The sequence below is a fragment of the Cryptomeria japonica genome, chromosome 9 (genome assembly GCF_030272615.1).
Source record: "Cryptomeria japonica chromosome 9, Sugi_1.0, whole genome shotgun sequence".
Lineage (NCBI taxonomy): Eukaryota > Viridiplantae > Streptophyta > Pinopsida > Cupressales > Cupressaceae > Cryptomeria > Cryptomeria japonica.
Genome location: NC_081413.1, coordinates 277,981,024 through 278,125,202, shown reverse-complemented (window position 1 = coordinate 278,125,202; position 144,179 = coordinate 277,981,024). Strand labels below are relative to the sequence as shown.

Genomic DNA, 144,179 nt, shown 5'->3' with positions numbered 1-144,179 from the left:
CTTGACTTCACTTCTACTCCATGCTTGATGAATGCTTGATTGCTTGCTCGCTTGAATTTACTTGAGTGTAATTGAGATCATAAATTTCGTTAGGTTTCAAATGAGAGGGGTAGACCTCCTTTTATACTTGAGTACCTAAAAACAAATTAAATTTCCAAAGAAGTCTGAAGCAGGATATAATTTATCGCTCATTTGAGATGATCATTGTGAGGGCCAAAAATGGGCCCTAATTGAGAGGATTGGGGCGTTGGGTGCCTTGATTTTGTCATCTAGGACTCGGTCTTGGAGGGAAGGTAGAGAAGGTGGTGAAAAAGCAAGATTACCGGTAGTGTGAGCAAAATCGGTATTGATATCAAGCCTTGAAACCAAAGTGCAAAGGTAAGGTCTAGTTGAGGATGAAATTGTAAGCAAGTACAATTTACGATGCTACATTTAGCCCCCACATTAGCAAGAGAATGAGACTAAACATACTCATGGTAAAGTACAAAGTTGCATTGAAAGACTTTTACCAAGATTACAAAGAGACGAGATGCACCAAGCCCCCAAGGACTTTAGGATCTTACTACTCTAATATCAAGATAAAAAGGGCGACATATGAAAGGAAAAGAGATAGCATGACTGTGTTAGCCTAGTAAGATTCTCTTACTATGAGTCGTGAAAAAGAAAAATACCAAATTAAAAAGCAAAAAGGCTCAATTTGCAAATTAACTTGAGTATCGAAACATGTCATGGTGTATGTATAATATTGAGCAAAGTGTATGCCGCCACGTTAAAGCGATTGCATATGCCTTATTGAGAGCAATTTCTTTAAGGTAGCATGCATCCAAAAGTCAAGAATGTTACCACAATGAGATGCCCCCAAGAAAGGAAAAATCAAAGGATAATGGTCACAAAATATATATGAAAAAGAACATAAGGGATCCACTAATTGTAGGGTCGGTATGTTCTTATGATAAATAATGTATATCAATAATATTTGAATTGAATTGATCTCATCCCCCAAAGGTAGTGGAACTACAGACACAATGGAAGAAGAGCACAAGAGAAAACAAACAAATGTCTTTTTGAGTCAACATGGAAGAAACCAAAAAGAGATCGCAAGGCTATGCATCGTCCCCAAGTAGACAACACAAGGCACATTTACAAACAATAGCACATATATGACATAACATAGAGATGACATATATAATAATTGAGATACAAATAGACGAATGTCACAATGGATTTGGCCTATGTATTACCTTGCACCAACGAAGTAACAAGGGTCATCCAAAGAGAACCTAACATAACATAAAAAAACATGTCAAGCAACCCATCACGAGGAAGCACATTACAAACAAGCAAACACACAAAAGAGAATCTACAAAATGAATGAGGCTAATCAATCATATCATCTCCTTCCCAATCTCATTGAACATCATTTAGGGATGGTGGATAGATGCAAGAGGAGCCACTTCGAGCACAGCAGATGGAGCTACTGCAAGTTCCAAACAAGGACCATGATCTAATGATAAGTCACTTTGTTTGTCACTATGAGCTTGGGTTATTGCCTTTTTAAAATGTAAGGATAAACTTTGATTAATCTCAACAAGCTCATACATATCATTGAAATCATTAGAATCAACATTGTTGGCATGAACAACATCATCATCCATATCATCATCTAGATTAATAAAAATAGGATCTCTAACATGAAAAGAATTTGAACCATAAATTTTCTTAAGCATTTTTAATTTTTGTGATTTAAGTTGAACTTCCTCCCTAGGGTTATGAGAAGGCTATAAAAATGAGATCAAGTCGACATTTGGTGTCTTCAAGGAGGAAATCGTTTGGGAAGCAAGTTCATGAGATTGAGCATGATGTCTTCATTGGCATTCTCTTGCGCAACAATTCCTTTTAGCTTTAGCTAAGACTTGTGAAGGTTGAAAATCAATGGACATGGGCTTCTTTTCTTCCCTTAAAGTGGGGGGGGAATGGAAGAAAATCTACTAGGTTGATATATAGAAGATGCCAAGTGCTTTCCTTTGTAAGACGTAGGAGGCGGGACTGAGGCATAGATAGGAGGAATAAAAGGTGTGGGAAGGATAGATAGTCCATTATGAGGAAGAGGAATAGCCATAGTTATAGGGTATCTAGGCTTACTCAAGGACATGATCATCTCATTTTTCCACTTTGTAATGTCCCCTGCTAGGTTTAGACCATAATTAATCTACTCAACATACTTATGAATTAAACTAAATTAATTAGGAGACAAAACTATCTTAACATGAATCCAATCAATGATATTCCACAGTTCAATCGGTAAATTGTTAATCTGTCATACATCCATAATTCTTAATGTAAATGTCAACCTTTATTATTACTATAGTTTTAAGGAACAAGAGGATGTTTATGTTGTTACCAAAGTGCTTAGAGACCAAAATACAATAGGTTCCCTCAAAGTTTATAGATCCAAGCCCTTTTCCTATCTTGGGTCCATGCTCTCAAGATTTTCAAAATGCTACTCTCTACCCTATCTTGGGAATCGTCCTATTGATTGGATGTAGTTTTCCCCTCTTTGGAAACATCTCAATTCACATCTCCTTAAGTACTTACAGCAGTAATATATTCTTCTTATTGTTTATTACCTTATGAATGCCTCTTGATTTACAATCTAATATTGTCATTTATATATTTATTAACTACTAGTTATATAACTTATCATATATTGTTGCAGAGCAGTTTACAGCAGATAGTATAATAAATATAACTATTATATTAATATCTATATTTATAACTATTATATTAATATTTTTATATATATTATTATTAAATCTTACAGAAGATCACCATCAACTTCATATATTATGCATACATATTGAGTACATTCTCAAAATACCACCAAGAACAATAGTATTCTTTCATGTTACCTAATGATCTCCTTGATCATTATATTCTCTCCTTCCATGATCCTTCGTATACTCCTCTTTATATTATGAATTTTGTTATTTGCTCTTGTCCCTAGTGAAGAGAATCGGACTTGTTCAATGGTTTGCTAAATTGAAGATAATCTCTCTCTTTTTTGTATTTTCTTTTTCCCTATCCCCCTCCATGAGAAGTAATAGGTTCATTTTTAAAGGTAGACCCATAGCCTTTTGGGAGAGACGTGACTTATTGAGAGTCACATCCTCTTCTTAGTAGTATTTATTTTGCACTCACGTGACTCTTAGGAGACACAACTACTCTTTATAATGTAATACTTGATCAATATTTACTTATTAATCATCATTAGGTTAAAATTCAGCTATTAGTAACATAGGAATCTTATAAAAATACTTTATTAATTTACTTAATATTATATTTCTTTACTAATTCATTCATACTATATTGCTGATAGAAATAAATGGATAATTAATCAGGTACTAAATAAATGTATTTTAATTATATTTTTATTTTTATTTTTTTTATTTTAATTTTATTATTAAATTGTATTCCAAAGTGGGGACATTACACACTATTGATAAGATAAGAAAAGGATGTCACTTTGAGGCTTAAGAGGCTCAGATTGTTTAGGTCAAAACACCCCGCCAGGAAACCCCAAAGGGATTAAACTAAAACACTAGAAAAAAAAAGTGTAAATAATTTTTTGTTTTTAAACTTTAATAAACTAAATGATGCATTAAGATAAACATTAGACTTAATTTGCACAAACGGAAGACTTAACTTAAACTCCTAAAGGGTTTCCCAACATGGTTTACATAATTAAACTAAACATTGCTTAAGGTTAATTAATCCACTTAAGATCAATTTAATCATAAAGACTCAATTACACTATACAATGATTGTTTCATACAATTGCATGTGATATTGTTAATATCTCTATGTTTTATTCATGATGATACTTTCCATTACATTATATCAGTGATTCTTAAAAAAGATATACATTTAGCCATCTAATTATCATCAATACATTTCTTTTACATTACAAGATCGAAATAATATGACATTGCACTTAACCACTAAGTCACATAAGAACACATAATATTTATATTAAAATTACATCTTGCCATGAAGGCATACATAACAAATAATACAACTGACCATATAAGGTCCAAGATTTACAAAGATGATCCAAGAAGACAAATAGGATCAACTGGAAATATGAGATGCTCGAATCCAAAAGAGCAACTGGAACACCTGTGAAGCCAACTCCCGCAAGAAGGAAAGAAAGTGGCACTACCACCCGGCCACATGGCTCAAAAAGAACCACCCCACCGTGCTAGGAGATAGAAATAAGACCCACTAACAAACTACAAGGTATTCACACATGGTCTAAACATGACATCGAGAATTTCACATAAAGCATATACTCACAAACATGACTCCACAACAAAACTTCAGGTGATATCAACAAGGCTACAACTAGTGACCATAAGGGAAGAGTGTCATCACATAGCTTGGAATGGTTATCCTGGGAGGCCTCCATAGGCCTCGACCCCCATCTTGTGATATCATGATATCCTCTCCCGAACCCCCAGCCCCATCCAAGTCTCATGCAGACCCAAATAATCCTTTCGTGAGGACAAGGTTGTTGGTTTTCCATTCCAAGCCTTCCCCCTGCATCCTGAGTCTGTACTAGCACTCAACCATGAGCTGAATACAATTATCTTAATTAATGTTTTAGCTACCCAAACCCCTAATATATTGTTAGGTTATCACTTACTTATCCAACTTTTGAGGGGTTATCCTGCTAACCTCTTTGGGAGCAACCCCCACTCGAAAGCCACTCTTCCTTATGACACTACACAAAAATTCCCAAAAAAACTCCAAGGAAAAAGTACCAAAACCAATTTACAAAAAGGAGTTCAAAACAACTGAGAAACACTTGGTCATACAAGCCCTTGCATAAAAGTTTAACCAACTGGCAAAACATAGTTTGCTCAAGAGACATGACCAAAGGAAAAGACAATAAAAAAAAGTCTAAATCCATTTATAACTAAAAGACTTGCAATATAACTTAAATACAAAACAATCAGAAATGAAACAACAACATCGTTTATTACATAATAGATATTTATTTTCTCTCCTTCAAATACACAATTGACCAAGTTTTCTAAATTTCTAAATTTCTAAATAAATCATTTATTAATAATAATCTCACAAATTTAGTTAAAATATTCAAATCAATATTTGCTATATCCATTTAGAATTTCAAAACCATCTCAATCACATTTGAACCATATACACAAGAGTGTGTGTGTGTGTGTGTGTGTGTGTGTGTGTGTGTGTGTCTATATATATATATATATATATATATATATATATATATATATATATATATATCTGATTTTTTTCATAAACCAAGAATCTCTATTTTCCTTATTTTTCCAAAATAATATATATATATATATATATATATATATATATATTAATTAATAAAAAAAAACATAAATAAAAAAAAATTAAAACCAAAGCCAATGGGGAAGGGGGGTGTGGGGACCACGTGTGGTCCACCCCATAGTTCGTGATAGTGCCATTATGAGGGAATTTCAAACATTTATGAATTGTAGAAGGGATATCTAGCGTCGAAGAGATCCACATGTGTACCAACTTCACACGAAATTGATCTGATGTGAGAATAATAGCTAGTCACATCTAAACACTTAGTACCAACCTCAACAGGGAGAGTAATAAAACCAATAGTGGGGCAAGAGAAACCATCATACACCTTAACCATAACATCATACAAATATCATATGTTACTTGATTCAATTGTAAAATATAAAGATATTCTTCAGTGATCACATTCACCATACACATTGGATCAATCAGCACCCCTCGTGAGAGTTTGTCTTTCATCTTCGCAATGATATACAATGGGCCATCAAATGCAACAATAGTTTCACTAGGATCAAAACTAATACATAATTATTTAGGAGGTGTAGGTTTGTCAACAAGATTCACAACATTGTTAGATTCTACACCAAGGTCATTGGAAGAAAAGTCAAGAGACTCGGACTCAACAACATTGGTAGAGTGAGAAGGTAAAGGATTAGTGAAGGTTTGGAGATTTTTATTAGGAGGAGCTATGATTTTTTTTCTTTGTCATTCACACCAACTACGAATCTAGCATTATTATCAATGAAGTCTTGAATCCTACTCCTCAATGTTTAACACTTCACAGTATCATGGTCTGGTTGTCAGTGATATTGACAAAAGGCTTTGGGATCATGATAAGGTGGCAATGGTTTAGAAGAGTCAATTTCTTTGATGGGAGGAAGTTGCAACACATTAGCATTTATCAACCTCGACATGATAGGATGCAAAGACTCATAAAGAGGAGTTAATTCTTTTCTAAAGTATTTGGATAAAGGGACTACACCAAATGTCATGGTTGCCACTTAAGTGTTGATGATGTAATTTATCTCAATGTAACCTTTGTTGGGTTTAAACTTCACAAATGATTGTTGAACACTCTCATTCTTATTAATTGGAGCCATTGAAGAGGATAATTCAAATTGACTCACTTGAAACTGATAGTATGAAGCATTACACACAAGTGCATAAAAGAAGAAAACTCAAAAAATAGAAGCATATCTTTGTAATGGTGCAAAAGTGACCCTACAAAATGAAGAACCATATTCCCTTGAGAGCCAATTTCACAACATACATTCAGATATCAACAACAAGTGAAACTGGTGAAGATATATAATGAGAGAAATGGAAAGAGCAGACACTGGGAATATTTTGTCTAAGTCTGAGCGTCTCGGTCAAGGATGCCAGTGTGGTGCGCAAACGTCTGCACAACGAGATCTAGTCTCATACAAACCATGAACAAAAGAGACTTAGAAACATGAAAAATCAACTCTGTGTTTTGAATAACCTACAAAATCTAGGGGTTAGAAATGTAGCAGCAAATTCTATATGATAAATACAAATAGAAATGAATATTACTGAAATAGATAAAGAAAAAGAAAATTCTTGAGCGTTCAAACGTTTCTACTAAACCTGCACACATGAAGAAGAGTAAAAATGTTGGGGGTTGTGTTTAAAGGTGGTGCAATCATCGGTTAGGAGAGACCACAAAGAGATCAATCTAGGTCGATCAGCAAGAGTAAACACAACGGAAACACAAGGACATGATGAAGGCAATGCAGAAATTAATGAATTGTATCATGAAAACCATTTATAACGAATAAGTAGCAACCGAGTTACAAAAACCGGCTCACTGGCCTGCTAAAACATGTTTTTTCACTGAACATGTCACAACCGAGACCTCAAATCTTTAGATTTATCTTCTATGTTCTATATCTTAACTTGTCTACATTCTAATGCTCAATTAAAGTGATTTATACAATCCAAGGGGATTTGGTCAGCCCAAAAGAGATCAAAATACTGAAGAACAAGACCTAACTTATAAGAAACAACAAGGTCTGCCTCCGCCAAAGAAATTCCTCCGAAAAATCCAAAGGATAAAGTGTAGATCAAAGGGAAGGTTGGCCACACGCTGAGGAACATCGAAATCAACGCTTAGGGCTCCGTAAGCTATGGAAGGGATCCGGTAGATCAGGCAACCGGTACCAGAAAACTGTCTCAGAAATCGGTAGCGATAACTTGCCAAAAAATGGTCCAAATGCTCCATGATGTGGGAATGAGGTAGATGATTAAGTCCTCAAGAAAAATCCAACTACTAGAGATCCAGTGAGCCAATGCCAGAAAATGTAAAATGAAATGCAAAATAGAAAGGAAATATTTTTGGTTGATGCAAGATTGCCATGAACTGGGGATGCTCTTGCATCAGACATCTAAGGTTGCTGAAAAGATGAGTCTCTCACTTTGTTGGGGTCAAAGGAAAACCAAGGTTGTCTACCTTTGCCTAAGAAATCCAAGATGAATCTTCAACTTGTATGTCCTTCCACTTCACAAGATACTCCTTATACAGACTACTCTGGGTACTACGCCCAATCCTACTATCCAAAATGTCTTCAATCTGATCTCGTTCCTTCCGTGGAAACTGTTTCTCCAAGTCTACAGTATTGTCCTCACTGAATTCTGGTTCATGATATTGATGAAGATCTACAATGTTAAATACAGGTGAAATATTTAGACTATCCAGTAACTCCACTTCATATGCATTTCCAAAACTAAACTTTCTCAGAATCTTGCAAGGTCCAAACTTCCTCATCTGCAACTTGTTATAATTTCCAACTGGGAACCTTTCTTTTCTTAGATACACCATCACTTCATCGCCAACTTCAAATTCCTTATGTCTCCTCTTCTCATATGCTTTCTTCTTATACTTGTTGTTCATGTCCTCCAAATGTTGCTTAACTTGAATATGTAAGTCCTTCATGTGATCTGCAAATTCTTTTGCTTATGCACTTCTCTGGTCTTCATTGCTAATATCTGTTAATTCTAATATACCTCTAGGGTGTGCTCTAGTAACAATATCAAAATGTGTCCTTTCCATACTCTTGTTTACTGAATTATTGTAGGAAAACTCTACTTGTGCAAGAATCTAATCTCAGCTTCCGTTTTTGTCTCCAACTAAGCATCTTAACAAATTTCCCAAGCTTCGGTTAACTACTTTTATCTGTCCATCAGTTTGTGGATGAAAAGTAGAAATGAACTTCAAATCTGTCTTCATCTTCTTCCAAAGTGTTCTCCAAAAATAACCAACAAACTTAGTGTCTCTATCTGAAACTATGATCGTAGGTAATCCATGCAATCTCACCACTTCCTTGGAAAATAGGTCTTCTATATGTACTGCATCTGATTGTTTTCTTACAAGGTATGAAATGAGCCATCTTCGAGAATCTATCCACTATCACAAATATAGAATCATTCCCTCTATGTGTTTTAGGCAATCTTAGTATAAAATCCATGCTTATATCTTCCCAAGGTCTTTCTGGTGCTGACAAAGGTTTATAAAATCCCACATTCTCACTACTACCCTTTGCAACTTGACAAACTCTACAACTTTGCACATATTTCCTAACATCCTTATGAATCTGGGGCCAAAAGTAATGCTCACTCACCAATGCTATTGTTTTGTCAACACCAAAGTGTTTGGTTAATCCTCTACTACATTTCTCCTTTATCAGATTCTCCCTCATAGAACTCTTAAATTAAGTAATCCAACCACTTGCTTTTGTTTACCGCAACTGGTTCTCTACATGCTCTCCAAGGTTCTACAAAATCCAAGTCATCATCATACAAGATCTTCAACTCCTCAAATCCTAATATTGTCACTCTCATCTCTGTCAGCAAATTCCTCCTACTTAATGCATCAACAACTTTGTTAGATTTCTCAATTTTGTAGTTCAACATAAAGTTGTAACTCTGCAAAAATTCTACCCATCCAATGTGTCTCTGATTAAACTTACTCTAACTATTCAAATACTACAAATCATGATGATTTGAATACAACACAAACTCCTTAGGCAACAGGTAAAGTCTCCACTTCTTCAAGGCTTGAACCATGGCATAAAATTCTTGATCATACATTGAATATCTTCTTCGGGCATCATTCAATTTCTCACTAAAATAAGCTATTGCTCTCCCTTCTTGACTCAAGACTGCTGCTATTGATGTTCCACTTGCATCACAATCCACTTGAAATACTTTAATAAAATTTGGTAAAGTTAACACAGGTTGCTCAGTCACTTTCTGTTTCAATAGTTCAAAACTTTTATTTTCTCTGGTGGTTCACTTGAACTGCTTTCTATCTCCCCTAATTGTCTCAATCATAGGGTTACAAACTGAACTAAAATTTCTGATGAACTTCCGGTAGAAACGAGCCAATCAATGAAATGATCTTACCTCTCCAATGCTTTCCGGTGTTGGCCATTCAACAATTGATTTTACTATCTCGAGGTCCATCTTCAAACCATCCTTAGATATCACAAATCCCAAATAGACTGACTCATCCTTCATGAAAGTACACTTCTTAAGATTTATCAGCAACTTTTCTTCTCTCAACCTCTACAAAACTTGTCTCAAATGCAACAAATGCTCCTCTTTTATCTTACTGAAAATCAGAATGTCATCCAAATCTACAATAACAAACTTACCCAATAATTTCTTCAATACCTCATTCATCAGCCTCATGAAACTACTTGGTACATTAGTTAACCCAAAAGGCATCACCAACCATTCATATAGTCCTTAATTTGTCTTGAATGTTGTCTTCCACTCATCTCCTTCTCTGATCCTGATCTGATGATATCCACTCTTCAAGTCTATATTTGTAAAGTATTTGGCTCCACTCAAACAGTCCATTATGTCATCCATCCTAGGCAAAAGAAACAGGTATTTAACTATGATCTTGTTTATTGCTCTGGAATCGGTACAAATTGTCCATTCTCCATTCTTCTTAGGTACTAATATTGTTCGTACTGCACAAGGACTCAGACTTTCTCTGATCAAACCTTTCTTCAACAACTCTTGCACTTCTCTATTCAACTCTTCATTCTCTGTCAGTGTCATCTGGTGTGCAACTTTGTTAGGTAAACTAGTTTCGGGAATCAGGTTCATGCAATGACTGATACTTCTCACAGGTGGTAATCCATCCGGCACATTATCTGAAATGATGTCTTCATACTCTGTCAGCTAATATTTTATCTCTTGTGGTTGTTCTTCTTCATGCTTCAGGTTCTCAATCTTCTTGGGAACTAAAGCAAAACACACATTCTCATGTCTCATTCCATCCAAGAATTTCCTTCTATCCACCAAACAGATTCTAGAATTTGTACATACTTCACTCTTCAAAGGCTCCTCCAAGGGTGACAAGGTTTGCTTCATCCCGTTGGCCACAATAGTGTATGTATTCTTCCTCCCATCATGTATTGCCTATCTATCAAACTGCTAAGGTCTACCCAACAAAAGGTGACAAATATCCATAGACATAATATCACACAAGACTTCATCATGATAATTCCCAATTTTCAATTTCACCAAACATTGCTAACTTACTAACAACTTATGATCATCCTGAATCAATGCTATCTGATAAGGCTTAGGGTGGTTCAATCTTTCCAAATTCAACTTATTCACCATCTCTTCTATAACAAGATTATCTGAACTACCACTATCAATAACAACTTTACAACACTTATTGGATACCTAATATCTGGTCTTGAACAAATTCTTCCTCTGCAAGGTCTCTTCATCTCTCTCGGTATGACACAAAGCTCTCCTCATGATCAAGAGTTCTCCACCTTCCGGTTTATTAGTTGATCTGGTGGGGTTTTCTTCCACCATTATTGTTCTTCTATTATTCTCTATTATTCTTTGTCTTCTTACACTTGAACATGCGATTTCCTTCTCCTCCACACTTATATCAAGTTTCTCTAAACACTCACTTGTCTTGTCTTTTGTCATCTTTTCCAAAATTCTCATTGTGGTAGCCATCCTGTTCTCTCCTCTGGTAGAAGTTTATATCATCTTTTCGATATGAATTACCTTCTTTTCTCACTTCCTTGTCCTTGTTCTGATCCGTACAGGTTCCTCTACCTCTGGTATATCCTCTTCCTCCTTGAAATCTTCCTCCGAAAAAACCTTCCACCTATGTCTCCCTGCCTCTACTCATGACTTTTGTTCAGCTTCTCTTTTTCTTTCAAGGCATACTGGTAACCTTCTTTGACACTCTGCAATTTGATCAAACTGAGTTCATCTTGTATAGACACCTGCAATCCATTCAAATATATTGCAACTTGTTCAACTTCATCATCAACATGTCCAGATATGATATTCAACTTGCAAAATGCTTCGGTGTACTCCTGCACACTAGATTCCTTTTGTCTCAAATTCTGCAACTTCCGAAACAGATCCAATTGATAGTCAACTAGCATAAATTTTCATTTCAACTTAGCAACCATCTGATCCCATGTTTTGATCTTCTCTTTACCTCTTCTCTATCTATCAACCTGCAAATGTTCCCACCAAAGAGATGCATGACCCTTCAACTGGGTACAGGCATATTTCACCTTTCTTTCTTCCACATTGTTTTCAAAATCAAAATATTTCTCCATCTCTAAGATCCAATCCATCAATTCATCTGAATCCAACTTTCCATCATATTTTGGTGGGGTAAAATGAGGTTTGGTATTTTCCCTACTCAAAACCCTCAAAAACCTTTCTTCATTAGGATCAATCGTTGGTGGGTTTACTTGTTCCATCAGGGCTTCTTATCCTTTGTCTTCACTCACATCTTCAACATGTCATCCTCTTCTCTAGGTTGTCTCAATGGCTTCCAACTAGGCTGCAACTCCTCGCAACATTTCCACCACAACAGCATTCCCACGAACTCCACCTTTCCTATTTCCTCTTCGTGCCAATCCTCTGCAGCTGCAGGTCGGATCCACAGTCCGCCAGCCTACAATAAAATTTCTAAGGACAGTGCAATCTCCATAATGAAATCTCGCTCTAATACCACTTGGTGCAGTCACCAGTTAGGAGAGACCTCAAAGAGATTAATCTGGGTCAGTCAGCAAGAGTAAACACAACGGAAACACAAGGACATGATGGAGGCAATACAGAAATGAATGAATTATATCATGAAAACTATTTACAATCAACCAATAGCAATCGGGTTACAGAAACCAACTCACTGGCCTGCTAAAACATGCTTTTTCACATAACAGGACACAACCAGGACCTCAAATCTTCAGATCTATTGTCTATGTTATATATCTTAACTTGTCTATATTCTAATGCTCAGTTACAATGATCTATACGATCCAAGGGGATCCGATCGGCCCAAAAGGGATCAAAATGCCGAAGAACAAGACCTAACGTGTAAGAAACAACAAGGTCGACCTCCACCAAATAAATTCTTCCGAAAAAATACAAACGATGAAGTTTAGATCAAAGGGAAGGTCGTCCACACACCAAGGAACATTGGAATCAATGATCGGGGCTCTACAAGCTACGAAAGGGATCCAGTAGATCAGGCAACCAGTACCAGAAAACTGTCTCAGAAACCGTAGCGATAACTTGCCGTAAAATGATCCAAATGCTCCATGGATTGGGAATAAGGTAGATGATCAAGTCTTCAAGAAAAATCCAACTCCTCGAGATCTGGTGAGCCAATGCCATAAAATGCAGAATGAAATGCAAAACAGAAAGGAAATATTTTTGGTTCATGCAAGATTGCCATGAACCGAGGATACTCCTGTATCAAAAGGGTTGCCTTAGTCAGACCACCATTTTGGTGTTTCCACCTCCAAGAACAACCCAGATAGATAGATAGATAGATAGATAGATAGATAGATATATAGATCAAATGATAACTAGATAGAATGATCAAATGATCAAATAGATAGGGGATGTGATCAATCCCAAAATGCTAAAGGACGAGATAGATATAATAATAAAAATATATTACCAAAGAGGCTTGAGAAAGCCAAGAGAGTTGAAAAAGATTATTGTGAGAGATTGAGAGTGTTGTAGAAAATTAGAGACTGTTGTAGCAAGCGAGAGAGAGAGAAAGAGAAAGTAGTGAGAGCCAAGAGAACTAGAGATTGTATGGAAGAACTAGAGAGATTGTATCCAGAATCTAGAAAGATTGAATGAAGATAAAAGATGGATTTAAAATGAAAGAATAGAAGGTAAAGAAGAGGTCGACGAGATGTTGAGAATATTTTGAGTCGTTTCCACTGACCAACATAGGTGACAATTGTCAAAAAGTGCAAAACCAACATTTCAACATTAAGATGTCATGGGATGAATGTGCAGTGCACAGACTTCCATGCAACACGCTAGTGTCCAGACAAATTACGCTCAAAAATGACAAGTGGCAAGAGAAATACAAGAGACCACATAGATGAATTCTAAAAAGGAGAGAAGAATTAAAGGATCAATTGCCTCAAGGAAGAATGCACCGAAAAGTCAAAGAAACAATCGATGTCAAAGAGATAGTACATGACCCAGACACTAGCTTGCTCTGTAGCTAGCGATCATGTAGATGGTAATGATTAAAAAGATAGATCACAATCCAGTAAGTTGTGTTATGTCAGGTGATCGAAGATTAGTAGCACCAACCTCGCTATGAAGGAAATCAACTACAAAAAGATAAGTATAACCAACCTTGCTATGAAGGAAAGACACTACTGATAGAGATAAATAGATGCTATGTAGGACAAACCTCTCTATGGAGGGAGGCCACTATAGATAAGATCAATTTTGATAAGAGCCACAAAGGGAAAAGATAGATACTAACCACATTGGGTGACAAAAAGATAGTCACAACAGTGGGTGAGAGATAGATATGCAACACTGCGGGTGAGATAAGAATAGAATGTGTAAAAGAACAAGATAGAGGTAAACCTCGATATCACTTGTTGTGCAAAGAAAAAGAAGAAGAAGGTGCATCAATAGATGAAGAATTTATGACACCCGATTGATGAAGTTGTTGTATCTTGTTTCTCAAGGCCTTACATTCACTTGTGGAATCGGCAAGCACTTGATGCTATGCACAAAAAGAATATTTTACTTTATCATCCTTATGAAACTTCTTATGTGTAGGAGGAGGAAGAGTAATCAAGCAGGCTTTAAGAAGCCCTAAAAAAATAATCTCTTGATTAGATGTAGAATGAGGAGAAGGAAGCAACCCTTTCTCTTGGGGAGAGGAGTTTGACTGCTCACAACAAGAAGAAGACATAGGAACCTTAGAGAATGAAGGGGATGAAGACAAAGGAGAAGCTTTGTAACCTAAACCCATTGTAAAAGAGTGTAAATTTGATTCCAAAGGGAGATTAACTCCTTGACCCCTGCACCCAAGACCATTTCCTTTGTATGCATACTTGGAAGCAATATTGAATCTTGGACCATATCGTGATTGCAACTCCTCCAAAGGGGGAGGATCACCTTTAATGGTATAGCCAATGGTGTTCACATTATCCTACGATACAGAATAATATTTATCTTTGATAGCGGGTGTGAATGATACTTTTTGAAAGTTAAGATGGATAGGGTTGACTTTATATTCTCAAATGAAGGAGCTTGTAAAGTCTAAGAAACCCCAATCATCACCAAGAAATGCATTTGATTGAGAAGAAGGAAGTAGACATAGGACTTTCTATTTTAGAAGGATCTTCTTTAGGGACAACCCTCTCATGGGTTTTCTCTTTAGGAGGGTCCATGGGAATAGTTGTTGGAATATTAAAAGATAAAGATGCAATATAGTTTTGAAAGGTAGTTGTAGTCGGGCATGACCAGTTGCTGCAATTTGACATAAGGGCATAGCTTCATGATCAGCCTTGATTGTAACTACCTGATTCTTAGCAACAAACCTAATAGAACCATGAAGGGTAGAACTAACCTCTCCTAAAGCATGAATCCAAGGTCTACCCAAGAGAATATTATACAATAAAGGTCCTAGCATAATATGCACCGGGATTGGAATAGTAACTAGTCCAATCTTTATAGGCAAAGTAACAGTGCCCAAAGCAGTTTTGCCAGCATTATCAAAACCATGAATGAACATAGAAGATGTTTCCAGAGAATTTGAATCCACTTTGATTTTGGGCAATAGGTCTAGACTACAAACACTGAGTGTTGAGCCATTATCAATGAGAGTCTATCTAATGTGGACACAATTAACATAAACAATTATCATTAACGGATCTGATTGATTTCTAACTTTGAGAGGCAGGTGTTCATGTGGATAGAATGTAATATTCGGTGAATCTGTACAAATATGATCCATCAACGCATTTACATTTGAAGGCCTAGTAGAAGGCGGCAATAAGATCTTCTAAATAGCTTCCTGAAGCATACCTTGATAAACTGGAGCAATCTGAAGCAAATCCCAAAGTGAGATCTTAGCAGGAGTAACACAAAGTTTCTCAATAATATCGTAATTATTAGGTTGATTAACTGAAGACTTAGGTGCTTGATGCAGGAACACCGGTCTAGACCTTATCGGTTGAGAAGTTTTTAGTGGAATTTCTTTAGATCATGGCATTTCTTCTTGTTTGAGTGTTTAGCATTGTGGTTTTGGTTTTATTCCCTTGTGTTCATCATCTTTGACGTGTTCAAGTTTCATGGCATTTGGATTTAATCCCGGTGAGTTATAGATTTTGGTATTGGCCCGGTTGATATGCTCTTACCGGTTAGTCTGGCAGTATGTTGAGAGAAGTTGGATCGGGTTGCGGTTAATCTTCGTCACTTGTGGATCGTGGATTTATGTTTCTTGTGCTGTGTCTGATGTTCTCAAAGGACCGCACTTTGTTTAATGCATTTTGGAAGTTGTTCTTGGTGATTTGAGCCAACATGCTATCGTTGCACATTTTATGAACCGGTTGGTCTTTTGGGCTGACTTGAATAAGTTGTTATTATTTGCAAATGGTATAAATGGAGGTTTTTGAATCATTTGAGAGCATAGAAGTTAGAATATCGAAGACTGAGTTTAGAGATCGAACGAAGATGTAGATCCGATGAGATTCTGATCCGGTGGGCTGACGCCAGAAGGCTGAGGTACGGAGTAAGGTAGAATTGGCAGACTGTTTCCGAAGGCCGATCTGATATGTGGATGATCTGTGAATATTGTAATTGTGTTGTAAGCATTTTTTGTATCCTGGACTGTGATCCAGCATGTGGCATGTGAAATTCTTCATACTGTTTACCCGTTATGTATTCTATTATGTTACATGTTGTTCTTCCTATTGTTTCTGGCATCTTGTTACTGGTTACCACTATATTTTGCATGGTTTATGTGTTAAGATGCAAGGATGGGTTCTCCTTCATTGGATCTCCCTACCTTGACTACATCAATTCGATGACTGCATCAAGTGGTATCAGAGCTGGTTTGTGAACCTATTGTTGGACAGAGTGTTGTTTGTGCACCGATTGGTGGAAGAGAAAGTTGAGGCAACTTTTGGACTTGTTCAGATCACCAAACGTGAGGCGGAGCAAGGTTTGCAGGTAGATCATTGATCCTAGAGCTTGAGCTTGAGGCGGTTAGTGGGTGGAGACTTGAACAGATTGCCGATTGAGACAGGCGCCAATTTGGACTAGAAGATTGTCGTGGACAGGCAACCAGAAGTTGTAGTCAGACCGCCAAATTTGTTGAGGCAGTTGTAAGTACCTTCTAACAGATCGTCGAACCAGATCAAGTGATGGGACTCACTTTTCAATTAACCCCAAAAGTCTAAAGCAGGAGCACCGGTCTAGTTCTTAGTGATGAAGCAATTTTCATGGAATTGCTTTATATCATGACATTTCTTCTTGTTTGAGTGTTTAGCGTTGTGGTTTTGGCTTTATTCCCTTGTGTTCGTCGTCTTTTTTCATTTTCAAGTTTCATTTCATTTGGATTTAATCCCAATGAGTTATCGATTCCGATATTGGTCTGGTTGATATGCTCTTACCGGTTAGTCTGGCAGTGTGTTGAGCGAAGTTGGATCAGGTTGCGGTTGATCTCTGTGACTTGTGGATCATGAATTTATGTTTCTTGTGTCGTGTCCGGTGTTCCCAGAGGACCGCACTTTGTTTAATGCATTTTGGAATTTGTTCTTGGTGATTTGCGTTGACACGCTACCAATGCACGTTTCATGAACTGGTTGGTCTTTTGGGCTGACTTGATTAAGTTGTTATTATTTGCAGATGGTATAAATGGAGGTTTTTGAATCATTCGAGAGGAAAGAAATTAGAACATTGACGATAGAGTTTAGAGGTCGAGCAAAGATGTAGATCTGGCGAGATTCTAATCTGGTGAGCTGAGGTTAGAAGGTTGAGGTCTGGATTAGGGTAGAATCGACAAACTATTTCCGGAGGCCGATCTAATATGTGGATGATCTGCAGATCTTGTAATTGTGTTGTAAGCATTGTTTGTATCTTGGACTATGATCTCGCATGTGGAATGTGTAATTCTTCATACTGTAATAAGATTTCCTCATATTGTTTACCGGTTATGTATTCTGTTATGTTACCGGTTGTTCTTCCTGCTATTTTTGGCATCTTGTTACTGGTTACCAGTATATTTTTCATGGTTGATGTGTTAAGTTGCAAGGATTGGTTTTCCTTCATTGGATCTCCCTACCTTGACTACATCAGTGCTTGAGGAAGATCTAGTTGAGAAGGTGGTAAAGAAGTATTCGAGTGATCAACATTTTTCTTATTTCTACGAGTGTTATAATATGGGCTACCATTCTATGAGAAGGAGCCTTAGACTGTTTGTATCTCGTAAAAAGATCCAATGAGTCACTTTTAAAAGGAACACCACAAATAGAAATTACTTTCTTCGGAGGACTAGTTGTTGTCACACAAATGATTGGTCTCTTAGGTCTTCTAGGGGCAGCAGAGTCAACAATAACATTTAAAAATTCAGTATAACTTGTAGAAGAATTCATTGAAGGAAATTGCTTGACATCAACATGTGGCAGATCAGATGTAACACGAGATTCATCATCCACTAATGCATCATCTCTTGAAGAGAATGCATTTGAATGAAGAGAAGGTAGGGTAACATTAAGAAAGGTATCAATGATTTCATCTTCTTCCAACAAAATATATTCAGAGAGACGAATTTTTACAAGAGGGATCGAAGACATAGAGTGACATAGGCAAAGACAACTCACCATCACATGCATGAAAAGGAACATCATTAGTACTTTGAATAAAATTAGAAATAGAACTAATAAAATAAGATAAAAAAATGCATTTTAAAAATAGTCGACTAAATTAAAGAAGCAATGCATAAATGCGTCGGTCAAAGACCAACGTCTCATTTAAAAATTGACTTAAGGAATGATAAAGAATGCTTTAAAAATATTTCAGAAGAAGTGTTCATGTCGGGTTCACCAAAATGTAATGGTACAAAAGTGACCTTGCGAAGGGAAGAACTATATTCCCTTAAGAGACAATTTTACAACATACATTCAGATATCTCCAACTAGTGACACTGGTGAAGTATATAATTAGAGAAATTGAAAGAGTCGACACAGGGAATATTTTGTCTAAGTCTGGGCGTTTTGGTCAAGAATGTCTGCACAGCGCGCTATAGTCTCGTATAAACCGCTAACATAAGAGACTTAGAAACATGAAAACTCGACTCTGTGTTTTGATTAACCTACAAAATCTAGGGGTTAGAAACATAGCAGCAAATACTAGATGACAAATACAAATAGAAATGAATATGACTAAAATAGACAAAGAAAAAGAAAACTCTCATGCGTTCGAATGTTTCTACTAAACCTGCACACATGAAGAAGAGGAAAAATGTTGTGGGTTGTCTTTAGAGGCCTGCCTTAGTCAGACCCCTATTTTGGTGTTTCCACCTCCACGGACAACACAGATAGATAGATAGATCAAAAGATAACTAGCTAGAATGATAAAATGATCAAATGGATAGGGGATGTGATAAATCCCAAGATTCTCAAAGAAGAGATAGATATAATGATAGAAAGATTTTACCAAAGAGGCTTGATAAAGCCAAGAGAATTGCAAAAGATTATTGTGGAAGCTTGAGAGTGTTATAGCAAACTAGAAACTGTTGTAGCAAGTGAAAGAGAGCAAGAGAAATTCATGAGAGCCAAGAGAACTAGAGAGATTGTATCCATAATCTAGAGAACTTGAATGAAGAGAAAAGATGGGTTTAAAATAAGAGAATATTTATGGACGGAAAGAAGAAGTCGACAAGTTGTTTAGAAGATTTTGAGCCATTCCCATCAACCAAGATAGGTTACAAGTGTCAAAATTAGCAATAAAAATTCTTTGAACATCATTATTAGACATGAGATAAGCAATTTGCGAATGCAAATGTTATCTACTAGTAAAATCAGTGATTTTTCCTTTAACTCCTTCCTTACAATGAATCAAATTAGTCAAATTAATGTTAGAACCAATATTATTTTGAAATTGTTGAATGAATCATTAGCCAATTGTTGAAAAGAAATAGATTAAGGAGACAAAGAATAATACTATTGCAAATCTTTGTCCCTAAAAGTTCTAGTAAACAATTTAGCCATAAGTCTTTGGTCATGATCAAAATCACTACACAAAGTTTGAAATGTCTTCACATGATTCAAGGGGTCACCTTTTCCATTGTATAACTCCAATTGAGGGACTTCCATATGCTTAGGAGGAATCGCATGGACAATGTCATCGGACAATGGGCTCGCTACATTAAATGTAGGAATATTGAACTTGGATTGAGTGATGGAAGCCAATTGATGTTGGAAGGATGTAACGGTTTGGTCAAGTTATTGATGGTTGCTTCATTGCATGGATTGAAATTAGACATATTAGATTATCATGGAGGAGTAACATTGTTGTATGTAGGTGGAGGTTGAGAATAAGAAGGGAGAACATTATGATATGTTGGGATGGGAGATGATTAGGATGCAATGGAAGACTCACAAAAGGAGGTATGTAAGAATATTGATTAATAGGATTGCCTCCATGACTAACATGTGTAGGATTAACATTTTGTGTAGAAGTAGTCATGATGGAAGATGTAAATGTAGGCACACTAGGAAATGATGTAGGTATAGGAATGGAATGATTAACTTGACTAGTGGGTTGAGAGTAACCAAGGACTTCAGCACAACTTTTAAATGGCATTATATTAGTGTCGACAATATGAGAAAGGTCACGCAACAAATCTACACCAATCTTATAGCTTTGCACCATTCTTTTGAATCCTTTAATCAAGGGGATTGCCTCACTTTTTGGGTATTATTGACTCCTCCATTGTTGAAGATTTTCAAATTCATTATCAATCTTCTTCAATTGGTCAATAGTAACCCTAATTAGTGATTCATCTACATCATGAGAAGTATGAGGAGAATGGGGATAAATGATGTCATTTTTTGGGTTGGATGAAGCACCAACATTCTCATGGAATAAATTATCCAATAGAGGCTCCAAAGCCTTAGCGTTTAAACCTTGGAAAGTCTTAAGTCTATAACTTCATTTCACTGGAATATTCTATGTAGGACTAAGGGTAACAAAACTCATGCACAAAGGAGGTAAATTTGAATGCAAAAGTTGAAAATTATGATTAAACAACACATGTTTTTGTAAAAATGATTAATTAACCAAGAAATTAAACAATGTGTATTATGAATTTAAAAAATAGATGCCTTTAAGTCATAACATAACATGTCATAATAATCAGATCTAAAAATACAATTGAAAAACTATGCAACCCACAAGTTAATTTTCGAATAATAAATTAGGATTTTTGTGAATTTAACCTCTAAATTTATGTGATTCAATTGAAAATGAAATCTATGAACTAAAATTTGAATTTTAAAATGCGTACAAAATCAGATATGAGACAATAAATCAAAATTAAGCATGAAAGATGTCAAGCTCACCAAAATGTAATGGTGTAATTAGGAATTGGGGTCAATTAACATAATAAAACCACTAGCAATCCCAACCTAACGAAAACAATGGTGAAGGGTGAACCTAATAGATCTAGCCTCAATCCACCTAAGGGAAGGGCTAAAAGTCTAATTAGATTCATGTGGGATTAGGGTTTTCTCCTTCACAAGTTGAATTAAATTGATAATTGTACATTAGGGAAAAACAATGAATTATTGAACTAAATCATCACAAACAGACTGCTACAAGTATCCCACGAAAGAAAAAACTTAGGTCTAAGAAAAAGAAGATGTCTAGAAATCGTTCCCAAAAGTTCGGCCTGGTTTTTTGAGACCATGCAATCTAGATTTGTCTTGGTCCTTCGAAATTTCCACCATTGAAAAATAAACATGTTTGTCACTATCGACTCTGCCAAAATTCTCGAGTATAGCTCCTACACTTGTTCCCTGCACACAAAAACATAGGAAATAGGTTGGGAATATGGGTTGCCTTAGGTCAAACTCTGGATTTGGAATTAACCATGAAATTAAATTAATAAATGTAATGAAAGACTATATTAAAATACATTCATTTTAAAGGAAACACTAGATCTGAAATTTAGTGCTTGAAACAACAATGTATACCTTGATGAATTTTTTTTACCTTCACACAAATCTTTTAGGGTTTCATATAAATTGTCTTCATAAAACATTGATCATGGATGCCATCTTCAATACTTGAACTTGACTTCACTTTTGCTCCAATGCTTGATGAATGCTTGATTGCATGCTCACTTGAATTTTCTTGAGTGTAATTAAGATCACAAATTTCGTTAGATTTTAAATAAGATGCGTAGACCTGCTTTTATACTTGACATCCTGAAAACAAATTATATTTTCGGAGAAGGCCAACACAAGATCTAATTTCTCACTCATTTGAGATGACATTTATGGGGGCCAAAAATGGGCCCTAATTGAGAGGACAAAGACATTGGGTGCTCTAATATGGAGCTAGGACCAGGGCGCCTAGTGCCTTTGTCCTATCAATCAAGACTTGGTATTGGAGGGAAGGAAAAGAAGGTGATCAAAGGCAAGATTACAAGTGGTGTGAGCAAAATCAACATTTCTATCAAGCCTCAAAACTCGAAGCACCAAGGTGAGGTCTAGATGAGGATGAAATTGTAAGCAAGTACAATTTGCAATGCTACAGGAGATCGCGTTTCTATATGTGCCATATTAAAATCATCATTTGTAGCCTGAATTGGGTTTGTTTGGGTATCAAGATGAGTGATTTATAGGAATAGATGATCTGAGATTTCATCCTCTACTATCCTTGAAGTGACCTTACAATTCTTAGATTTTGGAGAGTGTGTAGATTGATGTAGTTATTTCACAGCATCTCCATGTAGCTTCTTAATAGACTCAATTTTCCTTTTCTTGGACAAATATGTCTCTAATCAACATGGGGAGGACAATGTCTACATAGGACTCTTCATATAATCAAGAGTAAATAACAAAGCTCTTTTTACTAGTGGGGTCTTCCATACATTTTGCAAATGGAGAGGAAACAATGTGTATGACCCACTACCTTAGGGCTATCACTAGCATTGCATTCTATTGCTCCATTTGTTTTCTCTTGATCACCAATTACTTCTTTTCATTTCCCTTTATTTCCTTCCTAATCCTTATCCTCGTCTCTTCTTTATTTTTCTTTGTTGCTCCTGTATTTGGCAATGAACCCTCACCATAAGTTTTCTTTGAAGACATTATTTTCAGGTGGCTCCTCATCACCTCCATTTTTTCCTGGTGTGGTTGTTGATTTTGTTTGAGTGATAAGAATAAAGGAAGAGGCACTTACGACACCTAGCTTTCACTATTCTCCATCCTTCTTTGATTACTTAGGAGTAACCTTTGAATTTTCTATTTTCTTCTTTGCAAGCCAAATTTGTGTCCTTTTCAAGACTACAGTAGTTCTTGTTTTTAAATCTCTTTATTTTGGTAGAACCGAGTCAATAGGAATTAATGGTTGGTTTTGGATGTTAGTTTTATAGATGGGATCAACTAAATTAGACTCATCATATTCAACATCTTCCACATTCCAACCCAATTGGTACTCAATTATTTGCTCTAGGCTCATTCTCATCCAATTTCTCTTCCGGCTGCATAATCGTCTACACAATTTGCCCAATAGTCTTCCAAATATGGTTTATGATTAAATACAAGGCCTATATGTAAACTCTTTTTTGACAAAGTTTTTTCTATCAAAGTGTATCCTGAAGTGATAATAGGTTGAAGGGATGTAATTGACAAGATCCCTCTCAATTTTAGTGCATTTGATTGTGTTTTGCAAACATAATATCCAAAAACAATAGGAAATTGGATACCAATATTCCTTCTTTCAACATATCTTTTGTTAACTTAAAAAACCTGCCTACATGCCTCAATTAGGACAAATTTATCCTTTGTGTATTTGTCTAGCTTTAGGGGGAAACCATGATAACCACTTACTCTAATGTAGCTAGGCATTTGAAACTATATAAAGTACCTCTCATACTAAGTGCCTAGTTTAATTACTTCTAGCAAGAGTGTCTTTCCTGAGTCACCATGTAATTCACTTACCAGTCTCATTGTGAATGCATTGTTCACTCTTCTAAAGTTATGAAAGGTTTTGATGCCATGTGGGAGGTGAGGGAACAATTTCATGGATTGTCCTCCTAGATTGTGAGAAAAAAGGTGCATTGCATTATTTTTATTATGTTCCACCTCTAAGAAATCTATGTATAATCCTCTAATGTTTTTTCATGGCTCACTCCTTCTCTTATCAAAGGCATTGCAAAGTTATATGGGAAGGATACCATTGGTAGAGACTTATCAAATGCATAAGAACATATGAAATCCAACATATAGCTCCTTTGATTCCTCCCTTCTGGATGTTTAATATATGTTGTTCTAAGTCTTAAATTTATTGAGCCAAAGCATTCATGTGTAAAGGTGGGTATGTTGATGCAATGTTAGGTTTGTGTTAGAACAAAATTTATTTGGGGGTTGTTTTGTGGGCTGTATCTGTTGTTTTATGGGGTGTAAGTGTTTGTGGGAATGGTTTATGAAGAAAAAGGGTTAGATGATATGAGTTGTTGAGGTATTATGACATTTTGGTTTTGTGGTATGATATTATGATTTTGAGGAAAGATGTTATTGTTAGTCACACATATATACTAAGAGGGGGTGGACGTAACACCCCACCAAGGAACCCTAGAGGATAAGAGAAAATTACACAAGGAATGCATGGAAATATTTTTTTTTAATTAATAATGTCTCGCCAAGCTTATGATGCAAGTATAACGCCCACCTCAAGTTAACATTAATCTTATCGATAACCAACAATACACAAGCATAAAGATAAACACTAAAAAAATTCAAAAGAGAAAGGGGAGGTCTCCCAAATATTAGAAAAAGGTCTAAGAGGTTTTTAGTACCACACAAGACCATCCCCGAAGTTACCAAGCTTGGTTAGTCAAATAGGAGAAACCGCTAGGTCCTAGGTGTTGCAGATGGACTTCGAGAAAACCCTAACTGCAAATGGATGCCCCCGACACCATCTAAATCACTCAAAACTCACTTGAAAACCCTGAGAGCACTCCCTAACATCACTACCTCTGCAACACATCTAAAACTAGCTCAAACAAACATCTCTAGCCCGCGGAGTCACCTCCAGACTGAACGACAAGTATGGGCTCCCCAAGCGAAACCAGGTAGAATAAATAGACACTAGCATGAAACTCTAGTGTCCTCTACCTACAGTGGTGTCCCTGGGCCATGTTGGATACCTAGACCTTTTATAGTGTCCTCCCAACTACTGAACTTGCATTGACGTCCTTGAGACGTGTGTTTGTCCAAAACTAGTGAGCTTCCTAAATGGATTGTTTGAATCCCTAAACACACTAAACCCCTTTGTGAATTTGGAATTACCATTTGATCCATAATTTGAAATAATTGGACACAAAGGTGATTAAATGGGTCGTCTTCAGACAACAAGTCACTAGATGATTCCTACAAGACAAGGCAGAGTCTGAGAGGACTCACTTCATCCTCACTCAACTCAATTCGCCCACAACCAACACAAAGGGACACCTAGATGTCCAACACAACTAAAACCCACAATTGGACTCCAAGTAACACACTCTAAATGGTTCCAATTGACCCCAAATTGGCTCTTGAGAGCTCAATCCAACAAGGGCTTGGTCAACATCTCATGACCACACTAGGAAACAACTATTTCAAACTCTAATACAATAATAATCAAATCTAAATTTATTTTAAGCATGAAACTAAGTATTCCTATGATAACATCATAATATCTCATCAAATGAAAAGCATAAAAGATCATGCTTGGTTGTTTGTACCACCATCAGTCCACTAAAGATACATCAATTCATTACCATGAATTACAATTACATATATCTCATCTTGTATTTTTCCATATACAGATCATCAATGAATATAATTCTTACATCCAATTGTATATATTACGACTTGCATGAAATAAAAAAGAAGAACAAGTGTTGAGGAAGGAGAAGGAACCCTTCAACAGCTCATGATTTAAGTCCTCCAGTCCCACACGGCCCAAATAGTCACACACTCAAGAAAGGGACGCAAATAGACTCACTCAAGAGCAAACATGGAGTAACACTCAACATGAACATCACAACCATCCAACAACATAGTGCCACATCCATAAATAAATAGAAAGAGAGGCATAACCTCAATGCAATCCAAAAGTATACCAAATATGAAAGCACTCACAAGCAGCAATCAACACCAACACATGAAGTATAATCCAGTCTCAAAAACTAAATAGATAACAAGGCCAAATGGCCATCAAATATAGTTATATCTAGAATCCATCAATAAGCACAATCATGTGGAAGGAAAATCCTCTTCCAAGTGCTACTCGTCACTATAGGGCTACATAAATAGGGAACAAGAGAGGGGAGTGGCATCACGTAGCTCAAAGAGATGGCTCATGATAAATCAAGTAGTTATCTCATACACACGAGATTCAAACTTTCCAGATCAATGCACCACGAATGGTCGGGCCCCAAACTCATCCTTAGACTATACGAACACTGAAGGCCATGAGAAGGACATCCACCTTATCTTCATTCATTTTATTAATGTATCATTAGTTTTCATTTGATTACAAAATGTTCGATGGGTTATCCCAGTAGTCTTTTTCTACCTTGGCCCCTATTAGACACCACTCCCATCATTGGTACCTAATCTAGGCTCAAAAAAATCAAAAGATGAAACTCATAGCAAGATGCCAATAAGGGAATCTAAATGCAACAACAATTGAGCCCAACATTTCCAAAATTCATCAAATAAACACCATATGCATTGATGTTTCCACATGCATCCAAAAGATACTCAATTGGCCCTAATGCCAAGAAAACGAATCCAAATTGATCCAAATATTAGTTACATATATAAAACTATAACTCCACATAATAATACCATATTAAAAACACCAAAATTCACAGTTTTATCAAAAAGTCAAATTGATCAAAAACCAATCATGGAGTGTTGAGAAAAATTGTGTCTCAACCTTGCATTTGCATGATGTTACTCTTTATAGTAAGTTTTCATTTGAGCATGAAATGGTGTGAAATTCTCCCCAAAGATTTTACCTAGCTAAATAAGCATTTTGGTAAAGTTTCATCGCAAGATCACAGCTAGTTTTTAATATTTAAAAGTTTTTATATTCTGGAGGGGTGTGATGAAAGGTTTCAATTTAATTTTGAGGGATTTAGAGGCTCCTAAACGTCATAAAAAGTGGTCATAAACATCATAGCAGTTTACAAGGTGATAGAGAACTTCGCGAGCTTCCTGGCGCTTCAAACACTTCGTCTATCGGACACACAATTCACAAGTTATGGCCTCTAGAAGTTTGTACTCCTAAAATAGGCAATATAAAATGCATCTGACACATAAATGAGTTGTAAAAGGAAGGGACACGTGTTGATGTGTGTTTGACATGTCATAGGGCATCTAGATAGGAGATAAGGTCAACTCCACTTTATTAGGTGGTTTTAGCCCGTGGTTTTCTAATACCATTTGACGGTTTCTTGTATTGTATCTCCTATATATGAGGTACATGAGATAGAGGTTGTGTGTAAGAGTCTTATGGTTATTGAGTTACATCTAAATCTCTAATTAGTGGTGCTCCTATGAAGAGATTTATTTCCAAGTATATTGTAATTTGTTGTTGATTGCTAAATAATATATCAGACCACTTTTGGAGTGTGGTGTTTTTCTCTTGAAAGGGTTTTCCCCACGTAAATCACTATGTTGTGGCATACATGTTGTTGTGTCCATTTCTATTAATTTTTTGTAACTGTTGTAATGATCTGTTAAAAATTTTGCATTACCCTCCTCTCAAGGTTAGTGTAGGAAGTTGTTATGCTACTTAGCTTCCTTGCATGGAGGTCATCCACCATTGATGGACCTCCAAAAAGCTCAAATTTTCAACATGCCCCAACAAAATTGTGGGAAACCCCATTGATCCATAGGTGAACAACAACCCAAAAATCCAATAAAATTCAAAATCTAGCAATCAATAAATATTGGATAAAGTTTCCTCTTGTAAAACTATGTTTTCAAACTTGAAAACCAATGAATTCATTACTCAACTAAATGAAGAAATCAAATTCCAAGAATGCTTAGAATCATAAAACAAACCATTTTCAACTTACCAAAATTGATTCCAACAAGAATTAAGGGAGAAAACAAGAATCATACCTAAAACTTGGGGAAAACTTCAAAATGGAAATGCAAGTCAAACACACCACGAGAGATCGAATCTTTCAAACAACCCAAATCATTCATCCGCATAATTCCAATGAGCCTCTACCCACAAAATTTCTCAAAAAAAATCCTTCTCAATCAAAATTCCAAAAAAAAATCCCATTGTAGAGTTTGACAGCTCCAAATTTGAAAAATAAAATTAGTGTCCAAAATAAGCTTCAAAAATACAATATAAACTCACTTTTGGAGTTCAAATGTAAAAATATTAAAAAATCAATTGGATAAATAAATACAATCACTCCCAAAATAGCCCCAAATAGCAAAACCACATTTCATAATTAAATATTAAATTGCCACTGTATTATTTAAATATCATTAATATATACACTATAACAATGAAAATTCACATATGACCAACAATACAAAAACAATCTTTATTGGTCATTCACAATTATGCAGTGGGGTAACTAGATATTACCAAATTGGTAACCAGATGTATAAATAAATAAAGAAATATCTTCCAAATTAGGAACAATGGCTATGGCAAGGTAACATTAATGGCCAATGCACCATCTCCTATAACCATCGTCGAGGATATGAGAACGCTTGGAGCTGTTGAGCCAAGTGGACTCAATGTTTGCACCTACGCCAACCAAAACATACAAACACCTATGCATACATATACATATACATATAACTGAAAGCATTATTAAAATTTCCCAATTGGGGTCACATAATAACATTGTTAGTAACATGATATCTCATTAGGTCAATATAGAATCAGCAAACTAAATATATAGCTAAGCATTTAATCTCTTAAAATAAATGCAATAACGTAAAATATGGTTTATTGCTTTTAAATCACCTAACCAAATTTCCATTACTAGTTTCATTCCAAATAGATATGCACTAAGTAATAGCACAATGGTCCTCACAACCAAAAACAAAAAAAAAGAATCATCGTGAAGCAATCCATAACATCATTGGTCCAACAAGAACATAGAACATATATCCAATCAAGGCATAAGCTAGGAACTCAAGACCTTACACTGAAATCAAATGCAGCATCCAGAATAACATCAAAGCACCACAAAAAGGTTTACACCCAAAAGAAAATGGCAAAACCACGGGCTCATAGCTATATCCACACCAAGAAGAAAGAATACAAAAGAACATCCAGAGGGGCGTTATAGCGAATCAATATATACCAAATATCAACTTTAAATCCAAAATATCATTAGGATCATTGTTGGATCTTACTTCAACATTATAGCAACTAAGAAAGTGATGAACACAATCACACATCAACACATGAGAACAACCTATATATGTGAAAACCTAGAAGAGAAAAACCACAGTGAGAATAGTTGCTTGGATCTACTGCCCAAACCTAGCCTCACAAAGATAACAAAGAACTAAAAATATTTTGTTGGCACCAATCCATAGGAAATACAACCTCAAATGGAGACACCAATCACCAATTACATTTGCAAGAACCAACTTACAAAATATAGCAATCCCCTAAACCAAAGAATTGAAAACCAACTCATATTATGAGGAAAAAACCTCAAATACTGAAAAGAGATACAAATGATATATTATTTGAACCTTCAAAACTCAACCTTCAACATCTATCTGATCTTATCTGCATCACAACACTCTCTTAGTGCGTATAGAATCTACAACTTGATTTCCACTTTAATTAATCTCTGCTACCTACTAAATATACAACTTGCTCAACCTTTGCCACTTTTGCCAACTCTCCCTTTTAGAATGAACCTGCATCAATTATTCATATGCATTACGATATTAATTACACTATCAAGTCAACCAAGAACATATTTGCAACATCTACAAGTCGGCCACAAGAATAAACCTTAAGTAAAACATGTAATAGGCTTAGTCCAAAATCCAACATGTTACACCTAGGAGTGGGAACATGTTATGTGCTACACAACATAGACTCCAATCGTCCCAAAAAACCTTCGCATGCATTCCTCAATTGGCACACATTACAGTATTGTAGTGCATTTATCAAGAACATCAACATAGTCGACCAACTAGCTTATGGAACATACCAATATATTAAGAGGGGGATTGAATCTATATATAATCAAATCTCCACTTTTATTGGTTTACACCAATCACTATTTAATTTTAGGATCATTAGCTTAATCATCGAGTGAAAGAAAATGATGCAACCATACAAAACAACACAACACCGTATATTACATGAAAACCTTAGAAGGGAAAAAAAACAGTGAGCAAGTCGCTTGGATATACTACCCAAATGCAACCTCACAAAGAATTATGAACACTACAATCAATTATGAAGGCAACAACCTTTAGGAGATTCTAAACCCCTCAATAATACATCACTTATGGTCACTAACCGAAAGGACATGGCGATAACCTAATCTGAACAACTCAATATTAGAAACGCACCAACCTCACAATTGGACACATTAGATAACAAACATATCACTATCAGAGATGAAATCAAAAAGATATTCGAATGGACCTTTGTAATTATTCTTTGTCATTTATTCATCTTTTGGTCCACACTCTATTCTACACTACATGCTCCACCTCTACATCAAATGACTAAACATGATCTACACTCCCTGAGCCATAGAGACATCTATTGTCATTGGTAACCTCTGTTACAAATATTCTTACCATACTCTCACAATAGATTGATCTTTAATATATGTGTGTGTTTGTGTGTGTGCAATATTATACAATCATTTTGTCATCTTTGATCCACTTAAACTGACATAACCATTCTTCTATGTCAGCTTCTAACATGTTAGATCCACCACTTCACAGTTGGCTCCAAGAAATTTGAATTCAAATCAAGAAGTAGCCATTGGCCAAGTTTAAACAACAATCATCAGTCACTCCTTTTTTGACTAAATGAATGAACAAGATATGATATGTTTAATAATCCAAATATTCTACTATATTCAATAATTCGAACATTCTACTTGTCCAATCCCACCAGGGACACGTGGCAAGTTCGCATAATTTTGTAGCAACAAAACATAGACCCACAAGACTTCATTTGAATATGCACTACTCGTTAATCATTTGTTCTTGATCTGATGTGCCAACCTTCCACAATTCTTAGGCCAAAGTGATAGGGTCCCACAAAGACACTATGGGCATGCAAGCATCGTTTGATCTATTAACCCCATGCTACAATGTCTTTGTTCTATGATTATGCAGAATGAGCTAAAGAGGAAGGATCCCACACAAGTCTTATGAATCCATAGAAGTCATTTGATCCTGAAGATTACATTGTGACCATTCATCTTTATCAACCCTCTGACTTATTAGATATTTCTCCTTCCAATCAAGTCGATAACCTCTAGGAAGAAAGGGCTGATAACTGCATGAAGACAAAGGCTTAAGCCATAACTTAAGTGATCGGCACCAAGCACTACACCCATTCAATGAAAGATTATAAGAAAAGTAAATTCACCCAAAACTAAGACTTACAATTTTAAAGATAAAGCAATATGAAAACCATAGTTTGGCCAGAGTGATTAAGAAAATAAATCTAAGGCCAAAACTATGCAATCTAATTGATCCAATCAAACAATAGAGTCTATGACATCTTGCTCAACATCTTCATGTCATGTTCTATAAATATGATGCAAGAACAACCCTTTGTGATGATAAGAATAGATCTTGATAACATTGCAGCATTGCATGATGATTTTTAACAACATTTGTAGTTGCACTACAAGCAAACTCCCTTTATGAAGAACACTTCATAACAATGACTACCAACAATCTTCCTTCTACTCTACAAACACAACAACTACAAACTTGACATCAATGACAATATCAATTACAAACAATATCTCCCTTTATCATATATGGCAACACAAATTTGAAGAAACATATTTTGAACAAAAAAAAAATTATTTTTGGCTTGATTTATTTCCTTGCATTGTTCTCCCCATTTGTCCAATAACTATATCTCTCCCCTTTTTAGGGTACTTTTCTCTCTCTTTTTTGCATTCTCTCCCCCTTTTTTGTATCTCTCTCCCTTGACATCAATGATAAAGGGCGAACATGAACTCTACTTTTTAGGATGAAGAATAAGACTTTGACAAGCTCCCCCTAGACCAATGCTCCCAAATGATTTAGATATAGGAAGGAGCTACCACTCTCAACTTATGCCCGAGAAACTCAAATGTCTCCTTGTAAAAGGGGTTTAGTGAAGATCTCAACGATTTGATACTTTGTAGCCACATACTCCAATCTAACATCTGGATAAGTAACTTTCTCTGACAAAAAGTGATAGTTGACTGATATGTGCTTGGTTTTTTTTACATCACAAGCCTTTGAAATATTGATTACACTTGTTTCATTCAAGAGAATAGGAATAGGATCATCATACTCTACCCTATATTCTTCAAAGTTTGTCTCATCCATAGCACTTGAGTGCAACAAGATACATTTGCAATGTATATTTCCTCTAGAATAGATTGAACACCTAAGTCTTGTTCCTTTCTTAGCCATGAGACCAATCTATCTCCAAGAAAGAATGTTCCACCATTGTTTCTCTTTTTGTCATTAGCACTTCCTCCATCATCAGCATCTCTATATGCAGTAAGACTAAAATAATCACTCTTAAGATACCATAAGCCATAGTCAAATGTACTCTTCATGTATGAATATTTTCTTTATTGCCTTCACATGTGTCTCTTTTGTAGCAACTTAAAAATATAGCTACCATGTGCAATGCTTGCATGATATCATGCCTAGAAGTGCAGACAAATACAATAAACTTCCTATCACATATCTGTATAGAGATTGATCAACAAGAGAATATTCATCATCCTTACTCAACCTACACCCATTTATCATAAGTATACTAAACAGCTCACATCTTTCAATCAAAAAAAATTTCAACATCTCTTTCACATACTTGGTTTGAGAAATCAAAATGTCTTTATCAGTTTGAGCAATTTCTAAACCAAAGAAAAATGATAACTCACCTAGAATAGACATTACAAAATCTTTCTACATTTCTTCTCCAAATTCTTTGCACATCGTGACACTGCTTCTACCAAAGATGATGCCATCAACATAAACAACAATCAATTGATGATCACCTTCCATTTTGATGTACAAATTGTTATTAGTAATGCCTATTTTGAATTCTTATTGTTGCAAGTATTTGTCAAACCTAGCATACCAAGCCCTTGGGGCTTGTTTAATTCCATACAATGTCTTCTTCAGTTTGCACACAAAGTCCTAATTTTCTATAAATTGAAGTTCTTTAGGTTGCTCAATATACACTTTTTCAAGATTCCTATTAATGTTGACTTCACATCCATCAGATACACTTTAAATTCTTGTACACTGAGAATGCTAAGAAAATTTTGATTGCCTCTATTCTTGCAACAAGAGCAAAGGTTTCTCCAAAATCAATACCTTATACTTGAACATATCCTTTGTAGACTAATCCTGCCTTTTGTCTGATCATTTATGCATCTTCATTCTAAAGAACACAAATGGACACTGAGAGGGGGGGTGAATCGGTGTATTTCAAAAACTTTAAGTTCAGTGTGCATATTTTAAGAATGTAATACAAACATAAACACACACACAAGAGGACATCACATAACACCAGTTGTATGAGGAAAAACCAATGTGGGAAAAACCTCGCTGAGAATAGTTGTTGGAGTCTAGTACTCCAATCCAGCCTCATAGTAAATAATAGTTTACAATATGTTTGAGGGAACCAACCCAAGGAGCACCAACCCCTAATATTCTGAGCACCAACCCCTAGTTTTATGAGCACCTACTCAAAGGAGCACCTACCCCTACTTTGAGCACCCACTCAGAGATTTACGATAATTGTTAAATTTTACAATGCACTGATAAAGCCTTGTTACAAATGAGTTTTGTAACACTTACAAATTTCTCATATCATAAGAAAGACTTTCTCTGCCTGCTATAGTTTTTCCCTCTGTTTCTCCTCCTTCCTTTGTTTGGTTAACATCTTCTCTTTGCTACAACATTGCTCTCCAGCATGCTTTGTTCTTACTCTGTTTTCCCTCGGTAGCTACACAGTCTATCTCTCAATCTACACTTCACACAACAGTAACACCTTTTCAGCACACATCATAAAACAATCAACAAGTGGAGATATCTTTATTTTCACCTCTATCTCGATCACTCCTACCAAATTTGAATAACAATTACAGCTATTGCTAGATTAGATCGATTCTGTACACATCAGATTTTTCTTCTACTTTGTGTTGGAGGTCTGCAAATCAAGAGATTTTATTCTCTATCTTGAATAAGATCTCAAATTAGCTACCAAAATTAAATGCATCTTGTTTGTCTTCAAATCATTCTCTGTACTTAGATTACTAAGTTTAGTAATCTTCCTCTGCCCAAAACAATCTGCAATCCTTCCTCGAACCACATAGCCTTCCTACAACACGGTTTCCATTAATGTGTATTTCATTCTCTCTGAAAAGTTAGACAACTACCACACTGAAATCCACCGTCATCATCTTTTGTGTATTAGATACCTTCTTCGATCAACCAAGTTGCCATATGTTTCCATTTCTTTGTCCAAATCATTCGATCAAAGTCGGTTTGCCACCATATAGATCAATTTGCCTATCAACATGCAAACATTTTCTTATTCAACAACCAAGTCGCTTGGTCAATCATAATCAATCGTCCAATTGGACCTCTGAGTCTATCAGTTTGCAGACATGCTCGCAAAGTCGATCACAATCTTCAATTTTGTCGGTAAAACACCCTTTCATCATTTCGACAAGTGTCCTCTGATTCGCTCTATACATGCCACCTCATTGGGTCAAAATTGGTCAACACCCACATGGACTATCAGCTGCAGATCCTTTGAACTTCATATTGTGTCTCGCATGTATGTTCTACTCATGTGTGATAAGATTCTATCATTCTCAATAAACCTTCCTCTTTCTTTGTTAGCCCGCACCATGTTAGCATAGTCTCTTAACCCACAAGGGGTAAGGTTTTCCTCTTTTGTCTTTGTTTTTCCTTATCCCACGAGTTACTCTTTACATCCATCTGTAGGTGCAGGATAGCGCGATCCTTCTCTCACTTCATTGTCTTGTCCCACGCGACCATCGCCTTGTCCTACTTAGCGTCACGGGATAGCAGGATATGGTTTTCTTCATGGAATGCTTTCACTTGTTAGCCCGCGTAACATTTTGTGTGCTTCTTAACCTATGCGGGATAAGTGAATCCGCAAACTTCCCTTTAGTTTCTTGTCCCGCACGATATTTGTTGGTCACCTTTGACACCGCCGGATAAGAGGGAACATCTCTCTGCTTTGACCTCCTTTGACATTCTTATCTCGGACAATCATTGTTGATCACTTTTGACAATGTGGGATAAGAGGGACCACTTTGCTTAACAAACTTAAGTTATCCCGCGCGACATTTGAGGGTCACATTTGATACCGCGAGATAAAAGGGATTGTCGTGTTCATTGAACATATGTTATCACACAAGACAAGCACGTGACCTTTTCCACAATGCTCAACCAACATGTTGTGGGATAAGAAGAAACATCATGTGCACCTCACAAGTGTTATCTCGTGAGGTCTCTTCCCTGCTCATGAACACAACATGGAACCCACAAATACACGTGAGCCAAATAACTACTGCCACGTGGAAATCGACTCAGTGACGGTTGCCGACATGACCATCATGTGAAGGCGATCAATCTAGTCCAAACCACGATGATGAATCATTTGTTCGAAACCCCTACAGGATGACACAACTTGTTATGCGCAATTGTTGTATGCATCACTGCAACCATTTGACATCCTTATGCGCGACTGTTTCCTGCATCACTGCAACCATTTGACATCCTTATGTGTGGTTGCTTCTTGCATCATTCCAACCTCACTTGACATCCTTTTGACATCAATGACAATAATGCCAACACATTCAGTTTTTTACCAAACACCCACTTTGTCCCAATGATATTCTTATCTTTAAGCCTATGAATGAGTTCCCATGTCTCATTCTTTTCTATCTATTTTAGTTCTTCTTGCATAGCTTAAACCCAACTTTCATGTTTACTTTCTTCTAAGAAACTCTTGGGCTGAATCATCGATAACCAAAAACAAATTGTATATAAACTATATTCATAACACTCTGGGATGGCTATCACTGCCAATGGCTCTCTCGCCCAAGTGTGTTTGAACTCTCACACCACCCCTGTCATGACTTATCCCCCCTGGATGCTCTCGTCGGGGTTGCCACTTTTGACGTTGTTGTTGGAGATGGATTAGAGGCCCCAACGTTATCACTGACGCCCACACCTATGTAGATCCTACTGGTGATCTTGTTGTGTGTGCTCCCAAAACATTTTTCATTCCTCGACACAGCATTGCTCATGTCGCTCATTCTGCATTGCACCCCTCCAAGGGGATCCAACCTCTACCCAGTGCCAAATCATCCTCGGTGGTGGTTTGTGGACAGAATGTTGTGGATAACATTGTCTTCTACCAATGTTGTGCCCTGGTGTGCAGATTTGTTGGTTTTTGGCCTTCTCTTTTGAACCTTCATCATTGGGTAAGTGACTCTTGGAAGCCTTTGGTTGCGCATAGCATTCAGCTTTTTCCATGTGCCAAGGGGTTTTGTATTGCTTGATTTACCTCATCTCATGATCGGAACCTGATTTTTGGCATGCTATGGACCTCGAGGGACCACTCTCTCTCCATTACACCCTGGAAAACTTTGCTTAACCCTCTTACTGATCCTCTTAAAGTGCATCTAGTTAAGGTTCGCCTACCTAATCTCTCCTTTCATTTCTAGAGAAGTCTTGCCATGAAGCCATTGGCAACTCTATTGGGCATTTCTTGAAGGTTGATGATGCTACCTCCTCTATTGGCCACTCCACTTTTGCTCACATATTAGTCGATATTGACATTTTTGCACCTCTCCCTACGGATGTGGTTTTAATCATTGGGGACAGCCACTAGACTTTGAGGGCTTGCCCTTTTGATGTAAGAGATGCTTCACTACGGGTCATCTTGCTTCAGATTGTCTATTGCATTTCTGATTTCCATAGTTGAACCTAAGACAATGAGGGAAGCTCTCAAGGATAATGATTGGATAAAGGCTATGAATGAAGAGCTTGATCAAATAGAGAAGAACAACACTTGGTCACTTGTCCGCAGACTAGCTGATAAAAATGTGATTGGTACTAAGTGGGTGTTCAAGAACAAATTAAATGAAGATTGTGAAGTGATTAGGAACAATCCTAGACTAGTTTGCAAAGCATATGCACAAGAGGAAGGTGAGGATTATGGAGAAACCTTTGCACCGGTTGCTAGACTTGAAGGAGTAAGAATGCTATTTACATTTGCTGCATTCAAAGGATTCAAGGTATACCAAATGGATGTTAAGTCTGCATTTTTTAATGGAATTATAGAAGAAGAGGTTTATATTGAACAACCAGATGGGTTTGCATTGACTTAAGACAAGGACATGGTGTGCAAACTTCATAAAGATTAATATGGATTAAAGAAAGCTCCAAGAGCATGGTATGAAAGACTCCATTCACAGCTGATAAAGATTGGATTTCAAAGAACTAGTGAGGACAACATCATTTACTTAAAGACAAAAGGAGACAAATTATTGATTGAAGAAGTGTTTGTAGATGATATCATATTTGGAGGAGATGATGACATCAGTTTAACTTTTGCAAGAGAAATGAAAAAGGAATTTGAAATGTCTTTGATAGCAGAAATCAACTTTTTCATTGGTTTGCAGGTCCAACAGATGAAAGGAAGAATCTTTATCAGTTAGTCCAAATATGTGAAGGAGGTATTGAAAACCTTTCGAATGGAAGACTGTAAACCAGTTGGAACCCCTATGGTTACTGGTTGCAGATTATCCAAGGAAGATGATTAAAATCCAGTGAATAAAACTAAGTATAGATCAATGATTGGAAAACTACACTATGTTGTTCATAGCAAACTGGATATTGCCCATGTAGTTGGTATAGTGGCTAAATTTCATAAAAGTCCTAAAGAAACTCATATGGTTGCAGTGAAGAGAATTTTTAGGTATCTTAGAGGAACTATTAATTATGGATTATGGTATCCATAAAAAGGAAACTTCTCTTTGAATGTGTTCACAAATGTTGGTTGGTAGGTAATATAGATGATCAGAAGAGCACAACCGGTGGTGCATTCTTTCTAGGAGAAAGACTGGTATCCTGGACTAGTAAAAAAAAAGTTGCATTTCTCAGTCTATAGAGAAGCAGAGTATGTGGCTGCATCTATGAACTGTACTCAAGCAATATGGATGACACATGTATTAGAAGGATTCAAGGAGAATATGACATAACTGGTGGTCATATATTGTGATAATACAAGTGCAATAAGTATTTCAAAGAACCATGTATTGCATGCTAGAACAAAGCATATTGAATTGAAGTATCATTTTCTAAGAGAAAGAGTGTAGGAAAAGAAATTCAGGATGGAACATGTGTCAAGTAAGGAGCAGTTGGTTGATATTTTCACTAAGCCATTGCCTAAGGCAAACTTTGAGTATCTCATAGGCAAGCTAGAGGTTATACCCCTACCGAAGGTCAACTAAGATGTTGAAAAATCAATCCAGTAGACTAATTGAAGATCTTTCACTGTGGATTGATGAGAAAATGGCTACTCCTCAAGGGGAGCAGCAGAGATGAAGAAAACACTAGCAGCAGAAGATGAATTTGACACTTTGCACCTTTGGTATCGTTGTCAAAGGGGGAGAAGAAAAGTGATAGGGGAAGAAGTAAAGCAAAGGGGGAGAAGAACAGTGAAGAGCAGGACGATCAATGTACAGTATTCATAACAGTTAGTGTTTCAATTTTGCATGAACAGATTTTGGTGAGCTTTTGGTATTGCTATTTTGGTGTTGCCATCAATGCCAAAGGGGGAGATTGTTGGCATAACTGATGAAAATAATGATGGGGAAATTGTTGGCATATGGAGATGTTGATGAGATGAAGATGACCGGTAAAGTTGATGGAGATTGTTGGCTAGATGATGATGATATAGTTGTAAGTTGTTTGATGACTTTATTTGTGTTGTCATTGATGGCAACCATGTTTACTTAGTCATCTAAGTCATCTAGACCTACCAGCATAGTCTAACTGGTAAAGGAATGTGTAATGTCCCAATAAGAGAGTGAATGCCCCCTTAAATACATGTTGGTGGATTTAAATTTCGTCACGGGCCGACATCAGGGAGGTTTCCCGCTCGAGGTACAACCCACAAGGCATGCTCTAGGAAGGTTCATGCCCTAAAATAGGGCAGGGATAGGGGCGTCACGCCCCTGTCCTGGGAGGACAAGGGAGCCATGCCCCTATCCAAAGGGGGAATAGTGGTGCCCCGCCCCTGTCCTACCCCTTTCTCCAGGGTAGAATGCAGACGAGGTGATGCAAATGCCAAGGAAGAAGCTATTTTCACATGTCGAGCACTCTTCGGTCTTTGATCAGGCTAGAGGATTCGAGTTTGCACGCGTGAGGATCCTAATGCAGTTATCAAGAGACTGGTATAGGCAATCGGTGAAGAGTTAGATGTTGCGGTTTACAGGAGTGTTGAAGACAGGAACATGCACCTATGTTCCAAACCGCATCAGCAGATTCGGTGTAGTGAGTGAGTAATGATTGACTATAATGAACTATGTGAAGAGGAATGAATACCGATAACAAATCTTTAACCAGTAATGATTTATGGTTTGTTGGTGGATCTTATCATGTTCATAACTTAGTGTTGACGTGTCAAAATCCGTGTGTAATGATAAGTTGATGTTTGAGTGCATACAAGCATCCAAATTCTTAGGAAACAGCAAAGTACTTAGTAGAATGTGACAAGGGTTTGATTCCTTACCAAATCGATGTGCGATGAGGAGCGGTGATCATTCAACAGTAGAAATTGTCTAGAAATTTGTTGTAATGATCTATAATGTAAATTCATTGTATTTTGAATGTAGTTAAGGTTATGTAGCCGACCTAACTAAAAATGTATTTAGGGCTAGTTGGCAAAGAGATTGTGTGTCTGTGATTTGAGAAGAAGGTGTTGTCGAACCAAATTGAAGTGTCTGCATGTGTGTAGCAGAGTTGTGCTCAAAAGGATTTGTACTAGCAAGCAAGGAAGTGTTGTAATCAGATCATTTGCCCTAGTGTTCCCTACCAGTTACAGCAGTTTGAAATCCCTTAACCGAGTAGATCCTAACAGGTCTTATATTGTAAATCCCTTCACCAGGTATCTCATTAACTTAGGTTCAAAATCCTCTAACAAGGTTACTCCTAATAGGGTAGAGCTCCTAACAGGGCTGAGGCAAATCCCTTAATCGGGTGACTCCTAACAGGGTATGCTCTTAATCAGGCATATTGTAATCTCTTAACTGGGCTAGGCCTTTAACTAGGCTCATTCCGAAAGAGTGCAAATATTTTGTGGGTGCTAATTCCCACCGTGGTTTTTCCCAGTTGGGTTTCCACATGAAATATCTTTGTGTTCATATGGTGGTTGCATTGTGCATTTGATATCTTTACATTCATTGCAAAATGATGAACACTCGAGTGAATGGTTTGGTAAATCAGTTTAGCAAATTGTTTGAGGAGCTACCAGTACAGTTTTTTTAAGTATTGCATAATTGTTTAACTATTGATTCACCCCCCCCCCCTCTCACTAGTTACCAGATCCTCATAATAATAGCTACCTGCTAGAAAGATGCTACTGTTGAACACTTGATGATCAATGCTTTGGACTCTACCTTTGTGGGCTCCTCTCAGAAGGATAAGATCCCCTCCCGGGATGATTTTGTTGTCAAAGCCTCGAACCCTCTTGCTTCTCCAATTGTTGCATCCTTCATCCCTACGACTCTTTCTCTGGATTTGCAGCATTGTTCTCCTCTAATACCTTCTGCTCATGAAACCTCTCTTCTGCAGCATCCTGAAGTTGTATCATTACCTATTGTCGTCGTTGATCTACTTTCTATGGGTCCATCCCTATTGGACTCTCCTTTTGTTGATCCTAATGATAACATTGCCTGGATTGTGGTTTGTTGCAGTCAAAAAGGGAAATCCTCTCCCACCCCCCAAAACCCTCTTGGTCTTGACTTGGGTGTTTCCCCCCTTTCTTGAGCTGGGTTTTGGGTTGTTTCTGGTGAACCAAGGGAAACTTTTGCACAAGGTTAGCAGGTTAGTTAAATCCAAATAAGCATAAAAACTGAATGAAAACAACAAACTAACTAGATTATACCTTGCAATAGAAGATCTCTCTTGTTCCTCTGATTAAGCTTGATTAAGTACAGGCGCCCTTGTGATCCATTTGTGTGGGTGTGCTCTTCTTGATGGATGTGGAATGCTCTCCAAATGGATAACAAAATTGGTGGATTAGGATTGGATTTGGATTATGATGGATGAGGAATGGATAGATTTGGACGAAAAAAGGATTTGTTTTGGATGAGGGATTATTTGGATATTATAAGGACATTATGTGGATATGATAAAAGGAGATAGAGGAAGAAAAGGGCACCATAAGATTAGAAGAAGATTCCATGTAGTGTTTTGTGAGGAAATGAGACTCCAATTTATAGCTTGGAGGAGGCCAATTGAGGGCCAAGATTGATTTGGGTATGAAGGATTGAGATTGATTTGGGATGGAAAACATGGATCAAGGTGTATGGGGAGAATAAAAAGGAATATAATTTCCTTGGGGAAAGGAGAGAGGAATTAAAAATTACAAAATAAAGGATGTGTGGGATGACTAAATGGATAAAGGAATTAAAAATTCCTTAGGAAGAGGATGCATGGGGGGATTCAAGGAATTTGAATTTCCTTGAAAGGATCAAAGGTGATGTGACATGGGTGGAGGAATATAAAATTGGAGAATAATGATAAGTATGGTTAAGAAAAAATAAATTAGGCTAAGTGGCGATTAGGAAAAGTGATTTGTAGGAATCACATGATTTAAGTTAATTAATTAGAATTAATTAACTAAGAGGAATTTAGAAGACTTAATGATTTGGTTGACTTTAGAAGAATAGGAAAATAATTAATTTATTTGATAAATTAATTATTGGACTATAGTGACAAGATTGATTAAATTTGATTTAATTAACCTTAAGAAGAAGGGAATTAACACAATTAAATTGGTTAATTATGATGACAGGCTTAAATTAATTAAACATTAATTTTAGGTTTCTACATTTTGCCCCTCTTTGATATAGCGTCATGAGGTGATGTTATATCAAAGAAGAGTAAAACATAGTGGATGGTGAGGATAAGGACTAGCAACTTGATGCCCCAGTCATGAGATGAGGAATAATGGAGAGGAGGAAGGATGGCGAGGAAGTACTGGTATGCCCCCTCGAGAGGACAGGTTGGTTCAAAGAACACAGGTGTTCTCTCGAAATGGATTAGAAGACTAAATAATGAAAGAATGAAGATGATGAAAGAGGGAATAAATGAATTGGAATCTCTGAGATGAACGAACGAAATGAAGTGGATAGGATTTCTTGCTGTGCAAATATGGAGACAAAACCTAGTTTTGATATTGCCAAGGGTGATCTACACCACTGATTATAGGAAGCAGGATGTCATGACAACCCAAGGTGTGGACTGACTCTCAGACAAACAGGTATGCCTTGCACACAATCATGCAAGTGTTGATAAACACAAATGCAGGGTTGTCAGTACGTACAAGGGAAACCTTCAAACACACCATACCATAAAAACTATGCTCCATTATACACCATCCAATACATACCAAGATATAGGTTGATCAAGGCAGTCCTGAACAAGTATAGTCCTGAACAAAGAAAAAATTGCAATCATGCAAACAACAACCACGTGGCCAACTAATATCTCTTGCCAAGAGTAGGACATGGATTTGGATAGACTACCAGACATGGGAAGGATACATCTCGATGGGCAGGTAATGGACTTGGATAAACTGCCAGACATGGGAAGGATGCATCCTGATGGGCAGGGTGTGGATAGATTGATGGATGACAAAAGACAAGTTGGTTGTGCAGAGTTTGTAGATGGAAGGATTGCCACTTGGATTTGATTCGCATAGTATGGATGGGTGTTTGGATTACGTGCAAGTCAATATAAGCTCAGATAGATGGGAAAAGCTCATTTTTGATGGGGAAAATGGATTGGAGAATATGCGAGGTAGATTAATGATTGAATAGGATGGGATGGGATGGTGAATATGATTGAATGGAGGGATATATTGTTTGGATAGGAGACAAATGAATTGAGCGGATGGATATGGATAGGATATGGAGGAATAAAGGATGGAGGGTAGGATGATGGAGATCCAAGGAGTATGTTGCAAAGGAGTACAATGCCCCATAATAGAGGTAGTGTAATTAAGGATGGAAGGATGGTGGATAAAGATGTATGAGATGAGAGGATAATGTGTAATGGATATGGATGGTAGGGGAATTAAGGCTTGTGTTTTCCAAAGCATGCATACAAATTATTTTTGCCTTTATCTTGATCAAGATCAAAGGTAGGAATGGAGGATGCATTTGGATAGGATGCACGATATGAGATGAAGGATATGGACAGGATAGTCAAGATCAAATATAGGAAAGGAGGATGGACTTAGATAGGATGTGGATAGACGATGAGGGGTATGGATGATGTGAATGGTAGGATGGTTTGGATGAAGCTTTCCCCCAAGTGTAGAGTGCATGAGTAGGGATTACACATGACGCTTGTTTATCACGTTTTCATCATGGTACTTACCCAAGGCACCACAAGACGCGGTTTTCACCACTGGATGGATTTTTATTTTTTTTATTTTTTTTTTTTTTATTTTTTTTTTTGGAATAGTTTGGATGGATGAGGATAAGTGGATATGGAAGATAGTGGATGCGTGAAGGAGGAAGGGAGGACTCAAGCATCTTGTTCCATGGAAAGTACCTCTTAATGCTTCTTTGAATTTGGGGTATGCTCATAGATGTTGTTAGAAATAATTAGGGAGATGAAGTGGACGAAGGACGGACGGCGATGAGGATTTATGTGAAGGATGGTATTATGGAAAATGGATGTGGATAATGGATGGGGTTTTGGAAAACTTGTGGAAGATCAACATCGGCACACACCTTGAAGGGTGGTGAAGTGTTGGAGGAGGGGGTTTTAAATTAGATGGAGGATAAAATCTGGATTTTGGGAAATGTGGACCCAAAATAGATGAAGGAGGTGATTGAGTTAAGGTAGTGTAAGGGCCCAAAATAGTGTAAGGGGATAGAGGTTCGTCTTGATTTGGAGGTGATGGAGGTGGATGGAGAACTTGACGAGTTTTGGCAACTTTGTTTCGAGGTGGGGATTTTCTCTCCTTTGCTAGCATGCCTTGGATAAGATTATGGATTAAGGACTTGGAGGATGGGGATGATATGGATTGTTAGACACAATGCATCACTAAGAGGAGGGTGAATCATTGGTTCTCAAACTTTTCCCTTTAACTATCTTATGTGAGTATACCGGTTCTTAGATCTAATTCAATACAGACTTACCGGTTAGTGGGGAGACCAACACAAATGCAATCACACACAAGGGACATCTCATAACACCAGCATATACGAGGAAAACCCAAGATGGGAAAAACCTCGGTGAGAAATATTGTTGGAGACTACTGCTCCAATCCAACCTCACAATCAATCTCTGATTACAATTTTTAGGGCACCAACCCCTGATTTTAGGGGACCAACCCAAGGAGCACCAACCCCTAATTTTAGGGCACCGGCCCAAGGATCTACAACTCCTGCACCGAGCTATAACTCAATGAATACAAAAACATACTTTGATGCTCAAGTTATCTTCTTGTTACAAATGAATTTCGTAAATCTTCTTCAAATCTCTCTGTTGGATCTTCTATCCAGTTCACTGTCGGTTCTCTCTCTCTATCAGTTCTCTTTTCTGGTTTCCTCTTCTCTCCGCTACTTTGCTTCTCTCCACCGGTACTACACTCTACCGGTTCTATGCTTTCCTTTTCTATAGTCTTTTTCACTTCTTGTATGTCAGTATGATCACCGTCGGTTTTGCACCTCTGTTGTCATTTGAGCACTTCAACCTGGTTCTCCCTCACACTCAGTCTCTTCTCTTTCTCCTTGATGAGCACATGACTAATTAATTTTTACATGTAGCAACACCCTTTCATCCAGTGGCAATACTATCACCTTCAACAACCCTTAACAATATATTTGTCTTGCACATTTATAGTCTGGTCTTCTTGCCAAGAGCTAATTCAAATTGCAGATGGTTAGGGTTTCCTCATCAACCTCGAGGCAAACCAAATCCAATCCGATCTTATCCGATCTAATCTCTCAGACACCTATCTCCACATTACTGCCATTAACGTGCCTTCAAAAACATGTTTTCTATATTTAGAAAACACGGACAGTTAGTCGGCGAGACACAAGATCAATCACCATTAATGGTTCACAGATTTCATCATCAACCTCATCCTGCACCTGGACACTCTACATCGATCACCTCAGTTTGACCTTCCTCGAGCTGCACACCTCTGCAATGCCTTTTCAACACTTACCATGATTTTTGGGGTCTACAATTAATGTCGACCGACACTCTAACAGCTTTCATCGGTGTACACTCCATCTACCGTTGCATGCATGTCCGCCATCTTGACTCCACGTGGCACCTTTGTCGATATCCACCTCAACACACTGCTTATTTCAATTCAGACTTAGTCACCGACCACACACATAACCGGTATACACATACTGGTTTACTAACCCTACCAGCACAAATCACCTTGTCAGTTATCCTTCCTGCCAATGTCATCGGGTCTTGTCGGTATACCATGTCTGCCTGATCATCAAACATGTCGGACCTCGGCAGCTATCAGGAGTAACTCATCATGTGTACCTTCATCAATGAAGGTCTTTCACTTCTCATTTTGTTCACTCTGCAGCATACCGGTGATGACCTAGATGACTCCATGTCCTCATCCTCCAACGCTCTGCACCTGTGGCAACACAACACATCAGCTGCATAATGGTAACTTCATGATTGCAACTACAAACCTCATCTTCTCATGACTGGGTCTCTTCTCTGTCGCTTTGCCAAGTTGACAAACTCACCAATTCAACTCTCCTTCTCTGTCTCGGTAGCACAATTTGTCCTCACACATTGATCTGGTGTTCATCTTTGATTTCATGTACCTGAGGCATATTTGTGGTTACCGGTAGATTCGGTTTGATCCATCAATCCCCTGCCATCTACAATGTCAACCTATCACTTAGCCTTGTGATAGCTTCTTCATATGGTAGGAGTCATGTTGGTTAACGTCATACTAGCAATCCGGTGGCCTGCTCATAATTCACCTCTAGTGTTGATGTGATTCAAATAGCATTCCACCTCTTCATCACAATCAAAAGCCCATCATGCAGTCTCTTCATTTCAGTTGTATGCAACACCATGGCAGCAACCTTTTACAAACTGGTCACTTAACTGCACCACTAGCATACCGGTACATACCAATTCGTCCTTCTGCATTCTGATAATCACCTGGTTGTCCTACTATACCGGTTGACATCAATATCTAATGCCAACAGCCTCTTGCTCACTAGTTGACATCAATGAAAGTTATACCAGTTGACATCAATAACAACACAATGCCGACAATTTTGGGGGATTAGGATTATGTGGAGGTTTGGTATTAGATGAAGGATTGGGATTATGGATTGAGGGAGAAAATGGAGGTATAGATGTTGGATCGAAGAGGTATGTGGACGAGGGATAATATGAAGACATGAATGAGGAATAAGATGGATTTCCCTTCTCAATGGTAGAGGAAGGATAAGGAATATAAGATGGATTATTGGGATTGAATATAATTTGGTGAGATGGAATGGATGAAGATAGGGTCGATGGATTGGGAGTTATGGTATTGACTTGGTAAGTGGGTTGGGGTGGGAGACATGAGTAGGTGGAAGTTGGATATAATTGAGGCATGCATGAGTTGGATGGGCATGGTTGATAGGGTGATCCTTGAACTTCCATAACCCTTTTCTCATACCAAGCCATGATGAGATAATGCTAGATGAATATGAGGATTACGACTTAGCAAATTCGGGTTGGATTGACGATTAATTGGATTCGATTTAATTTTTGTGGATTGGATTGGAATTGAGTTGATTGGATTGGATTGGATTGGATTGGATTGGATTGGATTTAATTGGATTGGGTTTAATTTAATCGGATTGGTCCTTGGATTAGGACAAGATTGATTTGGATTAGGATGACACCTTAGCCCTTAGATTAGGACTTAGATGGGCATTTATGATGCAGACCATAAGCAAGGTGGCAACCAAGCTAGCTAAAATTTAGACCTTTGTAATTGATCAAACCTTCTTCTACTTAGGGTAGCCTTACGTTCCTAGGCAAAAGAGGGTAAAAGGATTAGGGTTTTGATCAACCCAAAGTGATTAAGCAAAGGTACTTGGGGGAGATTCTCTCCCAGGCACAAAAGCTAATTGATTGATTGATTAAAGATATAGGTCTAAATTAAGCTTTCACAAAGTGTTAACCTTAAGATGAGGTTGATTGATTGATTGATTGGACAATTTGATTGATTGATTGGGATTTTTGGAGATTTGATTACGTTAATGTGCTAAGTCCTTGAGGATGGAATGAAAATGATTGTGGAAGAATGGATTGATGGTATGAAGAGGAAGGGGAAGGTTACCCTATATAGGATTAATGATAGAAGAGAGATATTGGTTGGGGATGATGATTGTTTAGATGGATGAAAATGGATTAGGGATTTGATATGGATGAAGATGAGGAAAATAGGGGTTTGATAATGACAAAGTGGAATTTGAAGGGGTTGTGGTTTATACTAATTCTACTATTGGCAAGAAGAGATAGAAAACGCATTAGCCATTGACACAAATAGAGACTTCAAGCACAACATTCTATCCTAGGAAGTCAACTAAGTAGGAAAGTCTCTATTGGCAAGAAGACATAGAAAAAACATTAGCCTTTGCTTGCTGACTCGGGTACACACCCAATAGCTAATCAGAATACGGTTGATGGATCCTCAACGCCATATTAGTCGACTCCAAACGCTAATCGAGGCACGATATGGAAAGTCTCTTGGGGGAGTTACTATCTCCCTTGCACAAAGATTGTCCACCTTTCGGAGGTGAACTGGAGAGCTTCTATTCCTAGAGTTCTTAGTAAGGGTTTTTGTTTCAAGACTATCCTTTATAGTCGCGCAAGCATGATTGAGGCCTATAGCCCAACATAGTACCAAGCACAATAGTAGGCACGCAAGCGTGATTTAGACCTCAAGGGCCCTACGAAGTGCTCAATATGAGAGTAAACTCAGATAGCACTATCCTCTGAGATTTTCATCTCAAAAAGCGATTTGATTATAGTGAGTTGCAATGCTTGGGGTCAGCCATACTCACTTGAGTCGTTCCCCTCTCATCAATGCTTGTGCTAGTGTGCCAGGCAAATCGGGAGGGCAGGCCCGCTAAAGGTAAAATGCATACAAACAAGAAGAAAATAAAACATGGAAGACAAGTGGTTGATTCCCTTAAGCAAAACCAAATGTTATCTAACTAGAAAAAAATGCAAACAAGAACTAATCTAGTGGGAATATTGTCTTCTATACAACGTCCTATAAAGAAAACATATTAGTAGTCTTAAATTAAGCCTTGGACCGCTCAGATAAAATCTGCAAAAATCAAAAATCTGATCAATAACACAAAATTTTGCAGATACAGCGCTCGCGCTATAAACACGAGCACTAGCGCCAAAACACGAGCACTAGCGCGAAACCGCGAGTGCTAGCGCTAAAGCAGAGATCTAGGAAAATCAACTGATGGCAAACAAAATTAAAAAAAAATTAAACCCGGAAACAAAAGGTAAGGAATAATACCAGCAGACGCGTTATTCTGTAGTCAGTCGCGTCGAAACACGAGAGCTCGCGCCAGAGACAGAAAACGTTCGCGTTAACAACAGATTTAAAAATTCAAATTTTAAAAAGAGGTGGGAGATTTTCTAAGGCGCTCATTCTATTCGTAGAGCGCACGCGCTAAAGTGGCATTAGCAACATAAAAGACTGAATAAAACAATTTAACTAAAAATATATATTTTTAGATAAATTTATCCTTTTTATGTGTTTTATAATAACTAATTAAAAAAATAGAAAGCAAAGAAGTGAATGCAGAAAGGTTGCAGGCGGACGCACTATTCTCACAGCGCTCGCACCAAACTACATTGTTCTGAAGGCAGCAAGAAAAATTCAAATTCTTGGCGGTCGTGTCGAAACATGAGCACTCGCGCCGATCTTTGTATGGCTCGCGTCAAAGTCGTATCGCTCGCCCTGGAATGCAGTCGCTCATGCTAATCTGTAACCTTTGACAAAAAATCATAAAAAATTCCAAAAATATGTTAAATTAGGGACGTGGGTCCCACTGGCATCTCAAAATGAACCAAGGAAAACTTTCGTGCAAGGTTAGATGGTTAGTTAAATCACAATAAGCAAAAAATCTAAATGAAAACAACAAGCTAACTAGATTATACCTTGCAAGAGAAGATCTCTCTTGTTCCTCTGGTTGAGCTTAATGAAATAGAGGCACCCTTGTGCTCCACTTGTTTGGATGTGCTCTTCTTGATGGATGTGGAATGCTCTCCAAATGCATAACAAGACTAGTGGATTAGGATTGGATTTGGATTATGATGGATGAGGAATGGATAGATTTGGAAGAAAATGGGATTTGTTTTGGATGAGGGATTATTTGGATATTATGAGGACATTAAATGTGGATATGATAGAAGGAGATAGAGGAAGAAAGGGGCACCATAATATTAGAAGAACATTCCATGTAAAAAAATTTGAGGAAATGAGACTAATTTATAGCTTGGAGGAGGCCAATGGAGGGCCAAGATTGATTTGGGTATGAAGGATTGAGATTGATTTGGGATAGAAGACATGGATCAAAGTGCATGGGGAGAATAAAAAGGAATATAAAATTCCTTGGGGAAAGGAGAGAGGAATTAAAAATTCCAAAATAAAGGATGTGTGGGAAGCCTAAATGGATAAAGGAATTAAAAATTCCTTGGGAGGAGGATGCATAGGGAGATTCAAGGAATTCGAATTTCCTTGAAAGGATCAAAGGTGATGTGACATGGGTAGAGGAATATAAAATTGGATAATAATGATAAATATGGTTAACGAAGAATTAATTAGGCTGAGTGGGGATTAGGAAAAGTGATTTGTAAGAATCACATTATTTAAGTTAATTAATTAACTAAGAGGAATTTAGAAGACTTAATGATTTGGTTGGCTTTAGAAGAATAGGGAAATAATTAATTTATTTGATAAATTAATTATTGGACTATAGTGACAAGATTGATTAAATTTGAATTAATTAACCTTAAGAAGAATGGAATTAACACAATTAAATTGCTTAATTATGATGGCAGGCTTAAACTAATTAAACATTAATTTTAGGTGTCTACATCTGGTTGGATAGGGTCTTGTTTTCATATCAGGCCTTGTTGTTTTTTGGGCTTGTACCTTTGCAATTTTCTTTACCGGATTTGAATTGTTGTGTTAAGGGTCAACACCCTTGTCTTTGTTGTTTCTTTAATCAAAAACAAAGAAAATTTTACTATGTGATTTATTTGCTAGCTTTCTACAATAGCATCATTATCGCCAAGAATTTGATCTTCAGAGTGGTCTCTCTAAACATACCTTGTAGTTATCTTTTTATCCTTGCTTCCAAGCTCTTCTTCACTGGTGAATTCTATTCATCTGGATTCACTTCTAATTTCATCTCATGAACTGATTGTGTGCTAGAAATGTGGGATCATCCTGCAAATGGAAGAAAACACCTCAAACACACACACAAAACATTGCATTAGAGTTACTAATCACAAAAACATGTTAGTGAACCAAAAGCTTTGAAAATTGTTACATGCTCCTCTATCCCTAAATATCCTTAAATTTCAAGGTGGCCCTCACTTGGAAAAGCACTTGATCTCTTGGATGTCACCCTAGAGAATGAGATTTAAATGATGATTCTAAGATCAAAATGAATGCAACTAAGATGATGATAGGAATGAAAGCAAACAATGCAAGATGAAAAGCTAGTTAGGATCATGATGGTGGAGATAATATGAGGCTAAGTTAATTCCAAATTGATTATTACAATGAGCTAATTAAGCTAGATGAAGATGAAAAAGTATGTAATTGATATGCAATTTAGGCTAAATGATCTAAAACATAATACAATTAAGCTAAATGCTATGATGTTAATCCTAGAAAACTTAGATGCTTGAAGATGACAAATGAGGTCCTTGATAACCTACAAAATGACTATAATTTGGATGAACAAGATTGGGATCTTTGAATTGAAGAAATGAGTTGTATTTATAGGCAAAATAGAGAAATGGATGGTTGAGATTGAGTAATCTCCACAAAGGATAGGATTGGAAGTTATCAATCTATGGGAGAGATTCAATCCAATCCCAAGTTCAAAAATGTCACCTTGAGAGGGCTTGAGAGGATGTTAAACAAGCATTAGATGCTAAGAAAGCAATTAGGGATAACCTCAAGGAGTGACATCATTGGATAATGTCATTAACCAGGGAGGCATGCTATTACCCAAGAGGTAAACTCTTGTGCAACATGGGAAAATGGTTAAAGAGACAACCATCATGGCTAAGGAGTGTGGGCTTGTAAGAGGCATTTAATGCCTTTTGAAGACTTTGGAGGCTAACTTGCCGAAAGAGGAAAACCACTAGTGGTTTATGTAAAAGCCTTACATGTTTGGAAGACTCAACAAGTTAACTTGTTGAAATAGATAAAAGCTTAAATGCATTTTGAAGACTTTCTTCCAAATTTGGAGAAGTGACTCCCCCAAATTTAGGGAAAGGACATGATTAGGAGATTAGACATGATTAAGAAGGGATTAGAAGGTTTCTAGAAGGATGATTAGGGGAATAATGAAAAATGTAGGATTTTGCAAGTCGGTGAGGAAAATAGATATTTTAGCAAATTAAAATAGTTTAATTTAGCCAAAAGGGATGCAACTTGCATTTGTAGGATTTTGCAAGTGGGGGGACTATTTGTAAATAAATATTGATTTATTTATTTGCAAAGGGGATTTTTAATTAAATGTGAATTTAATCAAAAGGGGGAAAATGGATTTTAATCAAATAAATATGATTTCTTTATTCAAATGGCTAAGGATACTTAATCAAACCTTAGTTTAATTAATAGGTTAGGCTAGAAGATGGAGATTTAATCAAATCTTTAATTTGATTAAAAGGTCAATTAGAAGAATAGGAATATTAATTAAATAATAATTTAGTTAATTAAATTAATTAGGGATAATTAAATGAATAAAATTCGCTTAATTCATTGTGCAACTTTTAGGTGTCTACACTGATCTCTCATCTACTTTAACATTTGCACTCTCAAAATATTTTGTAATTCATGTTATAGCATTTATATGCTTGCTTCTGCCTAAATAGCCAACAAAGAGACCTCCATATGACCTTAAGTCAAAATTGCCTAAGTTATCTTCATCTCTTCTTATGTAACATCTGCTACCAAAGACTCTAAAATGGTTAACAAATGCAATTATGCATGTCCAAAGCTCATACGAAGTCTTTGTGTTACTCACTCTTATATGTTCTATGTTAAGAATGTAGACGACAGTATAAATTGCCTCTCTCCAAAATTGGGCATCATTCAACATTGTCCTTGCAATCTCTTGTACTTTTTTTGTTCTTCCTTTCAGCTACTCCATTTTGTTGAGTAGTTCTTGCAGCAACATATTGTATTTGTATGACATGTTTTTCATAGAACTCTTCAAACTCATTTGAGGTAAACTCGCCAACTCTATCAAACCTTAGGCATTTGATCTTTGAGCCAAATTTATTTTCAACAATAGATTTGAAAATCTTAGATCTATCAAAAGCTTCATATTTTTCTTTCAAGAAAGTAACCCAAGTCATTCTCGTAAAAATCATCAAAATGTAAGAAGTGCCTTTTACCTAGCCATCTTCTTCTCCTTGTCAATCACATAGATCAATATGAATTAGCTCCATAGGTTTTGATGTTGAATACTCCTTTGTCTTCATATTTACTCGTCTACTTTCCTAGTTGAATTTTTTTGCAAAAGTTGTTTCAAGGTTTTGTAATTCAAGGCATAACCCCTACAACTTGTTTGAAACTAATCTTTACCAGATTATTAAAATGAATATAACCCTTTATTTTATGTCATAGCCAACTCTAATTTGTTTGACTTGTATAGCACTTATGTCCTTTTATCTCATTGAGGATGTATAGCTTGTTTCCAGTCCTATATGCATCTGCAAACAGTTTTATTGCCTTCCTGATTTCAGATCCTTTGTTGTGAAATACATCATATCCTTGATCACACATATAATAGACACTTAGTAGATTATGATTAAGACCTTAAGCATGCAGGACATTTTATTTTATTTTGTCTTTACATTGTCAAAACTAATAGTGTCTTTTCTAACTGTGCTTGTAGTATCATTGGTTTCAAATCTCATTGTTCCTTCATCAATTTCCTTCAGAGAGATAAATTTGATCTTATCTCTTGTCATGTGGTTTGAAAAGCCACTATCAATGTACCATATGTTTTTCTCATTTTGTGCATGAAATGTTGCTTGCATAAGCAAGGATCACTACCTTTTGATCTCCTTTCTTCACTTTCTATTATTTCTTAGGTTCTCACTTAATTTGCAATAGTGTCAACTTTCTTATTTTCCTTTGGAAGAGCATCTTTTCTACTTGCTTCTCTAGAAGGCTTCACAAAGCTACTTCTACGAAAAATTTTATAATCAATTGTGGTTGCAAAAGAATTTTCGTCTACGAAATCAATCCTCCTCATATTGATCTTACAATCAATACCCTTATGAACAAATTGATACCAACAAAAACAATAACCAAAGAATGAATAATTGAATCTATTTTAGTGATTGTTCAGCTTGATAAAGTTGTCATCATTTTTGTCTACAGTCTTCTCGGATACATCAAAACTTGAATCTCCTTTCTTAGTATTCTTCTTCTCAAAAGGTGCAACAGTTCAAGTTCTAACCCTCTTCAAATCCAAGCACCATCTTGATGAAGAGAGACCTCTAGCTACTTAAGATCTCATCTAAAATTCCAATTCTCTTTCTAACTTTATGCTCTCGTCCAAATTTCCATTTACTTTTTCCAAAGTCTTCCTTAAGGATACAAACTCATATTAAAGATGCTCACTATCCTTCTCTTTTGCCTACAATTTTGCTATCACAACCTCTTCAATTTTCTTTGCTTCCTCTATTTGGACTTTTAGACTGATGATCAAGTTTTATGATACTTCAAGCTTTTCTTTATCCTTCAAGTTTTCTTTCCTTATTGATTTCAAATCATTCATAGTAAAAATGTGTTCACTTTCTACATCTACTTCGCACTCTTCTTCATCAAGATCAAGCATTTCATTATTGTTCTTTGTAGGATTTTTTACTTTCTCAACAATAGCCATATATAGAATTTCTTCCTTTTCACTTTCAGAGGTGCACTGAATCTTTTCTTCAAAAGACTCATTGTCTTCTTTGGAATAAAGATTTTTCTAGAACTTTCCCCTCTTATATTTGAACTTCTTATGAATCTTAAATAGATTACTATCTTTGTGATCAAAAGGACACTTGGATGCATAGTGGCCTACTTTACCACAATTGAAGCATTTAAAGGTAACTTACCTTTGTACTTGCCAGAGTCTTACTTCAACTTTCTCACAAAATTAGCTTTGTCATTGCTTCTTTGATGTCCCATTGTTCATATTCCTCATTTCATAAGCAATAAGAGCCAAACTATTCATCCATTGTCAACTTATCTAAAACTCTAGCTTCTTCAATAGTAAAAACTTTTTGATATCTTCAGGCCAGAAATATGAGAACCTTCTTTACAATCACAACTTCCTTCATTTCTTCACATATATTTTTAATAGCATTCACAACTTCATCCACCCAAAGAAGGTAGTCACCAATGTTTTCCTCTTCTTTCATCTTCGGGCCTTTCAAACTTGCCTCTATAAGTCTACAACATTGCTTGTTTTACTTTGTCATATCCTTCATGGGTGCCATGATATTTTTCCCAGATATTTTTAGCAGATTTGCAATGCATCACTTTCACAAATTCAAATTTTGACAATCCACGTAGGATAGCATTATTTGCTTTGTCATTGTTCTCATATGCCTTCTTACCAACTTGATTTGTTGGACGTGTACGAGGTGCAATATATTTAACCACACAATAGTCCCAAACATCAAACACTAATGAGGGGTAAGGTTCCATTCTTATACTCCATAATGCATAATTCCTTCGATCCAATAGTAGTACCTTTTTCAAAGAGGGACCTTCTTGACTTACCATGTGTTCCAATCCAAGATTTACCTTCAACGATAAGGTTGCACCAAAGAACAAGGGCACTAATACTAATTGTTGGAACACACCAATATACTGAGAGAGGTATAAATTAGCATATCATCAAATCTCAGCTTTATTTACTTCACATATAATCATTACTTAATTGCAGGAGCATTAGCTTAATCATCAACAAGTTCAAGCAAAGAGTGCAACCATATGAAATAACACAACACCAAATATTATGTGGAAACCCTAGAAGGGAAAAACCATGATGAGAAAGTTGCTTGGATCTGCCACCTAGTTCTAGTCTCACAAAGAAATATGAATATTGCAATGATTTATGAAGGCACCAACCTTCAGGAAATCCCAATCCCCACAAAAATACATCAATTATGGGCATCAGCCCAAAGGAGACAACAATCCTTTAATCGAAACAACTCAATATAAAAGAGGCATTCATGGAGAGGTCAAGTATTCAGTTTTCAAGCATTCAAGATGGCATCTATGATCAAGTTATTATGAAGACATCCATGAATTTCTACATGACAACATCAACATTTTTATGAAGACTCCAAAGCAAAGGAGATTCATAAAGAAGGTATAACATTTCAATTTTGCATTATATTTCTATTTTTTATTTTTTTTTCATTCATCATAAAGGTTAATTCCAAACCTGAGTTTCACCTAGGCAAACCCCTATACACCCAACGACATTTTTCCTCTCTTATGTGTGCAGGTGACAGGTCTTGAAGAGAACAAATACAAATCCAAAAAGTACAGATTGAGACAAATTGAACTACATTTTGAAGAACTAAAAAACCTTGAACATTGGCAATCACTAAACGGTGTTCAACACTTTCAACAAAATTTAATGAGGAGATCTTGAGCAACTTTTTTATCTTGAAGCAATTTCTAATAACTAAGTCTGACACCTTCAGGACTAGGTCGCCTTACCCCATAGTCCGACATTTTCAAGCTCAAATTTCATATACAAGTTCCTCTTTGCTTCTCATTTCCGGATTTGTACTCAGTGCCTACATATTTGTTTAAAATTGTTTGTTCCTATTGATTTCTCTAAATTTTGCATCATTAACACTAGTTCTTACAGTTAATCATTTCATATCCAATTATAGCATTTCAACTAAACAAGCAATTGAATTCAATTTGTGTTCAACCCTTTCCCAACAAGTTTGAGCTTGAGCGTATTAGATTTATTCTCCTTATGTGTATGTGTGATAAATGGGTTTGATTCATAGTCTAGATAAGAAATAAATATGAAAGAATTTTATCAAAGATTCATTGTGTGTTTCCTAAGTCAAACTTGTTGACCCATATTTCATGAGTTCTAGTTCATGAGAACCCATCTCTAATGAGCATGAATGGTTCACTTAACATTCATTGCATCTAGGCAATGTTCACAAGGGTAAAGCATAATGAATTCCTTAAAGGTCACACATCCTAACAATAGCTTGACTTTCAAAGATGAAACTCACTTAGCTTGTTATCCCATTGATTTCACACATATTAGTATCACCTAAATGCAATTATTACTAAGTGGACCATTCATGCTCATGAAAGATGAATTCTTGTGAACTACTAGTCATCAAATATCAGTCAATGAATTTGATATTTAATGACTAGTAGTTCACAAGAATTGATTCATGCTCATGAAAGATGAATTTTGATAGGTGAAAAGCATTGCCTATTTGATAATATTGGGAATTGTTGTAATAGGAAAACACATCTATAAGAAGGCCAAAATCAGTAAAGCAAGATAAAAAAACAAGATGTGTTTTTTTCTACTCTACAATTTTGGTGGAGCAATCGCATAGTAGTCAAATGAACCATCATTAAATAGGAAAACACTATACACAATAGAAGCTAAAACTAGGGAAAATAATGGAGATCCAACAAGAAAATGAAAGAATGACAAATTGACCACCAAAGTGTAACCTAATCAAGCTATGCTACTGAAACCCTACGAAATGTCTTGACTTTGCACTTACAATCAAATCAGTATAAGCTCTAACCCAAACATAATTTACCCCTGACAAGAGTGCCAAGCCCTCAAATAACTAAGACATCTCATAATGTAGTGCCAACATCACTACGTTGACATTAAAGAATGGAATAGATAATTGCCACTATTGTTTGCTCAAGAGGAAATGCACTCAATAAGGTCTTGTCTACAAAATAGCATAATCGTTTATCCTCAATAAATTTGAACCTGACATTTTTTTCACCTCACAAAGCTAACAAGCTAGAAAAAAATATATTTATTGTCATCTAAAAAAAGAATTCTAATGAAATGACTAACTCCCTAACATCTAACTTTGACTAACCTATCAAATGCTCGTGCTTGAAATACATTGTGCAAGGAAACATCCAAAAGGCCAGAATTTTTTTCAAGTAATAGTGTGTAAAAGAAAGGAATTTGTGCCAACTAGCATAAAGCATATGGGCTACCCCAACTACCCAACACAAAAACAACACAAGCATGTAAGTTAGACCTTCATGACATCAACTATCACAACACAATTGATGCACAATAGTTAATCTTATAATCATGAAACTATAAACACTTTTTTGAGAGATACAATGTTTCAAACAACCCAAGGATGTTCTTGCAGTAGACACCTTTGGGAAAAAGATCAAATTAGGTGTACATAATTTGGACTGCATGGACATCTAATTTAGCCATCCAAGTCAACTTACTTCATCTTTAAACGTCTAAGAGTTTCTCAAGCCCTTTTTATTTCCAACAAATAAGATATTACTTATATTTTCTCTATTAAGTATTCTTGCCTTTTACTGGAGTTTGTGAGTCAACCCCCCACAACTTATCAAGATCACTTGCAATCAAACACCTACCACTAAACAAGAGAGATAGCAAGACTATAGAGGCCAAAAGACAATTTATCCAAAACCATGAATCATATTAATTATGCAAAACTGAATGAATTACAATTGTACAATGATATTTTTATAAAGAAAACACAAAGATACCATAACCCAAAATTAGGTTAACTAAAGTGAATGCATGAGGAGCTAAAAAAGATCAACTCCAGCTAAACTAGAAGCACAACTAAATGAACTTAAGAGAAAAAGCATAACTAGTTGTTAAAATGCTCTAAGCCCCCTTAAGTGAAACTTACGGTGAAATAAAAAACATCTAAATGGATGAATGCAAGATGGGTCGTAAAAAATAAAGGCTTGCTAAGGTACTCCAAGTACAAAAAAAAGACTCCTTAAGCGGAGAAAAGGAGAAAACCATGTAAGAAAAAACCCATATCCAAAAGCGAGAGATGCAATGCATGAAAAAACATAAACTACAAATGGAATGAGGGACTAAGAAGCCTCCAGGAAAATGTCCCAAAAGTATAAGAAACACAAAGAACATCCTCTGAAGCCAAGATGATGATTGTTCAACCCAACAATAAGAATAATAACTTTAGTTGGAGTCTCAACCCGAAGTTTGGACATTCACTTGGTAAAGTCACTATTTTCATAACTAGTGTTCATTTGATTGTCAACCCAGGGACGTAATACTTGAAATGGATCTGCACTATATATGCACTAAGTTCCTGCAACAGCTACTCTGCATTACTGCAGCAACTAACATTATGCGGAAAAGATGAGCAAGAATTGAAACTATTGAAAGGCTACAGGAAAAACTCTGCATTAACATAAATTCATTCAAGCAATACTGGCTAAGTTCAATGTTGATAAACAGAAATTACTATGTTTTGGTTTGGCTATAGGAAAAGTCAATGGATCTATTTCCAATGGCTGCAGGAACAGTCAATGCAAAAACATCTACTGCAGCTAAACAAGAAAACTAATCTTAACAAAGGCACAGGAACACTCACCAAGTGGGCCCCCTTGGATGAGTGGTTCCAGGCTTCCCAAAAACAACTCTAAGTGCCCAAAATAACATGTTTTCATTCATTGTTCTTCGACAATCATTACATGATTCAACATAAAAAGAAACTCAAAAACACTTGTAACTTTATTTCCAAAATCCTCTGCTCTGCTTTCTCTCTTTTCTATCTAACCTCAGAAAAGAGATAAAGACCTTTATTTAAAAGAAAACAATTACTTCCTATTACATAGATCACGCCAAATAGAAGAGGCGGATGACTAATCAAGAAAGGAAACAAACGGAGTTAAGTCACTGATAATGTGGATCTAAACCGAACCACAGTCATAACATATCGTGGCAGTGTTTTCAACACTAATGTCTACTTTGAGTAAGACATCAGTAAAATTTGCGCAATTACTTTCCCTCTATCGTTCCTTATGCTCGTTAGCATTTCTGTTGATTTGATCTTTTAGTCCCTCCTTGAATGTCTCCTACTGCAACTGGCGCGACAAGAGAGCTTCCATCGCAACATCATTTATTCCCTGCACTTCAAAAGAAATAACATACAAGAACATACATGCATATTTTAATTAATTAGGACATCTATTAATTTCACACATGATATTGCCTTAAACAATCTGCATGGCAACAGGAATGAATAGCATGGCTACAAGAATAAACTGGCAAAGACAAAACATGTTTTAATAGGTTCAGGCTAACATCTGAAATACATATAGTAAACTTCTGATACATCATTACTATTATGTAAATCAAAATATGACAAAAGCTTAAGAGTTCTAAGGATAAAAATATGCCAATGTCTCAACTCATCAATGATCAAGATCAAGAAGACAAGAATATGTATGAGTGCCCCCAACGATACTACTCAAACAATTAGATGGCAAAAAAAGGCAAAACATCTAACAATCGAAGATACATATGATGAATCTACATGACTGCCCCCAACAACACTAGTCAATCATACAAGAGTAAATTGCTAGTCGAAAATATAGGTGCCAATAGTATGAAGAATTGATCAACTAAGGATAGAAGGTCACCTCCACAAACTTAGAATACAAGAGTGTCTATATGGTAAATGCTCCATCCCACCAAAACATAGCCACTATATACGACAAGTAAATGGGAACAAATATTGAATATGTAGCTCACTCCAAAGCAAAACCAAGGAAGCATTAGCACCAACAGTAACCCCACCCCCCCTCTAATGCTGACAAGATAGAGATGACAAGTCCACTGAAACTATGTGTCACCAAATAGTGTATGAAGGAGAATATGAATGTGCAAGAGAAAGTACCTAGAACTAAAAAAGGGCATGCAACCAATGCACACACGCATGGGACAAGAATCACTAGGATTCAATATTGTCGTGGAGGGATACTCACCAGACAAAGGTGTGATGAAAAAACAAAAGGTAGTACACAAACCCCCCATAGCACTTTATAATGCAGTGCATGTACAAAATAAGGCATAACAAATGTGCAAAATCCCCAAAACAAACATACACAATGTAGTGGCACTTTATCTCAATGCATCAACAAATAGAGAAGTGCATAAAAAAAATGCCCAAAAATCCCCTCTCAAACAAAATGAAAGAACCAAAGAACAACTAGGACACACATAACCAAAATAGTCAAAGTTGACTATAAATGTCCATGGGGCAGGAAAATAGCCAAGACACTCAATTGACGAAAAAAATTCCCCCGACTTCAGGAAGCTTTTGCAAAAACAAGTGACCATGCATGGAAACGGCACGCTAAGGGATGACCAGCAAAAAGAAAAGCCTCACGGTCTTGAAGAATTGACTAATGTGCATGTAAAAAATGCATGTAAAGTCCCTAAATTGCTAGTGAAAAAACTCGATCATCTCTTTTACAAAAGTCACAACTACAAGAGAATTCGCCAACAATAAAAAATGACGCTACTTGTGATAAAAATGCAACACCCAGTAAACAAAACACCCAATCACATGCAAAAAAACAACTCAACTCCCATGCAAAAAAGTCACAGGGGCTTCACTAAATAGGCAATATCATATCACGTGCGTTCATATTGAGGGGTTTAATATCCCAAAAATGAGGGTACAATATATTGCTCATCGGTGAAATTAGGGGGGTTTTTAATTCGGGCTATGAAAAAATACAATATTTTGTGCAAATAGGGGAGATTTTAATTCAAGCTATGTATTGGGAGGGGGTGGAAAAAAAGGAGTTTAGGGCAATATGTTTTAAAAATAGGGAGACTCTTTAGTATGCCATGAACGCAGGTGATATCACCCAGGTTCACTAAGTGAAGCCCCCGTGAAAAAAGTATGCAAATAATAGTATCCTGAGGAAATTGAAGTCATCAAATCATGAAAGGATGGGTTGTTATGGCTATAGTGTAAACTGCCATGCACATGGATCCAAAAAAAAAACATGGGAAAATTGTTGTGATGAGCCCTCAATGAAGTCAAACCACCAAACATGTTTTCTTGCACGAAGAGGTCATCACCGTGAAAGTCTCGACTCTAAGTCCATAATGCATGTCAAAGAGCTCAAACTACTAAAAGAAGTGGATGTGGTCTAAGGATTGTTGTGAAGAAAGCTAGAATGCATGGAGGGGACTGCTAATAAAAAAGAACCGAGTCACAAGAACACTCAACCAAGGCACATGCAACAACAAAAAAAAAGGTTGTCAAACACCAGTAAAACTGCACATGAACCAAACCTCTTGAGGCAACAAACAAAATTCCTACCACAATAAACTCTAGCAAAATAAAGAAAAGAACCCTCGTTGCCAATGGAAAATCCATGACAAACACCGATAGCAAAGACAAGGTCGTTGATGGGTGCAAGAAAAATAGTTGCACGTTAAAAGAGATTAATCAAAAGACTCAACTAGGAGAGCCCAAAAAGCTGCAAACACCACAATAGAAGTTGATCGCCCATAAAAATCAATCCCAAATGAAAAGTGGACAAACAAGAGAAGTTGTTTGGAGATTAAAGGATTTGGAAAATTGCAAGGAAGTTGCTTGCCAAGAAAACACATTGCCTTCAATGAACCTGACGCCAAGGAGCCGATGCAGAGGAGCCAACAGAATTGAAATCCAAACAACTGTCAATTAAAAACAAAACATGTAACAATGAAACGGTCACCATGCAAGTCGGCCAAAGAAGACCAAGGATGTTGCAAGGAAAAAGATAGATTGCAGCAGGCAAATGAAGTCAGTCAACTATACCCGACCAAAAAGGTCGCACTAGTCATGACGAGCCACCAAATAAGGATCTAGGTCGTGGCTTGAAAAATCAATGCAATGCTTGTAGGTGATGCCCAAACTTGTCGTCAAAAGTTGGGAAAATGAACGTCGTGGATGGAAAAACAATCCTCGTGCATATAAAAAAAAAAAAGATCTTGCAAAGCATGCATCTACCTAAAAATAGCACTAGGCCATCACACATGCAAAACAACTCGCCACCTTAACTCACTGCAATAAAACAAATCCCACACACAAAAAAGCACAAAGAAGTTGTAGACAACTATCAAATAATACCATGTAGAAATAAAGATTTCACTATGATACCATGTTGAATTAAAGATTGAGCTCTGATTCCATGTTGAATTTTGCAATACAAGCTTGAGAGATCAAACGACAAACTAGAACACCTTTCACAAACAAGAGTGGTAAGAAAGATATGTCATATTCCTCAAAAGAAAAGATTGCAAGATTAAATTACAATTGTACAATGAGGTGCTTATAAAGAAAGCACAAAGATGTCTTAAGCCAAAAATAGGAGAACTAAATGGCAAGCATGAGGAGCTAAAAAAGGTTTAACTCTAGCTAAACTAGATGCACAACTAAGAGAGCATAAGTAACTAGAAGGACAACTAAGTGAACTTAAGCAAAAAAAAGAATAACTAGTTGTTAAAATGCTTTAACAACACCTATGTGCATGTTTAAGATCTACAAAATTCCTTCTCATTATATTTCTAGTCTCTTTTCTTTGATTAGGCACTTTTGCCCACAACCTTCAAGCAACTTCTTGAATATCGATAATATATTCGAAATTTTGGATAGCTTGATCTCATACATTCTCAACATATGCGCACACAATGTGGAATGGACTAATCTTCTTAGGCTTTAGCTTGATGTAAATTCCTCTAGGGAGTTACTATTTCATCACATGGCATCATGCCTAACTCACACTTCAAGAAAAGTCTTCTCCCTTCCACACTAATTTCCATGCAACTTATATCTTGAAGTGTTGTCCTCCAACTACATCTTGGCACATTAATCTTCTTCGTGTGTTATATGAAGCCCTCATCTTTTACACTTATGGATGCCTATCTTCTTCTTCTCCCAATAGATATATGATACCTCGCAAGGATGTTGTATGAAACATTTGAAATAGTGTCCTCCCTAACAAACTATTCACTGAGTTATATACAAACCCCACTTACATCAACACAGTCCCACTTCCTACAAATCTCTCCTACTAGAGTTCTAAGAATATTAACTAGGCTTTGATTAACCACCCTTATATGTTAGTCAATCTACCAATGACATGGAGATCTATAATTGAGTTGTGCCAAAAATAGCCTAGGAATGTCATATCACGTTATGATGTAATGCCCTGAAGCAACCCATGCAACTGAACTCTCTTTGGAGAAAAAATCCACCATCCTAAATGCCTTATTCAACTTCTAACAATGAATAAAGTACATTTAGAAAATTTATACACCGATATAAATAGTCATCACCTTTTTGGATGCATGGTAATTAATACAATTCCTCCCTTCAAATCTATATAGCATGCACAATGGCTTGTACAACCTAGTGTTTTGCACTATTCCTTTCTTGCACCATTCCATGAATCAACATAAATCATTGGGCAAACTCAACCAGTTATAGTTGTTTGCTCCAAAGTGTCCTCTAATTCCACCTCCATCTAAGTCTCTAATTAGATTCTCCATCATTTATCTCCACAAGATACATAAGCGTTGCATTCTAAACAAGCATCCTTGTTGCACAAAGTATTTCTTACATGGACTTCTATCTGCAACCCAAGGCTCCATACATGCACACCATGCATTTGCAAATTCTAGATTTGTGGCATACAAATCCTTCATCACTTCCACAGCCACAATTTTAATCATCATTTTGGACAATAAGCCTTACCTCGTGCTTAAGGCATCTACAATCTTGTTAATTTTGCTTGTAGAGTGCTTCAACACAAAAGAGCAACACTACAAATAATCTACACACCTCACATGCCTCCATTTGAGCTTTGCCTAACTATTGATAAACTTCAAACCCTAGTGATCTATATACAACACAAACTCCTTTCGACAACAAGAGATCCCTCCACTTTTGCAAAGCCCACACTGCAACATAGAATTCTTTGTGGTACATTGAATATCATTGTCTAGCCTCATTCAATATCAATTGAACATGTGATTGGCCTAACCTCTTGACTCAATGCAACATTGATTTTCATTTTGAGCATTGTAATTAACTTAGAACACCTTTCCAAAGTTTTGGACACAAGCACAAGCTCCTCTATCACTTTATTCTTTCGAAGCCAAAAACTCATTGTAACAATAACTATCTATTTAAACGTGTCCTTCCATGCATATTATGTAAAGGGTGCACAAATGCCACTATAGTTCTGGATTAACTTCCAACAAAAGCTTAACAGTGATGGAAACTTCTAGCCTCTATCATGTTTCTTGGTTTTGACCACTTGAAATGATTATGTGAACCTTCTTAGGATCCATATGCAATCCAACTTTACATATAACAAATCCCAATTATGATTGTTTCTCCCTTATGCAACTAGATTTCTTCAAGTTGATGTGCAAGTCTTCTCTCCTTAGTTATGCCAACACCTACTATAGGTGCATGAGATGCTCTTTGTTGAAGATTGGCAACGTCAGTTATCACTTCCAATCTGAGGAAGACAAATGTGAAAGTGGCCTAATCGGCCTAATCGGCTAAGATGGAGTGTTGATCAAATTCCTACAGGCCGACATAGATAACATAAAGGTTGTGATAATTATTGTGATATAATAATTATATTGATAGGCATTGACAATATAATTATTAGATTTTATTGGGATTATATTTGTGATTATATAATTATTATGATATAATAATTGTATTATTATTATTATTACTATTATTGAGATTATATTATATTATTATAATACAATTATTGGGACAAGAGTGGTGACCCTTAGTGAAGCGACACCACCAATATATATAATTGAAGTGATGAACACATACAATCAATTAATGGACGATATGTAGATGGGCACCCATATGCAGCAATAAAAGAAAGAATTGATACCTATGGTAAAATCAACACTCTTCCCTTAGTTTTCTTAACAGCAAAATGTCATTGAGATATATGACCAAAAACCTATCAAGAAACAACTTCAAAACCTCGATCATATACTCATGAACATGCTCGGGTCATTCGTCAACTCACATGGCATTACCATCTATTCGTACAAGCCAACCTTCATCCTAAAAGTGGTCTTCCATTCATCTTTGTTGATCCCAATCTAACAATACTCAATGTTGAGGTATAAAATAGAGTAGTGTGCCCCATTCAAGTAATATATTATCTCATTTCTGCACAACAATGAAACTTATATGTGATGATGATCTTATAGATTGCTCGAGTATATACACATCCTCCATTATCCATCCCTCTTCAACACAAGTAATATAGGCATTGCACAAGGAATTAAGACTTTTTCTGATCAAACCTCACTCCAACACTTCAACCTACTTGTTCAACTCTACAATTATATCATAACTCAATCTATGTGGTGTCTCATTTGGTAAAATGGAACCTGCAATTAGATTAATGTAGTGAGAGATGAAATGCATTGGAAACAATATTCCTAGCATTCCTTCGCCAATCACATATATGTACTCTTTAATTAGAGTAGTGACTATTGGCTCCTTAGACCTACTCAACTCCTTCCACTCCCTCTATGTGGCCTTAACTACTAGTGCATAACAACCTTGCAAGTCTCTCATCTCCTTTAGAAACTCTTTTGTTACCACCACCTTACCCTTCTATGCAAACTCTCCCTTGTTCCTCATGAGAAGCAACTTGAAATTCTTCCCATCCTACTCAATAATGAAGGTTTTCTTGAACTCATCATGTGTTGTGTGTCTATCATATTGACACAAGCTTCCCAACAACACATGGTGAGTATTCATCAAAGATCATTTCAAACAAAAACCTCACTTGTTTATCACTACTATGCCACCATAAGTTGTCCCTTCTACAACCGAGACTTTCTTTATGGTGTGGGTTGTGCAACTATATTAAACACCAGCGTTTGAATTGCCTTCATGAATACTAGGTTGTCATGTTGCCTCCATTGATTATCAACTTACAACACTTTCCTTTTGACAAACACAGTTTGAAAGAGGCTCTTCCTTAACCACGAATCCTTATCCTTTCGCATATTTGTGTAGAATTGTGTGCATCATTAGATTCTACCAACGTCTAGGTTTGTCCTTTCTTCTCTAATATTTAACAAGCTTCTTTAGACTATACAACATGCACAAACTCTTATGTGTGACCTTGCTCTCCAATGGCATTTCAACGCATAAAAATCTCAATTTCCTACTAATCCACCCCATAAACATGTCCTGCTAATGCCTTTCATATAGTCTTTTCTTCTTCTATCTCCACCTCGGTCAAATATTTTCTCACATTTTGTATGTGACAGCAGCACTTGTTTCTATATTTTTCTTGCTCATAGAGGTATTCCTTCTTATGCTTTGCTTACTCTTCTTCTCCTTGCCCTTATCACTATTGCTACATGTGCCCTATTGTCTACATGACAATTTCTTAGCTCTTAACACTAGCTAGTAATCCCCCTTAACAAAAAAAATAATGAGCAACCATATCTCATATTGGATTGAGATGTGCAATTCATTCAAATACCGAGTAAATTTCTCAAAATCATCTTCCACATGACCAGAGAAAATGCATGGTCTATAAAACTCTTTGTACTCCTACATCGGCATCTCCATCTAGCATAGATTTAGAGCTTCTTGTACATATCCACTGTATAGTTACTCAACATAATCTTCCCTTTGAGCTTAGAAACCAAAGTGATCCCACTATGAGATTATGTGCTTATCCTATGCATGATGAAACTAGATTTAGGCCCACCACAAGCCAACATGCCCTTTCAAATTTGTGGTAGCATAATTGACTCTTTATGGGTCCTCAATTTCTTTGAACTTAGTATAGCTCCAATTTAGTGATTCAATCAACTAATTTTTTTGGATTTAGGCTTGCCAGCCAAGTAGCTTGGGAGATCAAATATTGACTTGCTCATAAGCTTACCAAAGCAACTATAAATCTTTCCTCTATTGTGATGTTATCCTCAACATCCTCTTGAACCAGGACACCACACTACATGTCACGATCTTCTCTCATTATGAATGATGTCCTCCATCACCATCAAACTTCTTCCCTATGAAATCAATGACCTCACACCAAGCTTGAATGACTCTCAACATATCACTAGATCTTCTCTTCCAACTCCATAAATATCTTCTCTAGTTTACCTACAATGCAACGATACTTACACAAATGCTTATGTTAATGAAATATTCATGAGCTCACTCTAATACAAACTAGTGTAACAATCGCATTGGGCTTGGATGAACAACCATCAAATAGGCACAGAAAGCACATAGTAGAAGCCAAAACTAAGAAGAAGAATGTAGATCAATTCAAAAATTAATAGTTAAATGCAAAGAAAATAAAACTTACAAATAGGCCATCAATATGTGAACCCTGATCACACTATGCTACTCAACCCATGAGAAATATGTACACAGACTATCTACAATTATAATTGAATCAGCCTAAGCTCTACCCAAAACCCAATCTATGAAGGAGGATTTCAACCCCTCAAATGACCAAGCCATCAAACATCTCACATCTCACAATAAAATGTTAATATCGCCACACTAATGTGGAAGAGTGGATGTCATTGCCATGAATGTGCACTCAAGAGAAAATTTGATCAGCAAAGTGTCATCCATAAATAAAATAATTCGCCATTCCTCAAATTTGAACCTAATGTTTTCTTGACCTCCCAAAACTAAAAAGCTAACTAAAAAATCCTTCCAAGGTAAGTGATTGAAACAAGTTGCATGGTGCAACATCCAAAAGGAAAGGGGTTTACACAAATAGAGGTGTGCAAAAGCAAGGAAGTTGTGCCAACTAGCATGAAGTATGCAAGACGCCATAGCCATGAACCTACACATCAACAACTATCAAAACAAAAGCAATGCATGCATGGGAAACTAAAAACACATACATTTTTGTAATGCAAATTTGTGCCAACCCCAAGGTGCTTTTGCATCAGATGCACTAATGTAATCACAAATGTGACACTTAGCATTTTGCCCATTTTGCCCATGCCATCACTAGCACCATAACATCTTACGCAAGCTATGACTATTCAAATTTTTATACCATCAACAATTTTTAAGACAATATACTCTCAAATTTTGGTCTTCATTCATTTGTTTCTTTTCTAAATGGTGAACCAAACACAGCAAAATCACTCAGGGGGTTGGCCCAACATAGATGAAACATATATTACTGAGATTATCATAACAAATCCATTAGTGCCTTCATGATGGCTCCAACCTCTAACGGCTCTCCCGCTCATTTGTGTTTGAATGTCTCTTTAGACAAGGTTGTCACTAGGTCTCCAAGTGCCCTTGCTTCTGTGCGGAGTGGTTCAGGCCCCCCTCTCCTTTATGTGGTTGTCGCTATAGGTGGTATTGTCGTTGCTACTATTATTGTGGATGTGTTGGTTCCCCCGTGGGTGCCCTACATGTTGGTGTTGTGGATGCCCAGGCTAGTGATGTTGCTCTTGCCTCCACTGTTGATGGTGACCCTGCTATGGGTGCTAAGGTCCCTCCCAAACCTTCTTCTTTTGTTGGTAGGCACAAGCTTCGCTCGTGTGGCCAGATCTGTTGCTCATCCCCCCAAGGGGATTCGTCCTCTTCCTTGTGCCAAGACCTCCCCTGTGGTCGTTTGTGGACAGGATGTTGTGGACAATGTTGATTTCTACCAACGTTGTGCATTGGTGTGCAGATTTGTTAGGTTTTGGCCTTCTCTCTTGGACCTCCATGGTTGGGTGAGTGATTCCTGGAAGCCTTTGGTTGCTCATAGCATTAAGCTTTTTCCTTGTGCTAAAAGCTTTTTCATTGCCTCCTTTGCTTCCTCTTATGATTGTGACTTGGTGTTGGGCAAGTTTTGGGCTTGGGGAGTTCACTCTCTCTCTGTCAAGCCCTGGACAACTTCTTTTAACCCTCAAACTGAACCACTTAATGTGTGTTCGATATGGGTTCACCTTTCTAATCTCCCTCTTCATTTCTGTGAGCATTCTTGCTACGAGGCCATTGGTAACTCTATAGGTCAATTCTTGAAGGTTGATGATGCCACGTCTCCATGGGTCATTCTACCTTTGCCCGCTTTTTAATCGATATTGACATCCCTTTGCCTCTACCAAGGGATGTGGTTCTAATGGTTGGGGATAGGCCATGGACTCAATCGTTAGATTATGAGGGCCTCCCCTTTCCCTGTCAAAGATGCTTTTCAATGAGTCACTTAGCTTCTCTCACATCACAAAGGTGCTACTACTTGGTGGAAGGATGCTACTGCTGATCACTTGACAATCGATGCTTCTGGTTTTGATTATGTTGACTCCTCTCATGAGGACAATGTCTCCTCCCAGGATGAGATCGTGCCTCTTATTGTTGTTGATGCCTCTGCTAACCCTCTCGTTGCTATTGTTGTGGCCTCCTCTATCCCTAAGGCTCCCACACCTGTTTCTCCTACTCTACAACTCTGATCTACTCCTGGTGAATCTGCTCCTGATGTTGTTCTACAACAACAATCTGCTACTATTCTGCAACAACCACCTGCTGCTATTGCTGACAGAAACTCACTGGGGTCCTCCCCGTTGGATTCTTCTTTTAATGGTCCTAATGAGAGTATTGCATGGACTGTTGTTTATTGCAAATGGAAGGGGAAGTCTTCCCCCCTCCCCCAAACCCCTCATTGTAATGTTTTGGGTGTTCCTCCCCATTCTTGAGTTGGGTTTTGAGTTGTTGTTGGTTTGTTGCTGGTTTGACAAGTTTTTTACAGTGGTCTTATACCTTGCTATCAAAAGCCTATCCGACCTTGTTTTGTTTTGGGGTTGCAACCCTGTTTTGTTATCTCTCTTTTGTCGCCTACGAGCTGTTGTATAATGGGTCAGCACCCTTGTTTTGTTGCTTTCTTAATCAAAAACATAGATGGTGTTGAGCATCAAATTTGAATTAAGTAAAATATCTTGATTCGTAAGATTGAATTACAAGAGCCCTCCATTTTTAGAAAAAACCATTATTTTTATTGATATCACAATATTCCATAAGTTGTCGAGCAAGAGTAATAGCATTCTATCGAAATATCCAAAATTCAAAAAGTATCGATGAGACCCAACGATGTCTCATCGATATACAAGGGATATCAAAGAAAAGGGAGTGTTCGTGAACTCTAGAAAAGACTCATCGAAAGCGATGATTTCACCGACAAAAGGTATCAAAGAAAGCAGAGGTGGTCCCCACCGATGAGAAAAGGCTTTAGAAGAAACAATAACATTGATACAAGATGAAAAGGGTTCACTGAAAGAAACGCTTTCATCGAAAGAATGATATCAATCAGACAAAAGGAAGTTACGTCGATAAAAGATATCGATGAAGATATGAGTTTCGAGGAAGCTAAAGGGCGTGTTACCAATATGCATGATTTTGCCGATACAACTTTATCGATAAAAATTACTAATGAGCTCATCGATGAAAAGATGATAGCGGAAGCACGTCATCAATGTAAAGAATACTTTGATGAAACGACAGACCCATTGATCGATGGGGTGTAGTGATGTCGATAGAAAGGGTGTTTCGATGGAAGGATAAAGGAAGTCACCGAAGCCCTAGGTCTCTTCGACATGAAACCTAACTGACATCAGAAATATATCGATGGGGAGTCGGCTATAATGACCGAATGCAGCATTTCGATAAAGGGAGAAAATACATATTCGAAGTAATTTTCAAAACAAAAGTATCATCGATAGAGACAAAGAGATCGATGAAATAAAAAATAAGGGATCGAAAGATATATTTTCATCAAAATGATTGCCGCGAAAATCAGAAACAAATCCTAGGGAAGGTCACATCGCCATTAGATTTGAACGTGTTCCCAAGTAATCATTGTTAAAACTGCCATTATTAACCGATCAAAGACGACACGAGGATGCTAAACAGAGATGTTGGAATGAATAAAGATGACAAATACATCGAGCACATGGGGTACTGTTGTGACGTTTTCACACATCGCCCCATTGCAAATGGGGACCCATGTTTTTTTTGCTTTTTAGGGTTTGTTTTCTGGGTCTTTTAGGGTTTTGTTAGCTAGCCTTTGCATTTTGAGTGTCGCCCAGGAGATCAATAGGGTAGCAAGTCCGGCTTGAGTGAGGTCCTGATCCTGAAATTTGGCTAAGTCTGGAATGTCCTGATCCTGAAATTTGACTAAGTCTGGAAACTGAAAAACCTCAAAAAACTAGATTTTGCAATATAACTCCTGGAGGTCTGAAACCACTCTCAAACATCCTAAAAGTATATATGGAATATAACTTAAAGTATAAGAATTCCTTCTATGTTTCTTCTTTCTTATACTTAAATGTTATATTCCATAAAAATTATCCTGATAGAGAGTTCGAAAAGTCAAATTTCGCTCCTGTCCTTCACTGAGGATCCAGAGCGAATTTCGCTCCTGTCCCTCCCAGGAGGACCAAGGCGAAGCGCTCCTGTCCCTCACCAAGGGACCAGAGCGAAAATACTTATTTGAGCCATTCCTGACCGTGTTTGGACGAATTGAGACATCAAAGGCATGGTGAAGGACGAAATGAGCATGATAGAGCATCCAGACTTGATCAAAAACAATGAAATGATGAAGTTTTTACCTAGAGGGTCAAATTCGCTCCTGTCCCTCACTGAAGGACCAGAGCGAAATTCTTCATAAGGTACGATCTGGGCAAAGATCAAGCAAGTTTTATGTTTGAAGGTAAGAAAGGAGATGAATTGAACCCATTGAAGACAAATTGAAGATTATTAAACGTCAACAAGGGACCCAAATGCCCAAGTTCGCTCCTGTCCCTCAGGCAGGGACCAGAGCGATTTTTGTCTTAGACAAATTTCTTGCCAAGTTACAATGAATTCCAAGGCATGGATGAATGAAAGGGGACATTACGAGACCGTTGAAGATAAATTTGGAAGCTGGCGAAGTGTGATGGAGACTACAAATACAAATTCGCTCCTGTCCCTCTCCAAGGGACCAGGGCGATATCTTAGTTATGTTGCCTTTTCCTCCAAATTCAAGACACTTCAAGGCGAAGTACAAGGTGGCAAAGATGTTTTAAGGTGTCTCAATCAAGCACAAAGTTACGAAGATCACCAAAGTGAAAGATTTGCATCAAGACACCTAATTCGCTCCTATCCCTTGGGAAGGGACCAGAGCGATATTTCCATAAAGGCATAGATTTCAAAAGTTTCAAGCGTCCAAGGTGTTCAAAGGGACTTCATTCTACGCAATGAAAGTGATGGCAAATTGGTCGAAACAAGGACAAACTCAAAACCTTGAAGTTCGCTCCTGTCCCTCAGGAAGGGACCAGAGCGATATCTATTATATTTGCCAATTCATGTAAAATTCATGCCAAGTCAAGGTTTTGCAAGGTGGTAAAAGGTCTAAGGCGTCCTTCGAAGGTGATATACCAAAGGCTTCAAACGTCAAACGATCACCAATTTGTATAAAGAGCCTATATCGCTCCTGTCCTTTGGACAAGGACCAAAGCGATTTTCATCAAAACACTCATGTCCCGTCAAAACCAAGACAAGGCAAGGATAGGCAAGGTCAAGGACGTCCTTTGGAAGGCAATGAACGAAGAACGAAGATCAAAAGTTTGCAAATTTGAGCCACGACACTAGGATCGCTCCTGTCCCTCAGGAAGGGACTAGGGCGATATTTGCCAAAGCACTCATTTTCCTTCGGAGATCATGACAAAACAAACTTGCAAAGGGTTCAAAGCGTTGTTTGAAAGGTAATAAAGGAGAAGTTGATATCAAGGACGGAGAATTTCAAGTAAAAATTGATGGATCGCTCCTGTCCCTCTCCAAGGGACCAGGGCGATAATAGTCATGAGATGCATTCATTCGTACAAACAAGTCAATTAAGCTCAAAGATCCTAGCAAAAATGTCTAATTCAACGTGGAAATAAATACTTTGGACGTCGAAATTGCAAGAATCAAGACCCAGTTGATGGATCGCTCCTGTCCCTCTCCAAGGGACCAGGGCGATGAGGTACGTATCTTTCCATCTTCAAAATATTTTGGCGCTCAAACACATTTTTGAATTTATTTAAATGCTAGAAAATTCGATAAGATTGAAAATTTAATTAAAAATAGCATTTAAATATTGCATTTAAATATTAATTAATTTTTGCCTTGTAAAAAAAATCCAAGTTTATTAATTAAAAACGATGGCAAATTAATTAATTATTATAGAGCGCTTGGTATTTTATTGTTTTATGAAGGTCGGCCTTTCTTATTTATTAAAAAATCGTTTATAATTGCTTTATTTTTACAAAAGTCGGCCTAAATAATGATGAGAGGTAAGCACTTATAAAGGAGGGTGGTGAAGATCATTATTTTCACATTGTTATTTTATCATCTCAAGTGCGATTTAAGGAAGACAAAGAGGTGCGAATTATATTCAAAAGGGGTGCGAACTTGAAAATTCTATTGGTGCGAACTTGTCAAAGGCTTGAAGATCACGTCAAAAACTTGAAAGGTGGCGAAATTGCTATTTTGAAGGGAGATCACGTTGAAGACCATCTTATTTCAAATTTTGCCTAGGCGAATTCCTTTATTTTTAGAGTTAAGCTCTCAAGTAAGGTATGGCAAGATCTCTTGTTTTAATTTCGAATTTTGATCATCATTGCCTTAATTTTGAATTTTGAAAATTTGTTTTCCCTTAGCTCAGTCGTTTTTAGGAAATGATTAATAAAGGACTTATCATTAAGTTTCCTAAAATTTGCTCTCTAATTTATGTTATGTATTGCAAAATCATGTTACTAATTTTGAAATGTTGTGTAGGCATCAAATGGAGATCTCTTCAAGGAAAATCAAGCCGGATCAAGGACGGTCTTCGCCAGGACATGGGCGACCTCTTTCAATCCAGCGTTCCAAGGCGAGGTACATCATCATCCTGCACATCAAGGACACAAGGAGTTAGGACAAGGGATCGTTGAAGAAGCAAATAATTTTAGAAGAGTTAATCAAAGATAACTTCTCAACGCTACCAAGTTGAATATCTACCAAGTTACAAGTGTCAAATGAGGTGGCGTCCTAGTCATCATTTCTCCAATCAGTGAGGTCCACCTCAGCATGTCCAGATTCAATGTACTTAACTCATGGAAGGTGGCACAAACTCCGATGTACCTACCCCGGCTATCCATTGGTCGATTTTTCTAGAAGGGACATGTGTCCAAGCAATACAATTTTGTCATTGGTCAAGCATTAAATGTTATGTAATGGTTGTAACATACCCTAATTAGGGTTTTCATTGTTGAATCTTGGCCATTGATCTTCAATTGATCTAAGCCATCAAATTGTATTGTGGGCACTATATAAGCCCAAGCATTTCATTTGTAAAGGCTAATTAGAAATAATTAGAGAGAGAGTTAGAATATAGTTGATAGAATAGTAATTAGAGTAGAATAGGAAGACAAGGCAAGAAATTGTTGCCATTGATTGTAAACAAACTCCATTTTCATTGAAGTAATGGTGAAGTGTGTCGTTTCTTGCAATTTGCATGGTTTCTTGTTGAGTCTTCAATCCTAGATGGTAGATGATTAGATGAATGGAGGAAATGTGATTGATTAATGGTGGAAATTCGTATATCCATACTACTAGCAGTTTGTTGATTGCAGACTAGCCTTGCGTAGTCAACTGGAATCATTCAGCCTAAGCTCAATTTCAATTTGTCGCTTCTTCATTGATATGCATCAACTTGATGGTGTCTATGCCTGCGTTGATGATTTGAACATCATAAAGCTTCCCTTAGAAGATCGCACTAGCCTTGTGTAGATGTTCCATTGATGTCAAAACAAGACCTAGTTAGAGTTTCATCAAAAATCAAATCATTGCTCCTACATTCTTAGTATTAGGATTAGATCTTCTCTTCACCCTCATCCTTTTTCCCATTTTTTCAAGTCTAAGCCAGTAAGAGCCTGTGTTCTAGCAAAGTAGATCGGAAATTCAATCACCAAATGTAAGTCCCCTTGTGATTCCAGCAAATCACATCATACCACGGCGAGCTTATCCACATGTAGAGACCCTACTAAATGGAACCTTGGAGTCATCCTAACTGATCCTTTATGCGAATCTTCAGCAGTTAGAGACTTTTTCTCAAGAGAGGATAAGATACCCTTAGGTATTTTATTCTGTGTTAGGCTGTGTACAAAATACACGTCAACAGGTACCCAATTTGTTTATCTTCTAGTTTGTTAACAAAAAATGTTAAGTAACGGTTATATGTTGAAAAGCCACAACGCTTGGTGATAATGTATACTCTCATATAAAGGAGGGAACTTTGGTAATGTGAAAAATAATTAGAGGAGTAGATTATAGCCTCAGGCTTACCATTGTAATATTTTAGCAAATATATATAATAAAATCAGTCATTTTCCTTTGCGTTTATGTTGTGGATTATTGCATTTTCAGCAGGCAGTTGCTTATGATATTATCTAACAGGTAAGGTTATTCGTGTTCTTCCAGTGAAATTTTGTGTTTCATATTGTAGATTTGGATCAAAAAGGTTTACTTGCAAATTGTAATTGAGCTCATAAAAAAAAGTAACTAACAGACTCATCGAGAGGTGGTGGGTTTAAAAATTGTCTCATAAGTTTACACAATAAGTCCTAAAGAAATATAAAGACTTTGTATCCCAAACAGCAAAGAAAAGCATTGGTCATCTATAGAACACAACTCATCAGTTCACGTTTCACTTTAAAAGTAATAGGAGTAGTTGAGTAGGAAATATAGAATGGGCTAGCAATAGTGTATATACATAAATTTCAAGCACAAAGATCGAATAACTTCTATAACAACAATCTTGAACTCATCTACTATATCTCCTTCCTAAGAATTTATGCCATTTTGAGATAGGAGGACATCAGATCAAGATACTTAATCTGCTATAAAAAGCATTAGTCATTGAAAACAACTAGTGAGTAGGTATACCCGCCTAGGTCCTACACAGCCTAAATTAAGAGAGTTAGTAACCAAATAAGTTCACTCTATAAGTTGGCCAAGTCAATTGGAGGGTTCGATCATAGGAGTTGGCATTTCCTTAGAACCTATCCAATCTGTTGATTTGAGACCCAACAGATGGAACATAGAACAAAGATTTGAAATTCAACAGAAAGAAAAAGAAAAAAAAAGCATGGGGATTGTAAGCAAAGCTCCCTTGCATGTCCAAGAGATAGATCCCATGGCTATATTTGGTAAATATAGGACATAGGAGCCTAGCACGAAGCTACAAACACTATGGAGATGATGGATGGAATCTTGAGTGGTATGTCGCTCCTCTATCAGAGGAACCTAAGGATGTGTGGGTAGGAAGCATTGGCAACCCTTCACCATGTGCAGAGGTTGTTGTGTGTACATTGGCGTTGCCAAATTACTTTTTTTGTCAGTGTTGTTATTCATGTTAGTTTATATGCTTAAATGAGTTTCAATTACTACTTTTGGTATTCTAAATGAGGTGGTTAACATCCTCATTTTCTAAGTTGTGCTTCCACACCAACTGCTTCATTTTAAATTGCATCAATATATTCTAATTTATCTGTTAAAATGGAGTGTGATACTATTTCCAAATTATTAATTTTGCCTAATTTTGCATTAAAAATTAGCTTTTTCCAAACAAGAATGGCACAAGAAGGATTTGATCAATTGAAGCAGACATTAATAATATACTGATAACTCCGATATCCTGTGTCTTGGGTACACCAAGGTCCAAAATAGTTGACCAGCAGATTCCTCTGATTTAGAGAGTACTCTTGATAATAGATACCTGTTCACAAATAACACCATTACAATTCTCTAAACTGGTTTCTTTGTGTTGCCTCTATAGACATTATTGTTGAAAGATTTAGACATCCCCATGGTACAATATTTTTAATCAAAGCCTCATATGTTCACTGGTAACTTGTTAAATAAGCACATCCTTCAAAATTTATTCTGTTGCTGTGTAATAGGAGAATATATATATACAACTTACTAAGATGCATGCAGAACTTGCCATTGATTTTATAAATGTAGACCATAACTACTACTACTCAAAAAAACAGTTGAATATGTACACACTTTTATTAAAGACCCATAAATATCCGTCCCAACAAATATCACCAGAAGCACCATCAGTAGACATTTTTTGAGTGCACGATACATGATGCATATGTCCACGCAGACAACTTTTCTGTGCTATCAGTGGTCTCACATTTTTCTCATTTACCATTTGTATATAGTAATATACAGCTTAATCTTTCTTATACATCTCGTCTTACTTATCTACTGTCTCTTTTTAGCTTAGCTAAATGCCAACATAATTCATCATGCTATTTTACAATAGGAGAATATACAAGCTATGCACATCTAATGAAGAATTAAAGAGAACCTGGAGAGTTGCGGTGGAATACTTGAGAGTTCTGGACCATATGCCTACAATGAAGATTTCATTAATACAACACATACACACTGCGAATGAGCATTGTCATTGTATATTCACAATAAAGAAGAGGAAAGAGCATATATCTGTAAAGTCTTTGCTAACATCACCTCTACCTGGATGTTGTTGTAGAGTTCAAACAATGGAACAGCTAGTATTTTCATGTTCTTCGGACATGCAAGGTATTCTTTTTCAGGCAAATGGACAACATATATTTTCTTGCATTCCTGCATGAAAATTATGATAATTAATAAACAATTTCAATTCTTAAGTTTGATTGTGTTTTTCATTTGTTGACATCTAATTACTATTTACTAATAAAGAATATAAAATTTGTCCAACCTTTGGTTTAGTATTGTGTGGCGGGCGATACGGTAGCATTAATGTCTCAAAGTTAGGCCTCCACCATGCTCCAACACATTCTTCAATCTGCAGACTATAAACGATGTTTAGCATTGAAGTAGGTTCCCACTATACAAAATAAAAGAAACAAAAATTAAAATGCATGAAGATGATATTATATTGATACTTCAAAAAAAAATGGAGATACAGGAACATAAAACTTGCAGACAAGCCCACATTTTTGTATTGTGCACTGGCATGCCCTCAAGATTCTATAAATAATCTAAAATAACATTTCTTGCTTGATTGAATATCTCCAAACCATAGAAGTGAAGTGCTAAACCAGGTATTTGAAAGGTTAGACGTCATAATGTTGATGAAATATCGACAGGAGATGTCTTTCCCACTGATTCTCTAAAGCAATATCGACAGCAGTAATATACTGCCGGCAATATGAAGAATGGATTATTAGGTAATCGAATGGATTATTAGGTAATTGGGGTAATGTCATTAGTTAATGATAATAATTAAAAGAGATGAGACGCATCCATTTGTATGTCCTTCCATCTCTTCTCGCAGGTATATGAAGACACTCGACTTGTCTTCTCAAGATAATAATAAAAAAAATACAGGTTTGATGACTGGCATCCATAGTTGGGGCTGCTTCAACCGAGTATCTGACGTTGGCACTAAATCGGATTGCACAGATTGGAATGACAATCTGGCATCGCACCATTATTTGTATGCCTCCAGGAATGCTCAGACACAATGGACTAAAAACAACATGGTATCAGAGCAGGCGATGACAGATTGGTAGAGAAAAGTGAATTTAAGACCCCTTTATTGGCGGGTATCATGGTCTGCGGCATCGGCGGCATTTCATTCACAGAATTCCTATCTAAGGATTGAACGATATAATTTGATACACAGAGCAATCGACTGAATAGTGCTCATGGGATTCACGCCTAGGGAAGTAGGCAGCAGGCTGCCATCACAGACAAACAAGCCTTGAAGCAGCAGCATGGAAATAGCGGAAAGAGAAATTGAGTACCAGATCTGCAATGGTGACCGACAAAATCTCACTGAAGGGCTCGCCCAGGCCGTGAGAATCCTCATTGCCGCCAGGGGCAACTGAGGTGGGGACACATCGGAGCAATAGCCTTCATTTCAGCATATGTGGTGCCAATCATGAAGAGATTGAGGAGTTTATGGGAAGGTAGCTTCCTGTAACACAATGGACAAACACAGAGAGGGTAATAAGATCGGGCAGCCATGGACACCCGTGATGGGAAGCTGTCAAATGGGGCGAGATCCAAAGGCGGGCGTTGTTGACTGGAAGGGCGAGAGTTGGGAAATTCAAGGCCATGGACACTCGTGTGTTATGGCATGGACTCGAATATGCTTTTGGAGTAATTGTCGGTGGCATGAGCGATGGCACCATCAACGTCTGGAATCCAGCTAAAATTATGAGTCCCAAGGACAGCGAAGGAGCTCTAATGGCACGACTTGAAAAAACATAGTTAATGGATATATTTGATGATGTGTTCACAAATGATGCTGATATTCAGAAGACAATACGATTGGATGTGCAGGGTGTTAAGGACAAAAACCCTTCTTGCAGATCATACAGTTGGGCTCTATTGTATCTGAAGGGTTATCATGCTTTACAATTGTATCGTGTTGCACATGCATTGTGGAATCGAGATCAACAAGAATTAGCTTTGGCGTTGCAAAGCCGCAACAGTGAGGTCTTTGCTATGGATAAGCATCCAGGAGGTTTTGATGCATGCAGAATCATATAACTTAGAAGAAGTATCACTTGGTTTCTGTTCAGCTGCTCGTATTGGCAAGGGTATTTTACTCGATCATGGCACAAGCATAGTCATTGGTGAAACTGTTGTTATTGGAGACAGAGTCTCAATGTTGCAAGACGGATCGAGGAGCAAAAGATGATGAGAGACTACCTAAGGAATTCAAGGGAGGAAGAGCTTGAGGCATCCTATGAGGAATTCACGCAAGCTAAAGAGATAAACTGGAGACATCACTCAAAGAGGAAGAACCTCTACTAATTGTCTTTACGATCAGTTTCTTCGAAAAGGAGGAATTAACATTCAGACAAACCAACAAAGGCAACCTTAAACGAGAAGGTCAGGAGGTTGATACTAGTACTTGAAGCCCTTAATAGAGGGAGGCTCAGCATCAATGATCTGTGTTATCTGTTGTTAATGCATTTTTCTCTAAGACGGAGAAATTTGAGGTGAAAGCCCTTGCTAATGCATCTTTCTCCGAGACGGAGAAATTCAAGGTGAAAGCCCTTGTCCATCTTTGAGACGAAGATGTGGTTCTTTCCACCACCTAGGAGTAGCCATGGTGGATGTCATGTTGAGAGACTCCATGACAAAATCATGTTGAGAGACTCCATGATGCACTCTTTGTACTTGTGTCTTTTTCCACACATGGGAGTAGCTATGGTGGACGTCGTGTTGAGAGACTCCATGACAACATCACATTGAGAGACTCCATGATAGGCACTTGTACGTGTGTTTCTTTCCACGCATGGGAGTAGCCATGGTGAAAGTCACGTTGAGAAACTCCATGACAACATCACGTTGAGTGACTCCATGATGGGCACTTGTGCACATATTCTTTTCCACACATGGGAGTAGCCATGGAGGACGTTATGTTGAGTGACTCCATGACGTTATCACGTTGACAGACTCCGTGATAAACCCGTTTTCCACAAATGGGTGTAGCCATTGTCGGTGTCATGTTGAGAGACTCCATGACATGAATATCTGGAAAGATCTCTCCCTAGATAAGAGGGAGTGTTGATGTAATATCGGCGGGAGATGTCTTTCTCATCGATTCTCTAAAGCAAATATCGACAGCATTAATATACTGCCGGCTATGTGAAGAATGGATTATTAGGTAATCAGGGTAATGTCATTAGTTAATGATAATAATTAAAGGAGATGAGACGCATCCATTCGTATGTCCTTCCATCTCTTCTAGCAGGTATATGAAGACACTCAACTTGTCTTCTCAAAATAATAATAAAAAAAATACAGGTTTGATGACTGGTATCCATAGTTGGGGCTGCTTCAACCGAGTATCTGACGTTGGCACTAAATCGGATTGCACAGATTGGAATGACAATCTGGCATCGCACCATTATTTGCATGCCTCAAGGAATGATCAGACACAATGGACTAAAAACAACAATAGAGACAAACACTACAATTGTCTTCTCATGTCTTCTACTTCTCTTTGCCCACTCTCGTGTCTACTTTGCTTCATGTACACAGACATCCCACTAAAAGAATGGATGATGCCAGTAATATAGCTTGATTATATAAGTTGCTTCTGTGATAGCAAAAACAAATAATTGAAAAAAGCACAACAGTAGGAATTTGTTGTGGACTCTAGTTCTTCAAATAGCAAAAGAACAAACATTAACAAACAACAGGAAATGCTGGTTCAACTGGCTGCACATATAAACATACTTGAAGAAACCAACACATCACTGTTGCAGTATAAATAAATTATATGCATCCGTGCAAAAAGGAAGAATGAAACTTCCCACAAATGCCAAGGTATCTCCTTAAGTTCCGATGCCTTCCAAGAGGCTGAATGTGCATGGCAGGAAGGCAATGTAATTTATCACAGCATGCATTATTGAGTTACAACTAACAGCGAGGTTCCATGCAACTGCTTAGCTTCTTTTAAGCAGGAACTGCCCAAAGTTTTTAGGAGATTTTTATGTAACCAGTGGTCCCATGATTTTTCTTTTCATGCTTATTTCAAGCAGTTACCAGATTATAATTTTTTTAATTATTACGTATTTAAGATTAAATCTAACAGTGAATTGAGAGAGAGAGAGGGAATATAACATGTGCAGCCACATGAAACATTTATGGTTAAGCAGTGGCTGCATAACTTCAGCACAATCTCTTCACCTACATCTCAATTTTCAAATATTAAACTACAACAGCTCCACTAAAATAGGAAGAGATTCCAAATTATACATTGTAGATATTATAAAATTGCATGGGACCACCTGAGCCTAATAAAATTAAGCCATAAGCAGCATGGGACCATTTTGTAACTGACTTAAAACGTGACCTATCAACACAGGCAATCTATAAAAACCTATCATCTAAATTGTCCCATGCTTCTTGAGAGAAAACTTACTCTTTCCCAATTCATCATTTTTTCCACTAGTTTTGAAAGACTAGATCTGTCCAGTCCTTGACATTTCCTAAACTTATTGTAGGTGCACAAATGTATTGAAAAGTAATGTCCATGTTTTTTATCCAATAATAAAATATTATACTCTTACGTATGAAAAGGAAAGGTTTGCAAAATTTTATATACTTCAAAAACTTTCTAATATGTAGGATTTCTATTGTATTTCTTTGACAGCAAATGTTAAGAACCAGTCTAGTTTTTTCCTTCAATTTTTTGGGGTTAAATATTTCACAGAGTGCACTGCAAGCATAAAGAAAATGGAATAAACATTTCACAGAAATGAACTAAACATTCAATATTCATTTTCCATAAAACATTTACAGGTCATGACAAAAGCTTCAAAGAGCTCAATCTCTAACCTCAGATTATGAGCATGAAGTTATTCTTCTAACCCTCTTCACCTGCTGCATTCAGCGTTCCAATTAAATCATCTGTTGAAGTGAACCGACCAGGCTTAAAACAATCCATGTCTAGTCCTAAAGCCTCCATGACCTCCAACCAAGGTAACAACAGGCAGATATCATTAAAGATGTTTATCTAAACCTTTACTGTATTCACCTCCACGTCATTCCAAAAGGTGCCTTTGTTCTCATTGAATCGTGTCCCTTTTATCTTGAGACTTGATATAAGACTTTGCGACTTGGAAGGTAGAGGGCTGATATCAGCAGCAGCTAGAAATGACATGTCTGGTGGGTTTAATGACTATTGTTCCCAAAATTCACAGAAATCATTAAAAGTATTTAAACACACCCAACTTGTGACCAGCTGGTCATTCCATGCTTAACCTACTACTCATGCCTCTTATACTTGAAGTTTGACGGCAAGGAGAACATAAAATAAACCCAACAATATCATATCAGAAATAATAAGCATGTAAAGACTCCTTACTACTGTAACGTGGATTCCTTAAAATTAGCAGCTGACACTAGTAATACAAATAACTCGTCCAGTCTCCAATAAATTGAAATTTGATTTCAATTTTCCTTTTATGGTCAATCTTTCCACGCAATGGCGAACTTTAATTGAATCCACTCGTTGTATAGGAAAAAAAAAATTCTCTGAAACTATATTTCCCTTACTGCTTTCATCCTATGGTTTCAGCTGGAGCAATATACCCAAACTTTTAAAAAACAAAATGTATTTACCAGAAGATATGAAATTCTCCTTTACTAATCCCTTTCATACTCTCCATTTGAATGTTCGATAATTACATTTTATTTCTCCATGAAGTGACTTCTTTATTTTAGTTCTCTTTTTGAGTCCCAAAATAAGTCATTTCCATAAAATGTTCAACTTTGTAAAAATAATTAATGCCCATAAAATAATAATTTAAGACAACTTAATATAATTTATTAAATATTCCCTTACCAAATTCCCAGTTAGCCTACAAGAATCAAATAGGCTAAGGGTCTTCACCAAACACTCACTCCAAAGATGGAGACATTATAGTACTCCCTTCCCTAAATTGTTTGTCCTAAAGCAATTGCAGATTTGGGTGTTGAAGAACCTATTCTCCCTTCAATGTGGCATCTTTTGGAGACAGATCCTTCCATCGAACCTGTTAAGACATAGCCCTCATGAATCTAACTAATGGTAAATCAGTTATTATCTGGAGAGTGATATATTAACAGAGCATACAGTTTGGAAATTAAACATAAACAAACTAATTGTTATGAACGGTTGCCTCCGTAGGAACATGTCCATTGCCACGTATGGACATGTCCCTACGGAGGCAACCGTTCATAACAATTAGTGATATATTAACAGAGCATACAGTTTGGAAATTAAACATACATAAACAAACTAATTGTTATGAACGGTTGCCTCCGTAGGGACATGTCCATACGTGGCAGTTATTATCTGGAGAGTGATATATTAACAGAGCATACAGTTTGGAAATTAAACATAAACAAACTAATTGTTATGAACGGTTGCCTCCGTAGGAACATGTCCATACGTGGCAGTTGCCACGTATGGACATGTCCCTACGGAGGCAACCATTCATAACAATTAGTGATATATTAACAGAGCATACAGTTTGGAAATTAAACATACATAAACAAACTAATTGTTATGAACGGTTGCCTCCGTAGGGACATGTCCATACGTGGCAGTTGCCACGTATGGACATGTCCCTACGGAGGCAACCTTTCCTCTTGTATTTAAACCGGATTCAATGATGGAGACGATCAATAACTCACGGCAATCAGTCTTCCAGAATCGCTGTCATTATTCTTCGATCCATATTTCACAACATGGTATCAGAGCCAGCATATTAAGAGAATAAATTAGACAGCCATATTACTCATAAGCATTTATCGGAAGTAAATAACAAATCAACGCAGAGGCTATATACGCAGAGGATATATCCGACTAAGAAAATATTCAAAATGTCAAGTAATATGAGAGTGGAAGATAGACTCGAAGGAGCCTCCAACTTCGTTTCCTGGAAGATACGAATCATTGCCATTCTTGAAGAACTAGAATTAGAGTCTTACATAGAAGAAAATCTAGACATGCCAAATGATGAACCAAAGAAATCTACCTCGAAAAGGCGTAATAATAAAGCAAAGAAAATAATTATTGACTCAGTCAAAGATCATATTCTTCCATCTATAGCCAGACTGCCTAAAGCATATGAAGTATTTAAAACCATTAAAAATACATATGAAGTTAACAATGCGAGCAGAATGTTAACCTTGAAACAACAACTTTTAAACATAAAGATGAATAAAGATGATACAATATCTACATACTTTTCAAGGATATCTGAAGTAAAAGACCAATTACAAACTATTGGAAATGAGGTAGATGATCAAGAAATCTCTCTCATAGCCCTAAGAGGATTACCAATTTCATGGGAATCCTACATTCAATGTATTAGCAGAACACCCCCCTTACCCAAATTTGAACAACTTAAGAATGAGTGCATTCAAGAGGAATCTCGACTAATCTCAAGAGGATTAGGGACAAATAAAGAAGGAGAATTCCAAGCACTTAATACAAATACCTTCAACAAAAAGAAAAAGTTCTCCAAACGGAAGAGAGGAAATAAAAACCATCAGAAAAGAGATATGTCTAAAATTCAGTGTTACAAATGCGACAAATATGGGCACACTCACAGGAATTGTCCAGAAAGGAAGAAAACACAAGCTAGTCTAGCCGAAGTCAAAGGAGAAAACTCACTTTTCTTCTTAGCCCTATCAAGCGAAATAAATACAAATAAAAACACTTGGATCGTAGACAGTGGAGCATCAAGGCATATAACTGGATTCAGAAATCAGTTTGAAACACTTAACGGGCACTCAAGTGAACAGGTTACTATTGGAGATAACTCCACATATCCTGTGAAAGGAATTGCGACCTATACTATCAAACTAAGAAATGGAGTATCTCTACAATTAAAGGATGTTCTGTTTGTACCTAGAATAAAAAGAAATCTAGTCTCAATCTCAGGCCTAGCTAATCAAGGATATCGGGTTACCTTCAATGAAGATAAAGTTCTACTCTGGCCTAAAAATACAAATATCAAAAATGCCATAACAGTAGGTTCAAGAGATGGTAGCCTATACAAACTATGCAGTGATCAAAAGGAAGCACTAAATCTTGAAGTTTCAAATAATAATGAATTATGGCACAAAAGATTAGGACACCTAAGATATAGTGCTCTATCCAACATAAAGAAGATTACTTCAGGACTGCCCCAACTAAAATCTGAACACACAAGCATTTGCAAAGGATGTGCCTTGGGAAAGAATGTGAAAGTTTCTTTTCCCTCAAGCGAGCACAAATCAAAAGTTATTTTAGAACTAATTCACTCAGACCTATGCGGTCCCATGTCAACACCATCCCTAACATCGCCCCATTAAAATGGGGACCCCCTCTTTTTGCTTCTGTTTTGCCTGTTCTTCTCTCTGCTTTTAGGGTCTTTGAGTAAGTGGGTGAGTCGTCTGGACTAGGGTTAAGCCTTAGGGGTTTCTTTTGGATATTTTCAAGCCGAGTCCAGTCAAATTTTGAAAGATTATTAAGCATCCTCCCGAAGATTGCAAATTTTGAAATAGGATGGGCCTATCAGGAAGTCAGGTATGTCTCAGGTTAGGTCTAATCAGGATTTTGAGGCAAATTCGATTTCTTTTGTCTAAGTGCTAGCATCCTGGGGATGGAATTGTACATTTTGTCTGGGTAAATTTTGACCAAATTTTGGAAGCAAGATAACTGATCCTGGCCTTGAAGATGACCTAACCCTGCATGATGAAGTGATTTGAAGATTTAAATTGTGGGTATTTTAACTTAAAAAGGTGAAATCGCCCCTGTCCCTCTCCCAGGGACCAAGGCGAAAATGTTATTTAGTGCATATTTGTCTCTAACTTCCTTTAATTGTTTTGTGCAGGGTCTCCAGGGGAGATAATTGGACGTGAATTGAAGATTTTGAGGATTTTGAAGGTTTGAAAATAATGAAATTTGAAGGTTTAAGGTGAATTCGCTCCTATCCTCTACTGAAGGACCAAGGCGAAATGGTTTACTTAGGTCATTCTTGGCCTTGATTGGTCAAATTGAAGCGCCAAGGATACAATGATGGATGAAATCAACATGATAGAACACCCAGACTTAGTCAAAAGCAATGAAAGGTTGAACTTTTTGCCTAGCAAGATGAATTCGCTCCTGTCCCTCACCAAGGGACCAGAGCGATTTTCTTTGTATACACCTTTTTGGACCTTTTCAGGATTTGGGCTCTTGTTCATAGCCTGTAAAAGATGATATCTTCCCCAGCAAAGGAAATTTGAAATGAAAAGTGAAAAGATTTGTCCCTCACTGAAGGACCGGAGCTTGAATTCCGAATTTGCATTATCCTCACAAGATTTAAGTGATTTCGCGATTTGAAGAGGTCAAGAGAAGTATGTTTTATTCGTTGAATATAACTTGAGTGGCCTACAAAGGAGAGAATCAACCCAAGTTGCAATAGGCGCTCCTGTCCCTCTCCAAGGGACCAGAGTGATTTTCTCACAAGACAAACTTCTGGCAAAGGAAAAGCAAGTTTCATGTTTGAGATGAATGAAGGACGTAATCAATCCATTGAAGATAATTTTGAAAGTTAGCAAAGCATAAGTAAGCTCATAATTGCCAAGGCGCTCCTGTCCCTCTCCAAGGGACCAGGGCGAAAAACACATTATCTAGCCTCCCCCTCCAAATTTGGACGAATCCAGGCCAAGGCACAAGATTGGAATGATATTTAAAGTGCTTCAAGGAAGAATGAAGTTACAAAGACCACAAAATTCGATGAAAAATGGCTAGGGCGCTCCTGTCCCTCACCAAGGGACCAGAGCAAAATCTTCAAATTTGCCTAATAGCCTAACGTTTTGGAATGCTACTTTCGTTTCTAAGACTCAAGATAGAATGGAGAATCATGTTTTATGCCTTGAAGGTAATTAGATATTGATGTGGTTAGGAGATTGTGCAATAAACTAAAAATCGCTCCTGTCCTTCACTAGAGGACCAGGGCGATTTCTATAAAACCAACAATTTTCCTCCAAAGCCACGCCAAGACAAGGTAATACAAGATGGGAAATGCCTTTCGAAAATGATGGACAAGGAATTGACCCCAAGAATCAACAATCCTAGGCTCAAAAACAAAAATCGCTCCTGTCCTTCACTAGAGGACCAGGGCGAAAATCCTTGGAAGAGCTCATTTTGTCTTGAGAAAGCGAGTTGAACATGCATAGAACGAACAATGAAGATCATTGATTGCCCCGCAACATGAATTGGCAATTTGGAAGATAAAGATCAAGGACAAAAGACAAAAATCGCTCCTGTCCCTCTCCAAGGGACCAGGGCGAAAATGCTTTAAGGCAAGCTCCTTCCAAAGATCACATGGATTAAACTCAAAATTCCAAACAAAAATGCCATTTTGGACGCCAAAGGTGAGGTTTTGAACGTAAAAACGAGAAATGCAAGGTCTAAAGTACATGATCGCTCCTGCCCCTCTCCAAGGGACCAGAGCGATGTTATTGAGGTCCATTATTTTCCCATGCTTGAGCACTTACTTCAAACAACTCGCATTAAATGCCAAATTCGCTAAAACCTTGAAATATTTTAATTAAATTGGCATTTAATAAGGGTGCGTTGATATTTAATAATTAATTTAAGCCTTAGAAAATCGTTTTTTATTATTATTAAGGCCTTTTGAAATTAATTATTATTAATTTAAAATAAAAGATAGAGCGCTTGGGGTATCATTTTAATACATTTTATAAAGTCGGCCTCTTCTTTTATTAATTTTTTATTTATTTTTGGTCTATTTTCACCAAGTCGGCCTATAAGGAATGAGGTGGTGAGCGCCTATATAGTAGGGGTATTTTGAGCAATGTTAATCCATCATTCATCCATTCATTCAAAGTGCGATTTGGAAGAACAAGGAGGAGTGCGAAATTTGATTTAAGAGGAGCGAATTTTATTGAAGGCTAGAGGTGGTGAAGTTGATAAAGGAAGCGCATTTTGAAGACTTCGACCCACATTTTGCCTAGCGAACTTGCCTAATTTTGCATCATTTCTTAGAGTTAGTTCTCAAGTGGAGGTATGGTGAGATCTTCCTAGTTTAATGTTGAAATTTTGAATTTTGAATTTCGAATTGCATAGTTATATTTAGGAAATGATAATTCAAAGATTTATCATGAAGTTTCCTAAATTTAAAACTTAAAATCTAGTCTATATTCCTACGTTGCAAAGTATATTGCTCATTATGAAATGTTGTGTAGGTGTCAAGATGGCGACCCCAAAGGCAGGAGCATCCACTAGTCATCCAGCTCTCATGAAGGAAGATCAAAGGAATGAAGAATTGGAGACCAAGATCGTGTCAAAATGGAGCAACATTGGAGATACCAACTTGGGAAACTTCAGTGTGAAGAAGTTTCGAGAGGTCCCTTACATTGGAAAGCCATCACCTGTCGCAAGGAGAATAATTGAAAGTGGCATTATCAAGGCGGCCGGTTTCCCTCCAACAGTGCAGTGCCATGAGCTGATGATCGAGTGCGCCTGCCATTATAACCCACAATCAAGATCAATCGTGTCCAAGGAAGGAAACACTTTGGCTTACCTTTCAGAGGAGGCTATAAGTGAGGCTCTTCATCTTCCAGAACATAAAGATATGATTTACAAAAGCTTAGAAGGAGCTAGGTCCATGTACGAAGATGATCCAGACACTTGCTTGAGCATCATCAATAAGAATTGGTTACTCAAAAGTCGTCCTCGCCTGAGCAAGATTCCCAACACACCACATAGGATCGACTTCCAGGAGGAGTACAGAGATTTGATAACCTTACTCAATCGAGTTACGGGAGCTCCCCAAGCCTTCTATTTTGAGAAGTGGATGTTCTACTTCATCCAAGTGATAGTTCAAGGAAAAGGGACAATTCATTGGGCTAGAATTATTAGCCATTGCTTGGATGTGCAGTTAAGAAGACTGAAGGCTACCAAATCATTCCACATGAGCTCGTACATCGTATACGCCTTGATCAGGAGTTTTGAATATGCAGGACTACCTCACAGAGGAGTGATCGGAAGAGGACCAGGAGAAGTCAGAGTTTGTGATTCTTATGTCCATTTGCATCATCCACCTGGAAGTGACTACAAGTTAGTCACCTTCACGATGAACATCACCAGGACATTGCAAGGCGGGATTCACAATCGGCTATCTCAAGATGCGCAGGAGCTTGTGAAGAGGTATGGTGCTTGGTTTATCCAATTCCAGAAGTTTACATATATTAGAGTTCATGGGTGTCCTTCACCTCCATATATGTTGCCAAGATATCCGACAGACAGGATAGTGTTACTTGAGGTGACTAGGCAGTTGGCAGCTTATGCAAAGGCATTCAGACACAGGCATGGAAATGGAATTCCTGTGCCTATCATACTAGGGAATTCAGTTGAGGTATGTCCTAATGCTCTAGCCATGGATGATGCAGAGAAAGAGTTGGCCTTATATTCATTTTCGTTCTTTGCCTTATGAGAGAACTTTGGTCCTTATGGGTATATAGAAGAAACAGTTGGTACAAAGTAGAAACACGAATTTCAGATAGAGGACTTTTTGATGAATCTCTCAGATGATTTAGAAGTGAAAAGAAAGATGCATTCCAGGTTACCTTTGGATTTCATCAGCAAATGCAAAGTTTACAGAGTGGTTGATCAAGCTCAGGACAGTGGCAGACATCTCCAATCATCTTATGACCGAGAAGACAAAGCAATGAAGATAGATTGGAATGAACCTGAGGTTTTTGACTTAAAAGCTTTGATGGCTCCAGTTTTGTCTCGTACTCGCAGATCGGTTGATGTGCAACATTAAAAGTTGAGAGAACAGAACATACCTATGACTTTTACTTTGGAGGAAAGACCAGGGGAAGAAGGAGCAAGTGTAAGTGAAGGCAATCCTCATCCTAGAAGCACAAGTGAAGGTAATCTTCGAAGTGTAAGTGAAGGCAATCCCCATCCTAGAGGTGCGAAGAGGAAAGAAAGACCTAAGAAAAGAGAGCCCTCCAAGAAGAAGCCAGAGGCCAATCGAGATCGCTCATCCGATACATCTTCTCAACATGAAAAAAAGACAAGTCAGAATGTAGGACAAGAGAAGAGGGTACCTGAAGTTGAGGAATCTATGGAATCAATGGTACAGAATGATACACACGAAGAAGGGCAGGCGTCTCAACGTTCATCAAGTCAGTCTCCTCAAGTTAATGAGCTACACGAAGACAAGAATAATGATGAAGTGACATCTCCTCTCCGAGAAGAAGAACCATTGCCTAAAGAGATACAAGTTAGAGAGACAAGATCCGCCATTCCAGATTGGTTGAAGGAGAGGCTAACAAGGGTGATTGTGATCGAAGATGAAGATAATGTAATTGACTTAGAGAGCCTTGTAGGAAATTCTCAGGGAGTAACAGAAAGGAAGAAGGCCACCAAGATGTCCAAGATGATCAGAGATGAGACAGGGTCCAGGAAGTTGCAGATAGCTACACCGGCAGTGGACAAGTACGAAGGTGAAATCCTTGCAGAAGAGTATGATGTAGAAACATTTGAGCTTGGTCCACTCACAGCCGAGCAGACACTGGATGAGGCAACTGATTCATTTGAGGCACTTAAAGACAAGCTTAGAGAAGAAATGGAAAAGAATAGAAAGCTTGAGCGAGAGGTCGGTGCTTGGAGAGGCTACTTTAGCCATCTCAATCAGCCTTTGGGACATCAGGATCCAGCAGTATCTCCTGTGCAAGCACTTCCCCTTGAATCAGTTGGTGAGGCAAAAAGAGTTAAGAGCTTGGTCCAGCTTATGAGCTCTTGGATTGACAAATCCCATACCGTTGCCATTGAGTTCGCAACAAGAATGATGCAGACCACCCATCGAGCTATCCAGGTCCTTGAGATCATTCACAACCTAATGATAACAGTAGCCGCCTTTGCCCACACTAGAGATGTTATCATTCCTGTTCTGCAAGTAATCAGGCAAACACCAAGGAAGATCCTAGCACAAGAAAAGATAATGGATGGAGGAGCTCATAATTTACTCCAGTGGTCAACTCTACTTCAGATGAAGGAAGTTCTTTTCGAAGACATTAGTACCAAATGCAATCAAGTTGAGGAGGTCATCCATCCGATTCAGGACAAGGTGTTTGAGGTGTTATGTTCTATTCTTGGCAGGAGGATTGAAGATGAGACAAATGTGAATCTTCAAGAGTTGGAGGAGAAGGTCAAGGTCATCTTTTGCAAAGATGAGAATGTTATCACAGATGAGCAAAGGGATCAAATGTTCGCTACTATGCTCCTGATTGAGAAAATCAAGGAACTCGAGCCTGCATGGGACGTAGCTATTCTCAAGGCTTTCGATCAGGTCATCCATTTGGAGGAACGAATGAGGAATCTTCCCGAGATTCCTATTGCTGAGATTGAGGGAATTGTGTCTAGATTCACTGCATATGCTAAGAAGGAGCATTGGAAAGGGAACAAGGTTCTAGAAGAGAGGTTGTTATAGATGATGTGGCACCTTAATTATCATTGGTCTATGTTTCCTAGATTTTTGTGCCAATTAAATATTTGGCTATGCATTTAATATTGTTCAATAAAAGGGGAACTTTTTGTAATAAACCCTAATTAGGGTTTAGGTGTCAAAATCTCAGCCGTTGATCTTCTTTTGATCTGGGCCATTCATTGTAATTGAGGATGCTATATATACCCTCACTCATTTTCATTTTGTCATTAGAATTAGAGAAATGAGATATTAGAATTAGAATTAGAGCTTTTGGAGAGAAGAAAGTATTTTGTAGCAAGATTGAGCATTGAAGAGAGAATTTCAAGCAATTGTTGTCTATTTTGGCTTTGAGATCAATAAAATATTGAAGTTATGGTGTTTTATTGCAATTCTTGTGGCTACTTTCATGGTTGCTTACTTTCTTGAATCATTCTTGGTCGAAGTAGTATTTAAATTTGAAGGACTAAATGTTGGGCTCGATCTTTGGTGAGATTCACGTTCCAAACCACTAGCTTCTTACTGATTGTAAGAACGCCTTGTGTGGTCAACTGGAGATATTTGGATTACTTAAACCTTCAATCATCATTGAACTATTGATATGTACCTTCATGGTAGTGTCTATGATCCTTGATGAATTGGAAAATCATTAGTCACCTTAGAAGATCGCATCAATTTCAGTTGAGTTGTTATGTTTTGGCAATATTGAAATTGGTAGAATCTTGCCAGGTCTAGCCTACGTTGAGTCATTCTTAGGATTAGATTAGAATTCATCCCTTGCAAACCCTACCTTTTGATCTTTTTGAGAACTTGTTAGTTATAGGAAACCCTGTTCCTGCAATAACGGAAACGTAAGGCCCCTTGATGAAACAGCATTCACAACGACCACTGGTGCTTATCCACACGTAGAGACCCTACATACAAGAACCTTGAAGTCATCCCGATTGATCCTTTTCGCGACATCTTCAGCATTCGGAGGCTTTATTCAAGAGAGGATAAGGTACCCTTGGGTATTTTATTCTGTGTTTGATTGTGTACAAAATACATGTCAACAACTATCAAACTAAGAAATGGAGTATCTCTACAATTAAAGGATGTTCTGTTTGTACCTGAAATAAAAAGAAATCTAGTCTCAATCTCAGGCCTAGCTGATCAAGGATATCGGGTTACCTTCAATGAAGATAAAGTTCTACTCTGGCCTAAAAATACAAATATCAAAAACGCCATAACAGTAGGTTCAAGAGATGGTAGCCTATACAAACTATGCAGTGATCAAAAGGAAGCACTAAATCTTGAAGTTTCAAATAATAATGAATTATGGCACAAAAGATTAGGACACCTAAGATATAGTGCTCTATCCAACATAAAGAAGATTACTTCAGGACTGCCCCAACTAAAATCTGAACACACAGGCATTTGCAAAGGATGTGCCTTGGGAAAGAATGTGAAAGTTTCTTTTCCCTCAAGCGAGTACAAATCAAAAGTTATTTTAGAACTAATTCACTCAGACCTATGCGGTCCCATGTCAACACCATCCCTAACTGGATCCTTATACTACATAATCTTTGTTGACGACTACTCTCGAAAAACATGGATATATTTTCTAAAGTGCAAAGACTCAAATGAAGTACTATCTAAGTTCAAAGAATTCAAGGCACTAGTAGAAAACCAGTCAGGGAAGAGAATTAAGGTGTTAAGATCCAACAATGGGGGAGAATATACATCTGATAACTTCAAAGACTTTTGTAATTTTGTTGGGATTAAGAGGGAGTATACTGTACCATATAATCCACAACAGAATGGAGTAGCAGAAAGAAAGAACAGAACCATAATTGAAGCAGCAAAAGCCATGATGCATGACCAAAACTTACACACTTCATTCTGGGCAGAAGCTTCAAATACAGCAGTCTACATTCAAAACAGATGTCCGCACTCAGTTCTAGAAAACATAACTCCTGAAGAAGCTTTTACAGGGAACAAACCAGACTTAAGTCATTTAAGGATATTTGGTTGTCCCGTATATATACATGTTCCTAAAGAAAAGAGGACAAAACTAGAACCATCCGGAAAAAGAGGTATCTTCATTGGCTATAGTGAAAATACTAAAGGATATCGCATTTACATTCCAGGGAAAAAATCTGTTGAGATAAGTAGAGATGTAAAGTTTGAAGAAAACACTACACTCAAAGAACCTGAGGATGATAACATTACTAAAGAAGAAGAAGATCACATAACTGAGATTGAGAGGGAGAATATCATAGAAAATTTCAAACCTTCAGACACTGAGAGGGAGGACATCATAAGAGCTTCTGAACCTCTTGTTGATGAAAATATTGAAACACTCAATAACAAGAAAAGACCTCTATGCGCAAGGAAAATGATTGAAGAGAATAATGTAGAACCAAATGAAATTTCCAAAGAAAATAAGAGAACAAGAACTCTAAAATGTTATGCTGCACTTCTAACCGAACTCACAAATTCTGAACCAACAAATGTCAGAGAAGCCTTATCAAAACAGGCTTGGAAAGATGCTATGGTTGAAGAATATCAATCTATACTAAAGAATGATGTTTGGGATATAGTGCCTAGACCAAAAGACAAATCAGTTGTCTCATCCAAGTGGTTATTCAAGATCAAATATGCATCTGATGGTAGCATTGAAAAACATAAAGCTCGCTTTGTGGCCAGAGGATTCTCTCAAAAAGCAGGAATTGATTATGAAGAGACATTTGCCCCAATTGCCCGGTATACGTCAATAAGAACAATCATTGCAATTGCACCATCCAAAGAATGGAAAATTCACCAAATGGACGTAAAGACTGCCTTCCTAAATGGTTCAATTGAAGAAGAAGTATATATAGAACAACCAGAAGGATTCACCATACGTGATAAAAATTGCTATGTTTGTAAACTAAAAAAAGCTCTCTATGGGTTAAAACAAGCACCTAGGGCCTGGTATGCAAGGATAGACAACTATCTCTCCAAACTAGGGTACTCCAAGAACCTAGCAAATCCCAACATCTACTTCAAGGCTTCAAATGGCAATATGATTATATTGGTCCTTTACATGGATGATCTTTTGATAACAGGAGAGGATAATCTCATTGAGAAATGTAAGCAAGATCTGGCAACAGAATTTGATATGAAGGATCTAGGGCTTCTACATTATTTTCTGGGATTAGAAGTATGGCAGAAGAACAACTACATCTTCCTAAATCAAGGAAAGTACACCACAGATATTCTAACTAGATTTGGGATGATGGAGTGTAAGCCATTAGCTACACCAATGGAAACTAATTTGCACAAGCTGAAAATTGAGGTAGAAGATTCAGAACCTACAGATCCCACACTCTACAGACAAATCGTCGGTTCACTCATGTATTTGGTAAATACTCATCCTGATATCTGCTATGCTACAAATGTATTAAGTCACTTCATGTGTGAACCTAAGAAGATACATCTAATGGCTGCTAAACACATTCTAAGATATTTACGAGGCACAATCGGACTTGGCTTGAAGTATGAAAATGTTGAGATTCAACTTGAAGGATATCCTGATTCTGATTGGGCCGGAAGTACCACTGACCGTAAAAGTACTACAAGGTGTTGCTTCACTCTTGGTTCTGCTATGATATCTTGGTTCAGCAGAAAACAGTCAGCAGTTGCACAAAGCTCCACCGAAGCAGAATATATGGCAGCCTCCATGGGAGCTCGTGAAGCGGTATGGCTAAGAAAGTTATTATTTGGATTATTTGGAAAAACTCTGAATTCAACAATAATTCACTATGATAATCAGAGCTGTATCAAGCTCTCAGTAAATCCAGTTTTTCACAATTGATCCAAACATATTGAGATCCCTTATCACTACATAAGAGATATGGTAAATCGAAATGTCATAAAACTAGTGTACATCAGTACTGAAGAACAAAATGCTGATATCTTCACCAAGCCACTTGCAAGATTGAAGATACAATACTTCAGAAGTAAACTTGGTATGACTAGATTATAATTGAGATTATTAGGATGAAATTCCTACCATGTGTAATTTGTTCATGAATAAATAAATAAAATGTATATTGCAATATTCTAACTGTGTTCAAGAAGATGACGATCTTCTTATGTTTAAGGTTATTATTTCAAGGTGACGATCTTGACAATAGTTGACCAAGTGTCAAGATTGACTACATTAAGTTGTTGTCCCGAACTGTGCCGGATATCTTGATCCTAAAATATGTGATCATCTCATGATTGACTTCTTAAGTGATTGTCCCAGACTGAGCCGGATATCATGATATTGAGTTTATTGTCATGGCAAGACTATATTAAATGTTGTCCTGAATTGTGTCGGAAGTCATGACAGAATATGCTCCCAAGAAAATTACTTAGATCCACTCCTGCTAAGAGGGAGTGTTAAGATATAGCCCTCATGAATCTAACTAATGGTAAATCAGTTATTATCTGGAGAGTGATATATTAACAGAGCATACAGTTTGGAAATTAAACATAAACAAACTAATTGTTATGAACGGTTGCCTCCGTAGGGACATGTCCATACGTGGCAACTGCCACGTATGGACATGTCCCTATATAGGCAACCTTTCCTCTTGTATTTAAACCGGATTCAATGATGGAGACGATCAATAACTCACAGCAATCAGTCTTCCAGAATCGCTGTCATTATTCTTCGATCCATATTTCACAACAGAACCAAGTATTCTTTAATGTTTCTACTCCTCATTCTCCTCTCCTTGGCATCCAAAATAGCCTCGGGTACTAATATTAATCTGCCTTTTTCATCCAAAGGTGGAAGCTCAAGAGATGGTGTAATATGCTGCCCAAGTGCCCTTTTGAGGCACGAAACATGGAATACATTGAGGATCTTGCTATGCTCTAGCAATTCTAGTCCATAGGCATCCTCTCCTATCCTCCTCACAACCCTATAAGGTCTGTAGTACCAAGGTTTCAACTTGTCTACAACACTTTTCTTCAAAGATGATTGCTTGTAGAGCAACAATAGCAAGAAAACCAAGTCACCAATCTCAAAAGATGGCTCCACTTTGTGCCTATCTGGATAGATCTTTGTGCATTTTTTGGATTTGTTAGAGGTTATCCTTCAATGATTATCAAGATTTTGTGACTCTCCTATGTTAGGAGAATCAACTAAGATGATCAATAATTTCCTACATAACCACATGAGAGAAAAGCATACATGCAAGTTTACAACATAGCCATAAGCAAAGATCAAAACATCACACAATAATGCAAGATATACCCTAGGAAAACCCTCATAGAGAAAAAATCCAGCCTCCAAAAGCACCCATGTTGAATGCATTATTCAGCAACGAAACATTACAATACACTTTCAAAGTCCCCATGAACACTTTTGAAATATCCACATGTGTCTAAGCATGTATCCATACATCCCATGCCATGCTTAACATATGCACTCCTCAAAAGAAAACTCAATGCAATGACAGCCAAGCCAAAACCTCAACTAGCCAACCTAAAACCACTAAACAAGTGCTTGCATTTATAGACTCAAGCTCACACAAACACAATCAAGTGGTAAGGTAAAACCATGTGCCTCAAAACCATGAGCCCACAAAACCATAAACCCCACATTTAATTTTGGTACAAATATTAAAAACTTTTCCCATGTGCAACCCACATAAATTATATAACCCAATGTTACATACAACTTTACAAGTGGCTCCAAATAAATATTTAATGTAGCTAAACACATCACCTAGGATGCACCACAAACAAATATTTATTTTACATGATTAAATTAAATCAATGTTATGCAAAGTGTACAAAATCCTAACATCCTATACCCAATCCTTGGCTTTTGGTACCTGTTGACGTGTATTTTGTACACAATCATACACAGAATAAAATACCTAAAGGCATCTTATCCTCTCTTGAGAAAATAGTCTCTAACTGCTGAAGATTCACGTAAAGGATCAGTTAGGTAGACTCCAAGGTTCTTTGATGTAGGGTCTCTACGTGTGGACAAGCTCCAGTGGTATGATGTGATTTGTTGGAATCACAAGGGGACTTACATTGAACTTCCGATCTGCTTTGCTGGACACAGGCTCTTACTAACTTAGATTTTAAAAAAAGGAAAAAGGAAAGGGGAAAGAGAAGATCTAATCCTAATACTAAGAATGTAGGAGCAATGACTTGATTTTTTGATGAAACTCTAACTAGATCTTGTTTTGACATCAATGGAACATCTACACAAGACTAGTGCAATCTTCTAGGGACGCTTTATGATGTTCAAATTATCACCGCAGGCATAGATACCATCCAAGTTGATGCATATCAATGAAGAGGCGACAAATTGAAATTGAGCTTAAGCTGAACGATTCCAGTCGACTACACAAGGCAAGTTTGCAATCAACAAACTGCTAGTAGTATGGATGTACGAATTCCACCATCAATCAATCACATCCCCTCCATTCATTTAATTATCTACCATCTAAGATTGAAGACTTCAACAAGAAACCATGCAAATTGCAAGAAAACGACATATTTCACCATTACTTCAATGAAAATGGAGTTTGTTTACAATCAATGGCAACAATCTCTTGCCTTGTCCTCCTATTCTACTCTCTAACTACTAACTACTTTCAACTATTTACAACTCTCTCTAATTGCTAACTCTAATCATCTAAAATTAACCTTTACAAAATGAAATGCCTGGGCTTATATAGTGCCCACAATACAATTTGATGGCTTAGATCAATTCAAGATCAATGGCCAAGATTTTACAATGAAAACCCTAATTAGGGTTTGTTACAACCATTACATAACATTTAATGTTTGACCAATGATAAAATTGTATTGCTTGGACACATGTCCCTTTTAGAAAAATCGACCAATGGATAGCCGGGGTAGGTACATCGGAGTTTGTGCCACCTTCCATGAGTTAAGTACATTGAATCTGGACATGCTGAGATGGACTTCACTGATTGGAGAAATGATGACTAGGATGCCACCTCATTTGACATTTGTAACTTGGTAGATATTCATCTTGATATTGTTGAGAAACTTGCTTTAATTAATTCCTCTGGATCTATTTTGCTTCTTCAACGAGCCCTTGTTCTAACTCCTTGCGTCCTTGATGTGCAGGAAGATGATGTACCTCGCCTTGGAACACTGGATTGAAAGAGTTCGCCCTTGTCCTGGCTTGATCGTCCTGGCGAAGACCGTCCTTGATCCGGCTTGATTTTCCTTGAAGAGATCTCCATTTGATGCCTACACAACATTTCAAAATTAGTAACATGATTTTGCAATACATAACATAAATTCGAGAGCAATTTTTTAGGAAACTTAATGATAAGTCCTTTATTAACCATTTCCTAAAAACAACTCTTGAGCTAGGAATTCAAAATTTCAAAATTTAAAATTTAAGCTATGACGATCAACGTTCAAAATCAAAACAATAAATTCATATCGCCATACCTCTCTTAAGAGCTTAACTCTAAAATGCAAAATGAGGAATTTGCCTAGGCAAAATTTGAAATAAGATGGTCTTGATGTGATCTTCAAAAGAACGTTCCTCTTATCAACTTCGCCACCCTTGGAATCTTTGATGTGTTCTTCAATGTCCTTGGCAAGTTCGCCTAACTTGAAACTTCAAGTTCGCCTCTCCTTTGGATAGTAGTTTCGCACCACCTTTGATTGAATTCGCTCCTCTTCTTGAATGATAATTTCGCCCTTCCTTTGTATGAAATTCGCTCCTCTTTTGCCTTCTCCAAGTTGCATATGAGAGATGATAAATGATGATGTGAAAATGAAATAAACACCTTCCTTTATAGGCGCTCACCTTCATATTGACCTTAGGCCGACTTTTTGCAAAATATAGCAATTAAAACGATTTTTAAATAAATAATAAAGGCCGACCTTGACAAAATAAACCCAAGCGCTCCCTTTTGATTTTTATATTAATTAATTAATTAATTATTAATGCCTTACGTTTTTAATTTGCAAATTTCGATTTTTCAATAAAGGCAAAATAATTAATAAAAGATCAACGCCACATTAAATGCCAAATTAAATAGGATTTTCAATTTTTTATCGAACTTAGCATTTAAGGAAAATTTGAATTGCTTATTTGGCGCCAAAACTATGAAAATGAGAGGGACGTACCTCATCGCCCTGGTCCCTTGGAGAGGGACAGGAGCGATCCATGATTTTGTCATGATTTTTTGCAACTTCAACGTTCAACTCCTTCATCTCCACGTTTAAATTTGATCATTTGTCAGGTTCTTCGAATTTAATTGTCTTGTATGTGTGAATGAGTGCCTTTGGATGTAATATCGCCCTGGTCCCTTCCTGAGGGACAGGAGCGATCCTAGTGTCTAGGCTCAAATTTGCAAACTTTTGATCTTTGTTCTTCATTCATTGTCTTCCAAAGGACGTCCTTGACCGTGCCTATCTTTGCCTTGTCTTGGTTTTGACGGAACATGAGTGTTTTAGTAAAAATCGCTTTGGTCCTTGTCCAAAGGACAGGAGCGATATAGGCTCTTTGTGCAAATTGGTAGCATTTTAACGTTCAACACTTTGGTATATCACCTTCAAAAGACGCCTTAGACCTTTTACCATCTTGCAAAACCTTGGCTTGACGTAAATTTTGAGAGACTTGGCCAATATAATCAATATCGCTCTGGTCCCTTCCTGAGGGACAGGAGCGAACTTCAAGTTTTTAAGCTTGTCCTTGCGTTCTTCAACTTGCCATTACCTTCAATGCGTGAAATGACGTCCCTTGATTCCTCTTGGTGGCTTGATACTTGTTAAACTTTCAAAATCTTGGTCTTTATGGAAATTTCGCTCTCGTCCCTTCCTGAGGGACAGGAGCGAATTAGGATATCTTAGAGCAAATCCCTCAATGTGGCGATCCTTGTAACTTTGTGCTTGATGGAGATGCTTCGAAACGTCCTTGGTACCTTGTTCTTCGCCTTGGAGTGTCCTGATCTTGGAGGGACGGCAATATAATCATCATATCGCCCTGGTCCCTTGGAGAGGGACAGGAGCGAATTTTGGCTTTGTATGCTTCACTTCACTTTGCTAGCTTCCAAATTTATATTCAACGGGTTCGTAATGCGTCCTTCCATTCATTCATGCCTTGAGATCGGTTGAAATTTGGCGAGAAAATCATCTACAACAAAAATCGCTCTGGTCCCTTCCTGAGGGACAGGAGCGAACTTAAGCATTTTGGTCCTTTGTTGACGTTTGATAATCTTCAATTTGTCTTCAACGGGTTCGATTGGCCTCCTTTCTTGCCTTCGAACATAAAATTTGCTTGGTCTTTGTTCAGGACGTACCTTATGAAGAACTTCGCTCTGGTCCTTCAGTGAGGGACAGGAGCGAAATTGACCCTCTAGGCAAAACTTCATCATTTTATTGTTTTTGATCAAGTCTGGATGTTCTATCATGCTCATTTCGTCCTTCACCATGCCTTTGATGTCTCGATTCGTCCAAACAAGGTCAGGAATGGCTCAACTAAGCATTTTCGCTCTGGACCCTTGGTGAGGGACACGAGCGATTCGCCTTGGTCCCTTGGAGAGGGACAGGAGCGCATTTCGCTCTGGACCCTTGGAGAAGGACACGAGCGAAATTTGACTTTTCGCACTCTCGATCAGGACAATTTTAATGGAATATAACATTTAAGTATAAGTTCTTATACTTTAAGTTATATTCCATATATACTTTCAGGATGTTTGAGAGTGGTTTCAGACCTCCAGGAGTTATATTGCAAAATCTAGTTTTTGGAGGTTTTTTCAGTTTCCAGACTTAGTCAAATTTCAAGGTCAGGACATTCCAGACTTAGCCAAATTTCAGGATCAGGACCTCACTCAAGCCGGACTTGCTACCCTGTTGATCTCCCCGACAGCACTTCAAGTTATATTCATTTGATAAAATGTACCTCTTTGGACCTTTTCACATCGTCAAGACGTTAAAATCCTGCAAGGACAAAGCAGAATCTGATTTGTAGCTCCGGTCCTTCACTGAGGGACAGGAGCGATTTTTCCCCTGGAGGCATTTCTGTGCTCATGAAAATCTTCAATTTATATTCAATGGAAAGATCTCGCCTTTCTCCATCACTTCCAATTCGTAATTCATCTTGACCCTACAGGAATAGTAAAATATTTGAAAACGAGCTCCCGTCCTTCACTGAGGGACAGGAGCGATTTTGCTCCTACAGGCCAAAATAACATGATTTTACACATTTTAACACTTCACAAGGCGAAAACAAATCATTAGAGATGCCTAGGATCAAAAATCAAAAAAGTCAAAATTTGGTCAAAAATATCCAATTGGACAAAATTTACATTTCATCTTCAACACTTAGACAAATTTAAGCTCTGCATCAACATTCCAATTGAAAATTAGACCATTCTGGCGAATTCATTGCATTCAAAATTTGCATTCTAGAAAAGGAAATTCAAAAAGCTCTCAAAACTGACTGGATTCAACCAAAACCCTAAAAAGCAAAGCGAAAACGAGCAAAAAGAGCAAAAAACATGGGTCCCCATTTGCAATGGGGCGATGTGTGAAAACGTCACAACAGTACCCTACCATTAGCAATGACTAAATCCACAAAAGATAAAGCATCATACCCATATAAAACTCTGCAGGAAATCGTGCCAATAGACATGAGATGGGTAGTATTTGTAGCTATTGTAGCAATGTTCACCCAAGTACAACCACCTAACCCAAGCCTTTTTCTGCCCCAATACATAGTTACAAAAGTAACCTCCAATCATTTATTATTATTAACATTTTTCATTTGCTCGTTTATCTACAAATGATAGCTAGTGCTCATAATTAACTCAGCACCTGTTAATTTGAAAAGATCCTACCAAAACATACTAAGAGATCTATTATCCTAATCACTTACAATATTCTTTGGTAGATCATGTAATCTAAACACCTCCCTAAAAAATAATCATGCAATCTGAGGTGCCTTGTACTTAGAAGATATGGTGAAGTGGGCATAATTAACTTGTCAACTACCACAAATATACAATCTTTTCTTCGCACTTGTGGAATACTTGCAATGAAATCCAAAAAATATACTTTTCTATTTTTGCTTTGGAATTGGTAGGGTTTGCAATAATCCTACTGGAAAAGTATGTTCAAACTTGTTATATTGACAAGTCAAGCATTCTCTAACATGCTGCAAGGCATCATCATTAAGCCCCTTCCACATGAACCTCTCCCTAATTTGCTTGTATGTTTTGAAGCAACTAGGATGTCTTGCTAAGGGTGTGTCATGGATGGCTCTCAATATTTTCTCTTTCATCTTCAATTTTGGGAGAAGATAAATTCTCTCTCTGTACAAAATAAGATCATCCATCACCTTGTACCTGTCATCTTGAATCTTTCCATCCATAACATCTCCAGCAAAATTATTTTTGGATTATTCCACCAAGAGATTAGCCTTTCAATATACTAAAATTTCTGACATTGAACACAAAGTATGTTTTCTAGACAAGGCATCAACAACTACATTTGTCTTCCCCTTAACATACTCTATGTCAAAGTCATATGCCTGTAATTTGCTAACCCACTTTTGTTGTCTTTCATTTAAATATTTCTTAGGAATTATTTGAGGTTGTTATAATCTATTCTTACCACAAACTAACTACATTCCTCTTCCCCTTAACATACTCTATGTCAAAGTCATATGCTTATAATTTGCTAACCCACTTTTGTTGCTTTCATTACAACTCCAATGCCCTTACCTGAAGCATCACACTCCAACACAAAGGGCTCAAAAAAGCCTAGCAATGCTAAAATTGGAAAAGAGCTCATGACCTCCTTAGGTCTATCAAACGCCTGTTGTGATGCATTTGTCCATGTGAATGACCCCTTCTTGGTCAAATATGTCAAGGGTGTTGCAAGCTGCCAAAACCGCTCAACAAACCTCCTATAGTAACTGCATAAACGAAGGAATCCTCTCAAATGAGACAATGTCTTAGGTGGTGGCCAATCCCTGATTGCTTGAATCTTACCCATATCAACCTTGATACCCTTTGCATTATGCCCTAAATATAGGATCTCTATCATTCTGAACTCACACTTAGACATTTTGGCATACAATGATTTTGCCTCCATTATCACTAACACTTCATCAATATGTCAAAGAAGTTCTTCCCAAGTCTTACTATAAACTAGAATTTCGTCAAAGAAGACAACTACAACTTACACAACTACTTTGATTTGATGACACCCCAATTGAAGATCAATCTTAGACACCCCCATGTAGCTAATCAATTAATTTGTCAATCCTAGGAATAGGGTACTTTTCCTTGATCATTTTCTTGTTGAGGGCTTGTAGTCAATACACATGCACATGGTTCCACCCTTTTTAACTAGCAACACTAAAGGAGCAAGTGGACTAGAACTAAGCCTAATATGCCCCATATCAAGAAGCTCTCTAATTGCCTTTTCAATCTCATCCTTGTACCTTTTTGGATGGCAATAAGGAGTGGTGATAATGGGTTTGGCACCCCCCTGAGTTCAATAACATGCTCGAAAACTTTATCAAGTGACATACTATAATGGTGAAAAATTAGGGTTTCCACCACTAGATGTAGTAGAAACCACTAATTTTAGGCTTAGGTACCACTACATTAAAGAGGGGTGAACCCAAGAGATCTCACCACAAATCAGAAAGGTTAGGGTTGAGAATTCTATTGGATTCATTGGATTAAGGATTAATACCCTCTTTTAAGTTGAATTGTTGAAATGCTGAAATTAGGGTAAATGTGCTGAAATTGAAGTAATTTTGCATGAACAGTAAGCTACAGTCATCGGATCAAGCAACAAAACTGGATTTGAGTAATATAAGAGTGTTCGGATTTGTTCCCAAAACGAGCTCCTGATTTGTCGAAACCAGAATGCCCATCACTCTGGTCCTCCACACTTTTCGTCATCCATAGGGAAACCTGTTCGTCTCTTTGAATAATGTTGATCCTGAGAATCACAGTTTCGCACTTATTTCCTACACACAAAAAGAAGGGGAAAATTGTTGGCCCGATTTAGGAATTAACCTTGAACGAAATATTGCAAATAGTGAAATAAATAATGGAAAGATATACCTCTGATCTACAATTGTTGATGACAATGCTTTGCTTCTTGAATGTAATCCCATATGTTGTATGAAATGGCATGAACATAACAAAACCCTAATCACACACACATGCTTGCATATGAATGATGTGTGATTTTGCTCCACAATGGTTGAATGAAGAATATGCAACCTTGAAGATCTCTGAAAATGTTTGATGATGAATACACAAACGCTTGATTACTAGCTTGAGTGGATAAATGAAATTAGGTTGATCAAAAGTCTTTATATAAGGGTATCTAGGTCAATTTACCGATAAGGTCGACCTCCAACAGTCATGTTGAGCCACCAATTTCATTTCCCGATGGAGAGATAGGACCCATCTCATACTTTAAAATAGGGCCTAACCAAGGGGGAGCAGGGCGTTGGGCGCTCTAGTCCTAGGAATAGCACCCTGGTCCTTCTCAATCAAGGACCATAATTTAACCCCAAGGAGGAGGACATCCTTCCAAGAAATTAGTTGGTAGGTGTACATGGCATCAAAAATGAAGTTAAGGCACTGAATGGACTCAGATAGGAGATGAGAAGGAGACATGCTAAAGTAGGGGCACTAACATGAGGTATAAATTGGCCCTATGATAATTTACGACGCTACACCTACCAAGAGGAATATCACCGAACACTAAGTTGTGCTTATACAATAGTGATTGTATATCAACATATTAAACAAAAGATTTGGCTGCCCATCCAACCTCACCATGTTTGAAAATTGCCCCCATCTTCTTTGCTATGACTCCTATTAGTGCTCCACCAGACATGCCCCAAAGAACCACTTGCTTTTCATCCACTTTTAAATTACAATTCCACTGTCTAAAAGTTTTGTGAATATTTTCCAAGTGAATGCAGCCACTAAACTCCCAAAACATCTATTTCACCAATCCTACTACATAAAATTCATCAGTCACTCTATGATTATTCAACAAGAGACTCGCCTGATATATTTTTTTATGCAATTCATGGTGAATCCATCTACAACCATAACATTAAATCCCTCAAAATCCTCTACCTCAAGGCCTGTCTTTGGCACTGTGCCCTCATCAATGAAATTGTAGGTTGCCCCACTATCAATAAAAACAGTAACTCCCTACCCCTATAACACTCCTCTGCCTCTAAATGAGTGATATATAAGCGTATCTAATAGGGTAGCAATGGCTGCCCCTCCTAAAGTTCCTCCACTGACCTAATCTTCTAGTTCAGCTCTTTCCTCCTCATGTTCACATCTTGAGTCATCCTCCCTTTTTTCTCCTTCAGTATCTAAAATAAACTCACTAGAAAGCACTTTGCCTGTTCCTAACCACCTATGTCGTAGATCCCATGGCTCTTTGCATGAAAAACACAACTTTTTCCTTTGCAAACTTTTCACTCCATTTGTCATGCTCGTTTTCTTAGACAAATCTTTTTTGAAAAGCTTCTTATCCTTCATTGGTGGGAATGACTTAGGCTGAAATTTGTTTTGGGGTGTTTAGAACTTAATATTCCTAGCCCTTTTTATGGCATATTGTAGTGTAAATGGATCAAATGCTTTTAACCATTCTTGAAGTGGTTTTGTCAACTCTTCAGTAAAGAGAACAATCAACCACATTTTTCATACATTAGAAAACATCACTAAGTCGTTGAAACTCAGATACATAGCTGTCAAATGATCCACTCTGCTTCAATTGTGCCAACTCTCTCAATGCAGCTCCAGATCCTTTTTACCAAATATATCAATCAGCCTCTAGATAAAATCAGCATATGAATTAATGAGGTCATGTCCCAAAGTCACTATTTTGTAATACCACCACTCATCCAAGTGAAGAGTAGCATGCTTAATTGCTTCATTTTCTATTATAGGATTGAGTTGAAAATAGGTATCAAGCTTTTACATCCATGCATGTACAGTACATTTACCGGAAACATCAAAATTGGATATGGATAATTTTCCCACTTAACATTGCAACTCTTGGTTTTGGCCTCTTTCCTCTCTTGGGTTTAATTCTCAACTTGAGTTGACAAAAATCAACCAATGACATGGCAGCATGAAACTAATTCCCCAACGATTGGTATTCGTGCAAATAATCCACAAAGCCTTCACCATCATGTTGTCCCTCATTACCAGCTTGCTTTTCAGTTTTCATCCAAAACTGTGCGCATTGATGGTCTTGATATTGTTCCACTAGCTGTTCTAGTGTTTGGTATGTTCTTTCAACTAATTTCAGTGTTACTACCTGTTGACGTGTGTTTTGTACACTGTCAAACACAGAATAAAATACCCAAGGGTACCTTATCCTCTCTTGAATAAAGCCTCTGATTGCTGAAGATGTCGCGAAAAAGGATCAATCAGGATGACTCCAAGGTTCTTCGATGTAGGGTCTCTACGTGTGGATAAGCACCAGTGGTCGTTGTGAATGTTGTTTCATCAAGGAGCCTTACGTCTCCAAGCTGTAGGAACAGAATTTCCTAAAACTAACAAGTTCTCAAAAAAAATCAAAAGGTAGGGTTTGCAAGAGATGAATTCTAATCTAATCCTAAGAATGACTCAATGTAGGCTAGACTTGGTAAGATTCTACCAATTTCAGTATTGCCAAGCAATTACAACTCTACTGGAATTGATGCGATCTTCTAAGGTGATTAATGATTTTCAAATCATCAAAAATTATAGACACTACCATGAAGGTACATATCAATAGTTCAATAATGATTGAAGGTTTAAGCAATCTAAATATCTCCAGTTGACCACACAAGGCGTTCTTACAATCAGTAAGAAGCTAGTGGTTTGGAATGTGAATCTCACCAAAGATCAAGCTCAACACTTAGTCCTTCAAACTTAGATACTACTTCGACCGAAAATGATTCAAGAAAGTAAACAACCATGAAGATAGCCACAAGAATTGCAATAAAACACCATAACTTCAATATTTTATTGATCTCAAAGCCAAAATAGACAACAATTGCTTGAAATTCTTTCTTCAATGCTCAATCTTGCTACAAAATAACTTTCTTCTCTCTAATATCTAAAATCTGATTTCTCTATAATATCTCCTCTAATATCTAATGACAAAATGAAAATGAGTGAGGGTATATATAGCATCCCCAACTACAATGAACGGCCCAGATCAAAAGAAGATCAACGACTGAGATTTTGACACCTAAACCCTAATTAGGGTTTGTTACAAAAAGTTCCCTTTTTAGTTGAACAATATTAAATGCATAGCCAAATATTTAATTGGCACAAAAATCTAGGAAACATAGACCAATGATAATTAAAATGCCACATCATCTACAACAACCTCTCTTCTAGAACCTTATTCCCTTTCCAATGCTCTTTCTTAGCATATGCAATGAATCTGGACACAATTCCTTCAATCTCAGCAATAGGAATCTCGGGAAGATTCCTCATTCGTTCCTCCAAGTGGATAACCTAATCAAAGGCCTTGAGAAGAGTCACATCCCATCCATGTTCGAGTTCTTTGATCTTCTCAATCAGGAGCATAGTAGCGAACATTAGATCTCGTTGCTCATCCGTGATGACATTCTCATTTTTGCAAAAGATAACCTTGACCCTTTCTTCCAACTCTTGAAGGTCCACATCTGTCTCAACTTCGATCCTCCTGCCAAGAATGGTACATAACACCTCAAACACCTTGTCCTGAATTGGATGGATGACACCTTCAACTTGATTGCATTTGGTGCTGATGTCCTCGAAAAGAACCTCCTTCATCTGGAGTAGAGTTGACCATTGGAGTAAATTATGAGCTCCTCCATCCATTATCTTTTCTTGTGCCAGGATCTTCCTTGGTGTTTGCCTGATCACTTGCAGAACAGGAATGATAACATCTCTAGTGTGAACGAAAGCAACTACTGTTATCATTAGGTTGTGGATGATCTCAAGGACCTGGATAGCCCGGTGGATTGTCTGCATCATTCTTGTTGCACATTCAACAGCAACTGTGTGGGATTTGTCAATCCAAGAGCTCATAAGCTGAACCAAGCTCTTAACTCTCTTTGCCTCGCCAACTGATTCAAGGGGAAGTGCCTGTACAAGAGACACTGCTGGATCCTGACGTCCCAAGGGCTGATTGAGATGGCTAAAGTAGCCTCTCCAAGCACCGACCTCTTTCTCAAGCTTTCTATTCTTTTCCATTTCTTCCTTAAGCTTGTCTTTAAGTACCTCAAATGAATCGGTTGCCTCATCCAGTGCCTGCTCAGCAGTGAGTGGACCAAGTTCAAATGTTTCTACATCATACTCTTCTGCAAGGATTTCACCTTCATACTTGTCCACTGTTGGTGTAGCTATCTGCAACTTCCTGGATCCTGTCTCATCTCTAATCATCTTGGACATCTTGGTGGCCTTCTTCTTCTCTGTTACTTCCTGAGAATTTCCTACAAGGCTCTCTAAGTCAATTACATTATCTTCATCCTCAATCACAATCACCCTTGTCAGTCTCTCCTTCAACCAATCTGGAATGGCGGATCTTGTCTCTCTGACTTGTATTTCTTTAGGCAATGGTTCGTCTTCCCGGAGAGGAGATGTCACTTCATCATCATTCTTGTCTTCATGTAGTTCATTGACTTGGGGAGATCGACTTGACGAATGCTGAGGTGCCTTCCCTTTTTCAGGTCTATCATTATGTACTATTGACTCCATAGACTCATCCACCTCAGGCATCGTCATCTCTTGTCCTTCAACTTGACTTGTCCTTTTCTCATGTCGAGATGATGTACCTGATGAGCGATCTCGATTAGCCTCTTGCTTCTTCTTGAAGGGTTCCCTTTTCTCGGGTCTTTCTTTCCTCTTCGCGCCTCTAGGATGAGAATTGTCTTCACTTGCGCTTGCTCCTCCTCCTTCTGGTCTTTCCTCCAAAGTATAAGTCATTGGTACGTTCTTTTCTCTTAACTTTTGATGTTGTACATCCACCCATCTGCGAGTACATGACAAAACTGGAGCCATCAAAGCTCTCAAGTCTGTAATCTCAGGCTCGTTCCAATCTATCTTCACTGCTTTGTCCTCTCTGTCATAGGATGACTGGAGATGTCTGCCACTGTCCTGAGCTTGATCGGCCACTCTGTAAACTTTACATTTCCTGATGAAATCTAAAGGTAATCTGGAATGCATCTTTCGTTTCACTTCTAAATCATTTGAGAGATTCATCCAAAAGTCTTCTACCTGAAATTCGTGCTCGTACTTTCTACCATATGTCTCCTCTATATACCCATAAGGATCAAAATTCTCCCTCAAGGCAAAGAACGTGAATGAATATGAGGCCAACTCCCTCTCTGCATCATCTAAGGCTAGAACATTAGGACATACCTCAACTGAATTCCCCAATATGATGGGCACGGGAGCTCCATTTCTATGCCTGTGTCTGAATGCCTTCGCATAGTCTGCCAACTGCCTAGTCACCTCAAGTAACACTATCTTGTCTGTCGGATACCTCGGCAACATGTAGGGAGGTGAAGGACATCCATGGACTCTGATATATGTAAACTTTTGAAACTGGATGAACCAAGCACCATACCTCTTTATAAGTTCTTGTGCATCTTGAGATAGTTGGTTGTGAATCCCGCCTTGCAATATCCTAGTGATGTTCATCGTGAAGGTATCATTGACTAACTTGTAGTCACTTCCTAGTGGATGATGTAAATGAACATAAGAGTCACAAACTCTGACTTCTCCGAGTCCTCTTCCGATCACTCCTCTGTGAGGTAGTCCTGCATATTCGAAACTCCTGATCAAGGCATATATGATGTATGAGCTCATGTGAAATGACTTGGTAGGCTTTAGTCTTCTTAAATGCACGTCCAAGCAATGGCTAATAATTCTAGCCCAATGAATCGTTCCTTTTCCTTGAACTATCACTTGGATGAAGTAGAACATCCACTTCTCAAAATAGAACGCTTGAGGAGCCCCTGTAACTCGATTGAGCAAAGTTATCAAATCTCTGTACTCCTCCTGGAAGTCGATCCTATGTGGTGTATTGGGAATCTTGCTCAGGCGAGGACGACTTTTGAGTAACCAATTCTTATTGATGATGCTCAAGCAAGAGTCTGGATCATCTTCATACATTGACCTGGCTCCTTCTAGGCTTTTGTAAATCATATCTTTATGCTCTGGAAGATGGAGAGCTTCACTTATAGCCTCCTCTGAAAGGTATGCCAAAGTGTTCCCTTCCTTGGACACGATCGATCTTGATTGTGGGTCATAATGGCGAGCACATTCGATCATCAGCTCATGGCACTGGATTGCTAGAGGGAAACCAGCCGCCTTGATGATGCCACTTTCAATTATTCTCTTTGCGAGAGGTGATGGCTTTCCAATGTAAGGGACCTCTCGAAACCTCTTCACACTGAAGTTTCCTAAGTTGGTATCTCCAATGTTGCTCCACTTGGACACGATCTTGGTCTCCAATTCTTCATTCTTCTGATCTTCCTTCATGAGGGTTGGACAACTAGTGGATGCTCCTGCCTTTGGGGTCGCCATCTTGACACCTACACAACATTTCATAATGAGTAACATATTTTGCAACGTAGAAATATAGAAATAAAGGAAGATTTAAGATTTTAATTAGGAAACTTTAGGATAAACCTTGAGTTATCATTTCCTAATTAACTACTCAATTTTCAAAAACTAAAGTTCAACATTCAAAATTTCCATAATGGTGTCAAGGTGATTTCGCCATACCTCCTTTTGAGAATTAACTCTAAGAAATGACGCAAAAAAAACGAGAATTTTGGCTAGGCAAAATGTAGATCGAAGTCCTCCATTTAGTAAAATGCGCCTCCTTTAGTCTTCAACACTTAGGATAATTCGCTCCAACTAGACCAGATTTCGCACCTCTTTCTTTGCTCCTCAAATCGCACTTGAAGTAATGAATGAATGATGATTAAAATTGCTCAAAATACCCTTATTATATAGGGCGCTCACCATTTCATTTCCCTATAGGCCGACTTGATGAAAATAGGCCAATAAATAAAATTAAAAAAAAAAAGAAGAGGCCGACTTAATAAAATAATAAAAATGATACCTCTAGCGCTCCCTTTTTTAATTTTAATTTCACAAAACTTAATTTTAAATACCTTTGTAATTAAAATTTCGATTTTCTAAGGCTCAAAATTAATTTATTAAATGCCATGCGCCTTTATTAAATGCCAATTAAATTAATTCTTTCAAATATTTTGAAGTTGATGATTTTGGCATATAATGCTATTTGGAGGATGTCAACGTTAGGATATGGCAAAAAATAATGAATGCCAATGACTTCGCTCTGGTCCCTTGGAGAGGGACAGGAGCACTTTTCTCAATCTAGGCCTTGCATTCCTCATTTTCACGTTCAAAACTTCATCTAGGCATTTAAAATGGCGTCTTCAATTGGATTCTTGAGTTTAATTCACTTGATTTTTAGGAGGACGGGGTCTTTAGGACATTTTCGCCCTGGACCCTGGGTGAGGGACAGGAGCACTTTTTCACTTTTGGGCTAGGATTCTCAATTTTTTGAAGTCAAACCTTTGTTCACCATGCTTTAGAAGATCCTTCCCATCTCACACAACTTTGCCTTAGCATAATCTCGGAGGGAATTTGTTGTTTTCATAAAAAAGCGCCCTGGTCCTTCAGTGAGGGACGGGAGCACTTTTGAGTCCATTGCATGAATTCTTGATCATATCAACTTCAAATTATCCTCCAGGCGTAGAATATCACATTTCACTCCATCTTGAGCCTTGGTAATAAAAATATCATTTCAAAATGCAAGGTAAATGGTCATATTTGGAAATTGCGCCCTGGTCCCTTGGTGAGGGACGGGAGCACTTTTGCCAATTGTCGTCAAAATTTGCAAGTCTCGCATCTCAATTCCACTTCAAGGCATTTTAAACACTTTTTCAAACTTGCGCCTTGGCCTCAATTTGTCCAAAATTGGTGAGAAAGGGTAGATAACATGTTAAGCACTCTGGTCCCTTGGTGAGGGACAGGAGCACTTTTGCAATTTCAAGCTTATCCGTCCTTTGCTAGCTTTCCAAATTATCTTCAATGGGCTAATCATGTCCTCTTCCATTCATTTCAATCACAAACTTGCCTTGTCCTTGCAAGAAATTTGCACTTTCTTGGAAAATCGCTCTGGTCCCTTGGAGAGGGACGGGAGCACTTTTTCTTGGTCCCTTGGTGAGGGACAGGAGCACTTTTTCTTTCAACCTTCAAAATTCACCATTTTCATGCCTTCAAAATCTTCAAAAGTATCGAGTCACGTCCAAATATCACTCTGGGAGACCCTGCACAAAACAAAATAGAAAAGTCAGTGACAAATATGCATAAAATAACATTTGTGCTCTGGTCCCTTGGAGAGGGACGGGAGCACTTTTGTCCTTTCTGGCTAAAATATTCAAAATTTAGGTCTCCAATCATTTCACAAGGCAGAATTAGGTCATCTTCAAGGCCAGGAATTAGTTAGGAAGCCCTCGCAAAACAAGAAATTGCACTTAGAATGAAATTCGCCCTGGGCCTCCAGTGAAGGACAGGAGCACTTTCTCTGTTTCAGGCATCATCTTGCCTCCAAAATTTGATCAAAGTTTACCTAGGCAAGAATACACACTTTCATCTTCAAAATGCTAACACTTAGACAAAATTTTGAATTTTACCCCAAAAAACCCTGACTAGACCTAACCTGGGACCTATTTGACTTTCCTGACAAACTCACCTTATTTCAAAAATCTCAATCTTCGGGAGGATGTGTAATAACTTTCAAAATTTGACTGGACTTAGCTTGAAAAAAAAATCCAAAAGAAACCCTTAAGGCTTAGCCCTAGCCCAAACAAACCACTCACTCACTCAAAACCCTAAAAGCAGAGAGAAGAACAGGCAAAACAAAAAGCGAGAAGAGGGGGTCCCCATTTAAATGGGGCGATGTGTGAAATGGTCACAACACTACCTTCCCCACATTTATCATTGTTGATCTTTTCAGCCCTATTAATTTTCATATTTTGCATCATTTGAGTTACCAATTAAGACGACTGTTGCTGCCTTATAGCAAGGTCATTCCAAATGTGTAGTGTGTTATTGCCTTCATGAGGATCCCTTCTTTCACCTATACTTCAACTGGGCAATCTGTAGTAGGAACTCCTATGTTTTTTTGAGGATTAAATTGTCTTATTCTCAAAATAATACATGTTTGTCCCTTCATTTGGCTGCATGAATTTTCTAAACTCTCTACAAGCTAGCAAAATCCGTGGCTCTCATACCATTGTAAAAAAGCGGTCTAATTTTTCCTAGAATTTTGTAGGTTAAATGTTTGACAAAGTGCACATTATACAAGCACTAAGGAAATGGAATAAACGTTTCACAAAAATGAACTAAACATTTAATATGCATTTTCCATAGAAATATTTACAGGTTGTGACAAAAGCTTCATAGAGCTGGATAATAATCTATAACCTCAGATTATGAGCCTGAAGTTATTCTTGTAACCCTCTTCACCTGCTGCATTAAATGTTCCAATTAAATCAGTTGTTAAAGTGAAGTGATCAGGATTACAACAATCCACGTCTAGTCCCAATAGCAACTTTAAATTCTCCAAAACCTCCAACCAAGGTAATAAGAAGAAAATATCATTAAAGATGTTCATTTAAACTTTTACTGCATTTGCCTCCTCGTCATTCCAAAAGGCACCTTTGTTCTGTATGAATTGCATGCCTTTTATCTTGCTATAAGACGCTGCGGCTTGGAAGGTAGAGGGCAGATATCAATGGTGGCTAGAAATGACATCTAGTAGGTTTAACAATGAATATTGTTTCAAAAGTTCCTAACAGTCGGTCATTAAAAATATTTATACATGCCTAACTCCTGACCGACTGATCATTCCACACTTAACCTATTACTCGCAGCTCTTATACTTAAAGTTTGATGACAAGGAGAACATAAAATAAACCCTGTAATTTTATATCGAAAATAATAAACATGTTAACACTCTTGTAACCTGGAATCTTTAAAAATGATGGCTAACACTAGTAATGCAAATAACTCATCCAATCTCCAATAAATTGAAATCTTTAATTACCATTTTCCTTTTATCCTCAATCTTTCCGCACAATGTTCAACTTTGATTGAATCCACTACTCATTAGCTGGGAAGAAATCCTTCTCTAAAACCAAATTTCCCTTACCGTTTTCATCCTAGTGTTTCAACTGGAGCAATATGTCCAAACTTTCACAAAAGAAAATATATTTGCCAAAAAATATGAAATCCTCCTTTACAAATCCCTTTTATCCTCTCCTTTTGAAAGTTTGACACTTGCATTTTATTTCTTCAAAAACTGACTCCTTTATACTCTGAACCTAATGGAACCACAAACAACTCAAGAACATCTACCAGTATAATTTACAACTATAGTACCTAATGCATAATACATTACTAACAAGTTAACAACTATATTATCTAGAGAAGTATAATTTACAAGGATAAACTAAAATATGCTATTTGTGTTTGTGTGTATAGGGCTATAAGAAATCAAGTATGAATCACAGTACCTTCCAGTCCGGTTGATAGTTGCCTGAATTGGAACTGAGATTACTAGTGAGTTTGCGCTTTAACCCTTCAATTTCTGAGTAAACAAAATAGATACCATAAAGCAGTATGAATTAGATGCTTAACTCAATGCAGTACAAATAGTAACTTCCAAAAATTACCTGTGGATTCACTAATATATTACATGACATTTAAACATGAAATTTCAGAAAGTTTTCCTGGACACAACTAACCATTTTCACCAGGCCTTAAGTGCCCACCAGGCAGCTTGATGATTTTATTTCCTTTCTGTAAAAGCAGTAAGTGAGGACATTCATATTCATGTACCTACAAAACATGGAAGACATGTTACTTTCACACTCAATGAAGATAGATTAAGTTACTCAAAAATGGCAGATATCACAAAACTAATCATTTCCTAATAAGATTTCTTAAAGAAATGTTGTAATTGGATTATGTTGGTAATAAGTCTTGACAGAACCTCAGGTTTTTTGGAGGGTCAAACCTATTGGACCAAATCTGGTAATACCAGGTCAGCACATTCACCATGATATCAGCCCTTATTTTTGTCATGTAAACTCTCTTTGCCAGCCTATGCAATCTGAAAAGCATGATGGATGTAATTAATATTGTAGTGGTAATGCAGATGCATTGGATTGAGATGCTATCACTACTTGTATTACCAATGATGAATTTGACTGTGCAGCAAGTTTTGAAGATTTTTAAGTTGTTATTTTAGATCCTAGTCTATGAAGATTCAAGAGTAGGTGTCACTCTCTCAATATTGTATGATACTGTGATGTATCAAATTTTGAAATTCTCTGAACACTGGGCATGAGTTATTCTAATTTCTTTTACATCATTTTCATGTTCTATTTTTGTCATTATGCATGAATGTGTATGATATATAGATTTAAACATATGGAAATCTGAAACTTTGGAGAACCATTCACCTTCTTCAACCTACTGACCATTTTGAAACTTGTTACCACGCTTGGTTTGCCGAATCTGGTAGAATATCAGAGACTTCTATTAAAAATGTATGTTTATAAGCAACAAATGGATGGCTGTAGAAAATTAAATTTAACCTTAGAGAAACTTGCAAAACACAACAAACCCTCCTCTCTATAACACTAACAATGGAAAAATCCACTCTCCATTTTGTAGTTTCACTTCACCTTTCATTAAGAGAACCGCTGCATTAAAAGTTGCAAAAAGCGACAGAGAGGATTCTGAAAGTCCAACAGTCCCCTTCACTGTCATTTTAGCAACATAGAAAAATCTTAGCTGTACCGAGCAAAAGACCAGATCTACATTCGTGGCTATTTCTCTATGTGATGTCTTTTGGGGGAATGCATTTATTCTTTATGCTCACCTTAGGAGAGGATTCCAAAGGGAGATCACACAAAAAAGTGCAATGAAATTCTAAAATTGGAAGTTGTTCAGAAAATCATTCTCTACAACTGAAATTTTCATATCATTTAAATTGTTGATTTCTGTCATGTAAACCAGTCCCAATGAATTCCTGAGCTTAGGAACATAATTAAATAAATGATACATAGAAATAATATACTAACCAGAAGTATCCCTTCCACTGATCTCCGTATACCTTCTCTTGTGTAGCTGAGAACAAGTCAAAAGAGAACATATGAGACAGATCAATACTACAGCTGAATTTGGCAAATTAGAAAATTAACCTCAAAATCAGCATGCTCCTCTTTTTGATTTATGCAATAGTTGATCTCGAGTTGATAATCTGAAATAAAGTTGTGTAATAGTTGTTTGTATATCAAGCATAAATATCATAAATATACAAGAATTGCCAACCATCAATTTGACTTGAACATTCAAGATTATTACCAATCTAACATCAGATGTACTTCAAAGAATTTTGTTCTAGCAATAGGGAAGTTATATATATGAAAGACTACAATTTCAGAGGACATGGTTAGGTGAAAAATTAATAAAAATGAATGAAAACCAAAAATAATTCCCTTAATTCTTAAAACACTTTGTAATTTCAATAACAATTGGCGAGGAATCATGATAAACAGGATATATTGAAATAACAAAAATAACAAAAATACGTGAGAGCCTCCAAATGGTACAAATTTACAAATATCCAAATGAGCTTTTATCAAAGTTTTAGGAGTCTACTCTGCACAAACTTAGTAGCCCAAAATAGAACTCGCACTGGAACTCAACAAAAAAAATCGCAGTTTTACAAAAAATAAAAAGAAATTAATGCATTTAGAGAACATAAAAGCCTACTTTGACTATCAATTTGTCATAATTCAAACATTAAACATGTCATATGATCTTCAAATACTCAATATTTGAAATTTCATAATTCATACTCAATAACTAGTGGGGGTTTTGGATGATTGAAAATGGACAAGTTTGACCCAAAATATGAAGAAATGGAAGAGTTTGACCCAAAATATAAAGAAAAAAAAACTCACTTTTTGCTGTTTTAACATGCCCAAGCAGACCCAAGAGTCCTTGCCCAAGACTCGGGAGTCTGACCTTGGGACTCGGTTAGTCCAAGGCTGAGACTCAAGCGAGTACTCGGCAGGAGTCAACTTGCAAATCCTAGGCAAGTCGACTTGCCAAGCATTAGGACTCCCGAGTCCCGCGAAACCTGGTGAAAACTCACCGAGTCCTAAAACAAAGGCTTTTATGATGCCTGTCAAGTTAATCTTGGCCTTGTAAGGGGTGGAGGAAGTCTAAGAAACAACCAAGGACGTTACATGTATCTATGATAACCTTGGCATAAACTCTAATTATATGGAAACAAGAAATAACAAATAAGAAGTTTAAGGTAAAGAATACAAACAAAAACAAGATTATTATTGAGACATATGATAATGATGGAAAAATGCAATATCACATACTAGGTGCTAACTCTTGGTGAAGAGTTAGGCACCTAGGGGGTGATGATGGAATTGGGAGAGATCCAAAAGGGCATGACTATTGAGACAAACTCAATCTAATGCTTGCGATGAATAAAAAAGGGACTAAGGATGGGTAAAAATCAATTAAATTTTTTATCGCAAAATGTGATAACAAGAGAAAAAGTGAATAATATTGAGATCAAATGGGTTTGGAAAAGAATAAGATAATGATTATGGCAAAGAAGGAAGAAGAAAGAAAGTTGAAATAAACCCTAGAAGGAGAGGAAAGTTGCTCGAAAAAGATAAGGTGGTGCAAGAAATGTCATGAGAGCATGCTAGTAGGGTTGCAATTGAAGAAAATCCTAGTACAAAGATATGTGGATGCTCGATAGACATGGTGCTCACTATTATTGAAAACCCAAAGCAATCCGTAGCCTTCATTTGAACCACAAAAGAAAATATGACCAAAATGGTGAAGCACATCAAAAAATATGAGGTAGCAACAAGTTTGAATGACTTCAAACCTTGGATGAGAGGCATTGTAGAGATAGTGGAAAGAGATAGGCTTAGAAACAATGGTGCTCAAACTATAAAATGAATAACCCAAGGGTCGATTGCTACTGAAACTTCTAACTGTTTATATCAAAGGATTTTAACAAATGATGGCTTTGAGGATTTGGCAACCCCAACCTCCAAAAGAAGCACACAAAACCTCTACACCAGCGATTGGAATACTAAAGTGAGTAGGTAAGATGGGATGCGAAGAAGGGGAGAAATTAGAAAAAATAAAGAGATGATAAGAGCTACAAATAAATTTGAATCTGCCATTAAAACTTTAGAAATGTTTAGAGAGGATTATTACAATAATGAGGAAGAAGATAAAGATAATCCATTAACAAATGAAGAGTTACTAAAAGAAGCCCCCAAGCCGAAGAGACACTATGAGGAGATAAACTCCTTGATCCAACAGCCACCTCCAATTCCAAATAAAACAAGAAACGATTATAAAGATGTAAATGGTGAATCCATGTAATGTCCCCTTTTTCATCCATTCCAAATATTTGGAAACTCCAACTTTCTTGGACAGTGCCAACTTTCTCAAAATGAAATTTCGACAATAGTAGCAAGTTCTTGGAGCTAAGATGTGCACAACGATACTTTTTGTGCGCAAATCCAACATTCTGGGAGCATTACAAACTTCTTCAAGAAGTCCATCATCGTTGAGTAGCACCAACTTTCCATGGACTAAAATCCTATGCACTTAAGGAGTTGGTTAATTAAATTATTTTAATATTTTCATAAAATCTTGGGATGATCTAAAAGGAAAAATTAATTAAATAATTAAATAATAAAGTTGTCAAAAAAGTAAAATTAAATGACAACTTATATTTAATTATTTGAAAAGGTACATTTTAAATGTGCAAATAAAGTGTCCCTCGGCTCAAGGTACTAAAAAATGTAGTATGGGAAAGAAGTCACATTACAACCTCCAATAGGCTTGTAACCCAACAACAAGCCTTTACTACCTCAAAAATTTACCAACATTATGCCTGACCACCACAATCCTACACAAGCCAGCAAGGATTAATGCATGACCTTAGTACTCCCATGATCCCTCAACCTAGAGCTATGAACTAGTGAGGTCACACATGGGGGACTTTGTCCCCAAAGTAAACACTCAACAATAACATTCCAATGGGAATTTAACCTTAGTGGCAAGAAAAACACCACATTGAAACCATTATACTATACCAATACTGACTATCACTTGCCCTCCCTTGTTTACATACGTATGTGTTGGATTTTATAAGGAAATACCAAAAACAAAATACGTAACAATCACAACCATAACCCATGGCTAGGAATAGAGGATTGTTGCTACTGTAACCACCACTATGGTAACGACTTTTCTATATATCGCTTGGTTCACGTAGCATGAAGGATCTAACAGTCAAATTTCTAACTGTTGTGATAATGAATAGCAACCCTTAGTAGCAAGGCCCAAGCAAGCAGTTAGAAACTTAAAAGTGAAAAGCTTAGAATCAAGAATAAAGTCAACAATGAAGTAAGGTCTATGTCCTTGGAAGTGGACCTAACACATGATAGAAAATTTGACCTAGCAAATAGACAAATGAACCTCAAAACACACAGAATTCAAAGCAAAAAATCCAATAATTGAACAGCTATGTTTTTGGGTGAGTAGGATTGTTTGTAGACCCAAGTGCTCTTGCACCAACAACTCATTCTTTTTTTAAATTCCAGAAATAATGCAATAAAGAGAAAGACTAAGTTACAAGGTGGCACAAAAGTTAGAAAATGATATTTTTGTGGTAGACAGATTATATCCACTTCGAGTTGGTAGAATCCCAAACTTTCTTTGTTCCACCACTTCCCATTAAGGTGAGTGATCAACTATTAGAAAGTACAACACAATTTTTTCTTGACCATCCTCAAGATTCTATTGCAAAAAGATGTGGCACATGGCAAGAATACATCAACAAAAAGATAAGAAGGATATTCAAGGGAAAACAAGATTCTCCTCTGCACATAACTGATATAATGGACCAACAAGGCACAAAGTAGGGGAAAGAGCAAGGAAAGGGAAGATCAAAAAGACTAGTGTCTACTAGTAGAAGTACCCCACCGCAAAAAGAAAAGGTGGAAACCAATAATACCAAAACAAAAAAAACATGTGGTTAAAGAAGAACCGAAGGAAGAGCCAAGACATTATGAGAAGAAAGGAACACTGAGAAAGCCCCGTGAAGAGGAATCAATTCACATACTACAAAACTTTCATACAATTCAGTTCAAAAGGAAGGAGGAGGAAAAGCGCCAAGAAGTTAGGCAAAAGTGGCAAAAGCAAAAGGCACAAAGGGGATTGTTAGAATACACCAACTCATCAAAAGAAAAAGAAGAAACTATAATAACATCTACCAAGATCCACCATAGAAAAGAGTTGCAAGATACCAAGTGGCAAAAGAAAAAGAAAAATCACAAGAGACTATACTAGATGCTCAAAAATTTGTTAAGCCTCTTTCCATAGCTAATAAGCCACTAGAGCTAGCAAAGTCATATCCTTCTATTACCACAGCAAATAAACAAATTATAATCCAAACATTGATGGGTTTTATATCCACCAATCCATACACAATCAATCAAATTACTAAAGGATTTCCATTAGAACTGAAGTCAATGTTCCAAAATTAAGTAGTCACACAACAAGAGGCAGAATGCAAGATTGACGTATCACTCAAAATTCAAGTGATGGAGGAAGCAGCCACCAAACTAAACCTCTCACCAAAAACATTAAGCCAAGTTCAAGCTCTTCAAGATCAAGAGTTCAAATTGAGACATTGAGTGGATAGTAGATACATCGACAAGGAACTTACAAAATGAAAAAATGAAACAAAAGCTATACAAAGAAGCTGTTTTAGCAGCCAAAACATGCACATGACATAGTCCTTCAAGACAAACAAGCACAAGACAAGCCCAAGGACACTATTTCACCACCATCTCAAACACATACAACAGAAATACACCAGTGAAATACTATAAAAAGAGAAACTGGAAGTAGGGAGTAACAACGAGAAGACAAAAAATGAGCAAGCCATACACACAAAGAAATGATTGGAAAAGGAAAAACTTCACACTGAGACAAGGATGGTCCTCAAAAAGAAAAAGGTGGGGAGAAAGTAAAACAAAAGAAAGAAGATACTGCTAAATAGGAAGTCACCCTAGTGAAACAACCAATTAGTGATCACATAAGCAAGATAAGGAACTACATGGAAAAACAAAAAAAGATAGCTCCAGTGGTTCCTCAACGCCCCTACTGGGAAATGGTAGTTCGAGCTTGGAAACATGGCTTTTCAAGTACTTTCTTTTCTTCATTGGAAAATATATGGGTTCAGTTTTATGGGTTTCTATCGGAATTTTGGAGAGAATCGTGTTTGAGAAAGATAGCTAGCTCTCTAGGAGAATTGATCAGAGTGGATGAGAACTCTTACACCACAGTCTATGTGGTATATGCTCGAGTGCTTATCAGACATGATATGAAAATGCCTTTGCCCAAATGTGTTAGCATCCAGGGTGAAGATCATGTTTTCAATGGACCTTTGGATTATGAAATATATCTTCCCGTTGTTACAAATGCCATAGGGTAGGGCATATAGCAGAAAAATGCTTTCAGAAATCCCCTAGGAAAAAATAAAGTTAGGTGAAGGCTGGTGTGTGGCAAATTAAAAGAACTTCTAATTTGCGGAATAAATTCAATTTTCCCAGAAACCACGAATGGTGCTTCTCTAATAAAGTATCTCCTCCTTGGCAATCCATTAATGAGGAAATCTATTTGGATGATAACCTCAACAAGAAGTCCAAGGGTCTACAGTTATCATCATCCTCAAATCAAGAAGAGGGTATGGAGGAAGTCAAGAATTGGTGTAAACAGGATGAAGAACAAAATGCAAACAATTTATTGGAATAAAGGATTAGAATATTAGCTGTTATGCCCTTGGTAATTGAGGCTATATCATGAATTAATTACGAAAAGAAGCATATGGATATCAAATCAAAGAAGAAAAAAGGAAAGAAATTTAATATTGTCAGAAAGGGCTCATCCTACTGTGGTTCTACTGTGAAGTTAATTTTCTTGAAAATATTTTTGAGTTGAAGTAGGTTACCATTTTCTAGTTTTTGTGTTTTCCATCAGAGCTAATGTGCCCTATTCTAGAATGATGTGGGTTACTATTCAGAAACCAGTAGTAGGGACACCATCAGAAACCACAAAACCAGAATGAGGAGCAGAAAATACAGCCGCCACTCCATCCGGATGAGGGACAACGCCAAGGGTAGCAACTCCTCCTGGAACAAGATGGAAAACCAGGAATTGATACAGAGCAACTCCTCGTTCTAACCATTTTCCTATTTGTTTGGAGTTGTATACAGACCAATGTCCTTTACGTGATCCTTTCAAATTTGAAACCATGTAGCTGCAACATCCTAGGTTATTTGATTCTATGGTCAGTGGCACAAATATCGACAGAACTCTCTTTTCCTGAAATGACCCTTAGCTAAAATATTCATATAATTTACTCAGATGTGAAATGATGCAATGACATCAATCAAAACATCCATATAAAATACTTAAACCTGAAATGCCCATGTACAATAAACAGGTTTGCACATATAAACTGGCTGGAACAGAATGTCATTCACCCATTTCATTCAAAAGATTTCATAAATCTGGTGCTACAAATATTTGCTAATAATCAAGACTACAGTGATTGCAAGAATATTCTGAAAATGACAAAACTGCTGAAATATCCAAAATGCTGTTGTAGTCCCCCAAGTTAAAGTATTGATGCAACCTCAATATGAAACTGCCCTCCAAAAACCAGTATTTTTGTCCTCTGATCTTTTAATCCAAGGGTTTTTGTCCTTGGATCCAATAGCTGAGCACAAGTACTTGAACAACAGTTTCACTGTGTTGATCAGATGATAAAAGATTATACAATTTGATGAAATCACCTGCCATATGCAGGAGTTGAAGGCCTAGCATGGGCCCCCACCCATACATGCTCAGAGTCCTTTGATAGTTTCCTGCCATTTTACATTAAAATTTGGGCCCATTAATGGCATCCCTGATCAGCCCTAATGATTGATGAGATCCTCTGTTCAAATGGCAAGGTTCCATTAACTGAAAATGCATGCCACAAGGAGGGATTCCAAGGAAACACTTACCAGCGAAATGAGCTGACAATACTCCAAAGACCCAACATTGAGGGTTCAGGGAATGGGATTCTGTGTTGCCAGGATACAATTAGGCAGGGATCTAAGGTTTCGTATGCTGACAGAAGCAATATGGCAGGGCTCCCAAGATTTGGAGGTCGAAATACCCTGCTATCACTTCTACAAAGGTAGGTTGCCAGAAAAAAACCCCAAATGTATAAAGAAGAATGTGTGACCAAAGAAGTGAGGATTGGGGAAACAATTGAATGGAGAGACAGAAATCCAAAGGCCTGCGGAAGAGAAGTAAGACGGAAGCAGGGGCGCAAGGAATGAAGAGAAGGTATGCCAATATGTGAAAGTCTGAAATCTCACCCAAGACTGGAAAGTGACTCAGACATCATCATATGTAAGATAAGGGACATTAAATCTCCCCTATGGTAAGACTTGCACAAAAAATGGAATATGCATGTTTGTTAAAAAAGACAAGGCAGTAGAGGTCTTAGAGCATATTTGTAAATCTATACAAGAGGTTGTCCTTATTGACTCTCTTTAGCATGAGAAAAAGACATGTTGAAGAAAAGACAAGATAGTCTGTTAAAGCGAGAACATTTCTACAAATAAAAGTCTCATGACAAATGGGCTAAAGCCAGTGATAGAAATACCAAAAAATTTCATGCCATTACCAATGCCAGAAGGAACATAAATTGTATATCTATGAACTGCTTTTAGTAAATTGTATATCTAATAGAATCCATAGTTTTCAAATTACATTCCTAAATCAATCTCTAAGGAAAATGATTCCTTTATTATAGTCTCTAATGTCCCCTTTTCGGACCTATTCAGCTATTCTTTTTCAATAGCCTATTCCTAGGTTCCCGTAGGCTAATTAGTGATGGTTGGGGGACTCCAACATTCCAGAGAGTTCGATATCGGTTTTCTTGGCTTCCGACAGCAATGTGGGTGTTCAATTGGTGCTCTAGTTGGTGGCAACACTCTTTGTACCATTTTTGGCCATTAGGGTTGTTCTCCACACTCCTTGAAGGACATTGCTATTTTTAGTAAGTACCCATTTTGGCAGCCGGCATTGTTCTTCAGCATTTATTATGTCTCCATGTGATCGATTTCAGTTTTTGGTTCCTTGGCAGGGCTTTCCGCAACTTGGTTGAAATTATTTAAATTCTTACATTGAAGTTATATAGTAACGTTATATTATTCACTTTAGTGTTTTAATTTATGATTAAGTGAAGTTGTTTCCCCCCAAGTTGGATGCCTAAGGGAAAGGAGGACTTGGACATAATTAATTTAAAATTGTTAAAGGGCCATTTTGTGGGAAATAAATTAATTTGAAATCTAAATTGCTCTTTTTCCCTCCAACAGTTTATAAAGAGGTTTTGGCTCACATTTTCATTCATTCAAAGTTGCACACATAAAGACGTCAAAATGAACAAAGGAGTTCTTCCAGAGATTGATTGAAGAGGGAAACCCTCATCAAATCACTAGTTTTAGTGGTGAAAGATCCATCCTAGCTGGTAGGTGTGATCTCATTCAGAAATCACCAATGTTTTTACATGATTTTGGACAAATAGGGTTTTTGAGAGATGAAGATTTTCAAGGTAAATTGAGACCAAGTTTAAGGGTTTGTTGGCATTGGAGTTTTAGCCATGTTGGAGTCGTTTTGAGCAAGTTGCAGGTGTTTTTTGCAGCTGGCTATACACTTTCCAATGTAAGTCATACCCCTCATTATGGTCATATGAGCTAGGGTTTTAATTGAATGTTTGTGCATATTGAACCAATCATTTTCTGTGAGCTAGGCAACCCTTGTGCAGGTGTTTTTCAGTGGTTATTGGTTGGGTTTGATTTTTCCTAGAAGGGTCGTATCAGATTGCTTGGAGCTTGGCATAAGAATTTAAGGGAGAAGCATTGGGTTTTGGGAAACATTTCAGCCTCCATTTTAGGCAACCAGGTGTACTATTTGCAGCTGCAGGTACTCATACAAGGATTGGATGGTAGAATTTGGGAGTTTTGATAGGTTTTAGGCCTGCTGCCCCTGTTTTGGCCCTAAGGGACAGAGTTAGCAGGTTGCTGAAAATGATTTCAGACCTGATTTAATGCATCTTCCTGCTGTTCTGAGTGTAGTTTAACAGGCTGGAAGTTCACATACCTATTGGAGATCATTGGTGGGGAGTTTGTTGTGTGTTTGGAGGCTAGTGACAAGATATTTTGTTACTGTAGCACTGTATTGGACCAAATCGGACCTGTCCACTTGCAGATAATTATTTCAGACCTTTGGGGGTTCATCCTTTGGCATCTATATTGAGGTATTTCAAGTTGTATTCCTTAAACCATCCATGTTATGTAATGAAACATCTATTGAATGTGTATGCCTCAATGAACTTGTATTAGCAACCACCTGTGTGTTAAAAATGACTTATTAGTCTTATGACAACAGCTACTATTAATGCATGTTCACATTGTAGAGTTTATTTGCCTAAAAAAAAAATTTTAAATAAGGTGCGTTCTTACAAAGGTATCAGAGCTGGTTTTCCTGTCAGTATGTGCTGTAACACTTGGTTGCAGCTTACATATCATCTATGAGTGACAGAGAAATAAGGTACTGAACTAGAGAACAAAGAAAAACAAAACACAAAAACCAACCAACAGAGGCAATAGATCCTTTTGCAGTAGATCATCATCAAACAGTACAAAGGAGGGGTTCAGTTGATAGCAGTGGCAGTACTACAGGGTGTTCAAATCACAGCACACCTAGAAACATGGCAGATAGAAACAAGAGAAGGGCTGATTCAGTCAATCCTAACACTAGAGCATAAAACAAATTCGATGTTATGTTAATTATGATGTTCTAAATGCTTGCCAAATTCAACTAAAACATGCCACGGGGTTCAGAAGAATCAGAACAATTCACAAGGTGATACAATGCATACTAGGGAAAACAGTTATATAAACCAGCAAAATAATAATAGACACACAATTGTAGCAGTGTCAAGGTCCGTTCCTAGGCCTCAACAGCCTTCTTTCACACAAAAGGAGGAGGTGCAGGTTGTTCAAGAGGTTCAACTTGTTCCAAGTGTGGTTGTTGTTGCACCAAAAGATCGCCCTGTTAATGCCTGATACAACCACTAGACTTATAGAATCCACAGGAGGCGGTTAAGCCATGTCACAAACCCAAGTGTTGCGTTGTGTTGCACAGCACAAGGAGACCAAGGGCGCACACCTTGCAACAATCCCCCCCCAACGCAAGCGAGGGGTTTGAACCTGTGACCAAGCTCTGATACCACTTGTTACAAGTGTAGTTGCCATTGCACCAAAAGATCGACCTATTAATACCCGATACAACCACTAGACTTATAGAATCCACAGGAGGCAGTTAAGTCATGTCACAAACCCAAGCACTGCGCTGCATAGCACAAGGAGACCAAGGGCACACACCTTGCAACACAACTCCCACTAGTTGATGAGGTGAGACATGCTTATGTTGAGCAACAAGTATGACACTCTTCTTGAGGATATTAAGAACCACTTGTCTCTGAATGACTAATTGAATCAAAAAAAGAAAAGGAGAGGTGGTAGAGTTGATCAGAGACGACCAGCAATGCAGAGGGATTTTCAGCAGGCCTTGGCTAAGGTTACATTAGCTCACTTTGATGAAAGTGACAGATGCTCAGCTCAAAATTTATGAGCAACTTGATTGCTATGTGTCTTATGGAGGATTGATTAGAAAGAAATATAAGGATTTTCCATAATTAAGCTCTCTCTTTTGAAAGATTTGTATGATAGAGTAAATTAGTTAGAGTGCAAAGTTGAGTAATAAGTAATTGTCTCCTTTTGAGATTTATATTAATAAAATGTGGCATTTTGATGTAACCACACCTGTTAATGGGTTTAGAGAGAAAAATAACAAAAATATCATATTTGGTCTAGTCCAAAGAAAGGGTAACAAGTTCAACTTTGATGGTGAATCTAGAGGCTACCTAGGTGAAGTCGGAGCTGGTTATTTGTTGCGAGATCGAAGTGGTTCCTTCCTAGTTAGAAAATCTTGTTATCTTGGTTCTAAAACCAATAACAAAGTTGAAAGGGAAGCACTTATAACAAGTTCAACATTAGTGTATAAGGAGGGTTTCATAGAGATTGGAATTGAAGGCCACTCTCAAGTAGCAATAAAAGTGTTTAAAAAAAGGCAGTAGTCCAAATTAGAGTATGAAAACTTATGCTGAGGAAGCTACCGTATGGATATAAAAGTTTATCCTAGTCAAGTATATGCATTGCTTCCACGAAGAAAATAAAGCGGTAGACCTTTTGGAAAACGAGGCAATAGATTGTTCTATATTATCTTCTACTCAAAGTAAAGATTTTAGGGATTTGAAGGATCTCCTATAATGTATAGCCCCAATTTTTTTGTTTCGAAGATAGTTTTGCCACACAAGTATTTGCCAACACAAAACTGAAAATACTTGCTAAAGGTCTGATTTGATGATTTCTTTCATTCAAAACACATTGCATAGCCTTGAAAAAGCTTTAACACAATTCTAATTTCTAAATGAAATAGCATCACCAAATAATATTACAAAATTATCATCAGACGTAGACCAAACTAAATACCTCAGATTAGACAGAAAAGGTCAATGTTACGATTCTGTTACGAATATCTGAGCATGAACAATCTTTAACAGCAATGTCTTGAGACCACACTTGGTAGAAACGAAGTCTCCAAAGGCAGCAATGGCCTCCAAATTGCTTCCAAACAGGGGAAAAGACCCTCTAAATCGCTCAGATCAGAAAATCAGTCGTTGCAAACTATTACTCGGTCACTTTCAAGGCTGCCATACAAGAAATATGACTGTTGTAGCAATCTGGGCACAGAAAACGGGGCTAATAAATCTGAGAACTTCACACCACTCCTTCCAAACTGCTCAGAACTGTATGGAAGCTCTTTAGACACATTGAAATCAATTTATTTGGACTGAAAAAGCTCAGAAAGCTTTCAGTTATGACTGTTGTAGCTAGTTGGGTGCCAAAATGCACAAGGGCAGCACGCAAAATAATTCCTAGTTTCACTTTTAGGGCCTCTATCTGCAAGGAAACTTCAGTTCTCCCTCCTAACACCTCAGATGCCTCTGAAAGGGGTAGTTTGCAGCCTTTATGAGCAGAACCAACACTGAAAAGACCACACATACCTCCTAAATGCACTTGTAGAGCCTGTCACGGGGGTGACTTGCTTTAGAAAATTCAAATGCTAATTTTAAACCCATAAATGATATATGAATCTTCATCTCCCAGCTGCTAGAAATATTTTAAAACATTACCCATAAGCAGAAACAGGTATCTTCAAAAGATGAGTCCAAACTAAGGTTCCTGTATACATAAAAAGGTACGGCCAGAACTAGAAATCTCATTCAAACTTGTCAAAACACTCAAAATGTGAACAGCACTCCAAAAGATATCAAAACTCACCAAAAACCTTGAAGGCAACTCAGAAAACTTCATAAATTTTCATTTTCTCCAAAACTCACATCACCAAACTCAAGCAAAATCAATGTATTCTCTGTCTAAAACCAATAACCAGCTAGGCTGGATCTTTCACCACTGAAACCAAACAAATTGTAGAGGGTTTCCATCCTCCACAATCCCAAGAAGAACTCTCGAAGTTCATTTAAACAACATTTTGATATGTGTGCAACTCAAAATGAGAGAACGATAGCTCAAATCCCAATGTATAGACTTGGAGTGAGAAATTAGGGCAAATTATAATATTCAATTATAATATTCCCTCTAAAAAGGCCCCATATAACTTTTAAAAACAACTTATGTCTCCCATAGCCTAGGCATCCCAATTGGAGACACACTTTTCGAAACATTAATTCACTTAAGTTAAATATTAAAAAGTCCCTTTTAAAACAAGTAAAAATATTAAAATAATTTCCATCACCTTACGGAAACTTGCCAAGACACCAAAAACAGGGAACTGAACATGCCAAAACCAATTGAAGCTGAAAGATGATAACTGATGCCGACACTAGCACATACTAAAAATAGCAATGTTCTCTGAGAAGCAAAGAGGACAAACCAATAAAAACCCAAAAAGATCGATGACATGCAAACACTAACTATAAATAGCAATGTTCTCCAAAGACAAAAGTGAACAAACCCAAAAAAATCCAAAAAGATCGGTGCCAAATGAGCACTTACAATAAATAGCAATTGTTGTTGAAACCCACTGAAATTGAAACCTGAGCTCACCAAGGACATTGAAACTCTCCTAGTGCATCAAGAAACCTACACAAAACCTTGAAAATTCCAACACTCGCAAAACAAGATGGCATAAAATTGGGAACATTACATCCTCACTTTACTCTTGAATGAATGAATGTTTTTAATAATGTCCATGGGGCCAAACAGCGTATGGGACCCACGGATAGCCAGCAAAGAAAGCATGCAAAGCCCGAAAAAACACATCTTGAAATTGATAAATTGGCACTCATTTAACTTTGATATTATATTCCCGATGGTTGTTCTCTTTGACTTTTGGCATTGACTGGGATTTTGATTATTAATGATAGTCAATGGTGGTAGTTTTATTTCATGTGAGGAGAGAACTGTTATATGCTATAATGAGTACGCCAGCTGTGATGCAATGGTGCTTCAAGTTGTTTCAAGGGATATTTATGATTGTATGGTGTGTAAAGTTCTGGCATTTGATTGTGGCGAACTAGTATGCATTCTTGTGGTTTGTCTAGGTATCCTTTTCATGGTGGGTCATGGTATCCATTCTCCCAAAGATCTGTTCAGGAAAGGGGGTGTTGGCTGAAGAAGATCTTTCATTGTCTGTATATTTGAGTCCTAAATCTAGTTTAAGCTTGTTTTGGGTCTTAAGAAGTGGAAGACAAGGGTAAAATTTGGTCAAGGGCCACCATATTGACTGATTTTCATAACAAGCTTAAGGAGATGTTGAGTAACATAGCCGTTCGGCATTGCATTCTGGATTTTGTTTCCTCTAATGATGTTGGGAACAATGTTTTTAAAGAGCTGATATCAAATGTGTCTCCTTAGGTTCCCTTCTATTCATAGCAACAAAGACTGAGTTTTCTGGAGAAGATTTTTTTACATCCCTGACGGGGATGTGAGGATTCTGATGGATTAAATTCAAGATTTTTGACATGTAATTTGGTGGTATCCCGTCATGGCAAAGTATTAGAGTCACAAGTGGCTACTCTCAACCGTCCCATAGCAATAATGATGTATCTGGATGAGCAAAAAAAGCAGAATTAGTTAATGGAGAGTACATATTGTGTTTGGTGGTTTCTCCCTTGTCAACTGTCATGGCAAAGGTGGTGTCAGTTTCAAGGGATGAAGTTGCTAGCCAGGTGGGAGAGCATTGGTTGTAATGTCCCCTACTAGGAGGCTGCCCATTTAACAAGCATCATTATACATTATTATGCCTTAATTCGGATTATTAAGCTAGAGACAATTAATTGTTCATAATACAATCAATAATTATTATATTACTCATCCTTACTTCTTTCCTAACCCTAATGGAGGATGGGGAATTACTGTCATAGGGTGCTTGGAATCCACCTCCACAAGTAGGCCCAAGGATCTCGTGAACACCCATCAATACCACCTCTTGGGGCTCACCTAATTTGGGATGGAATTACTCTGCCTCTCCCTACACAAACCAACCTATCCTTCCAAAGGCATTAGCGAAAGATTAAAGACTGTGTCATTAATATAACATCTTTCATGAATTATGGATGTATGTGCTTTGATGTGTATGTATATTTAATCATTTCTGATATAATACTTCATTATTATTAGCCAAATATATATTTATATATATCTTTTATTATGGGCTTATCCTATTTATATAATCATATGCATATTTATTATCATTTTTATTTGTATAATCATATGCATATTTATTGTCATTCTTACCAGAAATAATATTTGTCAATCAGCAAAATTAATCCTCTAATTCATAATGGGCAGATATAGCATACCAATCTGCTGTTTGAAAAAAATTACTTGCCAATGAATGATCTATCTGAAGTCTGCAGATTGATAATCCTTATCACTGCCTTTTTCTCTCCTTCATCCGTTCATCCCCATACATATCACCAAGAACAAGGATGTTACTGCCTGTAACTTAAATAACAGTTCTGATCTGATCTGATCTGATCGAAGGTGTTGTCACTGGATGCTTTTGATTCCTTTCCTTTATATCTCCTAATGTGAGGGAGAGGTCTCACCTCTTCATCATGTATGCCCTTTGGCAAGAGACACACCCTTTCACCATTAGCACCCTTTAAAAGAGTGCAACTCTTCATTATTTCTGCCCTTTGAAAGGGACAGAACCTTTCACGATCAGATCTGCACTTTTGATTCCTAAATTATACCCCCTTCAAATGAGTTCTCTTCTCCCTTTCATACCTCATATTTGGGGGAGCCACAACTTATCATTTCATGCCTTTTGACGATTCATTAACATTAAATCAAATTTAATTATATTTTAAATATATTTTTATTTTTATTCTTTTGTATTTTAATTTTATCATTATTATTTATTATTAAATTATATTTCAAAGTGGGGACATTACAGTCCGCCCCACCCAAGATTGCTTGTCCTCAAGCAATGCCAATTTTTTCAAGCTGAGTCATCCACCAAGATGAGGATTCCCCAAATCAACCATTGGGAATTTGTTATCTTTCTTGTGATGTAATTAGCTTCTTCTATACACTCTAAGATAATTTAGGATTTGGAGGTTCTATACCAAGTGATGTTTCTTTCATTATCTTGGTTATGTCCACTTCTGCTAACATGATAGACATGTTGGAAATACATCAGATCAAACACAGAGCATACAGATGAAAACACGAACCATACACATGAATATATGCAGACACGGAGCATACACGCGAATACACGTATTGTCAGATTTCTTCTCATTGACTAGAATGATTCATTGATTCATCTTTACCCTGCAGGATGACAAGATCAAAGCTCTGATACCAATTGTAATGTCCCCCACTAGGAGACTGCCTATTTAACAAGCATCATTATACATTATTATGCCTTAATTCAGATTATTAAGCTAGAGACAATTAATTGTTCATAATACAATCAATAATTATTATATGAGACCCATCCTTACTTCTTTCCTAACCTAATGGAGGACGGGAAATTACTGTCATAGGGCGCTTGGAAACCACCTCCACAGTAGGCCCAAGGGTTTCATGAACACCCGTCAATACCACCTCTTGGGGATCACCTAATTTGGGATGGAATTACTCTGCCTCTCCCTACACAAACCAACCTATCCTTCCAAAGGCATTAGTGAAAGATTAAAGACTGTGTCATTAATATAACATCTTTCATGAATTATGAATCTATGTGCTTTGATATGTATGTATATTTAATCATTTCTGATATTATGTGCTTTGATATGTATGTATATTTAATCATTTCTGACTATGTGCTTTGATATGTATGTATATTTAATCATTTCTGATATGATATTATATCAGAAATGATTAAATATACATACATATCAAAGCACATAGATTCATAATTCATGAAAGATGTTATATTAATGACACACTCTTTAATCTTTCACTAATGCCTTTGGAAGGATAGGCTGGCTTGTGTAGGGAGAGGCAGAGTAATTCCATCCCAAATTAGGTGAGCCCCAAGAGGTGGTATTGACTGGTGTTCATGAAACCCTTGGGCCAAGTGGTGGTATTGACGGGTGTTCGTGAAACCCTTGGGCCAAGTGGTGGTATTGATGGGTGTTCGTGAAACCCTTGGGCCTACTTGTGGAGGTGGTTTCCAAACGCTCCATGACAGTAATTCCCTGTCCTCCATTAGTGTTAGAAAAGAAGTAAGGATGGGTCTAATATAATAATTATTGATTGTATTACAAACAATTAATTGTCTCTAGCTAAATAATCTGAATTAAGGCATAATAATGTATAATGATGCTTGTTAAATAGGCAGCCTCCTAGTAGGGGACATTACATTGGTGTTCCATCAGAGGTGGTGCTACTATTCTATGGTGGGGGCTTTTCAACTCTTAGGGTGCTGGCTATGTTTGAAAATGCTCTAGTTTATTTGGATGACTTCAGCTTTGTGGCTTTATAGTTATGTTCATGTTGTCTCAACTGTGCAGATAGTTTTTTCGCTGTTCTTCTTACCATGTTTTTGTTCACCACGTTTTTGGTTTAGTGCTAGTCGGTACTTTTGTTTCTCTTGGTATGGCCTGTCACCCTACTGGAGTTTGCAAAGGATATATATATATATATATATATATATATATACATATATATGTTGCAATAGGCGTGAGGCCCCTTAATAGATCCTGATATTTATAATGAAAAAAAAATCATAATCGCCAAGATCTGCAAAGATAAAAATAATACTTGGATAATAAGGCAAGCTTTGAAAACCAAATTGGAAGGATGTTGGCGAACAGAGATTGCATATCAAAGGTGGAACTCAATTAACTTCTGTAAGAGTTATCAATGAGTTATCGAAGGCAAAAACTCAAGTAATACAGAAAATATAAAATATATTTATGAACAAACTTTTCAGTAGCATCCAGAAAACATCCCTGCAAGAAAATGAAAACATGGAGAGGCAACAATGAACCATAACGCACAAAAACCCAACTAAAGGAAAGAAATAAATAAGAGCTCACGCAAACAAAGATACTCCAAGGAACCATGCGTTCAATAGATGAGTTATTAAGGGAGAAAAATATGAATTAGTTGATAGTTGCTACATGCCATGTTGGGCCTAAGGAGTACCGAAAATCCATCTCATTTTAACATAATTACAATAATCCCAACGTTAGATTAAACAAGCCTACAAATTTAAATAAAGGAATAGAACCCAAGGTGAGAAAGCCTCATCAGTACCACCTTCTAATATCCTAAACCTCAATGGTACAGTCTTTTAGCCAGGAAAAATTATACCGCCTAGGTTTTGCTAATTGAGAAAAAAATTCCAAATTTTGCAAAAATTTTATCGAGTAGTCAAACGGTCTGGAACAATCATTGCTAAGCAACCGAGGTTCAAACCCTGTAGGCTGCCATTAGGCGTGTGGTCCTTGTTGAACCCGCCATATACATATATTCCAACCCATGAAATGTTTCCTGCTCTGCAATTAACTTTAACAAAATAATGTGTAGAAATACATCAAATCCAAACATGATTAGATGATTTATTTTAGTGAATTCCATAGTAGAGATGACAGAAATTAAAACTTACTTGGCTCTTATTCTGTCTAACTTGTCACACAGGGAAACGTCCTTATACACCTTCGCTTCATTTACACCAAAACTGTAGCCCGCAAGAGGGTAAACGTTCACAACCGACTCTGAAGACATCTTATGTTAATCTTCTGCAGACAAAAGCACCAATTCAATAGATATACTCTAAAACTAGACACGCATTCAAAACAGAGAGTATTTGAGCGAAAGGAAACAACTTTCCGACACTACCATCCAGATGGCAAAACATTTATGCCAAGGAATTCAAATTCAAAACAAAAAGTAAATGAAACAAAGGAAAGAAATTTAGGAGCCAGGGCCATACCATCCATAATTCAAATTATTACCATAAAATTATACGTTCTTAGAATGTAATATGATGTGAGGATTTTTTAAGGAGTAGAAGCCACTGTTTTAATTATGGAGCTTCTACAAACGATCTTGAAGGATCAAAATTAATCTTTACTTTCTCTAGAATATTACTGGGTGCATTCGTTTTGTAAGAAGGTAAATGTAATTTAAATTGGAAGAAAAAAAAATTGAGATTAGGGGAAGCGTATGAGCAATCGTTATAGTTAACTTCACGCATTCATAGATTTTAAATGGCACATCAGATTTCGACAAGTTTTTTGTTGTCTGTATATGCGACTTAACTACTTATAGTTAATGTTCTGGATTCTACGTAGTAACAATGCACATTGTAGGATCTATAATGCATGCAAGAGTCAAAAAGTGTTCATTTCAAAGTGTCATTCAATACCCACTTAAAGATTCTCGAATAACTGTGCATTGCAACCACCTCAAAAATGGTCAATACTTATGCACAAATGCCCCAACAATCATGTGCTATGGATGCCAATAAAGTTGCACAACTCCTCCACTTAAAGTCCAAAAAAATAACTATTAAGGGTAAAGTGGGTAGCTATTGGTACATGTGAAATTCATTAATGGGCTTTTAGTTATCATTTTTTTGGTTTCTTTTCAAGATAGTAATTAGGGGGTTGGTGAGCAAGGAGTGATTGATAATTGGAACATAGGTGATAACTAGTGCTCTTCCCCTAATCTCTTGAAAAAAAAGGTTCCTATTTTTTAATATAAGTGTTAATAAAATAACATTTATAATATATTAATAACAACTTCTTTTTTCTTGATCGGTAATAGGGATAGATTTAATTGATAAAAAAGTATGTGGTTACAAATATAGAAATTTTGATAATGTCCACATTCCCCTAATATCAGACCGCACCAATGGCTACACTGCTACTAACCACCCTTTCAGAACATACCAAAAATTGCTTACAGTGACTAAATTCAAAACCCTTACCAGCTTGCCATATTCATAAACCTCTACAAACCACCCTTACAAAACATAACAAAACTCACTTACAGTGACTAAATTTGAAACCCTTAACAGCTTGCTCCACACTTTTATAAGGAATACATTTACAAGGTATACATATTGACACCATGGACAAAGTTTTAAACAAAACCTTACAAAATTCTTTCAGAATTATTTTTTTCTTTATTGACCCAAGATGTTCATTCACCCAATAATCATCTAGGTTGAATCTCAAGCACTTTTTGGTACTCCTCGCCACTACTTCACTAGTCAAACCACGCTTCACCTCCTCTCATAGGAATTCCTTCAAAGCATCCCACCCTATATGTGTCTCAATGTGTCACTCATCCTTATCAAACATTGCATTCCATTGAATGAAGGATCGTAGTGGTGGCTCGAGATCCCGACTTATAGCCGTTCACCATTTCAAGCCAAAAATTTTGCTTGGTGAATTTTTTGCGAACTAGTGAAGTCTACAAAATTGTGATTTCAACTATATTATGCGAGATTAAATCTCTCCTAATTTATAAGGGAAGGCTCCCCCTTTTGTTTACTACTCTCTTAATTTAGAATACAATTCACGCTATGATTTGTAATCTAGACAGGAGCGGTACATCATCCTATTCTCTCTTTAGAATAGATGTTATTCTTCCCTCTTTTTTCATAAAAGAATTTACAATGACGAGAAGAAATAACTATACTAATTTCTAAGTTACAAATAAACAACTTAGAGCATATGAATGATCAATACAAAATAAAGAAGCAAAGTTTCCATAAAGGCTCAAAGTCCTTTGTTGCTTCTCCGAGACAAGAGAATAATGCTTGAGCTCAAAGTCTCACAAATCACTATTATCCTATCGACCTTTCTTCAAATAACTTTTATGTAACCCAAAGCATTAATCAAGATAATCAAAGTAAAGCACAAAGTCTTTATCTTGATCTCTTGTTACAACTTTGATAATATTTTACCGAAATAACAATATGAAGCTCAAAGTCTTCAAATTATTATCTTCTTCTACTAAGATGACAAAACGAAGCACAAAGTCTTTTAAATGCTATCTTATTTTAATTCAGCTAACTTTTCTTCAAAATAATGAGATGAAGCTCAAAGTCTTTAAAATGTTATCTCTTTCACTAATTACTAATCCTAATAAACAAGAGCTGAAATATGACACAAAATTCACAAGCCAACACTTATTATACTCTTTAGCAATATCTTTCCACAACACCTTTACTTAATCAAAATAAGATTTTAGTAAGAATGTTCTCATCCAAAACACAATGAATCCAACACAAAGTTTGAATGCCAAAGATATCTTCTTATTTGATCAAGTTTGCAAAATAACAATATGAGTTCACAAAGTTTCACTTTTGTTATTCACTTCGGCAAAGTTTTGTTGCATAAGAATAAAGATCCAAATTGCAATAAGCAACCTCATATATATAGGTGAGGTGCAATGAGATAATCCAGGAAAAACTATGACTAAATCAAAGAAGAGTCCTTTTTGACTTATAACTCATGCAGACTCTAGATGTCAAAACTTAAATACAAAATGACACTTGAGGTGTCAAAGTCTTATTACAAAAATGCATCTACAACTTCTAAAATGTGAAAACTACAAAGTGTCGACAAACACTCCATTTTGGTCTTGTTTCATGAACTCCTCAATTTTTTGTAGAACAACCTTCATATGTTCTTCATTAGCTCCTTTGGTATTGCAAGTGTGATGACTTTGACCCAGATAATGGAATCTTTGAGGCTCATGTAGCATTTCTTATGTTTTTCAAAAGAAAGGCTAAATCATCCAAATTAACTTGGATATCTATTAACTTATCAATTGAAGATAATGAGAACACATGTTTATCAACTTCTTCACCAACAAGCAAACCGAATTATTTGATAATGGCATCTTCATGAAGAGGCTTTTGATTCTCATCGAGGAAGGTGCAAGGAAGTGTTTATATCTTCTCAATGATGTCCTTTCCCTTGTCATTACATTCCTTCTGATCTTTTCTCATAAATTTGATTAGTACCTCTAGGGTGTTCATTTGATGTTCTAGTACCTCCCTTTGCTAAATATACATGTCTCTTGAAGGAAGTACTCCATTTTCAACCAAAACATCTAATTGGAAATCTTCTAACTTCAACCAAGAGTCAAAGTTCTTCTCATATGTCTCCAATTCATTCGAGAATAGATTCAAATTTTTATCCATCTTAGACTTTACCCACTCTAAATTATTCATTAAGGTAGTCGTTGAACATAAGAGATGAGTCCCTTGACTCAATAATATATACCCATCCATTCACCAATTTTTCTCCCACGAGAATTAACCTGTTCAACTTGCTTAATGATTTGTTCATCCACTAATGAGGTGACTGGCTCAACTACCTCGGATGACTTTGTTATCCTGATTAAAAGATTGGTAAGTTGATCCACTTGTTTCTTCAATTTATCTTTCTTGATCTTTTCTTATTAAACATTGCCACAAGATGCTTGAAAGATATTTGAGCATCTTCCACCATTCCTTGATGTGTTTGTTTGCCCAAATTAATCTTGTTAATGACATAATATGTGGGTTGAAATTTATCCAAATCTGTGCCTGGAGGAGGAATTGTCATTTCTACATATTTATTCTTTAACTTATCCACATTTACCATAGATAATGGCTCGACCTTCTTTGAACCTTTGGGCTTAACAAGAACCAATTGACTGAAGTTGAAGTCATCTTGAGAGATGGCTTGCTTTTTTCTCTTGGGAGTGTTAGACACAAGCCAAGGTGGCAAAGATGTGCCATCGTCCACTCCATCAGTTAACACTTGAGATGTTAGTTCTAGAGACTAAATGCTTGTGGTAACTATGGGTGGAGTGGAAGTAACAATGGCAGGGGGATTTTGAGCAACACAAACTTTAGGAGGAAGTTGAGTTGTTGACATAAACTTATCAAAATCTTCCAATATGGAAGAAGTTACCTCAGACGGATTAGGAAGAAAAACACTTTCAATGTTATCATGGGGTGTGTCAAGGGAAGACTCATGGGTAGTTGTAGAAGGAATGACATGGATCACAGAAGCCTAAGATGAATATGAGATAGTGGAACCAAAAGTAACAATGTTAGAAACTGAAACCGAAGTAGTACATGCAACATCATATGACATAGGAAGAACACCCTCTTGTGTCTCTTGAGACTAGGAAGTACTTAGGATTTTTGGTAATCACTCCTCGTCAAATTCTTCTTCTTCTTGTTCCTTTTTTGGCTCTTCTTCTTCTACTTGCTCACTTTCTTCCTTGAGAAATTCTTCATCAACTCCATCATGAGTTCAAGTCTCTTGGGTTGATTATTCTCCTTGGCTCTTACCTTTCCCAACTGTGAATTTGAACTTGGGAACCTTTGGAGTTGCGGTGTCCTATATATTCTTTGTTCTCAACTTAGAAGTCTTTCCCGCATGGCCTATAGTGTCATCTTTAGATCCGATCTAGAAATACTTCAACTAAATACCTTTCTAAGTTAGCCAAACATTGGTATTGGCAAGAATGTTTTGGAACTTGGCTCTTATTGAAGTGTTTTCCTTTTGGGACCATTGAATCAAGGGCAATGGTGAATCTACAACCTTATTCTTTTCATACATAGGATCCAAGATATCACCATCATCCTCGAGATCCTCAGGAATATCAGGAAGATTCAAGTTCTCAACTTGTTCCACTGTCAAATGTCAATAGTCAAGCCTCTTGATATCTTCTTCTATCCTAATGTCAATCCATACATCCTCAATCCGATGAGCATGAGTGTAGCTTTTCTTGATCTTATTTTTCATGCCCCTGTAGTAAAAATGTTTCCTGGACTTGAAGAGTTTCATTTTTACCCTCCTAATTTCCTCTTGCATGGCTTGGGCCTTATAAATAAAATTGATAGAATATCTCCCAATGGTGATGGAGAACTTAAGACCAGTTTTATGAGCTCCAAATTGACGTTCATGCACTACTATCATCTAACGAGCCATCTCCATGAGAATGATTTTATCAGATGGGTACCTAGGAAGCATGAAAGGTTCACCATCGAAGCATCCAATCCTAAGATATGTGAATGTAGGGAATTGCAAAAAGATGCATCCATATTGTTTCACAACATTCTGGGCCTCATTTGATACTCCATTCTTCTAAAGATCCTTATCAAACATACACATGTAGTGAGCAAAGAAAGTGTCATTGACTCTTCTGAATGATGCAAACTCTCCTTGAGAGTCAACCATGTAATATACTAATAAATAAGAACTTGACTCATGTCTTCTAGGGTAGATAAACCTAGAAAATGCCTCATCGAGGCAACTACATATACAAGATATGAAGTCATCTATAACTTCAAGGTGGTGGATACTTTGGTCAACTGCTCACATAATGCATCAGCAATTTGCTTACCCCAATAGATTTTCTTCTTATTTTTCCTAATGATGTGAATGTACTAATACACCCACTTGTGATAAGTGTTAGAAATTGGGAGCCCTTTTACTCTACCAAGAAGAGTAATCAGATCATTTACCTCCTCAATAAAGTCACTTCAGGGAATAGTCTCAGGCCACCTTGCAATTGTGGACCTTTGAGTCTTCAACCAATTCTCATTGAGATTCCTTCTACATTTGTCTGAGTTATTATCATGGTAGGCCACTATTGACTACACATTAATATCGACATATTGATCTATGTGTGGACACTTGAAAATAGTGTCAAAGAAATCCTCATTGAGCTTGATGAGAGTCTTCTTTCCATCTGCATCCTTTACTGACTTGCTCACTGGATCATATCAGTTAGCTAAGGCTAACATGAACTCAGGGTTTTGTGGTGACATAGAAAAGGCCACAACCAAATGAACTCCACTATTGATGGTAGGCTCCATTTTGTAGGAAACTGGCAGCTCTTTAACTCTTTTCAAAAATTCATCAAGGTCAACATGTTCTATCTCTGTATCTCTTATATTGTCAATGTTGGATGATACAAATGAAGGAGAAAAGACCAGATGAAGCTCTTGCTTTTTGAACTTCATTTCTCTTTTGTTCAATGATGGCCCTCCATCATTTGAGAATAATTGCAATCCAATATTTGAAAAGATAATCACCATATTCAAGCCAATTAGCCTTCTTATAAGGATCCCAAAAAGAAATCACATTTGATAGAACAAAAGCCTTTGATTGAGCACAAATTGGTTTTATATTCCCAATTTGCAAGTGTGTGCATTTAGTGCAAACCAGACTTATAAGTTTGATCAGCACTTAGAATTAGTAAAAAATATAAAGAAGTGAATATTGGACTTATAAGTCCGATCTGCACTTTAGGGAAGATCAAAAATAAAAAAGGGGTGCATATCGAGCTTATAATCTTGATATGCACTTGAGGAAGGTCAAAAAATCAAATAGGTGCATATTGGGGTTGCAACCCCGATATGCATCCATGTTAAGAGCACAAAGGAAATAACAGCCTAAGGTGCACATCGGGTTCGTATCCCCGACTTGCAATTAAGAAAGTATCAAGGTGCAAGTCGGGGATATAAACCTTGCTAGCACCAACCACAACACAATGAAAGGAAAGGCACAGAGAAAGATGCACGATAGGACCGTGACCCCAACATGCACTATGGACCAAATTTTTGGTGCATGGCAGGGTCATGATTTCGTTGTGCAGTACTGCTTGGGAAGGGCACTTGAAAAATTAGTGATGTGAGTAAGGTGTAAACTCGACACACATCAAAGCTAGGGATTCGACGTGTGTCGAGTTTACAAACCCGAATCACAGCAAAATAGGGCAAGCAAAATATATGATGTGTGTCATGGTTTAGAAACCCAACACACATCCATCATGCATGAAACATGGAAGGAACAAAATGGCAGTGTATTGTGGGGGAAAAATTTACGATATACATCAAAGTAAAAACTTTGGCGTATATTGTAAATACCAATCCGACTTACACAGTCGATAAACCAAAGCTAAAGAATCAATAAAAACTCAAAAAGCATGAGAGAAGGGTAGAGAAAAATCACATGCCGGATTGAAGAAAATCTCGGCCTTTTAGAAAAAGATCTCTGTGCCTAAGGACACCTCAAACGAATGAGGAAAGAGAAAGACCAAAATCGTAAATAAAGGGAAAGAACCTAAAGCAAAATCAAACACTCACAAACATTAATTGTGAATACGTGCTTCATTATGGTGTAACTTAGACTTGTAAGTCCAATTTGCACCATAAGACAAAAAGAGGTGTAAGTCAGACTTACAAGTTCGATTTACACCTAACTAAGACAACCAAATGCATTGTCGAGTTTTGAGTCCGACTTCACACCTAGAAATTCTAAGATGGTGAAAAATCGAGTTTAGAATATGATTTTGCACCAAAACAATAAAAACTTATGTTTAAGTCAAAAT

At 37.2% G+C, this 144,179-nt stretch overlaps 1 protein-coding gene across 12 annotated transcripts; it reads right to left on the bottom strand.

Annotated features, from left to right (window-relative positions):
• Nucleotides 1–29,724: 29,724 nt before the first annotated feature.
• Nucleotides 29,725–136,782, bottom strand: LOC131046591 (pre-mRNA cleavage factor Im 25 kDa subunit 2). 12 transcript variants are annotated; one of them, XM_059211155.1, is made up of 10 exons: nucleotides 136,432–136,499; nucleotides 118,113–118,158; nucleotides 117,714–117,791; nucleotides 117,489–117,543; nucleotides 116,769–116,862; nucleotides 116,538–116,611; nucleotides 78,655–78,741; nucleotides 78,423–78,539; nucleotides 78,262–78,305; nucleotides 77,522–77,658 (listed from the first exon to the last, which is right to left on the bottom strand). In XM_059211155.1, the coding sequence occupies exons 4-10, from the start codon at nucleotides 117,507–117,509 to the stop codon at nucleotides 77,550–77,552; spliced, it is 546 nt and encodes a 181-aa protein (XP_059067138.1). In that variant the 5' UTR covers nucleotides 117,510–117,543; nucleotides 117,714–117,791; nucleotides 118,113–118,158; nucleotides 136,432–136,499; the 3' UTR covers nucleotides 77,522–77,549. The 12 variants fall into 12 exon arrangements, with proteins under 12 accessions (XP_057836344.2, XP_057836345.2, XP_057836346.2 ...); XM_059211154.1 differs by lacking the exon at nucleotides 136,432–136,499 and adding an exon at nucleotides 129,771–130,833; XM_057980359.2 differs by lacking the exons at nucleotides 117,489–117,543; nucleotides 117,714–117,791 and adding an exon at nucleotides 136,759–136,782 and having other exon boundaries at nucleotides 136,432–136,564.
• Between the last annotated feature and the right edge of the window lie 7,397 nt (nucleotides 136,783–144,179).

Coding starts and splice junctions, on each gene's coding strand:
- LOC131046591 (XM_057980359.2), bottom strand. CDS start 136,550: ATGTCTTCAGAGTCGGTTGTGAACGTTTACCCTCTTGCGGGCTACAGT. Junction 118,159..136,431: donor TTAGACAGAATAAGAGCCAA/GTAAGTTTTAAT, acceptor ACTTGTTCTCAG/CTACACAAGAGAAGGTATAC. Junction 78,742..116,537: donor ACTATCAACCGGACTGGAAG/GTACTGTGATTC, acceptor TATAGTCTGCAG/ATTGAAGAATGTGTTGGAGC.